This window comes from Juglans regia, chromosome 5 (genome assembly GCF_001411555.2).
Source record: "Juglans regia cultivar Chandler chromosome 5, Walnut 2.0, whole genome shotgun sequence".
NCBI lineage: Eukaryota > Viridiplantae > Streptophyta > Magnoliopsida > Fagales > Juglandaceae > Juglans > Juglans regia.
Genome location: NC_049905.1, coordinates 5,853,583 through 5,997,761, shown reverse-complemented (window position 1 = coordinate 5,997,761; position 144,179 = coordinate 5,853,583). Strand labels below are relative to the sequence as shown.

The 144,179-nt window shown below is 35.2% G+C and overlaps 13 protein-coding genes and 1 pseudogene across 15 annotated transcripts; 4 read left to right on the top strand and 10 right to left on the bottom strand.

Moving 5' to 3' along the window:
- Positions 1–5,869: 5,869 nt before the first annotated feature.
- Positions 5,870–12,208, bottom strand: LOC108983919 (putative tRNA pseudouridine synthase). 2 transcript variants are annotated; one of them, XM_035690430.1, is made up of 9 exons: positions 11,887–12,208; positions 11,758–11,793; positions 11,365–11,477; positions 11,092–11,240; positions 10,362–10,482; positions 9,405–9,860; positions 7,837–8,269; positions 7,454–7,457; positions 5,870–6,506 (listed from the first exon to the last, which is right to left on the bottom strand). In XM_035690430.1, exons 1-7 carry the CDS (start codon positions 12,113–12,115, stop codon positions 7,841–7,843), a joined length of 1,533 nt encoding a protein of 510 aa, XP_035546323.1. In that variant the 5' UTR covers positions 12,116–12,208; the 3' UTR covers positions 5,870–6,506; positions 7,454–7,457; positions 7,837–7,840. The 2 variants fall into 2 exon arrangements, with proteins under 2 accessions (XP_035546323.1, XP_035546322.1); XM_035690429.1 differs by lacking the exon at positions 7,454–7,457 and having other exon boundaries at positions 5,870–6,504; positions 7,834–8,269.
- Positions 12,209–15,458: 3,250 nt separating this feature from the next.
- Positions 15,459–16,106, bottom strand: LOC109020172. Its single transcript, XM_019002594.1, has one exon. It carries the CDS (start codon positions 16,104–16,106, stop codon positions 15,459–15,461), a length of 648 nt encoding a protein of 215 aa, XP_018858139.1.
- Positions 16,107–25,460: 9,354 nt separating this feature from the next.
- Positions 25,461–28,283, top strand: LOC108981686 (cationic peroxidase 1-like). Its single transcript, XM_035690445.1, has 4 exons — positions 25,461–25,714; positions 26,757–26,948; positions 27,291–27,456; positions 27,602–28,283. Exons 1-4 carry the CDS (start codon positions 25,493–25,495, stop codon positions 27,985–27,987), a joined length of 966 nt encoding a protein of 321 aa, XP_035546338.1. The 5' UTR covers positions 25,461–25,492; the 3' UTR covers positions 27,988–28,283.
- A 10,131-nt stretch (positions 28,284–38,414) lies between these two features.
- Positions 38,415–41,341, top strand: LOC108980296 (peroxidase P7-like). Its single transcript, XM_018951160.2, has 4 exons — positions 38,415–38,732; positions 39,440–39,628; positions 39,971–40,139; positions 40,671–41,341. The coding sequence occupies exons 1-4, from the start codon at positions 38,490–38,492 to the stop codon at positions 41,057–41,059; spliced, it is 990 nt and encodes a 329-aa protein (XP_018806705.2). The 5' UTR covers positions 38,415–38,489; the 3' UTR covers positions 41,060–41,341.
- Positions 41,342–51,546: 10,205 nt separating this feature from the next.
- LOC109002402 lies at positions 51,547–52,883 on the bottom strand (annotated as a pseudogene).
- Positions 52,884–75,801: 22,918 nt separating this feature from the next.
- LOC109002431 lies at positions 75,802–87,507 on the bottom strand. Its single transcript, XM_018980183.2, has 4 exons — positions 87,285–87,507; positions 87,019–87,157; positions 76,691–76,824; positions 75,802–76,585 (listed from the first exon to the last, which is right to left on the bottom strand). Exons 1-4 carry the CDS (start codon positions 87,449–87,451, stop codon positions 75,931–75,933), a joined length of 1,095 nt encoding a protein of 364 aa, XP_018835728.1. The 5' UTR covers positions 87,452–87,507; the 3' UTR covers positions 75,802–75,930.
- Positions 87,508–89,495: 1,988 nt separating this feature from the next.
- LOC109002401 lies at positions 89,496–90,157 on the bottom strand. The gene is made up of 2 exons (XM_018980125.2): positions 89,864–90,157; positions 89,496–89,746 (listed from the first exon to the last, which is right to left on the bottom strand). The coding sequence occupies exons 1-2, from the start codon at positions 90,026–90,028 to the stop codon at positions 89,654–89,656; spliced, it is 258 nt and encodes an 85-aa protein (XP_018835670.2). The 5' UTR covers positions 90,029–90,157; the 3' UTR covers positions 89,496–89,653.
- A 4,572-nt stretch (positions 90,158–94,729) lies between these two features.
- Positions 94,730–96,441, bottom strand: LOC109002427 (CBL-interacting serine/threonine-protein kinase 11-like). The gene has a single exon (XM_018980179.2). The coding sequence runs from the start codon at positions 96,234–96,236 to the stop codon at positions 94,989–94,991; it is 1,248 nt and encodes a 415-aa protein (XP_018835724.2). The 5' UTR covers positions 96,237–96,441; the 3' UTR covers positions 94,730–94,988.
- A 3,784-nt stretch (positions 96,442–100,225) lies between these two features.
- LOC109002428 (EPIDERMAL PATTERNING FACTOR-like protein 6) lies at positions 100,226–102,612 on the bottom strand. 2 transcript variants are annotated; one of them, XM_018980180.2, is made up of 3 exons: positions 101,694–102,612; positions 101,508–101,554; positions 100,226–100,667 (listed from the first exon to the last, which is right to left on the bottom strand). In XM_018980180.2, the coding sequence occupies exons 1-3, from the start codon at positions 101,818–101,820 to the stop codon at positions 100,422–100,424; spliced, it is 420 nt and encodes a 139-aa protein (XP_018835725.1). In that variant the 5' UTR covers positions 101,821–102,612; the 3' UTR covers positions 100,226–100,421. The 2 variants fall into 2 exon arrangements, with proteins under 2 accessions (XP_018835725.1, XP_018835726.1); XM_018980181.1 differs by lacking the exons at positions 101,508–101,554; positions 101,694–102,612 and adding an exon at positions 101,145–101,500.
- Positions 102,613–109,490: 6,878 nt separating this feature from the next.
- On the bottom strand, positions 109,491–111,235 carry LOC118348412. The gene is made up of 2 exons (XM_035690022.1): positions 110,937–111,235; positions 109,491–110,547 (listed from the first exon to the last, which is right to left on the bottom strand). Exons 1-2 carry the CDS (start codon positions 111,233–111,235, stop codon positions 109,491–109,493), a joined length of 1,356 nt encoding a protein of 451 aa, XP_035545915.1.
- Positions 111,236–118,388: 7,153 nt separating this feature from the next.
- Positions 118,389–119,735, top strand: LOC109002426 (protein GRAVITROPIC IN THE LIGHT 1-like). Its single transcript, XM_035690021.1, has one exon. It carries the CDS (start codon positions 118,389–118,391, stop codon positions 119,733–119,735), a length of 1,347 nt encoding a protein of 448 aa, XP_035545914.1.
- A 537-nt stretch (positions 119,736–120,272) lies between these two features.
- LOC109002400 (transcription repressor OFP17-like) lies at positions 120,273–121,124 on the bottom strand. Its single transcript, XM_018980124.2, has one exon. The coding sequence runs from the start codon at positions 120,890–120,892 to the stop codon at positions 120,347–120,349; it is 546 nt and encodes a 181-aa protein (XP_018835669.2). The 5' UTR covers positions 120,893–121,124; the 3' UTR covers positions 120,273–120,346.
- A 1,891-nt stretch (positions 121,125–123,015) lies between these two features.
- On the top strand, positions 123,016–124,449 carry LOC109002399 (transcription repressor OFP4-like). The gene has a single exon (XM_018980123.2). The coding sequence runs from the start codon at positions 123,087–123,089 to the stop codon at positions 124,191–124,193; it is 1,107 nt and encodes a 368-aa protein (XP_018835668.1). The 5' UTR covers positions 123,016–123,086; the 3' UTR covers positions 124,194–124,449.
- An 8,920-nt stretch (positions 124,450–133,369) lies between these two features.
- On the bottom strand, positions 133,370–139,782 carry LOC109002425 (probable serine/threonine-protein kinase WNK4). Its single transcript, XM_018980176.2, has 7 exons — positions 138,809–139,782; positions 136,799–137,064; positions 136,047–136,270; positions 135,804–135,961; positions 135,417–135,726; positions 134,870–135,208; positions 133,370–134,202 (listed from the first exon to the last, which is right to left on the bottom strand). Exons 1-7 carry the CDS (start codon positions 138,932–138,934, stop codon positions 133,724–133,726), a joined length of 1,902 nt encoding a protein of 633 aa, XP_018835721.1. The 5' UTR covers positions 138,935–139,782; the 3' UTR covers positions 133,370–133,723.
- Positions 139,783–144,179: the final 4,397 nt, after the last annotated feature.

Below are 144,179 nucleotides of genomic sequence, written 5' to 3'. Positions count from 1 at the left end.
TTGCTTTAAATGGGCTACCCTTACTACCTATATTGCCATTGCCCTATTGCTTGGGAAAGTTAAGCTTCGAAGAAATATGATGAAGGCATGCATGCATTCACCCATTCCCATATTTCTCATAATAAAAGTATATCTTCCACAATCTTAGAGATCTTTATTTATTCATTTTTGGGCTAAATAGTTTCTTTAAAAAAAAAAAATAAAACATATTTCAATACGTATTCATATATGAGTAATGCTAGATACAGTTGTGGAGTTATGTGCAAGTGCCGCGTAATCTTTTTGAAAAAGAATAGTCTAATATTATTAAAAAATTAATTTTTTTTTTATGTGGATCTAGTTCGTATTTACTCACTTTTTACAAAATAATTATACGATATTTACACACTCCACAACTATAAACATCTTCTTATATAATATCATAGAAGATAGTCATTACAAGAAAACTGCTTATTTGCGACTAGTTAATCTCAATAAAATAACTATTTACAACTAAAATTAACTGTGAATAATCTTTTAATCTCAATAAATTTATCACAAAATTCATTTTTTTTTTTTATAGTGGATGTACTTAGATAAAAGATGGAGAAAATATATACTTTTTTAAATTGTGTCCTTTAGGTTAAAGAAATTGACAACTCACCGCAATAACTATAAGTCCACATATCTTCCCAAATCACAACAAAACAACCAAGAAAATTTTATAACGTGGGACCCTCCTATACACTCGAATCACGAAATATGCAAAATGTTACAAAAACCATTGATAACCATTCATCTCTACGTACGAACCTCCAAATTAATGATGAAAGCATGATGGTTTGGTTGGATCATGAGTTCATTCTCATAAAAATTTTTATTTCATCTTATTTAATTATTATAATTTTATTAAATTTTTATATAAAATAAAATAAATAATTTAATTTTTTTTAAATTTTAAAATAAAAATAATATTAAAAAAATATATTCTAATAATATGATTTAATTTGATTTGATTGAATCAATTTTTATCTCAATTCATCTTATTTTATTTACGAAAACAAACTAAGTCTTGATGATGCAAGCATGATGGTTTGGTTGGATCATGTGTACCATCACAGTGCTAAAACCTCCTGTCCAGTCGATTTGATGAGCGCTAACCTACAAGTGTTTGGCTAACAAATCTCACCATGCCCACCATTACTTGTGTTGGATCTGCACGTAACCTCGGTTATCACGACTTTGAAAATTCAGGCTTAACACCCAAATTGTTAGGAAAAAATTGTAATTCATCCAGTAAAATCAGAAAATTAAGTACTTGGTTTTACATTCAGCATGATTTACATGTTTTTTTCCGTATTCTTTTATGTGCAAGTTTGGATCTAAGGAGTATTGAAAGAATTAATTATTCTTCTATGATCTAGATTAATCTATCTCATATCAATTAGGTAGTGGTTAGCATAAAGAGGACATGATCAATCATGATCAATATTATCCCAAGTTCCCAACCAACAAAGAGAAACATCATGATTGCCATTTGATTGCGAGTATATCTATGCTAATATATACAGGTAATACGTTTTACTGGAGTAGTTAAATATGTATATGAAACTTTGGCATATAGTTCAAAGATATTGACGAAATAACATAATAAAAGACTATTTTGATGGTTAGTTAAATAACAAAAGGTAGGGATTGAGATTGAGAAAATTCGCAAACAGAGAAAAACACTGAGATAAACTTTGAAATTAAAGTTTTACGATCAAAATAAATCATTCCTCCCCTGCTTTTGAAACCTACAAGTCGAGCTTAAATAGCTAACGAAAAATGGCAAATCTGTAATTAAGGTCAAACAATAGAATACAAAATAAGATAAGTATGATTAAAAATAAACATTACCATAAAAGAGAATTAACCAAAAATGAAAGAGTTGACTAAAATTGATGTTTTGGAGATAAAATGGCTAATTTTGGGGTCAAAAAGGGGCCCACCAGGAGAAGCAGGGCCACCAAGACGTGCGCGCCAAAGAGAGCTTTCCAGATTGGGGTCATATGCGCGATTCTGACACCTGTAGCCAAAGTTATTGTTAAAATATGGATATCACCACTTCTCGTCCAAACAACTAAGAGATAAGTCTCATCGCTCAACCGAGAAATAAGTCTCCTCGCCCAATCAAGAGATAAGTCTCATCGGCCAAGCCTTTATCTCTTCCTGCCTATTTAAGCCTCCTCTCCCAAATCTTCCGCTTCTCGCCCAATTCTTCTGCTTCTCGCCCAAATCTATTGCCTATCGCCCAAATCTTAGGAATACTCATCATTGGGCCTAGATCGTCCTGCATCAGTCTCTCCGGGTTGGAAAGAACTTGCCCTCTAGTTCACATAAGCATCTACGAAGCATGCGTGGACTGAGGTGGTCATCTGGAAGGCGCAACCAACGTAGACTCTATACCTGGATTTTTTCTTGTTTTCATATAAATTTAGACTCACATACTTACATCATTCTCACCAGTTTGAAGAAAATTCATCCTCCAATTCTAAACCTTCCTGCCTTGATTTTTTGGATGTCCAGTTAAATCCATCTTTCTTCTGTTTTGGATTCCTATCCCAATGATCACGACAAAGCTTACATAACTTTGATCAGCATGAAATCAAATAGTATCATAGTCTAAAATCAAATCTCCATCCCCTGTTCTAAATCCAAAAACAATATTCTTCCTCGGAGAAGAGAACTTAAAGAAAACTCCTCAATTCCCAGAAAATCAACATAAGTAACTAGCTCAAAAGTTTTTTCGTCTTCAATACTCAAATTTTCACCGCCATCTTCCTCTTCAGAATTTTCTATATTTTCAGAAAAAACAGTTATCTCTTTCACGACTTCATCTTCGTCGGAATAGGTATCGTAAATCGGTGTATGATTCCATTCTATGGAAGAATGTTCCTCTTCGAAGTTATCTTCTTCAAAGTAGTAATCTCACTCGACCTCAAACAACACATCAACGAAACCTTCAGTCTGCAGAGTACTATGAGATTTTGGTATGTCAACTTTGAAGCCCAGGTCTTTGTATCGTTCCTCCTCGGTGTAACAATCAATGGATTTTATTCCTTGCCTCAACGTGTGAAGTCGTTGAAACAAGATCTGAGTATATCCGAATGGCAAAAAGTGACCCTTTATCTTTTTCTTCATCTTCTCACAGTCACAAATCTTGGCTTTAACTTGTCGCTTTTGAGACCGCTTTAACTGCTCCCACCAGGCAGACGCTCGGCCCTTTAGTTTGATGGCGACTAGTTTCACCTTCATACGATATGAGACATCCTTGTATTCAAAGATATGTTCCACTTTGTGCAACCAATCGATGAAGCACTCCACTTGCATAGTACCAAAAAATTCCGGTAGATCCACTCTGAAGCCTAGGTCTCCACCTCGCTCCTCTCGACTATGGTGCTCCCAGATTAGAGCACAGTTGTGATACATGTTTTTGAAACTGGATTCCGACTCTTGATCATAAGTTTGACCCTCCAGGTTTTGCTCCTCTAGACGTTGGGATTATTCTGCTATTTGCCTCTGCAAATCTACAATCATCGCGTCCTGTACATTCAATCACGGGGAGTGACTTCCTGATTTGGAACTTGTCCACGTCGACCATGACCTTTACCACTAACCATGCAAATTGATGATAATTCACCCCATGAAAAAGCTACAGCTCTAATGCCAATTGACACCGGAAGATAATAGAAGATTATTTTGATGGCTAGTTAAACAACAGAAGCTAAGGATTGAGATTAAAAAAATTCGCAAATAGAGAGAAACTCTGAGATTAAGGTTTTACTATGAAAATAAATCAATCCTCTTCATTTTTCTTAAACCCACAAACCTGACTTAAATAGCTAACGAAAAATGGAAAATATGTAATTAAGACAAAACAATAGAATACAAAATAAGATAATTATGACGAAGATCTAGTCTGAGAATCCAGAATAAAATCATTATTAAAGATAAACGTTACCAAAAAAGAGAATTAACCAAAAATGAAATAATTGACTAAAATTGACGTTTCAAAGGTAAAAATGCTGATTTTGGGGTCTAAAAGGGGCCACCAGGCGAAGCATGGTGACCTTGATGTGCACGGCAAAGAGAACTTTCCAAATTGGGATCATATGTGCAATTTTGACATCTGTAGCCGAAGTTATCGCTAAAATACGGATGTCGCCACTTCTCACCCAACCAACTAAGAGATAAATCTTCTCGCCCAACCAAGAGATAAGTCTCATCGCCCAACCAAGAGATAAGTCTTCTCGTCCAAGTCTTTATCTCTTCCCGCTTACTTAAGTCTCCTTGCCCAAATCTGCCGCTTCTCACACAAATCTTCCGCTTCTCGCACAAATCCTAGGAATACTCATCATTGGGCCTAGATCTTACTGCATCAGTCCCTCCGGGTTGGAAAGAACTCGCTCTCAAATTCATGTAAGCATCTATGAAGCATGTGTGGACTGGGGTGGTCATCTGGAAGACGCAATCAACGTAGACTCTGTACCCGAATTTTTTTTTTTTTTTTCATATAAATTTGGACTCGCATACTTACATCATTCTCACCAATTTGAATAGAATTCGTCCTCGAATTCGAAATCTTCTTGCCTCGATTTTTTGGATGTCCAGTTAAACCCATCTTTCTCCTGTTTTGGATTCATGTCCCAATCATCATGGCAAAACTGAGATAACTCTGATCAGCTTGAAATAAAATAGTATCAGTCTAAAATCAAATCTCCATCCAAATCCAAAAACAATATTCTTTCTCGGAGAACTTAAGAAAAACCCCTCAACTCTCAGAAAATCAACATAAGTAACTGGCTCAAAAGTTTTTTCATCTTCAATATTCAAACTTTCATTGCCATGTTACTTTTCAAAATTTTCTATATTTTCAAGAAAAAAAAAAAAGAAAAAAAAAGGTTATCTCTTCCACAGTTTCATCTTCGTCAAAATAGGTATCGTAAATCGGTGTAGGATTCCATCCTATGGAAGAATGCTCCTCTTCAAAGTCATCTTCTTCAAAGTAGTAATCCCACTCGACCTCAGGCAACACATCAATGAAACCTTCAGTCTGCAGAGTACTATGAGATTCTGGTATGTCAACTCTAAAACCTAGGTCTTTATGTCATTCCTCCTTAGTGTAACCATCAACGGATTTCATTCCTTGCCTCAACGTGTGAAAGTGTTGAAACAGGTTTGAGTATATCTGAGAGGCAAAAAGTGACCCTTCATCTTTTTCTTCATCTTCTCCCAGTCGCAAATCTTAGCTTTACCCTGTCGCTTCTGAGACCACTTCAACTGCTCCCACTAGGCAGGAGCTCGGCCCTTTAGTTAGATGGTGACTAGTTTCACCTTCATATGACCTGAGATATTCTTGTATTCAAAGATACATTCCACTTCTTGCAACCAATCGATGAAGCCCTCCACTTGCAAAGTACTAGGAAATTCTAATAGATCCACACTGAAGCCTAGGTCTCCACCTCACTAATCCTGACCACAATGCTCCCAAAATAGAGCACGGTTGTGATACGGGTTTTCGAAACTAAATTCAGACTCTTGATCATAAGTTTAACCCTCGAGGTTTTGTGAGTCTAAACACTGGGATATTTCTGCTATTTGCAGCTGCAAATCTTCAATCATCGCATCCTGTACGTTACAATCACGAGGAGTGACTTCCTAATTCGGAACCTGTCCATGTCGACCACGACCTCTACCATCAGCCATGTAAACTGATGATAATTCACCTCAAGAAAACACTACAGCCCTAATGCCAACTGACGCAGGAACATAATAGAAGATTATTTTGACGGCTAGTTAAACAACGAAAGTTAAGGATTGAGATTGAGAAAATTTGCAAACAGAGAGAAACTCTGAAATTAAGGTTTTACTATGAAAATAAATCAATCCTCCCCTTTCTCTAAAGCCTACAAGCTGGACTTAAATAGCTAATGAAAAATGGCAAATATGTAATTAAGACCAACAATAGAATACGGAATAAAATAATTATGACTAAGATCTAGCCTAAAAATTCAGAATAAAATCATTACTAAAGATAAACATTACCATAAAAGAGAATTAACCAAAAATGAAAAAGTTGACTAAAATTGTCGGTTCGGAGGTAAAAATGCTGATTATGGGGCCGAAAAGGGGCCCACTAGGCGAAGCATGGTGACCTTGACGTGCGCTCCGAATAGAACTTTTCGAATTGGGATCATATGCGTGATTCTGACATCTGTAGCCAAAATTATCGTTAAAATACAGACGTCGCCACTTCTCCTTGCCCAACCAACTAAAAGATAAGTCTCCTCACCCAAACAAGAGATAAGTCTCATCAACCAAGTCTTTATCTCTTCCCGCCTACTTAAGTCTCCTCGCCCAAATTTGCCGCTTCTCGCCCAAATCTTCCGCTTCTCATCTAAATCTATCGCCTCTCGCCCAACTCCTAGGTATACTCATCATTGGGCTTGGATCCTCCTGCGTTAGATATCCGGGTCCATATTCCTGCAGGTTATTGATTAGATGTATACAAACATGGTTTAGACTTCTATATTTTCCATGCAAGTAATGCTACAATTCAAGATGGTTTAGATGAAGTTTGAATAGTGAGTTGAGATAAGATGAAAGTTAAAAGTTAAAAAAAGTATTATTATAATATTATTTTTTAATATTATTATTATTTTGAAATTTGAAAAAGTTGAATTATTTATTATATTTTGTATAAAAATTTAGGAAAGTTGTAATTATTAGATGAGATAAGTTGGGATCAACTCTTAATACAAACATGGCCTAAGACTACTATACTTTGGCATATACTGATTGATGTGACACGTTTGAAATGGATTTATAGGCCAACAATTTAAAATAAAATATATCAACTAATTTAACTGCAAGATGAAGAACAGCATTACACTCCTCATCGCTCATTGTAGGGCCATTTTCAGACGTCTAACGCTAAGCAAGTGCTTGTATTTATTGTTGTTTTTATTATTTTGAGGTACAGTTATCGTGAACCATTCAATTTGGTAACTTGACTAATGAGACCCCAATTGGATGCTAACCACGAGTTTTAGTTTAAATAGATACATATAGGTATCAGTGTGCATTCATGAGGGCCACAAGCAGAGACCTGATTAAATATGCATCCTTTTAACTGAGAATGCCATGGCAGTCAATGTTGAATTTGTCGCCCTAATTAAAGGTTTAATCAGTCGCTATTAATCTTTGATTTCAGTTCTCTAGGGGTATTTAATTATTTGGACACTAGTGGGGTTACATCTTCATACCCTACTTTGGTGGCAAATAATGAAAAACCATCTTAATGCATTTAATTTCAGCAGCCATGAGATATTATATATGCAAATTGACAATAGGACAAAAGCCGAGGGATCATGATGATGGTTTGTTTGGATTTTGTTAAAGTTTTAATACGCGGTAAGGGTGAATAGAGAAGTACAAAAGATCATGTTAAAAAACCAACTTATATCAGTAAATGAACCCAAATCCTTCCCCCAAAATATACCCAAATTCATCAAAAAATAACCCCCGAAGAACATGACCTTGTAAAGGCTCTTTCCTGTCATTTTCTCAAACAATTTCAGAATATTAGAATTCTGCTGATCATTCAGTTTTTGGCAAAACAACAGAAGCACCCATCAAGTTGTAAGGTGGCAAGTACCGATCAAAAAATAGTTGTGATGTGGTAAGTATTGGGGGGAGGTGAGGAAAAAATGAGGCTTTGACTGGTGACTAGTTTAGCCCAATTATTTATAATCGAGTAAGATAATAGATCAAGGAAAACTAACGACACATTAATGATGAGCAGTAATTTACCTTAGTCTCATTGATTTATGGCGGATGTGACAGTGGCACTACTTTGAAACTTTCCCTTCCACAATTTCCAAGCTTTCCTGACTTCATCCAATTGTACATCAGGGATGCTTGTATGCTCGTCCAATTTTTCAACCCATTCTTTCCAAGGAGAACCAAAAGGATCCAATAACTTTGAGACTTCAGGCAACATTACAGAGGTGTAGAAATCGTCAACTGCCATCAAAATTTCTTCTGACTCAACTATAGTCAGCATTTCAGGCCTCGTTACATCTCCAGGTCTTTTTCTCAAAGAGAAACTGTTTCCCCTCAAAATCAGAACTTCGGATGGGGCAAGGGGTAGAACGATCCGTGAGAACTTGGAAAGTGACAACATTAGAATATCTCTGGGGAGTAAGTTGCGCTTTACTGCCACGGCAGTCCCAACCATTTTGCGGATCTATGGAAAAGACTGATGTTAAAAGATTGTGGAATGAATTAGTATGACAAACGGACCACATTAGCTAATCTGATTGGAAATTTCTTCACCAAGTCCAAGGCAACCAAAGGATAGCTATAACTCAACTGATTAATATTAACACCAGGAAAAAAGATCTGAATTATATGGCATGTAAAGTGGAGAGGGAAAGGTGTCCATGCAGGGCCACAACCATTATCAGATGCTGGCAGAACACTTGGGCCAGAAAGATCATGGATTATGTTCTATCAATAACGTAATTCTAGAACATAATGGTTCAACAAGTACTCATTAAATAGATTTCCAGAAGCACCTTTGTTGACACCAGGAGGAAGTTTCTATGAAGGCTTATTTTATATATTTTCCTGAAGAAGAATAGCAGTTGGAAAGATAATTGATAACTTGCACTTTCACCATATCAGTACCTACTTATATATCCTCAACAAGGAAAGATTTGAGTAGACGAGCAATTAGTTATCTACATATGTGAGTTATTTTGAAATCGAAGTACTGCATGGAAAAAATAATTACTGAAACCTTTTGAGTTTAAGGTATTGCATGTAAGACTAAGTGTAAATACTTAATTCAGCCTCCGCAAAATTTAAGAAGTTGCAGTAAGTCCTTAAATAATATACAATTTATAATTGATTCCTTTCTTTAGACTGGCTAATACAAATTGATAGAAATTGATGGTGTCATATCAATTTCTAATAAGACAGTTGATGCAACAAACGGAAGCCGGCTTAAACACTGACGCACTTACCAACCTAAGGAAAGAGATGATGAGTCTGTTAGCAATGATATTTTTGTTTTTAAAGTTTTGTTTTATTTAACTAAAAAAACTAAACGAAATTGGAACTCCTTGTATACTGATAGTTGCTTGCCTAAAATTAAGTACCTAGCATTTATCATGAGAGATAAGCATATACTCCCTATAGAAGTCACCATCACCTTAAGTTGCACCCTCATGTACTTAAAGCAAGTGTTATGTCTACAGTTCCATGTGTGTTCTTATGCATTTAAATTCTTTTAGGATCTGAAATAATGACCAAATGGCATGTAAAAATGTATCAAAAACAAATAAACTATTGCCCTTGATTATATTGCAAAGACTTACTTGATGTAGCATGAAAGATTCTCCCCATATAGAAAGCTCAACATAAGGAAATCCAAGTGATTTCTCCAGTTTTCCGCAAGAACAGCGAATAATCTTTCTGAAATGGGAAGCACCTATCCTGTCAATCTTATCAGGTTCATGCAGCCATCTTGCACGAACAACGAAATTGGAAGTGTGAGTCTTCAGACCATTTTCATGCTTATCACCAGTGTCAGATAAACATTCATGAGAACTGCTGGATTCTGAAGAATTTTTGCTCATCCTCTCAACATGTAACGTAGTCGCTCCATCAATCCCAAAATCTTCTTCTGCATCACTTTCCTCGCACTCAGAGATTGATGCCTCACTGGATGAGTTTGCTCTTGAAGGTACATTGCCAGTTCCAAGTGATCGTTTGGTATGAAACTGTTCCCTGTACTTGGACCGTACTGTATAATTGTGGAAAGGATGTTCTCCCTACAAATGGCATTCCTAAAATATAAAAATTGGTGTACAAGTAACCCCTAGCACATGGAAAAATAGACGGTATCTATAGACCATAATCACCATAGAAAATTCTTCATAAAGGCCTGATCGAGAGGGTCATAATAAATCATACAGAATCAGCTTTCTGAGCTGGTCCTAAAAGAAGGCTTAGAGAATTCTTATATGAAGAAATATTCAATATTACTGAATAGAAGACCATTGACATTTTCTTCCTCTCATTCATCATAGCTTGTTTTCACCATCCAAAAGTATTAACGCCAGGTCATTCATATGAGGGATCTGAAACTAAGTTAAAAGCACATTAGCTTGCCTATGAGCAGGATGTAGAGTGTAGCAAATAAAATGGGAGCCCGAGACCGGATTGAGTCAATAAAAGGTCATGCAAAGATAACATACACTCCACAACCAGTGGAGAAATGACAAATTTACACTACTAGAGGAGAAAAGAAAGAAATGACAAATGTACCACACCTCAAAAGCATTTAATATATGATTGAAGTCTAACAGATGATGATCAACTTCAGCTGTGCTTTCAGCGGGAATGAGATAAGAATACTTCCGGAGATTACACTCCCTTCTAGGATCAAAGCTCCTATAATACAGACACAAGTGAACCAAACCAGATTAGAATGCAAAATGGAAGAGTAGAACAGAGGTGTGAAACCAAACTTCATGTCACGAGTAACTCAACAAATCACAAACTTCAGGTTAATCAAACTGTTTCTATTCTTTCCACAAACAATGAGAAATGCAACTCTAACTATACAGACAACATTCCCAAGGCCTGAACAATAACAAGTCAACAATTTGGCCTTCATCTAATAATGAACTATAATGATGTTTGCAAAACTCTTTTTTTTTGTCTTCACTAAACGAACTCTCTTTCTCCCATTTTAAATAAGGTATGATGAGAATTGCAATTTCTTTTAATAATTGCAAAAATGTAATCGACTCAGTTTGGTTAGTTTGCGATTAATTAGTAGCCTAAAGCAAGTCTAATGAGGATATCATTAATTCATTTATTATATATGCTTACCCAATTCATATCTGCAATAAGTGAACAAAGTGATTTTTTCAAGTAAAGGCAGCACATGCTCATTTTCTTCTCCATCATCAAGATACCATAAATCCTCCATTCTTAGTATTACCATCCATTGGATTTCCTATTAGGAGGAAAAACAACAAAAATTCAGGGTCTCACCTCTGTGAGGGTAAAATGCTAAAGACTTTAATAGTTTTAGGAAGATAATAGTTGATGTGATTTCCAAGAGCCATGCCATAAGGGTCTTCTTTCCATGCATTTTCAGGAATTTCCATTTTCAAAGATATGGTTGTTGCCAACGAGTGAACCTAAAACATACGAATCACCACAAATATCCAAAAAATTATAAATCAGAACCTCGTGTCGCACACAGGAAAATTATAAATACAATACAAAACAAACTAGCAGCAGAAACTAGTTAATATAAGTTACTCCTTTATCGGTACGGCTACTTCTCGCCCATGAGATTTTCTGGAGATTCCCATAATTACTATCACGGATCCCACCGGCCTTAAAAATGGCCATCTCCAATTCTTCTTCGATAGCTACATGTCAAAGATTGTAACACCTATTTAGAAAGAACCCCTCCCCGCTAGTTGGAGCCAATTGAAGTAGCATATGTATTGCATAGAAAATGTCATTAATATAGCTTAAAGAACAAACAAAACATGATTGCACAAGATTATTGCCCAAAATTCATGCATCAAGAAAACAAAATCCCAACAGGGATGTTTCATATTATTATTGCCAATGTATACATATATTGCTCAGTAGAATATTAAGCAATTACAAACTAGAAAACTGAAAAGAAATGAAGTATCTTACTGGATAATGAGTGTTCATCTCGTTGCATTTGTAGACCTGAAAGATATATAGCAGAAACGTCCAATGTATAAATCAAATTAACATGTTTGGAGGAAAAGTTTCAAAGAAAGACAATATAAAGGAAGTGACCTCGGTAAGCGGTTCCCACATATCCGACCCGCAAGACCACCTTCTTTTTCCGGAAAGGTTCCCATTTGTGAGTGAAGGATGCAGATGAAGAAGAGGAAGAGGAAGAGGAGCCAGAGCAGTAGGGTAAAAGGGGGAATGTTGGAAATCTGAAAAGCCAGGAATTTTTTGTTGGGTTGGGGTTTTTTAGGAGAAATGGAGAGAGCGGGAAACGAAGAAAGGAGACGGCCATGTGAGCGTCTGCAGAGCTGATGTTGATAAGCGTCTTCTGAAGGGGTGGCCGTACGTGGAACCCGGTGGGTAATAAAGCCGAGCGGATCTTTGGCTTGCGTCGACTCGACTAAGGCTTCGTTTGGTTCTTTAACTCCTCTCAATTCATTTCAACTCATCATTATAATTTTTTCAAATCTCAATACAAAATATAATAAAAAATTTAATTTTTTCAAATCTTAAAATAATAATAATATTAAAAAATAATATTCTAACAATATTTTATCATCTTAACTCAACTCAACTCAATTCACTTCAACATCCAAACACAACCTTAATATAAGTTTAAAATTTTTATTTATTCTTTTTTTTTTTTTTTTATGAAAAAAGACTTTTCATTCAAATGAATGGGATAGATACATAGGGGGACACCCCTCAAAAGTAATTCTCTCCTGAGAGAGTTTTAAACCATCCTTTGTAAGATTATGAGCAACACATTTGCTATTCCTAGAAACATAATGGATAGACCACGACTGCATTTTCTTCAACAGCTCCTTGGCATCTTTTATGATCATCCCAGCTGAGTTCCAACTATCAGTGCTGCCATTGATTTCCTGAACCACCTGTTTAGCGTCTCCTTCAAGCATAATGTGATTTAAGCCCAGTTGTTGACAAAACATGACCGCTTTTAAAGCTGCAATGGATTCAGCCAAATGTGCATCAGGAAATGAATCCCTTTGTGAACTTAAAGTAGCTAAAACCTTCCCTCTCCAATCTCGGATCACTACCCCGATGCCAATTCTACACAGAACACTATCAACAGCTGCATCCCAATTAACTTTTAAAACATCTGGTGGTGGAGCCTCCCATAGAGATTCAATCTGGTTTGGAAAAATCTGGTTTGCTTCTTCCTTCTTCTGGTTTGCTTCTTTGTAATCTATTACTGCATTCATTGCCAGCTTAACCACCTTCCTTGGATCCCAGAATTTCTCCTAAAAAATCAACGAATTCCTCCTCCTCCAAACTTGGTAAACAGCAGCTGCGAATTCCACCATTTCATCATCATTTAGTATAGAGACTAATTTTGACATAATTTCCTGAAAATGGGCCTCCAAGACATGAACCTTTTGTAGCCTTCTTGAGCATGAACTCCAGACATCCTGTGCTGATCTGCAAGACCACAAAGCATGAGTGACAGATTCATTTTCAGTTATGCACACTGGGCAGAGAGGGGACTCTACTATTTTCCTCTTGAACAGGTTTAGCTTTGTGGGAAGAGACTCATGACATGCCCTCCATAATAACATCTTGGTAGCATTTGTGACTTGCAATTTCCAAAGCTTGACCCATAATTGTTGCCTACTGGAAGCACTTGATGTTTGTCCATTGTTTCTGCATTCCATCTCAGATAAAAGTCCATTGTTTCTACATTCCATCTCAGATAAAAGAGCATAGGCACTTTTGACTGAGAATTTTCCATTTTTAGAGTTTCTCCATATAAGCTTGTCAGGAGCATGATTAATGCTAACTGGAATTCTACATATCAGGTCTGCCTCATCTTGATCAAAAAGCTCCTGCACCCAAGGGACCTTCCATGAACACCTCCCCTTGTCTATTAAGCAACTTACTAAAGCACCTTCCTCCATTTCATTTCTTGTAGACTGAATACTGAAAGTTGTAGGCCTTGGGATCCACTTATCTTGCCAGATTTTGATTGACTCTCCATTGCCTATATTCCAAAAAGGACCTTCTGCTAACACTGGTCTTGCTGCAATAAAACTTCTCCACAAATATGAAGGGTTGCTACCCAACTTTCCATGCATAAAATTAGATCTGTGGAAGTACTTAGCTTTTAAAACTTGAGCTGCTTAAGATTGAGGCTATTGCACTAATCTCCAACCTTGCTTGGCTAAGAGGGCAATATTGAAATGCTCAAAATCTCTATAACCAAGACCCCCCTCCATTTTTAGTTTACCAAGCTGTTTCTAGTTTAGCCAATGAGTTTTGGACTTATCCCCTTTAGCCCCCCACCAAAACTTCTGCATAAGGCCATTTATTGCATTCAAAATCGCTTTGGACAATTTAAAAATGCTCATACAATAAGTAGGGATGGCCTGCACAACTGACTTTAGTAGTACCTCTTTACCAGCTTGTGAGAGGAATTTAACAGTCCAATTATTCATCCTATTTCTAATGTTATCCAAAATTGGTCTGAAAGCAACCGTCTTGTTTTTACCAACATAGGAAGGCAGCCCCAGGTACCCCTCATAACTTCTAGCTTCTCTCAAATCAGCTGATAAAAGGATAGCCTCTTTAACATCTAAAGCTGTATTGCTACTAAAAACCATGGAGGTCTTGTCCAGATTTAATCTTTGTCCAGAAGCAGCTTCAAACAATTTGAGATATCTGAATATCCTGCTGCATTCTAGTACATTGGCCTTACAAAGGAGTAAACTGTCATCTGCAAAAAAGAGATGGTTAATAGATAAGGTACCTCTTGCAAAAGGAAAACCCGAAATATGACCCTTCACTTCAGCTATATCCAAAATATTACCAAGCACCTCTGAACACAATAGGAAAAGATAAGGGGATAAGGGATCCCCTTGTCTTAAGCCTCTTGAAGGTTGAAAACTTGGTTGTGGACTACCATTCAACAAGATGGAGTACTCAACAGTTTTAACACACATCATGATAAGCTCAATCCACTCCTTCTTAAAACCCATTCTGATCATGACTGATTCAAGGAAGCACCATTCTATCCTATCATATGCCTTACTCATATCGAGCTTAAGAGCCATATAGCCTACTTTTTTGCCCCTCATTCTATGCTTCATTGAGTGCATTGCTTGATATGCCACAATATTGTTGTCAGAGATAAGCCTACCCAGCACAAATGCACTTTGTGAAGATGAAATTATAGAAGGCAGGATCTGTTCTAGTCTATTAGCAAGGACTTTGGCTATTATCTTGTAAGTAACATTGCATAGGCTTATTGGTTTGAATTCAGTAACAAGACTAGGATTTTTCTTTTCTGGAATTAAAACAATGAATGTGTCATTTATTTCTTTAATACCTGTTCTGGAGACCAATACCTCCTTCACTGCCAGGACTAAATCAGCACCCACAACCTCTCAATTGTCTTGATAAAAGCTTGCAGAAAAACCATCTAGACCCGGTGAACTTAGAGGGTTCATACCAAAAACTGCTATTTTGATTTCCTCAGAGCTGGAGTCCTTCATAAGCAGCCTGTTCATGTCATCTGACACTCTTGGCTCAACATTCTCGAGTGCTTCCTCTATTTCCATTGGATTAGAAGACTTAAACAAATCTTTGAAGAAGACTTGAAAAAGCTTACTAATGTCCTCCTATTTCCGAGCCCAAATTCCTATTTCATCAAATAACTTTTTAATAGCATTGGATTGTTTCCTTTGGGTTGCACATTTGTGGAAAAAGCTGGAATTCCTATTCCCGTCTTTAAGCCATTTCTGCTTTGCCCTTTGCTTCCATTTTAGGTCCTCAAGTTCTAATATTCTCTCCACTTCTTGTTGCAACACTTTGATATCCTCGTTAAGAGCCCCAGTATTAAATTCCTCTTGAATCAAATTCCTCTTGAGATCCAATTGTTTTTTAAAGGACCCCCTTAAGTTCTTTGTCCATTCTCTTAATTGATGCTTACAATGAGACAAACTTTCCCTGATCTTTCCCATCTTACCATTTTCAACCAAAGCCCCTCTCCAAGCCATTGTAACAATATTTCTACATTCTTGCTGTTTAGACCAATAATTCTCATACCTAAAAACTTTCTTCTTTAAAAAATCCTGCCCCTCCTTCATTCCAAAGGAAATAAACAAAGGAGCATGATCAGAGCTTATCACTGGAAGAACTTTAATGAAGTAGTCCTCAAACAGTAATGACCATGAATCATTCCCCAAGAATCTGTCCAATCTTTCCTTAGTGAATTCTCTACCTTCTCGTTTGTTACTCCAAGTAAATATTGAACCATTGAAACCCATGTCACGTAACTCACAATCATCTAAGGCCTCTCTAAACCTTTCCATTTGAGAGAAAGGTCTATTGGCTGCCCCTTCCTTTTCCTCATTAGATAAAATTTCATTAAAATCTCTCATGCACAACCATGGGGATTGGTTTGCAGGCTTGAGCAGTCTTGGCAAATTCCAGCTTTCTTTCCTTTTTTCAGTTATTGGATTCCCATAGAAACTAGTTAAAAACCATTAGGTACCTCCCTCTTCAGTCAACATTGACAAAGTTATATGACTTCTCGAAAAGGAGTGCAATTCAGCAATTACATCCTTTTTCCACATCATTGCCAAACCTCCACTCTTACCAATGCAATCCACCACAAAACTAGAGTCGAAACCAACTCTATTCCTAATTCCCTCCACTTTTTCTCTTTTACATTTAGTCTCAGATATAAAAACCACCTTTGGGATCTTTTCCTTCACCAACAAGTGAAGCTCTCGAACTGTCCAATGGTTCCCAAGCCCTCAGCAGTTCAATGCTAAAAGATTCATGAGAATTGGCAGGGCTGCTGAGCAGCCTCTGCCAATAGTTGGTGCTTTTCCTGATCTTGCTCTTCCATCACTTTGTGCTTCTTTTTGCTAAGCTTCTCATCCTCATGTTGTATCTTCCTTTTTCCTGTAATAGGATACATTACCATTTCCAGATCAGCTCCTTTTGAAGTAGCCCCTCTCACATGTGACCCTGCACGTGCCTTCCTCTTCCACACTGAAAAGTTATTCCCTTTTTGACTTACCCCTTCACAGTTATTGCCACTTTTATTGGGAAAACTAACTGGATCTCTCTTTTTTGGATTCCTCACTTTTTTTTTTTTATATCTGACACCATATCCAGAACCTTTGGATCCCCAATAATTGTGTCTTGGTGTGCAGCATTAATTTCCATACAAGATTCACTTGCCTCCACCACCACTTTTTCCACCCCTGCTTCCTTTGGTATTTTTTCTCCTGCATTAAAAGGATTTCCCTGAGATCCCTCCTCCTCATCCATATTTTGTGCTTCCCTTCGTTGCTTAGGAAATTCCTTGGAGTGCTCTGGTGTGGTCTTACTACTATGGCTTTCTGATGGGGTTGCTCCTGTCTCCCCCTGCCTTGGCAGATAACCGTTGGAAGAATGCGTCTTTTGAGTTAGCCCGAAGTTATGCACCATATTGGGGAGCAACACTTTCCTTAGAAGTTAATTCTATCTCCATTTTTGCACATCTTCCTACCGAGTGATTAATCAATCCACAATGGTAACAAAAATTAGGTAGCTTCTCATATTTGAAAGAACTCCAGTACTTCTTATACCCAACTCTCACAAACTTTCCTCTAGCCAAAGGTTTAGACAAGTCAACCATAACTTTAGTACGTAAATAACTTCCCCAACCAGTTCCACCACCGTTTACATCCACTCTAAGTACCTCTCCCACAGTCTTTCCTAACTTCTCCCATGTACTATAGTTCATGCCAGCAAACGGTAGGTCATGGCATTGTATCCAAAAGGGTTCAGATGTGAACTGAACCTCCCTAGGTGCAGTTACACCTTCACAGACCTTTAAACAAATTAGAAACTTGTCAAAAGACCACGGACGACCATGCATAACCCTTCTCTTATCATCAATTTGTGCAAATTCTATTAAAAATTTGTTCCTTCCTATCTCAGTAAATACTACTCTGCCTTTTGTTAGCCAAACTTTAGCTAAAGTGTTTTTAAAAGCACCCCTATTTATTTCTTTATCGGCCATGACACATGCCATTATACATTTCTTACTCTTCTCCACAGTCAGATGTATATCTTCCTCATTGATGATCTCCACCTCCTGTTGTTCATCTTCGATTAGGTTGAGATTCTCACACATACTTGATATTTCTCCCTCCATACCCCCAAAACCTCCACAGTCTTAAAACCGAGAGAAAGAAACCCCAAGTTTACCAAGGTAACCTAGAGCAAAGAACCTCGAAGTTAACCCTAGAGCAAAGAACCAAGGTAACCCTCAGTGAAGAAAGGATCTAAGATCAACAGGGTCTAAGACCGTTGAGACCAGGGCTAGCGGCGGCAAAACCCTAGCTTCCTCTAAGTCGTCGCTAGAGGACTTCTTAACTACCTTTGTTTAAATTCCACTCGTTAAACTAAATTCTCAATTCCAACTTGATGTTCAGCTCGTTCTATAAACGAGCTCGACTGGACTCGACCTCGATTTAAATTTTATATCTTTTTTAATAAAATTTAAGAAGTAATAAATTAAATAAATAAGAAATTTAATGTTGAATTTATATAACTAATAAGTAGAACTTTTATTCAATTATAAGATTTTAAAACTTTATATATTATCAATATCTAACTAGTTAATATTTATCCATAATAACAATATATCATGTCTACATATATTATTAATACATACACATAATATAATAGCATATATCTATTACATCGACTAATTATATCTAACTACTTGGTTTCTACATACTAGTATATGAAATTATTAAATTTTATCGATTAATTATTGTACAAATTATAAAATATAAATATAAAATATATTCAATATATAGACACAATTAATTAGGTTACATATTATATATTTAATTATAAGAGTGTTATGCTTATTATTAGCTAATACATATATATGTATATATACATAGGTGTATGTATATATTTATCAATATATGAATGAAGTTTAATCGAATTGAGTTAACGAGTCAACTCGGACATAAACGAGCGGGTTTTAACAAGCTTTAGTCAAGTCGAGTTTTGTCGAGTTTGGGTCATTTACTAATCGAGCAGGCATTTACTTTCATCGGTGAATTTTTTTTTAGAACTCGAGTTCAATTTGGATTTAAACGAGTAAGTATCGAGCATACTATTAAATAAATTTGTTCATTTATAACCCTAAAAGCGACGAAATTATTAGTTGTGCTTTGAAAAATTGGAAACGACCACCGTTTAGAATGTTAAAGATCTCTATACTTCCTTACCTCAATTTTTTTTTTTTATGGACATATAATTCATATTCCTTTCTTAAATTTTCAATAAATATCAATTAGTGGAATATAAAAATAAATCCAAAAAAGTAAAATTATGAATTTAACATTTGTAGAGTGCAAATGAGTTAAATTTGGGCGAGTAATGTGCGATAACTTTTCAATAAATATTTTTATTTGAACACAAATCGAGTTTGAATTTATTTATTTTTTATCACAAGTTGTTCATTTATTTTTCAAACAAATTTGAATTTTTCACTAGTTACTTAATTTTGAGAAAATAAATTATTTATATCATATCTTATAACTTTACAGCATTTTATCATTAGTGACAAAAAAGAAATTCATATTTTACTTTAAAGGCAATGATAAATGCTATTAGCCCCTTTTTAACTATCATCTTTTTTTTTTCAGTAGTTTAACAATCATCTTTTGTGTGGTTTCAAATGATTTGAAAATATTTATTGTTTTCATTTATTTTTCAATCATTTAAATCATATCATGAGAAGATGAAAAATACTAATTAATAAAAAATAGAAACTTATAACGTATCTATCCATAATATACCAATTTTCTAATGTACCACTTGGCCATTTTGATATGAATAGTATTTTTCAAATATGACAGATGTAATTGAGAATAATAAAATTTAAAATGAAAAAATAATGTAAGTTAATGAACTATATATTGATGAATAGATATGCTATACATTAGCCTACACTCTTCACACACCATGGTTTCAATTTTTTTTTTTTTAACTCAATACACTAAGTGTGTTGAGGCTGATGTAAATAGTAGGCTGGTGTAAATAATTTTTCATTAATGAATTTTGGATCACTTAAATTTCCACCTAAGTTTAAATTTAAAATAAAAAAAAGTATAAAAAATTTATAATATTTGCTAATCAGTATTTTCTAAAAGGATTAGTTGCAAATGCAAATAATGCGTAAGTTTTTGCCATTTTGCAAAGAGCTACATGAATTTTCACTAGGGGTGTACACAAATCGAAGAAATCAATTGTAACTGCCTTAGATAGGCTGCTAGAGCACTAAACTGGCCGAAACCGCCGTAAAATCGATCAACCGACAGCAGAATTATGTCAAAACCATTCTCAACCGGTTCGGTCCCGATTTGAAATTGGACCAGACCGCTGAACCTACAAATTATATAAATGATATATTTTTTAAAATTATATATATATACACACACGATTTTGTTTCACTTAAGTGAGTGAAATGAAGTCGTTTTGGAAAGTCAGTTTGAAAAAATATATATAAATGAAACGGCGTCGTTTCAACCTAGGGTTTAAACACCCCCTCCCATCCCTCTTCTTCTCGACTTCGACTTCCCTCTTCTTCTTAGACTCCATCATTGCTACGGCTATCCCTCTCCACTCCAGTCTCCCCTTCCAGTAAAGGTGCAATGCATGTCAGCTGTGACTCTGTCGAGTCCGTCCCCCTAAGCCCGTCGTCATCCCCCTACCTCCGTCCCTCAACCGTCGAGTCTGTGTGTTAACACCCCCCGTCCACCCACGGTCACAGCCGCACATCGGTGATTTTCTTGAGGTGAGATTTTGTTCTCACTTGAGTCATTGACTCACTTTGCAATTTGCACGCTGGTCTTGAGGCATAGTTATTTTTTTTTTAATTTTTAATGTATTCGGTTTCGTCATTTTGATGTGTTTAGTTTATCATCATATCAATTATCAATTTATATTACATATTATTTGTTGTTTAAATTGTTTTTTGTGTATATACAGGGATAGAAAAAATTTTGGATAAAAAAATTAGACTATAAATTTGAAGTGTAAACAGTAATCCGAGACCCACTGTGAGTGTTCTTGTTAGATCAAATCTTTAAATTATTAACTTGTGTGCTGATTTAATATTGTTTTGACAATTATTAACTTGTGATGTTTGCCATTTTGCAAACTAACTGTTATGTAATTGACAAATTGTGTTCATGTTTGTTCTTTGTTTGTTTTAGGCTGCATTTGAATATTGAACTGAGTTGAGTTGAGTTGATATTGTTAGAATATTGTTTTCTAATATTATTATTATTTTGGTATTTGAAAAAGTTAAATTATTTATTATATTTTGTATTAAAATTTGAAAAAGTTGTAATGATGAGTTGAGATGTGTTTACGCAACAAACGAAATTAATTTCTTGTGCTTCACTGCTTTTAATTAATTATGTATTTAATTTTTCACATGTTAGATGAATTCTTCGTCAAGTCTAATTGATCATCTTGATTCGAGTGAACAAACAATTAATTTGCGAGGATTACACGAGACTTGTAAGCTATGTATGTTTCCACGGTTGCATCAGAGTCAATATTTAGTATGGAAGGTCATGTACTTGATCATTTTCGGAGTTCGTTGGCTCCAACAACTGTTAAGATACTTATTTGTACTTAAAATTGGGGTCGACATCCATGAACGCCAATTGATAATCTAAATTTCATGGATAATGTGGAGAGTTTTGTGGTAGAATCTAGTAATATTTTTCTCATTCCATATTCATTTACTTTTATAAATTAATTTAATTTCTTTTCCATTATCCAAATTTATTAATATTTGATGTTTTAATCTTATTAATGTTTCTAAAAAGAGTTAGGAGCACAATTAGGTGTCACAATTATTGAAGACTGAAGATTGCTTGAGAGTCTATTTGGAATCTTGGATGTTAAAGATTTAGCACAATTTGATTCAAGAACTATTGTTGCTTACTTGCTTAAGACATTTTTTTTTTTTATCTATAATTTGTATTAAACATCCAGTAGAGTTTTTTTTTTATTTATTTTTAGTTATCTAGTAATTAGTATATAAGTAGGATATATTTAGTAGTTACTAGTTAGTAATAGTATAAATGACATTAAAATTAAAATGAAATTGAATATTTAAAATGAATTTTAAAAATTCAGCAAAGAAAAGCCCAAAATAGTAATGATTTTGAATAATGAATTGAACCGAAAAAAGGACTGGCCCAAACTAGCCAGCATCGAGAAACCGACTGTTATATAGTAGTTGTATAAATTGATTATGTAATTTTTATCCAAAGGATCACAATTGACCATATATACAATGAAATTATTTAATATTTATTAACCATATATGAAATGTTAAAGAGATCATTTAATTTTGATTTTATTAATTTAATTAATTTTTTGCATTAATTTTTATGTCAAAAAAAAAAAGAAAAAAGAGGAAAAAATGTTTATGGACCGAATCGGACCAAATTGACCAACAACTAATAGTCCAGTCTAGCAAAAATAATGGATCAAAATTCTCAATCTGTGACCCTTGAACTAGACCGATTACACCTCTAAGAAAGGAAAAAGAGAGCTTCGTATAATGAGTGTGGTAGTTAAGAATATGCATTGCTAATTAGTTCTGTTTGTTGACCACATTGCAGGGGGCCAACAAATTTCTGCGTGATTGCGTCTTTTAATTTGAGGAAGGGAGAGATCATCATCAGAATCAACATATATTAATATGGTTATGCAGAAAAGTTTTCGGCGTGATATTAGCCATTAGGTGAGAATCAGGATAGCTAATTTTCATTAATGTGACATTAAATGTGATTCTGGATATATAACCTTTAAACATTCAATAGAGTATTTGTGACGATTTTAAGCGCTGGAAAAACTATTTTTTTTTCTTGTAGTGAGGTCATGTCTATTTGTTATTGGGTGGTGTAAAGCTAGACTTTCCACTACATTTGACCAAAAATGCATTCATCCTGTTTGACAAATTTTAATGGAGTGTGCTATTTGATTTTCTTCTACGGTGGTTGGGAGTGCGATCATGTGTTAGTTTGATAGTTTTTAAGTATAACGAGTAAAAATACATGATAACTTAGAAATGACAAGCGTATGCTATTTGATTTTCTTCTACGGTGGTTGGGAGTGCGATCATGTGTTAGTTTGATAGTTTTTAAGTATAACGAGTAAAAATACATGATAACTTAGAAATGACAAGCGTATGCGTTGTTTCATTTTGAATGTAAATGGTGGAAGGGTGACCATGAGTTGGTACTTCCTACTAGATATTGTTACTATAGTTACACCTTAGTAGTTAATCACATGTCATGATCATGAGGGGATCATTCGATAGAGGAAAAAAACAGGTCAGACACTCGAGGGAAGATGTAAAACACCGCTTCATCACCACTCCCAATGGCCAAAATAAAGGTGGATTAGATCAGATGAAAGGAGAACTTCTTCCAGATAGTGAAGCAATTGGGACGAGAACACAAAGGTCGCCTTCAACTTAAGAACAAGAGCTCCAGAATATGAACTTCTCCAAAAAAGAGGTCTTCTACCTCCATTGTATAGAGATAAATAAAAGACAATTAGAGACTATAAAATACTCATATTATAGTGAATTTGTCCTCCAAACAACGCATGAACGTAGGATCTGTGCCGAACCTTATAAATCTATATATCTTCATCTCTATTTGTATTCATTATATTTATTTTTTATTCACTATTATGAATATAAGTACAGGAACCGTACCACTGCTGATCTGGACCTCCATCGTGGGCTTTGAACTGTCGCATCTAGTCTTGGAACACTTCTCTTAGTTCGGCCTGTTGTGTGATTTTTAGCCATTAACAAAATAATTGGCCCACAAGTGAAACATAACCAATAATTTCTAATCATTAAATGCTACATCATGAGATGATCGAAAACTGAGACTAAAAGAGATGGTCATGAGTAGCATTACTCAAAACATAATAATAATAATTAGAACCCGATGAATATGAATCTCCTTTCTATAATACCATCGCCTACCGAGACTGGATCCATCAAATCTCCCATTCAATAAAGCTCATAGGATTGAACTTAGTCATTGGATGAAACATTTTAAAGTTAACGTCAACCAATCTGATCAGAACAAGAAACCTAACGAGTAAATTAGTCCAAGTGTCTAAGAACTGAGATTTTAGGTCCCATAGTTCAAACGCGACGACCCCAAGCTTATGATAACTCATGATTATGCTAACATGCCTATCTTTCTTGGTTTTACTTCAGATTAGATGCCCAAATTGTCAAATATGCGGTCTTCAAGGAAGAAAACTTTGAACAGATATTCCATCAGACATGATGATCACCACCATTAAATCCATAATTATAGCAATTAGCCTAAAATGAACCTTTTAGACACTGTTGAGGTTTACTTGTTAGAGATTATTATTTGTTTATAATAAGCTGTTGAATAATTTCGTTGTAAGGAGTAGTGGGAAGGTTCTAAAGTTTGGGGAATTTGCAAAATATGGCTTCCAAATCAAGATAGTTGCAAAAGGTCAATAAATAAAATAAATGATGGTGTTAGCCTTTTGCTTGCCCTATTGCATGTCTAGTGGTCTAATTAGATTCCTATGACTTATTTACGTTCACACACGATTTGCAAGAGGTAATTGTAATTTACCTACCACTAAACTTGTCAAAAGCAGCTATAATCGCCACGCCCTTGGTTTTTTACCCTTGATTTATTATGCAAACTATATTTATATATATGAAGTGTAATTTCCTACATTATATAAAATATTTGTATATAAAAAATATTATACGCTACACTGTCATCTTATTTTTATTTTACAATTTGACATTGCCCATAACCTTTTAGATCAACTCTTTTTTAAAAAAAAAATGAAAAAAGATTAATTAGTTCTAGAGATAGCAAATGTTATGATCAACATATATAATAAGATGAAAGTGAGACATAAATATAGTGTATATATATACACTAATATTGCTACAAACTAGACTCTCCTCCCATTATGTAAAATATGATATTTTTATCAGTTTTAGATAATCCTTTAAATTTATTTTTTTAAAAAATAAAAGATCATCTAAGGGTGATAAAAGTGTCACATTTTATATATGAAAAAATCTATTCAGCATCCTAAATTTTATCATCTTCTCGTCATCCCATGATGTGACATTAGATGATAGGTTTATAAGTGAATTATAATAAATAATCTCTAATCATCTAATGATACATTATAGAATGATGAGAGGATAATAGAAATTGAGATGTTGAGTAGCATTACTCTTTATACATATAATAGGATGAAAGTGAGATATTGCTGAGTGTGGTTTATAAATTTTCTATATGTATGCACGCGCGCACACGAAGTAGGTTATTTTTTCATAGGTATGTGGTGGGTTTGGATAACATAAACAATTTTAGTGGATGCGTGGGACAACTTCCTTCCCTATTTGTACGTTTCCAAGTTTTTGAAGGATCTTTGACTTGAGACCATATGAAAGTAATTTAAGAGTCCAAAGTAGCTAGCTAGTGTTCCGCTATAAATACAGCTTCATGCATGCAATCGGAACACGAATCACAAGCTCTCTACTTCTCTATGGTCTGATCACTTCTTTGAAATCAATATGGCAGTTCACAGCTTACATCACTCTAACATGATATTCTGCTTCTCTGCGTTTTTGCTTTTGTTTCGTGGAGCCTCTGCCCAGTTATCCTCGAATTACTATGCAACAAAATGCCCGAGAGCTCTATCTACAATTAGAACTGCAGTTAACAATGCAGTGGTCAAGGAGCATCGCATGGGGGCTTCTTTACTTCGCCTTCATTTCCATGACTGTTTTGTCAATGCATGTTCTCTCTCTCTCTTTCTTTCTTTCTTTTGCGTACATACAACCACTACGTGAAAACTGCTAATTATTTGTAGTCAGTTAATTTCAGCGAAATGACTATTTACAGTTAAAATGAGTCTATTTTGATCATAAATAATCTTTTTGTCGCAAACAAATGGCTACAAATTCCCGTTTTTCTTGTAGTGAACACAGACCCGCACATGAGCTTTCACTCTGCACTCACACACGCACGCTGCATTCGTTTGTATGTGATTGCATATATATATATATAAATATGTACGAAGTAATGATAGATATAGATTTAGAGAGTGCAAACTCATTCATAAAAAGGTGTGACCTATCAAAGTAGAATTTTGATTCACTTTCTTACAATAGATCTCACTTCCATAAAGGGCTTGCAAGCTTTAGGTCTAAATAAATCATTTTCAGTATGGACGTACCTACCATGTTCAATAATAATGTTAATATTTCAAACTTTAGTAGCGTATTGATTATATTCTTTAATTATTGAAACAATAATGCTTGGTGCACGAACTCCCGTGCATAGATTGATGTGGTACTGCCCCATTAGCATGCGTCCATCAGCCTGTGCACAATCTATCATGTATGGGAATATATGTATATATATGAGAAATGTTATAAGAAAGTCTTATAACATGTAATTTCATCTAAACAACGTATGATTTATTATTTCGTGATTATATTTAAATACACATATTTAAGTATTAAAATAGAAGAATAAAAATGACAAATGAGGTATGTGGTGTAAGAGTTTCTTATAAAAAATTTCCCATTACATAGCGCTAGTTTTATATACATGCAACCTGATTAGTTAAGTATTTGAACAATCCAGCTTCCAGACACATTATATTTCATGAAGTTACGAAACCAAATTACATGAAAATGTGGTGAAATCGTAAGGGTAAACGTATAGACCATAATTCGTTGAAGTTGGGATTTAAATTAATATTACTGGTCATATATATAGCAGATTTCGTATTGGAATTACCATTGATAGATCTTCTTGTGGCGTAAACAGGGATGTGATGCATCTGTTCTATTAGATGACACTTCAAGTTTCACTGGGGAGAAGACAGCCGGCCCAAATGCAGATTCTTTAAGGGGTTTTGAAGTAATAGATACCATCAAGTCTCAAATGGAGAGTATTTGCCCTGGAGTTGTTTCCTGTGCAGATATCCTAGCTGTTGCAGCCCGTGATTCTGTTGTTGCAGTAAGTAAAATTAACAGGATCAATGGTATCCTAGCATGGTAACATAATATTGATATTATTTCACTGGTTGACAGTGTTGAAAAATAATTTCACATTACTTGTAGACAAGGTCTTGAATATATTTATCATTTTTTGTAAAACCGGTTTTATGATATAAGTTACGCCCATTAATTTTTTCAGACAGAAGTACAAAACATGGATCCTGAATTCGAAACCGAACTCTATAGAGTTAGAGTTCAGTTGTTAACCGCAGCAGTATGAAATTTATATACATGTATAATCTTGAAAAGGATGTATCTTATTGCTAGTAAACAAATCTCGTACTGTCTCATTTTTCTCCAGTTAGGCGGGCCTTCATGGACAGTTCAGTTAGGCAGAAGGGACTCGACGACAGCAAGTTTTACAGCAGCGAACAGTGAAATCCCCTCTCCGGGAATGGACCTCAGCGATCTTTTAGTTGGCTTCTCAAATAAAGGATTTAGTGCAGAAGAAATGGTAGCTCTCTCAGGTAAAAAAAATAACTCAACACACAATTCAAAGTGTTCTATGTTTTCTTATACACATAACAGAGTTGCTCTGAGTTTCATTGAAGTTGAATCAGTTAATTCTTAGATTCGTTTTAATCATTTTCTTTTCTGCATTTTCCTAAATAGGAGCTCATACAACAGGCCAAGCCAGGTGCGTGATCTTCAGGGAACGTATCAATAAGGAAGCCAACATCAACTCAACATTTGCAGCATCATTAAAATCCAACTGTCCAAGCACTGGCGGGGATGACAACCTTGCGCCCTTAGATGCCACAACCCCTGTCATCTTTGACAATGCTTATTTTAAGAACTTGGTGAATAAAAAAGGCCTACTGCATTCGGACCAACAACTCTTCAATGGCGGCTCCACGGACTCTCAGGTCACCACTTATAGCAACAACCCCGCAACTTTCAGAGCTGATTTTGCCAACGCCATGGTGAAGATTGGAAACCTTAGCCCTCTCACGGGAAGCAGTGGCCAAATCCGTGCTGATTGCCGGAAAATTAACTGAAATTTCCTTTACATTCAACATGGTCCTGCATGTTTACAGGAAAAGAAATGCTTTGGCCGATAGTTTAGCTACATATGGTGCTCTAGACAATGCTTTTGTTGTCACTCTCCCTCTCAGCTATCTAAGCACAGTTTGCACAATTTTTATATTGGATCGAGCTGGAATCCATTGCTTTCTATAGTTGACCCTGATTTTTCCTGTTGATACCTAGCCTTATAAGTAGTTTGGTTTGCTTTATTCCCTTTGTATCTTAGGATAGTTTTAAAACTTGGCTTGATCCTGCAATGGTTATAGTTTTAAAACAAACTCGGGTTGATCTTTGATATCCAGAGTTGCTTGATCCTGCAATGGCTTTTAATATCAAAGCTTGTTTCTTATCCATACAGAAGCTTGTTTCTTATCCTGCAATCCCTTTTGCTTTACCTTACCCACCGACGCACCAAACCGAAGAAAACGATGGTGAGTGTGATAAAAGGAAAGGGTTAATTTTGCTGAGAAAGTTGAGATTCTGGGCCTCTGGCCCATGGGATCATCCAAGTTAAGCTCAACATGGAAGAGACAAGATGGGCTTGTAATCATAATTTGTGGGAGCCCATTTCATGAAGCCCACAAGAAATTGGTGCTACAAAGCCCTAAGAAATTAATAAATGCTCAAACCATAAAAGCCCGTGGAAGAATAAAGGTCGTGTAAATAAAGGAGTTTTTGTGTTGGGTAGTGATACGGTTAGTATTCTTTTACTATCTATTTATTATTTATAATATATTTTTTTATTATTATTTTCTTTTAAGTAATTTTTTAACATCTTTAATCATTAAAAAAAAATTAAAAAAATATATAATTTTATTAATAATCACTTTCTTAACCACTAAGAAATCAAATACAAAACAATAATAAATAAGTAATAGAAGGATAGTAATCCTATCATTTTCCTTTTATGTATGACATGTCTAAATAATAATGATAGCTACAAGTTGTAAATAGATAAGTTTTGTATAGTTTATTTGAAAAAAAATAGATCTTATTATAAAAAAAATGTAAAAATCGTATTCTCTTTTAGTGAGATCAACTTTTTACGCAAGATATACACAAGATTTGCATAATTTAAATTTATAGGTGGCATTACTCATGTCTATTAGATTTATTTTGCTAATGAAAAATGCTTGTCCCACCGGAAATGGATATCGAGAAAAACTACCGACTGTGTTTTTTCCATATAGAAAGTGTGTTTCTTAAAAAAAAAATGTTTAAATAGTTTAAAAAATGTTTTTTTTTAAAATATATTAGTGGCTTTTTGCGGGGACCTGGTCCTTCGCTAGTTGCGTAGTTTCTAGGATATTTGGAGAAGTCCAATCAAAGTAGACTACTTTATTTATTGCACATGACTGCGAGCATGAAGGAAAAGTTTTTCGAGGAATATTTTATTAAAAAATGAAAAACGACATAGATGAGTTGGAATGGATTCCAACAAATACCTCGTTATAATAACTATAATATAAAAATAAAATAAAAAATCGGATTTTGAGTCAAGAACTCTATCCATACCCTTATCTTATAAAGAGTGAGTTGTCGAGTGCGTTTAAATGTTAAAATAAATTGAGTTGAATTGAATTGAGTTGAGATAATAAAATATTATTAAAATATTATTTATTATTATTATTATTATTTTTAAATTTAAAAAAATTAAATTATTTATTATATTTTGTATTAGAATTTAAAAAAATCATAATGATGAGTTGAGATAAGTTGAGAGGAATTTTACTTCCAAACAAAGCCTTAAATGACCTTTTTTACAATTCACACAATTGTACAAATTATGATACCACTATAGAAGGCAGTGGATGTTAAAGGTGCATTGTAATTTATTGTTCTGAGATATTTTTTTTAAGAAATTCGTATTCTTTTTATTTTAAATATTGATTAGGGAAAACGAAAACATAATAAAAAAATTAGCATTGAATGAGATGGACTGCAACGGAATGAGTTTTTTCACGCTCACTTGTGGTGGCACGTGTAGACCACACGCAAGTGATTGTGAGATGAGGTGGGTCAGATCTGGAAGATCTAGAGGTGGTGAATCTATTAGTACAGCGTATGTAGCCATCAAACGCATTTTGGCATGTCAATGCGTGACGACCACGTGCAGAACAAGCTATGCGTGAGTACCATGCGTTGAGATTTTCACCACCGTTTCGGTATATCTACGATAGATCAGCAGGGCGTTGCGGGGTTGGGCCAGTGCAGGCAGTTGGTCGCTGGAGTGCAGTATATCTGACTAAAACCGAGTTGGTGGAGAGGAGGGAATAAAAACACTAGCAAAAACAACTTATACACAAATTGATGCTGGAAAAGGAACGTAACGGATGATGGGAAACTTATATACAAGGCTCCATCCTCCTCTCCATGGTGGAAATACTTATCTAAAAAGATTGATAAACTTTTTAGAGAGAAGCGAAAGTTTCTCTTTCTAAAAGGGTATTTTTTTTTTTTCACTGAAGAGGGAAATCAATTCACCTATTAGAGTACTCTCATTGGATTGGTCAAAGTTAAAGAACATTTTTTATGAATATAAGAGAAATTTGACTTTTGACTATTCCATTCACATAAATCTCCAAATTGAAATAACTATTTTTTCATTATATAACAATAAAATAATATAAAATGAATTTAGTTTTGGTTATTCACATCAAATCTCCACATTGGATTATACATTTATTCATTATATAATAATGAATAATTAATAATTTCAAAAATATTTAATTTTTTTAATTATTAATTTATTTTATTTTATCATATTTTACTATTATACGTATTATATATTAATTAATAATCATATTCTTATTAAATTAATATATCACTAACTTAAATTAATATACCAATTATGATAAAATATGTGATAGAAAGAAAGAGAGAGATAAATAATTAATAAAATATGTATTTGATATATGTACAGTAACCTTCAAATTCAAAATTTTTTTTAAGTCACTGTAGCTAAATTCTAAATATATTATCCATTGTGAGCATATTTTGTTTTCTAATAGTTAAATACTCAATAGATTTAGTTTTTAACTAATCCAATGAGAGTACTCTAAAGATCGCATGGTTAAGTTGAAATTCTACATTTATAGCCTTATGTTTTGCAAATGGATAGATTAAAAAAATTGGCTAAAGCAACCATCCTGATTTTATCCATTGAAGGAAATATAAATATTTCAAAGAGGGGAAAAGGTGGATAGTACCCAAAAACAAACAAAAACAAAAACAAAATCCTTCAAAAATGACTTTTTCCTCGCCCCAAAAATGCTAATTGCTTGTGATTTCAATGGCAAAATTGTTACTTAAACAGTAAATAAGAAAAATTTTAAATTAAAAAATAACCAACAATTTTGATTACCATATTCCTCACCTCACAGTCACCGTCGCACCGACAAGATGATCAATTATTGAGTCCAAGGACAAAAAGGTCGTGCCAAGGTTTTTTTTTAAATAAACGTTGTTCCAATATTGTTTATATATGTTCGATAGATAATGACAGAGTTTTCCTCTAATATGAAGTTTTCTCAAACCCATTTAAAAAATTGGCATATATATATATATAAATATATATATATATATATATATATATATATATCCCTTGAGCATATGATAAAATTTTAATTAAGTTAGACTTTTAGTCTTAATAAATACTTATCATATGTATATAAGATACATATATAGATTGGAAGAAGTTTCATCTTCCAACTGATCATCAATTATCACTCTCCAGTACTCCTATATATATTATTCTATATAGCTTTAAATTTCAACCTCTTCTATATATATATATATATATATATATATATATATATATATATATATCCATTTCAGTCTGCTCTAACTGCATGATATTAGTATGGAATATATGTGATCAGTCTCCCAATGATCTTTAATTTGTAGTTTTGAATCTGAATCGCATGATTTCTAAAATTTTCTGAATTTCTGTTATTTTAATTTTTCATTTTCTCTTTTAATTTGTACTCGCTTTCTAATTAACTCTTTTATCTTTCTTTTTAATTTTCTTTCTATGTGTTTTTCAACTTATTTTGATAGCAATGTCTATCTAATTCATAGGTCGGGTTTCATGCATGCATGAACATCATGTATTAATTAATTCATCAAATTGCTCATCCCCCCCACCCCACCAAGTACTGCATCTACATATATATATATATATATATATATATATGTATATAAATATATTAGGGGAAAGAAATATTTATTTTTTTGGTATTACACAAAAGGAAGAAAAGGTGTTAGTGGTTAATTGGAGAAAAAATCTGTAATGACGTACCCATACACATCAAAAGAAAATCACTAGTGCACACCCATCTGAATGTTGTAGCCCTTCTGCAATTATAAGGCCAGAGACTCACCTCTTGGATGGGGGACCCTGTAAGGCAACGGCCACCTCTGTGTGTGCCCCCAAACCACGTCGTTTTCAACCAAATTAAGGACTCTTGTCTTGTTGATACATGATTGATTAAAGGGTCTATGTCCTATTCCGTCGGCCGATATTGATGAATATTGGCACGAAGAGAGAAAAAGTTAGGGACATTTTTCCTTCTCTGCATGTGATCAGTTTTGGCTCAGGTACGTACGTATATTATTAAATAACTTTGGCAACTTACGATCAAGTTAATGAGCCATTTTATATGGTACTACTGCGGTAAAGGGATTGATCTTATAAAAATAAATTTATACATTAACTTAAGTTGATGTAATATAATATTAAATTATAAAATTATTTTTATTGTAAAGTAGTTAGAGAAACTTCTATTTTATCATTTGTTCTAATGATTTCTCTCTCAAATTTTTTAATCCTCTCTAGTTTCGGTATTTAAGTTACGGAATACTTAAGTATTACTCTGATCTTATCACGTAACATAATTCAAGGATGATTCTTGATGAACAATAATATTGAAAAATTTGTGAAATAACTACATTAGATTTAAGATTTTTTCTCTAGATAAATGCTTTTCATTATACATTTTGATATAAAATTTTTAATATAATATATCATATAAAATTATATTAATTTATAAATTTATTTTTATAAAATTATAATAATTAATTAAAAGAAAAAAGACATCAGAAAATCTATCCCTATATGTGATTTATTTTGGTGGGGATAGGCTTGTACTTTTCAACTGGATCGTGCATGGTATAAATGCCTAGGCATAACTACTTTGCTTTCTGGAACTGAGATCGGAGTTCTAAACTGTGGGACTGTCCTCTTTCAAATAATAATGTTCTCGTTTTCTGCGACTAAAAATATAATGCATTGGCAAGTAGCTAGCTAGCTAGCAGCAGCTAGCCTCGATTAATGCATGGCTGGCCTCCTTTTTGTATAGAAAGCTGATCGATACTTTCTGTCGAACACTACTGACTTTAAGGGCCGAATGAATCTTATCAACTTTTGACCATTCTTGATGGGTACAATTCACTATTTTCTTCAATCATTATACCGACTGAAAATGTCTTCTTAAAATGATAAGTTAGAAAGAAATATATAGTACTTGTGGTGGATAAAGCTAATCCTTTAGCAGCATATTCTCTTTAATTACGTAGAGCGGTAGAGGAAGCAAATTAAGGAGGAAGCAATGAACCATTCCTGGCTGATTGCAATATTATCGATCTTAGCTGTCGTGACGTGCAATGCACATTTTTTTAGTGTCTAATATCTACAAAATATAAAAATAATATATTTTTTTAAATAAAATTAATTAATCAATAATTTAATATATAAAAATAAAAAAATAAATTTTAACAAGCATCATAATAATAACAAAATATTACAATAATATGAGTAATATAAAAATTAAAAAATTTTAGATATTCTACCAATAGTTTTCTTAACAAAATATATGAATTGTAAAATTTAACTACACTACTCAATGATTCAGGGAGCACTAAAAAAATCATTTTGTTTAAATGATTTTAGTTAATTAAGAATATTTTGAGATTTAAATTATATTAAAAATTTTAATTATTTATATGATTTTATTCTCTTAAAAATATTTAACAAAACTCTATTTTTTATTTAATGATAAAAGATCAATATTTTATAAATTAATGTTGAATTTATATTTTAATTATCTATTTTACGTTTGTTTATTTTTAATATTTTAACCTCTACTGTTGGATCAATTCTGGAGATTTAAGATGAAAGATTGAGATTTAAAGTTCCAAATCTTAATTTTTCAATCACTTGTTCATTACTGTTGGCTTTTAACGTAAACAGTAATAATTGTTCATTATAGTTGGCTTTTAACGTGAACAGTAATCACTATTCATTACACTTTAACGTGGACAGTAATAACTGTTCATATTATACATACTTTTAAGATATAAGAAGATATATACAAATTTATGAGTCTAACTCATCTCATACAATCTATTTTACAAAAAAAGATTGTTCATTCCTTATAAAAATGTTTAAAACTTTGTTCACAGAAAATGTGAAATTATTCCTTAACACACTCTCTCTCACTAATTGCAAGCTAATATTTTTTATGATCCTTGTTACGAGATAAGTAGTGTGGACTCATTCATCTTGTAATAAATTTTAATATCGTAAAGAAATTTATGAGTCTAACTCACCTCATAAAATTAGTTATATATATATATATATATATATATATATATACGCGCGCAGCCCATCCTAGCTGGCTAGAGAAAACTGTACGAGGAAATTAAAGGCAAATTAAACTGATGGGAACCACAAATAGCGATTCTACGTATAACTTACTCACCTAATGGATAAACATCATGTACACCTTGGCCTCGAAACTAAAAGTTAAAAGAAAATCATGATGATTAATGTGGACAATAATTTAGTTTTTCTTTGTCACCGCCCTCATTGTAAACTTTGGTTAGCTAGCTCATCAATGAGTAAATGACCCAATAAAACAAAATAAGAGAAATGTCGTGCATACATCATCTTTTAATATGTGTATCAAATTATTTATCATTCATTAATAATCATTAGATGCCACATAAAAGAAAGGTGAGAGATTAACGAAGATTAAGAGTTGTTTAGATAGTAAAATGAGATGAGATGAGATAATATTAAATTAAAATTAAAAATTAAATAAAATATTATCAAAATATTATTTTTTAATATTATTATTATTTTAATATTTTAAAAAATTAAATTATTTATTATATTTTATATAAAAATATTTAAAAATTTTAATAATTATATGAGATGAAATCATTTTTATACTATTCCTAATAGAATTGTAGATAGAAATTTTCGTAAAATAATCGAGTCATCTTATTGCGGTATATAGCAGCTTACCTATATATGTTAGTGATTTATTTATTTTGAAGAGTACATGGTCTTTTGGCGTCAAAAAGAAGCAACTCCAATCATTTATTCACACCTTTTGAAAAGCTCTTTGACAAGTACATCAATTTTATAATTAATTAGTCTCAAACACTTGGTAAGATTTCTTCAACATGTTATGATTATTCAAAGTAAGCTAATTATTTTTTTTGAAAGCGAGGTTTCATCCCAATCTATAAGCAGGTAAGGGGGACTATTAATGCGAGAAGATTATTAATAGATGGATAGATTTTTCTCGTTGTGTCTTAATTGTGGCCGGCTGAAGGGCCAAGTCTAAAGGATAAGCTGCAACTATTAGCCCTAACGTGCGTATGCCAAGAAATGGTCCGACAAGGATATAAGTATACAAGTATAAGTCTTGTTTGTCATGTCAAATATCAATTCATAAATGATTAATTAGATGCCATTAATTCCTCTAACTAATTTTCTTTACACAACGTCCGAGTACGTCGTCACTCATTCAACTGTTATCATGGCCTCTGTTTGAATATATATAGGTAGATGTAATGAAATGATTGGGATTTATAAATATTAATGAAATAATTTGAATTATGATGTTTAATAGAATTAATTTAAAAAATGAAAGATAAAAAAAAAATTGAATAAAAAAATTATAAAGTTAAAATATTATTAAAATATAATTTTTATTTTAGAATTTAAAAAATTTAAATTATTTTTTCTATTTTATTTGAAAGTTTGAAAAAATTATAATGATTAGGTAATAATTTGATAAAAATGTTGAAAATTTAAATTTAAAAAGTGTTTGTATTTATAGTTTTTGAATATTAAAATAATTAAATGAGATAAAATGAGAGAAGATGAGATGAAATGAAATGAAAGGTATCCTCTTACTATCCAGACCGTACCAGGCCTAAATCATATGCTGTTTCAAAAACTTTAAAAAAAATTCACCTTTCTTTAACAAAAAAAAGTTTCTGAGAGAGGCAATTGATCTGATAATTTCATTAATTACTCTTATAATTTTTACTCGAAAGAAAATGAAATATTCATGATCAATAGCCAATAATTGCAACAAAAAATACAATAATTTGCTTCATCCACCTGTAAATTATTGCATCAATATATATATATATATATATATATATGGCCCTAGCTTCATAAATCTGGAACTGTCGTAATTACGTACTCGTTCGTTGAATTATTAAAGGGATATTATATTATTTTAAGCTTTCAGTCAGCTCCCAAATAATAAGATATACGGGGACTGCGTAGAGTAGTACGTAAGTACTCTTTCACCTTCTTCAGTACTAGTCTATGGAAAACATTGACCACAAATCAAGCAGCTGCGACATGCAGCAAGACCCATTTGTCTTTGTAAGTAACTTAGTAGATCAGTAATACGTGCATGGGAAAGTATAATTCGTCGTAGGTTTAAGTAACTTTTTCGTGTTAGATTACGATTTTTGGCGATGATCGATCAGTACAACATATAATTTGTAGTACTTGTCAAAACAAAAAACAAACTGCATGTTTTTCTACTTCTTTTTGCCTTGTTCTGACCGCATGCATGCGGTGTGGGGAACACTTGTTACATGCATTTCTGATCGAGGAGGCACTGAATTAAGTATCTACGACTAGTTCGTCTAATCTGATTAATTCCCAGATCTCTCGAAAATTCGTTCATACGTTCTATCAAGAGAAAAAGACCAAAAATTTATAAAGAGCTGAAAGAGTCTAATTTGACGTTTCAAGATTTTTCGCTTTCTTCTGAGACATTAAAGAGAGATGGGATTGGTCTGACGGCGAAGGGAAGGTGACCAAGTAAACAAATTATACACTTTTCTGTTGTCTGTTTTATGTGTTGGCGATTCTCTCACGCCATCTTTTTCTGGCATGAGTGTAATTTCTGAGCACTGTAATTAACTTCATTCTCAGAGACCCTTTTGCTTGCGCTATAGAGCTGTTCTGCAGTAGTACTGTGAATTGTGAGAAGGCCGGGTCTGAGAAATTAAGCTCCAATATCTTGGAAGAGAAATTTTATTTGTAATTTTTACTTAAAAGACTGTATGTACATGCCTTTTAAATTTTATTAAATAAAAAAAAAAAACATCATTTTAGGAGTGGTAATTTTGTAATTTTAAAAAATTTTAAAGATAAAATTACCTAAACTTACATTACAGTCTCTAAATAAAGACTGTATCTAATATTGCTCATCTTGAAATATACGTTTTAAAAGTGTATGAGTACCGCGTGTATACTTATTTCATTCATGCACACTAATCACGCCATTGAAAGTCTGTCATAATTCAGAATCGGAAAATATTTCATCTCATTTTATAATTTTATCATTATAATTTTTTTAAATTCTCGCATAAAATATAATAATACTTCAACCTTTTCAAATTTAAATTCAACTTCAAATTTCAAAATAATAATAATATTAAAAAATAATATTCTAATAATATTTTTTTTAACTTTTATTTTTTTTATCTAAAACCATTTAATCTCTTTTCTCTAATTCAAACTAACCCTTTAAGGACTAATACTTTGGGACCGGTAATTAAGATTATTATGTCCCATTCCATATATATATATATATATATATATATGAAGAATCAAATCATTAGTTGTTACAACTGCCTATGTTCAATCGTCAACTTTGTAGCTTAGTTTTTAATTGTCTGAGAACAACGTACCTCGATCGAGGTGCCTATTTGTCTATATATCGAGCTAATCCTTTTTAATATGGCGTACTCATCAACAAACCCAAAACTTTAATTGATGGATAATTTCGGATGCCCCACAATTCAGACAAATTTGACGCATGCATCTATGGTCTATACCCACCAGTTCAATTCATGTAAACGTGTTTCTATTCTGGACTTGGATTACTTTTTATCATTATCAGACATTTATAATTTATAAAACTTCAAACCTGGCCTGTTGGCTAGCTGTTGCTTTTACAATATATCTTTTCTTTTAAATAATTAATTTATAGAGGTATAGACCAATTCCATGCAATACTGTTGAGTTTCCCAATTATTTCTCTCGTATGATCTGTCTATATAATGGTAATTCCCCCCACATGTGGTTTCGACACAGCCCATCCAGTACTACCTTTAAGTCCCAATCTTATCTAGCTGATCAACAGGGAAAATGGTCTCTTACATTTCTTCTTCTTCCTTAATCACCGTCAATCATGTTATCGTCGCATTAGCCCTGCTTCTTGTGGTTTTCACGCGGGGGAGCTCCTCTGCTCAACTCTCTACAGGTTTTTACTCTAAAAGTTGTCCCAAGGTCTTCAGCAAGGTGCGGCCTGTTCTCATAAATGCCCTTTCAAAGGAACCCCGCCTGGGTGCTTCTCTCCTTCGCCTCCACTTCCATGACTGTTTTGTCAATGTAAATTTCTTCTTCTGTCTATATATATATCTACCCGGTTCTAGTTTGCAGTGAATTAGAGTAAAACATAATTTAGCTAGATCCAAGTTTCTAATTAGATACGCTTGCTAGCATATATATCAGTTGATTGGGGTTGTGCTCTTCTTAATTAATCAGGCTTAGCTAGCGTGACTGATTAAGTTGGCATGTAGAAGACTAAACCTAATGGTACAGCATTTATAATTAAGTAAAATGAAGGTACAAATGTAGTCTGTGATCTATGTGTTCTGTATTCAGCCGGGAAAGAAGAAGAAGAAGAAGAAGATAAAGTGTGCGATGCACAATTGAATGTCACTTTCGTGTATGTGACTGATCATACATAAACAGAGCTTTAGCACATGCATATGGCATGCAAAATTTAAGCGAGGTGATGGGGGAGAGACTAGAGAGTCTTTTATGACACCCACATTGGCAACATTGTCAGCTTTATTTGGTGGGTTTGGGTCCATCCATTCCAGTTTGTTAAATGAAATTCAGTCATGTTACCAAAATTCATGAAACGACATAAACATTACACGACCGTAGTTTTCGTTTTAGAGCAAAGAAAATCTAGGAAGCTTGCTAAAAAAGAAGTTAGGTGCAGAGAGAACAATCTAGGAAGTTTCATGGTATTTCACCGGGTTGTCTATCTCATGCATATATGCTAATTATTCGTGACACACTTGCAGGGTTGTGACGGCTCGGTACTCCTGGATGACACGGCTACCTTAGGCGAGAAGACAGCAGGTCCCAACAACAGATCCATCAGGGGTTTCAAGATTGTCGATGACATAAAAACCGCTGTAGAGAAAGTATGCCCAGGAGTGGTGTCTTGTGCTGATATCTTAGCCATTGCTGCTCGTGACTCTGTTGTAATTGTGAGTTAATTCTCCTTCTTTATCTTTCACTCGTACGTTGGAACTGCAGATTCAAAAAAAATTATTTCTTATTTGCTTTGATTGGCACGTTTGTGTGGGACATGAGATAATAGTTTTAAATAGTAGCTAGACAAAAAGATGTTAAATAATTGAAATAAGAGATACAATAATAGAGACATGCATGATTACAAAACCACATATAATTCTGATAACATGTTAAATTCTGACCGGTTGTATAATAGCCTAGGAAACAATTTTTTTTTTTTTTAAATCCTTTACACGAGATAAAAATGTCTACAGATAAAAATCATTGGTAACGTACGTAGTGAAATTTTTCTGCAGCTTGGCGGGCCGAATTGGGCTGTTAAAGTGGGAAGAAGAGACTCGAAGACAGCCAGCTTTTCTGACGCCAACAGTGGCAACCTCCCTGCTCCCACATTTAACGTCTCCAACCTCACCAGCAGTTTCCGAGCCAAAGGTCTCTCTGTCCGGGATATGGTTGCCTTGTCTGGTATGCCTCCCTCTCTCTCTCTCTCTCTCTCTCTCTCTCTCTCTCAGATCTGGCATCATTTATTTTTTTAATTCATTTTATCTCATTTTATTTAATTATTATAAATTTTTTAAATTTTTATATAAAATAAAATAAAAAATTTAATTTTTTTAAATTTTAAAATAAAAATAATATTAAAAAAATATTTTAATAATATTTTATTCAACTTTTAACTTTTAACTCCTTTTATCTCTTAACTATCTGCGACTACTAGACTTATTGTATTCAACAAATATATATGGAAAAATCCTTTCATGCCTCAACCAAGAACTTGGGCCTCTCTCATCTCTTTCTAAGCTTCTGTTTGGATTGGTGAGTTGAGATAAATTAAGATAATTTATAAACAGTAATAAAATTTATATGTTAAAATTTATAAATAATAATAAAATAAATTGAGATTATTTACGAATCGAACGAGAGAAATCATGTTTTTGGACAGTTTAAATGCCAAATAAATATTGCAGTATAACTTTGTTGTCAACCTGATCCCAGGAGCTCACACGATCGGGAAAGCAAGATGTCTAACTTTCAGAGACCGCATATATAACGAGACAAACATTGATAGTTCATTTGCCAAGCTCAGACGGAGCACATGCCCAAGGAAAACCGGCGGCCGCAAGAACCTTGCCCCTATGGACATCCAAACGCCTAATCATTTTGATAACAAGTACTTCAAAAACCTCCTCAGCCAAAAGGGTCTTCTGCACTCTGATCAAGTACTGTACAATGGCGGGTCGACAGATTCACTGGTTAAAACCTACAGCAACAATCGTAAGACCTTCAACAATGACTTTGTCACTGCAATGATTAAGATGGGAGACATTGAACCGCTCACTGGATCCAGCGGTGAGATTAGAAAGAACTGCAGAAGGGCGAACTAAGGTAGATCATCGTGTGCATGAAGTCAAGGAAGATTTATTATAAATGAAATAGAGAAAATATATATGTTCTACATATATAAATATATTTATCCTTCCGTTCAAAAATAAGGAAAGTTCATTTTCCTTCGTTTTTTAGAAGCTACTTGGGTTACAGATCATGATCATCATCAAATTGTAAGCAGTAATTATATATGTAATAATTTGTTTGTACAATTAATGTAATTTTTGGATTATTAAAGGCGATAATCCAATTATATTTAAAATGCAATTTTATTTTTTTTATATTTGAAAATTTTTGAAGTTTTGAATACAAACTTCGCAAATTAAGATCTTACAGGAAACGTGAATTTACGGTTGTTTTTTACTAATTTGCAGCTTCTTGAGCTAAAACAAGGGAACGTATGGTACTCGTACTGTTTGGCGAAACTATCGTCAATATTATACGAGAAACCCATGCATCGGTTCTTGTATTGAACAAGAACCTTTAGTCTCCATTTGGATAGTAAGATAAAAATAAGATAGTTTTAGATAAAATTTAAAAGTTTAATAAAATATTATTATAATATAATTATTATTTTAAAATTTAAAAAAATTAAATTTTTTATTATATACATTTTATATGAGAGTTTAGAAAAATCGTAATGATAAAATAAAATAAAATGAAACTGTTTCTATATCTAAAAACTTTACTTTCTAGGTGGAGTACTTTAAAACCTTGATATCATCATAATATTGACGATGAAAAAGACACAAGAATTAATTATTGCACAAAAAAGGAAAAAGAGGCATTATTGGAATATTAATCTATTCTAAGATTCTTCAAACAGAAGGGATAAATTCCATCGATCGTCCTCTTATTTGGCATCCAATTATTCAATGATAAATAATGAAAGATGATAAATAGTTTTATAATCAGTTAATGTCACGTTAAAGGATGATGACAAAAAGAATAGTGTACAACTTTTCTCCTAGATTTACTAAACTAGCTATGTTAATAGAAGATCAGTACATTACGTAAAAAATATATATATATTTATTTTTTATCGGTTATTTTTTCAAAATAAATCTATTTTTATTACAAAGAACTCATGATACATATTCATTTGTCTTGCAGTGGCCGGTATGCCCTACTGATCTAATATTCCGATTCGAAGGATTTTTCTCTTCATTTTGTGGTCATGTTATTGGGCTACGGGGTACTGAATGCATGGTGCACCGATGAAATGAACCAATTAAGCTGTTTTTTTTTTTTTTTTTTCTTTTTCCTAATTTCGTCTGTACATCATTCCTGTGGAGTAAAGGAAGAAAATGAGCTAGCGAGGCATGAGTAGGTCGATAAAGCCAGATTACTAGCTAGTCATGACAAGGACAATGCTTCACCGAAACGAAAATGACAAAAAATAATTAAGAATATATATTTGTACGTGAGGTTATTATAATTCTATTATACATTGAGGTGTGACGAAACAAAGATTAGGTGATATTGCACTATCATTCGCTGTATATGAATAATGAATTTCTCATCACAATTAAGACATGAGTACTACTACTCATCTGGCTGAAGACATAATATATATATATATATATATATATATATATATATTAGCTAGCTAATTGCGAAATTCCATGAAAAATAGTACTAGTTGTTGCTACTTTCGGGTCGGGTCGGAGAACAGCCCTCCGATCTAAATTAACCTTAATGGGCTTATGGGCTTGGATTGCTAGAGTGCTCAGAAAGCGATCAAGATCATGATGGACATTAATTGTTTACATTCCAAGAAGCAGATGGTATCATGAATTCTAAAGAAGAATTAGCTTGTTTGGATTCGCAAGTCATCTCAGCTCATCTCAATTCATCTCACTACTATTCATTACTATTCAGCAACTTTAACTCACAAATCTCACTACTATTTACAATTCATCTCATTACTATTCACAATCCATCTCAATTCATCTCAACTCATCTCAAGTCATCTTCGAATCCAAACATCTCCTTAAGCTATATATTGTAACTAAAGACCAAAAATAAAAATAAAAATCTCAGACGACGTATGTTCTTTGTGAAAAAAAAAAGAAAAAAGAGAATACTTTGTTTTGGCTGGAAGTACTGGACATGCTAATTCTGGGACGGACACACACAGAGGAAGCACCATGCAATTAACAGAGTTATCGAAGCATGCATGCATTATATATATATATACAGAGGGGAGCTGCTACAGTCGCCGAAGCTGGGCACAGATATTTTTTACCGACTGACATGTCCCTCTTGAGTGGCATGCCACGTGTATTAAAAAAAAAACAAAAAACAAAGATGAAACCATCATCCCTCTCCTCTCATTGCTAATATTGCTACAGGTGCCTCTCCTGCCTTCCTCCTCCAGTCCTCATCGGTAGGGCATGCATTCCTCTATTTTCGGCACCGTCCTCTGGTTTTAAACCACATTCCGCCGGTCTCGCTTTCTCTTTCTTCTGAGAAGTGGTTTTTCTTCTATCTTTTTCTCTATTTTTACTCAAATAATATGGTTTTTATCTACAAATATTAGGAAAAATCAAGTGCTCAAAAACATAAAATCTGTTTAGAAATACAAACTCACCAAGAATTCAATAAGAAAAAGGGACAATTTTTTCATTGTTGACAATGGCCGCCTATTCAGCTTCTTTACTTTGTTTCACAACAGGTAGTTCACATTGTCACTTACTTTGAGAAGGAAAAGTTGTCCTTCCTATAATACTTTTGGTCCAACTTTTTGATGATTTCCCCACTTTTTGTGCATACGGAGTGGACTTCTCGATTCTACCACTATTCAAATGTGGTGCAATGGTCACAGTTGTAATTTGTCAAACAAAATACCACTTTACCACATTTTCAAAGATTGCATATACAATTGAAATTACACTCAGACAATTTCTAATGAGTTCATTGCCTCAATCAAAGCCATGGCTCTTAGATTTTTTTTTCCCATTTTTTCTTTTGGGTAAGATAGTGATATCTATTTGTTTTCTACTGCAATTGACCCATTGCAATTGGCCTATCTTATCACTCCGATTGCATCGGACCATAGCTTATTTTTGTCAAGAGTTACATGAAAACAATTTATATATATATATATATATATATTTTGTCTAGTAATTTATGCTACTTATCATAAATCTCCAATAAAAAATCTCTAAGCATTTGAGCCTTATGTATGGATATGTTTGCACACTATGACCTAAGCATTCATCTCAATTATCAATGGATTCAAAAATTTCTATGAGAAACTGCTCAAAGGCTATGGATTTCCAGCCACAACACTACTTGTTTTAGATAGTTTGTATGATTTTTTTCCTTTTTCATGGCTTCGGTACCTTTCTTAAAGTACTCTAATTGATTGTAAAAATGCCCCCTTGAGTGTATTGTTTTCAATATAAAATCCATTGTCAATAATTACAACAAAAACAAATCTCTTTCAAATCCCTTTGATTGTATATAATTTCTTTGATTGTATATGATTTCTTTCAATATTCAAATTAATATCTTGATTTGAATCTGGTTGAATATTTTTAGATAAGTCAAACACTAGAGTTGCAATGGATTGCAATATGAAACATGGAGATAATGAGTATTATGAGGTAGAAGTTTATAATGAGCAAGAATGTGTTGAAATAGTCGATAAACCTAATGTCGGAATGACATTTTCATCTACAGAAGAAGTTTTGACTTACTAAATGAAGTATGGTAAGCAGGAGAGATTTGAGGTGTGTAAACAGAATTTTAAACATGGAGATGATGGTAATGTCAAATGGTTTACCTTAGTATGTGTGAGGGAAGACACGTCAAAGAGTAAGGTTGCCAATGTTCTCAAGCCAAGACAAACGGAGAAGATAGAGTGTATGGCTAGGATTAATGCGACGATAAATGATGAAGGTGGATATACCTTGATTAAAGTAAACTTGGAGCGCACACACATTTGTAGTACGAGAAAGTCAAGACATTTCAAATGCTTTAAGAAGGTTGATGCTCGTGTAGTTAAAAGACTTTAAATAAATGACGAAGCAGGAATATAAATATCAAAGAATTTCAAGTCTCTTTAAGAGTGCATTACAGAAATACGTGTATGACTCTTCAAGTGAGCATGAATTTGAAAAATGTTGGTCTGATTTGCTCGATACGTATGATTTGCATAAGAATGTATGGTTGGGGTCACTATATAGCAACCAACATTTTTGGGTGCCGGCCTATGTTAGAGACACATTTTGGGCTGGAATGTCAACTATACAAGGGAGTGAAGGTATGAATACATTTTTCGATAATTACGTTAACTCAAAGACCACATTGAAGCAATTTGTTGATCAGTATGATTCAGTTTTTAGAATGAAGGTGGAGAATGAATCCACTGCTGGCTTCAATTCGTTTAATACTGTGATTCCTTGCATCAGTCACTATCCTCTTGAGGAGTAGTTTCAAAAACCAAGTTCAAGAAGTACAAGATGAATTTCGAGGATTTATATATTTAACTACCTCGTATTTGGGATGCGTGGGAGGAAGATGCACATGCATAGTTGCCGATGAGGTTCGAGTGAGTGATAACTTGATAAAACGTGCAAACTACAATGTTTTGGTCGATCAAGATCCCCTGGATGTTAAATGTAGTTGCAAGTTGTTTGAGTTTAGGCACATATTATGCAGACACGCTCTTCATATCTTAGCTCAGTTAGGCAAGAGTACAATACCATCAAAATATATCATGGATCGGTGGAGGAAGGATATAAAGCGAAAATATACTTTTGTAAAAATAGTTATGAGTCGAGTAGCAACCACGATGGACAAAGGTACGATAGGATCCAAAATTGCTTCTATAAACTGTGTTCGAATACTTGAAAGGCCGAGAGCAGTTGTGTGAAATTGATCGGCCAACTAGAGCAGTTGAAGCTAGAGTACCCTGGCATCAATTCGCAATGTGCTAGCAAACTAGTTGATCCACCTACTTCCATTGAGGGTAGGAAAAGTACAGTTTTTAGTCCGTTGGTAGTCCGGAGTAAGGGAAGACCATCATCAAGGAGAAAAGCGAACCCTGTTGAGAATGATCTTAAGCAAGCTAGTACAATAAGCAGATTGCGATGTGACCCTGTTGAGGTTCTTCTTTAATATATTTTTTTAATTTTTTATTGTCGAAAAAAAATTAGTTCTCTTGATTATTTAACAAGACAATCTTATATGTCTTTTCCTGGAGAGCAGAGTAGTTAAATAGCAGATCAATGCAATGTGAGTGGCACACAATATATATCTCCTTAAACCCAAGTACTTCATTTGGTGATTTTTTGTTGTTAGAGCAATTTGTATATTTTGTCCATATTTTGATCATGTTGTGCACGTGAATAATGTTATTGTATATTTCTACAGGATATAACAAATCAAGTTTGGACACATGCATCGAAATTTTGTTTCTACTCCTTCAACTGCTCCTCTTTCACAAGTAAACCTTCGCATGATATAAAAAATAAAGTTTGTACCACTATTACATTTTGTTGGTTTTAACGCTATTTTTCTATGCTTATAGTATACACATGGACAAGTATACATAACATATTATTTAAGAATTAGAGCGACTGCTACTCATTCACAAGTAAACCTTCACAAAAATATAAAAAATAAAGTTTGTACTACTCCTTGGACACATTATGATATTACATTTTGTTGGTTTTGACACAACATTTTTTTTATGCCTATAGTATACACATGGGCAAGTATATAAAACATATTATTTGGGTATTGGAGCGTCTGCTCCTCCATTGCAGGTAATGTCAACATGAGACATTAATGTTGTTTTTTAATTTTTTATTCTTGTTCTTACTAAGTTTTGTTTCTTTAGGTTCAACCATCTCAATTGCATCTCTCAGATTAGGATGATTATCAGGACAAGTATAAATGGTAGTGATTAGCAAGAATGTTTTTGTGGAAATGACTGTGTACTAACACAATTATTGGAGTATGTTTTGGTGGAAATTATTGGAGTGCGATTTTGGTGAAAATTATTGGAGTATGTGGTGGTGTTTTGGTCCATTAAGTTATTGTAATGTAATATTCAAATGTGTAAAGTTACTTCTTGTAACAGGCTTAGTGCAATTTCTTGCAATGCATTTTTGTACTAATGGAATTAGTGTAATATCCTGTAATGTCATGTGAAGATATACAAAAATCTGAAATTGTCCATTCATTCTTAAAAGCAAAATATATACAAATTCACAACCATAATAAATTTACAAGGTATCTGTAAAAGCTGAAGCTGAAATTGCCACATAGAGATGTACACAAATCCGAAATTGTCTATTCATTCTAAAAAGTAAAATATTTACAAATTTGCAACAAGAAGTACCCAAAACATAAAAATATCCATCCATTATCTTGTAATGCACAATTTTGGGTAGAACCCAGCAACTACAACTCCTCCCCCAACACCAAATTCGTGGGACGCATGATGTTAACACAAGGTGCGTTGGCCGTGCCAATCCATTTATTGCTTCATTTATTTTACTGAAGACTACTTTTAAAGGAATGCACGCTATAATAGGACCTTTGAGCTTTTCTATCACTACCTCGCCCCGCTTCCGCTCTGCCCCTATATGGCGGGGCAACCCCGCTACGCCCATGCGGAGGCGCCCGCTTACATTTATATATATATATATATATATATATTATATATATATAAACATAAATATATATTTACATTTTACAAATTGTGTATATATAAATATATATTACAATTTGTTAGACTTGTTCACAAAATATGCATTGGTAAATTTTAAAACTACATAGTTTAAAAATTAATACACTACAATTTACACAAAATATGTACTAGTAAATTTTAAAATTACATAGTTTTTAAATTATAGTCATATTTACAAAATTTAAATTTATAATTTAGGTCTAAAAATTTATTTTTAATTACTTTTACACTTAAAAATAATTTTTAAATCAAATAAAATGTAGTATTTTTTTTTTTAAGTAGCAAGAGGCAGGGCGGAATGGAAATCCGCCCCTACCCAGTCCACCTGGCGGGGTACCCCACCCCCGCATCCCGGGGGCGGGGGACGGGGGTGAAAACCCCACCCCCGCCCCATGCGGGTCGGGGTACAGGGAAGGAGTGCCCTCGCTCCGTAGGGGGCGGGTAGCACCCCTAGAGATGGAGGGTTCAGGGGGTTTAAGATTAGAGGGGGGGAGAGGGATTGAGGTAAGCGTGGGTTCAGGGTGGGGGTTCGTCCAGGGTGACGGGCTTTGGAAGCGTAGGTGGCTCAGGTTTTGTGGTTGCCGAGAGGGAGATGAGATGGCTTGGGGATATGGAGGCCACGGGCGAGGATTCGTGGTTCAGGGAGATGGGTTCGTGTGCATCTGTGGGAGATAAGGGAGATGGGGCTCGTAGGTGGAGATGAGGGAGATGGGGAATGGGAAGATGAGGGAGAATTTTTATTTTCTTATTTTTTTTAAATCCACCTGGCAGGAGCGAAGTCTGTTGATGGAGGGTTTCAGTAAAAAATCTATGTGGGCATAGCATTTTCCATATCCAAAGTTACGTACACATGAGCTTTTTCCAAACGTTTCTAGCTTTAATGGAGGAATTCAGTATTGACAAACTAATTAGATGCGCTTTGTCAAGCAATTGTGATGGGAATTAAAACTAGCAAATTCTTCCATAATGTTATACTATATTATATATTATAGGCACTCGATTCGATCTGGTGATTATTGTATATGTACATACACGCATATCATGATAATTTGTTTTTGAAGATTATATATACAAAAACTAGGTACATATATATATATATATATATAATATATAAATATATATAGTTGGTTTACCTAGCTCTATGACCCCTTGGGTTATGTTAATGTAAAACGTTGTAACACCTAGCTCTTGGCCACTTAGCTTGACCACTTAGCTCTATAAGCCAAGTAAACTCGTTGTAGGTGCTTGCTAGCTAGCTAGCTAGGCTAGCTTTATTTATTTGGGACTAACACTAATATTGACCAGGCTTAATATGTCTGGTCAATGATGATAAATATCAAATTAGAGTAATCAATAGAGTTGAAAACGATCGAGAAGAGAAGTCAAGGGAGCTTTTTTTGGGGGGCGGGGGGGATTAGAGCAAGTACTTACCTATATTTCAACTTAGAGTTTTTATATTAAAAAATCTGAGGAACATCCACTATTCCACAGAACATCCACTATTCCACAACATTCGGTGCACACCTTAGTAAAATGACTAATTTATCCTTATAACAAAAAGCACATCCCTCTCTCAAATCTCACTCCTTTGAAAACGTGGAAGCAAAGCTCCCAAAGCATTTCATTTACAGCCCACCCTCACCCGGCTTCACCATCCTCTCCCCCACCCCCAACCCGCATCACCATCCTCTACCACACCCATACCCCCCTCGCACGTCGCGCATTTGGGCCAAATGAGAGGCATGGCTGAGCATGGAGGGCTGAGGAAGGTTAGGTGGAGCTAGTGGTGGCTGAGGGAGGCTCAAGGTGATGGCTGGAAGCTGTGAGTGGAGGCGTACGACAAGCTAAGGTACAGAACCTGTGTATGGGTGAAACCCATTTCGAGAAAGAGAGGGAGAGGGATGTCGTGCTATGGAAGCTTGATGGTGGCTAGGGGGAGGTCAAGGGCTCGGTGGTGCTTGACGGTGGGGTTGGAGGCTGACGATTGTGGTGGTAGCAAAGGCAAACCATGTAGGAGAACCCATTTCGAGTTGAGAGAGGGGGCTGCGCGTGGAGGCTTCGATGGAGGTTTGAAAGTGGTTGGAGGTGGCCGGCGTGAGGGAGAGCCGATGGTGGTGGTCGGTGGCACTGCAAGTGGCGCACGAAGGCTATAGCAGCGACGAGAGGGAGAAACCGTGCAGCAGAAACCCATTTCGGGTTGAGAGAGGGAGCTGTGCGTGGGGGTTGCCGTGGAGGCTTGAAGCTGGCTGGAGGTGGCCGAAGTGAAGGGGCCCTGATGGTGGTGGCAGGTGGCGCATAGCGGGGCTGGGTGAGTTGAGAGAGGGAATTGGGTAGGGGAATGGGTGCTACCGCATGAATATGAGGAGGTTTTGTTTTAAAAAAATAAGATGATGACACGTAAGGTGTCCTACAGATCAACTGTGAATAGTGACTGATCTATAGTAAAACTCTTTTTATATTATAGAGTTGTTCCAAGTGGAGAGAATTATCACAATTAATGAGTACTACTACCTACATCATCATGAGTTTTGTATCCGCCAAAAATTAATTTGAGGTCCTTCAACCCATAAATATCGGCAAAGAGGACTTAAAAGCACAAGTAAACCGTTAAAGATGAGTTGAGATAATTTATAAATAGTTAAATAAAATATTATTATAATATTATTTTTTAATATTATTATTATTTTGATATTTGAAAAAATTGAATTGTTTATTATATTTTATGTAGAATTTTAAAAAAAATTATAATTATAAGATGAAATAAGTTGAGATGAGTTGAGGTGAATTTCCAATCCAAACTGGACCAGATATTCCACCACACCCGTAATGATTTAAGATTTAACTACCATATTATACAGGGGTGTGATGGCCGCAGGTCACTTATATATGTGAGGTGTGATATATATATATACAGACTATACTTTTCAGAATGTTAAACTCTTTTTTAGGTTTCTAATTTTATTCCGTGTAGATCATGATTAACGGATGCAGGGCAACAACTATGCATGCAGTGAAACTACCAATATTTGTTTCAAAATTTTAAGTTGATAAGGATGGATAGCTTTAATATGTTATATTTGTCTTAACATTTCCTTTCATATTTTTTTTAATAAGTAGACTAACACGTAAAATATTTAATTATATAGATAAAATGTAGAGTTGGAATTCGAATTCAGAGTTTTAGACCTAATATTATCATTTAAAATTATTATTTATTTTAAAAATTTAAATTAATTGAAATTAATAAATTTAATATTGTATATTTGTCTTATCAAGCTAGCCACAGCCGCTAGCACTGCTAAAACCTATTAATGTATTAATGGCACACTTTTGTGGTCCGACCTTTATATATAAGGTGTATCTCTTTTAATCAGTCGGTGCCTAAAACGAATAAACAATGGAAAAGATTATTATTCAAGCAATCAAGCATGAAAATGGAATAAGATAATAAAACTCATGAATTAGCCCATAGGCCATTGAAAAGATTAATGTGAAACCCAAAAAACAGGACGGGGGTGCTGGAAAAGGAATCTCATATATTTACATATAATATAATAGCTAGGTGCATGGGGATTTAAGTGAATTATATATTGTAAGACTCCAAATTCTCTTTATTTTTTCCAATATTATATATATACGTATAGTAATTTCTCATCAACCATAAGAAATTGAGAAATTGTATGACAAATCGATTAATTCTAATTCGTCCAATGGTCATCCTACTCTATTGAGCATGACTGATATTCTATAAAAAAAAAAAAAAAGGAAGAGAAAGGACTAAATTCTATGAACTCAGTCAAAATATGGGACATTACCACTTAAAATAATTGAGCTGTAACCTGTAGTGCTTGCAGGCCGCGGTGTATACAGAGAAGAAGAAGAAGATGAAGAAGACAAAGAAGGGACAGCAAAAGGTAGAGGTGACAATACTGGTTGAGGAGGAAGAGTCTGTGGTGGTGGTGCAGAAGCAATCGAAACAGCCGGCACCCGAGAAGAAACTAAATCAGCAGCAGTAGTAGTACTAGATGAAATGTTGTTACCAATAACTTCCCTGAATTTGTGTCTCATCATCAGAGTCCTTACTTCATTAAGTTCTCCTTGCAAAGATTGAATTTGTTGTTGCAAAGCAGAAATTGCACCCATGCACCCATGTATCGGGTCTCTCAGCCTCAAGTTTGCTTCATAAACCAGACTGTTCGCCACATCAGCTCTTTGGCTCTCTGACACTTCCTACATAATTAACCAAAAACAGGAAAGAAAAACATATGTAAGTTCATCTACAGCAATAAGTAGACCGTTTGGAGAAGTAATTTTAAGGGGATCGAAGTGCGCATGCATATATACACACACACACACACACACATACCATTAGCATCTTGGAGACGTTGCTTGCACCAAAAACTTTGTGAACAGCTGCAAATTTTTGGGGCTCATGCGGAGAGAAATATGGCGAGAAAGGGCATTCTTCAGTACACCTTCGTCTCAGGAGCTTACATGCAGCACATGGTGTAAGAGTGTTTATGGTCAACCCAGCAGGACCAAATAAATGTCTCCCTCCCATTTGAGAAGATGCATCCGTCTCTCTTTTGATCATTTCTATATACCAATATCTCATCCAATCTCTCCCTTGTAAAAAAACAAGATGATCAAGTTAAAAAGATGATCAAGGAGATCAGTAAGAAAGAAGATCAAGACCAATAAGAAGAAAATTGTAGTATATATGAGATTTATTTTCTGGGTATATATATATTTTTCTGAGTATAGAATATTTACCGCTCTCTGGACATTCAAGCACGCCAGAATTGGTTGCATAGATCGATCGACAGTGGTTTCAGAGAGGAGCTAGAAAGCTTGTTTAAATGAGTTAGGAAGGCTATCCGACCAAAACGAGAGAAGCAAAGAGGTATAAATCAAAGGAAGGAGTCCTTAAAAGGCAAGGTTATTGATGGGAGGAAGTAGGTCAATGCACTAATTTACAGAACAAATATCAGAACTCAGTAGATCGAGTAATGAAAAGGTTGAAGAGAGAGAGAGAGACTTGGCCGACTTTCTGCAATCGAGTGGCCGCTAATATCGGCCTAAAGATCTATTGTTAAAGGATTCGGTCGAGTGAGATACAGATAATTAGTTTGCGTTTGTCAGTTAGCAAGATCATAGTTAGATAGAGATCAGATCAAGAGAGCCAGTTCTATCAATATATATCATGTAAACGTGTGAATCCTTGGTGAATTAGACTTTTGAAAGCAAGTATATATCTGATCACCTAAATGGCTGAGTTTTCTTATAAAGATATTAATTGGGTGATTGCTTTGGGATAGCTGCGCGCAGGTGATCATTTCCTTCTCGCGATGCAAATTTACTTAATTTTGATACGTTTAAAATTTTAAAATTTAAAATTTTATAAAATGAGTCTTGTAAGTTTTTTTTAAAGTAAAACTGTAAGTATATATATAATATTATTTTTTTTATTATGAAAAAATTTAATTATAAATAATTTTGTGTACTAATACGTACACATATTCAATATGATTAATTAGAAAATAAATTTTATTTAAAGCAGTGTTAATTTGAATTTAGAATATAAAGACAACAATATTAATATGTAAATTGGTACGTAAACTTACTTATACATAACAAAACTCATTTATTATATCTCTGGAAATTGTATTCTTTATTGACATGACTACTTTATGGAGATGAACCACAGTTAACGGATGCACAGAAGAATGATCCGTTTGCATTTCTGAAGTTAACGAAGACGATGAAAGGAAATTAGAGTATTGTTTGGCATATCATTCTAAGAACTTAAAACGTTTTTTATCAATAGATATAACATGGAGACAGCCTCTGAAATTATAATGGTCAAAGTGAAGAAACCGTTTGTCAACGAATGCAGCTGGACACGACAAAGAATAATATGTTACAATTCACATCCAATTAATGTTAATGTCTTGATCAATGGTTACTCTCGCGAGCGCGCACATGGACACACATATATAGAATGTGATCCCAATGAAATATATATATATATATATATATATATATATATGTTGCAAACAGAGTCAAACTTTGAGGTGATCTAAAGGGTGCCAATTCTAAACGATGCTACTCAACGATCGAGATGATCACTTCAAATTAACAAATTTTACATGCATAACTACCGTCCTGATCTATTTTAAAATTTAAGTAAAAAGAAATTAATAATTTTACTAGAGTGAAACTAACATATATATATGTATTAGTCTATTTGATAATGAGTTGTAAAATAAATGTATGAAGATCATTATTCTTCAATATATATCCACATGGAATATTTTGTTCTATATTATTCAGCATACATATATACATATATATATATATATATATGCAATGTATACATACATACACACGCATTCTGATGTAGGGGATCCAGATCTGATGATGTTGAGCTGGCAGATTCTATATTGATAGCGCTGGACTACCTTAAGAAGGCATATCAATATAAATATGGCGGAAAAATGTGAAAATTTCTCGAATTTGGGCAATATTACGCACACATCAATATTTTGTCAATAACTTTGGTTAAAAATCGCACATATGACCTCAATTCAGAAAGTTCTTTTCGATACACATGTCATGATCACCATGCTATGCCTGCAGTCTCTATTGCGACCTTGAGATCAAGTATTTTCTCCTTTAAATCACCGATGTAAATTATCTTTTTTTTTTTCTTTTATGTTAACATTTCTATGTAACTTTTAGGGATAATTTTTTATTTCGATTTGAGCTAGACTTCTGGCAATATAATTACTTTATTCTGTATTTTTTATTTTTACGCAATAATTGGAATTTTTCCTTTTTGAACAAAATTCTAAAAATCTCGAATTCTCTAAACTATTTAAGCCCGACTTGTGAGATTTAGAATCAATTTTTCGATTTTATGAATAAACCCTAATCTCAATATTTTCTTTATATGTTGCGTCTTTTTTTTCAATCTCAAGCCCTAATTTATGTTGATTAAATAACCATAGAATAATTATTATTCTGTCCGGTATCACATTCCTAGCTAATTCAATTATATACTAACAAGAAATTATATTTCTCAAACAATTTTGTTGTGAAGGAGAGAGTCATGATCATAAAAAATGACTATACTAGTCCACCACTTCAAGCATCAATATTGCAATTCACGCCCACTTTCTAAAGTTACTTGTGGCCCTTTCATTGTTAGACAGTGATCCACTTTTCTTTCAAAACTGGCCAAGGAACAGCTATAAAATGTGCTAACCGGTGCAGATCACCAGACTAGTACTAGTTTAATTATTAGTTTGAGCTTCACATTAAGGACGGTTTTAGCATTTCTTGCGAGTTTTAGCATTTTGGTTGGTGAAGAAAAGGAGAAACCTAAAAAGCGTATATTTGGAGGGTTCTTGATCTTCATACTACCAGTATATATACACACTTGCTTAGAATGCAAGTAAATAGACCTGTTACGTCAGTTAAAAAACCATAAAATGATATATTACATGTTTTATCTTTCAATTTTTTTACGATTTTTATTGAATACAATAACAAATTAAGAAGTTAATATATATTTAATTTTATCATATTTTTGTACAAGAAATTAAAAAAATCAATTATTAGATAATTTAAATATGAATACAGTTCAAATTGGTCATAAATTCTGTACGAATTAACCTAAATTGATCTATCAAAGCGATTCAATTAACTATTAAAAAAAATTAATTACAATCGATTCGAAACTTGGGAAGAAGGAAGAAAGTTAAAGCAACATCAATAAGGAGAGGCCGGGTTAATAATAAAGAATTTACGGACATCAATCATATGAGAAGTGAACCATCATTAATGGCGTGCACATGTTATCATGAGAATTTGAGAGCTAAGTTAATTAACACTTACAGGGACGTAATAAATATTTGTGAAATCATTCCATGTTTCAATAGTGACAATATTGGCATTCTCCCAAAAAATTATTAGACAAGAATAAATATAATTTTAAATCGGTTAAATTCTAGATCTAAAATCAATCTGAATTAATCTAAATCGATCTAGATTCAAATAAATGTTAAAAAACTAATTACAATCGATTTGAAACTTACGAAGAAGGAAGAAAGTAGGGTTGATAAATTGTGTTGTGTTATGTGATTATAAACATTCGATTATATATGTCAACTTAAAACCAATTTGTTAAATTAAACGTATCAAATTTCAAAATCCTGACCTAATTCATTTAGATGTCGGGTCGGGCAACCCTTTTTGTTTCATTTAATAATTGATTAGAAATATGTTAACACGACACGATTTATTTAAATCCGTTTGTTTCATATAAATGAATTGAACTAAAATGCATAATTCATTTGATTTAATTAACATAATTTTACATAAAAGTTAAAATCTATATTTATTAATAACTACAATATCTTAAAAAATATATATCAGTATTTTTAAAATTTTGACATATAATAAAATCTATAATACAAATCATACAATAACAAATATGAGCATAGATCTAAAATTTCAAATCCAACATATTATAAAAATATAAACATGCTGAGAAATGTAGATATTATAACTTGATAATAATAAAATTTTAATTTTAAAATAAATTTTAAACTGATTAAAATGGATTGATTTCATGTTAAATAGGTTAACTCATTATTGACTCGTTTATAAATCATATTTTAATAGATCAATTTATTTTAACTCAAATTCATTAATATTAAATTTAAATTCATTAATTTTATAACAATTTAAATACCATAAATAAGGAGGCCGAATAAATTCAAATTCAAACGAGAATTTGCTAAAATTCAAATTCACTCATTTTGTTGTGGGGGTGAAACTTGGTGAAACTTGCCAGGAAGAAAGTTAAGTTGTGTTTAAATGTTGAAATGAATTAAATTGAGTTGAATTGAGTTAAAATGATAAAATATTATTTTTTAATATTATTATTATTTTAAAATTTAAAAAAAATAAAATATTTATGATATTTTATATTAAAATTTAAAAAAATTATAATAATAAATTGAGATGAATTTAAAATTACATAAGGCCCGAATAAAGAATTTACGCACATCAATCAAACGAGAAGTCAACCATCATTAATGGCGTGCACATGTTATCATGAGACTTTGAGAGCCAAGTTCACACTTACGGGATAATAAATATTTGTGAAATCATTTCATGTTTCAATAGTACTTACGTTATTAGCATTCTCCCAAAAAATATTCTCAAAACGAACTCTTTGAGCATGCATGATCGAGTAAATTATTCACTAATCTACGAATATATATATATATATATATATATATATATATATATATTACTAGAGGTCAACTCATCACATTATATATTATATAATTAAACTCTACTTCAAACCACCATTTGCTAATCATATGACATATATTATGTAGTAGATTGAGAATATTATATTAATTTGAATTATTATATTTTTATTATATTTTTAGGTTAATGTGTAGAACATACCATACACATCACTTAAATGAAAAGATTTAATTTTGATGTATTATGAAATTATCAACTTGGAGCACATATATAATAACTTTCTAATTAATTCCATCACATTATATTGTTATAAAAAAGATCATGCATGCCACCTGATCTCTCTTTTTTTCTTTTCATTTTTTTTTTTAACTTATCTTAATAGGTAGATCTTAAATATTGGATAAATTAAAAAACAAGTGATAACTTGTCATAATTTGGAAATCATGTTACAAAATTAATGATTGGAACTTTGAGGGGTGTAGTGTATTGTTTTCCTAAAATGAATAGATGATCAATTCCCCGGAGAAGAAATTAATATGAACCTATTTGTTCGTACCACTAATATATATTTAATTATATACTTATAGATCTAATTTATGGATTCAAGCCCTCAATTTCTTTCATACTGATTAGGAGTGTAACCGGTCCGGTCTGGTCCGATTTTGGACAAAATCTAGGACTGAACTGGTATGTACCAGTTTTACATTTTCAAAACCGATTACATCTCGATTATCCTCCTAAACTGGTACATCCGGTTTTATCGGTTTCCGATCCGGTCCAGTCCGATTTTTTCATTTTTCTTAAATGTAAAAAAACATATAATAAAATGTTATTTAAGAGGGTGGATACAGTAGAATGGTTGTTTTGTATATTGTCTTTTCTGTTTTCATAATATATTTTGAGAATATTCTCATAAATATAATCTCTTTTTTTTAATCAATTTATATTTTGGTTTAGCTTATAAATTTAGATTAATTTAAAATAAAACATAATTATATGACATTATATATGGAGAGATATTACAAATATCAAAATATATGAGAATATCATTTATAGTTAGAGAAAATATTGAAATGAATACAAATTATAATATTTAAATGATATAAAGAAAAAATAGATAAGTTGATGTATGGCATATTGTAAAAGTCAGTATGTAAAATAGAAAAAGTAGGTTTTGATTATGTATTTTAAAGGATAGGATGAAGAAGCTATTAGTTTCATTTTCCAGATCTCAAAAAGACCTAAGGTCTTGAGCTCCTAATCTGTTGGATTTGTTGTCACTTTATGGAAATCAATTCATGGGTTCTCAAATTTATTGGAAGTGTCAACCGATTTTCATTTTTCGAATCGAAACTCTTGTTGTAGAGCTCAAAATCTAGGTGTAGTTATTGCGACCATGGGAGCTTCAATATAGTTTCTACTTAATGTTTCGTTAATTTTGGCTTTTGAAAGGGGAAAAAAAATTTGGCTGAGTTTTCAAGGGATTATGAAGAAGCATATATAAGAGTTATGTAGTTATGTCGCCGCTAATAGTTTTGTCGCAAAAATACTTGCATGACACAATTCAACCGCTGTCATTATAAAAAGTCGCTGCTACAAATTATTAATTGAGGCGAATTTATCTCGCTGCAATTGATCTCGCCTCAGAACATAAATTTCTATCCTATCTTGGTTATTACTGAGATATCTAAATCACCGTAATAAGTCCTGCACAGTGACTGAGACCTAAATTAACCCCCCACGCCTAATTTCCCAATTATTCCTCCCCCCCCCCCTCGGCGAGTTTTTGTCTCTGTCTCTCTCTCTCTTTGCCTTTGGCTCGAGGCTTCGGACGATTGTTTCCCATTGCCGCCTCGCCGACACAGGTGAGTTTCTCTTTCACTATTTTAAACTCCACCGATCTCTTTTTCTCTCTCTCTAACTGCTACTCGATTTCCTGTGTATAATATTGTTTTTATAAAACTGAATGACTGCATTTTATCTTGAAGTACTTACCCTTTAATCCATAGAACTGAATGACTGCATTTCATATGGAGTCCATGTATATGAAGTTATGATATCTGTACTTGAGCCCCAAAAGAGAGAAAGAAAAGAAAAGTCATTAAAATCTCTATCATCATGTGGCTTTTACTTTCAGCACATGAGCCTTTGTTTGACATTGAAACTACTGTGATATTTGTCATCTGCATGCTCAACCACTACCAAACTTAGATCAGAGAGTTCATCACAACTTCTCCAAAAAGTCCAGACTAGTTTTGGTGTTCACATTGACAAAAGTGTACTGTAATTTTATTAATATTGCAGTTGAAGATTATCTTCCACCTAACGCTTTCTCAACCAAATTGTATTATTTCTGTAATGGTAGAAGTTGGCCCAAATTATCAAACACACATTTGATCTATGTATCCAACCCATTTATATATATAAATACATACATACATATATACATACATACGTGTATATATATAGAAAATTTTTAAATATAAGTCCACATTCTGCTTACCATTTAAAAACATATGATTTTATTTTTTCACCTTCATATTTTTTATTGAATTGAAGTTTAAAATATAAGGATAAAAAAATAAAATTATATATTTTTAAGTTGTGTGTATGAATGTTGAACTTCTGTGTAGCATAACTTTTATATATATATATAGTGTGGGGTTGGTTGAGTTGGGACCGGATTAATGTCATAAAAGTACTGCAATTTTGCCGGGGTCAATCCCATCTAGGCATGCATAGCTAGCTATCTAGCTAACCCAACTCTCCATCTGTGAGGTCTTGTTATTGCATAAATAAAAGTAGCTTGCAGTACTCTGAGTCTCTCCCAATTAATTAGGTCGGTTTTATGTTCAAGAAAAAGTCTAAAGTTTAAAAGTATTGCTACTTAAAAGTCAATACAACACGTCACTACTTGTTATGAGAATTATTTCAATTATAAAACAAGAAAATAATAATACCATCCACCCAACTATATACAATGATGAAGTCTGTACTTTGAACTTCTCTTGTATATATATCTCTTATAGTTTATCTTATTAATGAAATTTGCTACTCAGCATGCATACATCCAGGTAGACACTTGATGTCTACATAATGCTTCTTTTTACACTATTCCGAGAATCCCTTTTTTAAGGAGATCATGCAACTAAAGTAGACACGAAGCGGGCAAGGACTCACTGGAAAACGGGGAAACTTGCCCTTCAATTTACTTCATACGGATGATGAACAACATCGACTTCTAAGCAATTTTCAGATGGGGGGTTGAGATGATTTTCAGAACGAACGGCGATGAAATGTTTTACGATGGCTTTTATCACTCGTTATTCCACTATTATTTTACCTTGCGATTACAATTTTACCCTTTTCCTCTCTACGATCGTTTTCGGCTAGGTTTTCTTGCGCACACCCCATGGCTGCCGCCGGGGGTCACCCTGGGCCTTCAGCACTGTTTGGCAGCTGAGGACCTTCGTCGACACGGTAGCACAACCTCTACAACCCTTATCGGAGGTGGAGATCCCGTTACGTCAAGTTAAAGTGATAGATGACGAGTTTTGTGTATTTTTTTCTAAAGAGGAAATTGAGAAATCGACTGCTCCTTTCAGATTCTCCATGGTTCTTAAATTTCTCAAGCAGCGTCCTTCTCTTGATGTGATTTGGGCGTTCATACGAAGTAGATGGGGGTTGGTTTCTCAACCCATTGTCTCGGCGATGCGCATGGCTCGGAATGTGTTTGTGCGATTTTCGAAGGAAGTGGATTTCGTGAAGGCGCTTTCAAGGGAAGCAACGGACATAAATGGCATGTCATACCGTGGGTTTCATTGGAACCTAGATTTTGATGAATAAGAAGAGCCATCGACGGTGCCGGTATGGGTTTTTCTCCCTACCCTGCCTCTAAACTTCTACCACGTGTCTTACATGAAGAATATAACTACTCCGATTGGTAGATTTTTACGTTGTGATAATGCTACAAAGTGTGTTACCAAAACTGATGGGGCTAGAGTTTGTTTGGAAATTGATGCTGCGAAAGCCCCTGTCCGTGGAATCTAGATTGGCACTACTCATCATGAACTGAGTTAGTGTATTGAAGTTATATATGAAACACTGCCTGCCTTTTGCACTAGTTGTAAATTGCAGGGCCAAAACTTGAAGTCATGCAAATGGAAGGAGGGTATAAAGAAAGTGATGGACCGGATGTTGAAAGTAGGGGATAAGCAACTGCAAGTTTGGAAGCCGATATCTCAAGAACATAAAGAAGATCAACCTACGGAGGAATGAATGACTGGGTCCTTGGTGAGATTGGAGCCTGACAGTGAGGCTGGACCCAGTGGTTTGAAAGAGGTAAATGAATTTAGAAATGTGGAAGGATTTGGACAGGAAAATGTGCAAGCTCTTACACTGAATACTGTTATGGGGGTGCACGAGTTTCAGGAAAAAGAGGCTTTATCAACGAAAAATGGTAAACTGAATTGTGATAGTCTGATTTTGACTTGTGCTAATGGGGATACTGCCGGTATGTTGAATCAGAATTTGAGAGTGGATCAGAATTAGAATTTGATTAGGAATGATGTTGATGTTGTTGTTTTGAATAATGTTGATATTGCAAGCTCTGCTGTTGCCGAAGCTCCGTTTGTTTTGGAGCCATCTATCTCAGAAAGCCTTGGTAATGTAGTGATTGAGGAGTTGATTGATGTTGTGGTGGTGGAAGATTGTGGGTCAGACCCAGAAAACGAGTGTGGGGAACATTTGTGCAAAGCTAAAGAATATCTTTTGGACAGCGATACACAAAACGGAAAAAATCTTGCCAAAGGGGGAAGATTGCTCAGAAGTTTGTCTCGGGTTCCTACCAAACCCATTCGTATGAATTTATGATTTGCATTTCTATGTTTTGGAATATCCTGGGCCTCAGATCGTCTCGGAGAAGGTTGTGTAAGTTGGTTAGAAAATTACATTTGAATTTCATTATTTTGGCTGAACCATTTGCAGATGATCATCGAATGGTTAGATTGAAGCAATTGTTGGATTTTGAGCATGGTTTTTCTAATCTTTGTGTTGGAGGCAAACTTTGGTTGTTATGGAAAGAAGGATTGCAAATATCGGTCATGAACTACAGTGCCCAACATGTGAATGTTTCTCTGTGTATGGATTCTCGGCAAGTGTTTATTTTTGTGGTGTATGCTAAATGTAATCTCTTAGGAAGAAGAGAACTTTGGAGATTGTTACAGCTAGATGCAGTCCAAGATGCCCCTTGGTTATGCATGGGTGATTTTAATGTTATCCGTGGGGAGGATGAACATTGTGGTGGTAGACCGAGATTGAGAATTGCCATAGATGAGTTTAATGAGTTTATTGAAAATTATGGACTCATTGACATGAAATCTGTTGGGGGTAAATTCTCATGGTGTAATGGTCAGAGGGGTCTAGCTAGAAGATGGTCAAAATTAGCAGATGCTTGATGAATGTCATGGCTGCAGGTTTATTGCTAGATGCTTTTTGCAGGTATATGGCAAGATCAACTTCGGATCATGCACCTTTGTCTTTTGTTTTAAAGGCCTTAACCACTCGTTATGGTCCTTCTTCCTTTAAATTTCAGCAAATGTGGATGTCCCATCCTAAATTTATGGACGTGGTTAAGGATACTTGGAATGAACAGACTGGTACTGTGGGGTTTTTTGGCCTTGCTACTAAGTTGAAAAAAATTGAAAGTGGTATTCAAAGATTGGAATCGTCGAGTTTTTGGGTGCATTGAAAAGAATATCCAATCTTTAAAAAATAAAATTGAACAATTAGAAAGCCAACCAAGATGAGTTCTCAGAAGATACGGAGATGGCGTTATTGGTGGCCCAGGAAGAACTTGCTATTTGGATGCAAAGAGAAGAAACTAGGCTTTCACAACATGTGAAGCTTAGTTGGATGCCAAAAGGAGAGGTCTCGGCTTAGTTCTTTAAAACTTTCGCTTCTTTAGCAAAGCCTATGGTACATTAAATGAGGCTTCAAGATGGATCGTGTTTGGCCACCCTGGAAGCTATTCATTCAGGTGCTCTGGATTATTTTAGCTCTTTTCTTCGGGCGAGGGCTCGGAGAGATCTTCTAGATTTGTCGAGGTTGGTGCAAAATTCTGTTCTTGAGAAGGAAAATGCTAACCTCCTCCAGCTCCCTTCAATCCAAGAGGTTAAAGAGGCTATGTTCTCCATTCCTGTTGATAGTAGCCCGGGCACAGATGGTTTTGGGTCTGGTTTCTACAAATTATGCTGGGATATAGTTGAAGATGATGTGGTGGTAGCTGTTCGAGAGTTTTTCATTGGAACCATGATGCCCATATTTTACTCAGCTTCTTATATTGTTCTCATTCCGAAAATGCAGAATCCTACTGGTTTTGATAAGTTTCACCCTATAAGTTTATGCTCAGTGGTGTACAAGGTTTTTTCTAAAATCTTGATTCGAAGATTGGCACCCATCTTAAACATAATTATTTCCCAGGAACAAGGTGTTTTTCTTCCTGGGAGAAGTACCTCTCCAATCCAAGAAGGAGGTTTGGGTCTTCGAAAACTAGAGGAAGTCAAGATTCTTTATTATGAAGCTCGCTTGGAACTTACTGACATGTGATTCTTTATGGGCTAATTTCTTCAAGACTAAGTATGTGAAAGATAAGCATGTGACTTTGGTGGATCATCGGAAAGGAATTTTATTTTGGAGACATATTGTGGGTATGGTTCCGAAGATTTTAGGCAATTCCTGATGACAAATTCAGGATGGAAATGTCTCATTTTGGCCGAGATCCTTGGCTGAAATCGGGTGTCTTGTTAAATTCTTGTCAGATATCTGATCGTCCCCTCCTTAAACTAAAGGAATGCAGGCCTCACAATGGTTGGGATGTGGATCTGTTGCAGAGATTGGTGAGGGAATCCAAAATGGAAGAAATTCTGAATTGCCTAGGGGAACAAAAAGATGGTGAAGACCTGTTGATTTGGAAGCCAAATCTAAATGGGGAATTTTCATCGAAGTTAGCTTGGGATTGTGTTCGTGTTCGTGCACCCAAGTGTGAATGAGCTTCTTGGATTTGGTACTCTAGCTTCCTAAGAAGTATTCGGTTATGATTTGGAAGGCCTTTAACTTTAGCCTTCGGTTGATAGTCAAATTAGTTCTCTGGGCATTCCTTTAGCTACAAGGTGTGAATGTTGTAATTAGGGGTGTCTGGAAGACCAAGATCATGTCCTAGCAAATGGAATGGTTGCAATAGATATTTGGAGACATGTTTCTCTACAACTGGGGATGTCGTATGACCCTAGTATAACAGGGAAAGTGAGTATGGGACCGGCGAGCTGCTCACTCGACTCAAAAGGTACGTTGCTTGCTCTTGTCCCTATTATTGTGACTTGGTCTCTTTGGGTTTGGAGATGTAAAGCACGTATGGAAGGTAAAAGGATTTCTGTAGGCTCTCTATGGGGTTCGCTCAAGGCTGCTATTGCCTGTGTGGAACTAAGATTGCATGCTACTAACAAGATGAATGATGGAGACGAACAAGCGCTGATTTTTTTTTCTATCCCTATTAAACATGTTAAGAGATAGAGATCTAGTCTTGTGAAATGGATGAAACCTACATCGGGCTGGTTTAAATTAAATGTGGATGGGAAATCCAGGTCGTATGGGTGCAGGTGGTTTAATTAGAGATGAAAATGGGAATTTTATTTGGGCTTTTGCTAAAGAACTGGGGCATGGCTCCAATAATGAAGCTCAGCTCATTGCACTTTTCTATGGTCTTCAATATTGTAAGGATTTGGTAATTCGAAGAGTCGAGATTGAATTAGATTCTTTGTTAGTGGTTCATTGGATAGAAAAAGGGAAATGTGGTATACGGTATCTTGAAGATTATTGGGAAAAGATACAAACGAGTCTTGCGACCTTAGAATTTAAGGTAAGATATATTTATAGAGAAGGAAATGCATGAGCAGATTTCTTGGCACGTTGGGCTTCTGATCAGAAAACTAGTACATGGAATACTTATAATGAAGTGCTGCATTTGCTCGAAGGGATCCTCAAAGTTGATAAAATTGGTCTTCATGCTATTCGTCAATACTTATAAGGTTTTCAGGTATTGGTTTGGTTTTGTTTTAGGCTTGTTAGGGGCTGGTTTTGTTATTATTATTTTTTTTTTATTGGTTTGCTTAACACTTAGTTTTTGGTTAGTTTATAGAGTTATATCTTGTAAACTCCCAAGTGTAATGACGTTACCACGGTTTTCCTCTTCCACAAGTGAGGGTTAATTAATAAATTTGGGACGGGACAGCTATGTGTGTGGCTACCGGCTCTTCTTTAAAAAAAAAAAAGGAAGAAGAAGAAGAAGAAGAATGAAGTGTTTGTGGGGGAGTTAGAACTTAGAACAAGGGGCTGCCGTTTGTAATTTTTTAGGGCAAAATTGGCAATTGACAATTGCTTACATGGAGGGTGTGCCGTGTAAGAAAACTGGACGGCTGCGTATAGATTCTCTCTCTCTCTCTCTCTCTCTCTATATATATATATATATATATATATATATAGAAAAATTTTAGACATAAGTTTCACATTCTGTACACTTATTTAAAAATATATTATTTTACTTTTTTACCCACGTAATGAAAATGTTTCCAGACATGTTTGTAAGTAAAATAGAATAAAAATATAAAATAACATATTTTTAAATGGGTGTGTAAGGTGTGAGGTTTATGGATAGCACTACTCATATATATATATGCATCATTATAGAAGTCAATCTAAATTTGCCCCGGTTTTAAAAATACATAATTTACCAGTTAAATTTTCTTATCATTTAGGTAGGACCTCATAAGTAGAATATGTTGTAGAATTGCTGAAAAATGAAAGGTTTGAATGATGAATGTGACACATTAATATATTATATATATAGTATCGTTGTAGCAGCACATTGCACAATAATTCGATGATCCGGTTCAGATGCCATGTGGTCACGTGCAGGTGATTTTTCTAAACCAACGATCATATATACTTCAATTCAAATAAATGCCTAACAAAGCAATTGTAGACAAAGTAGAGAGAGATCGAGAGGTTGCCGGCCACCATGTAATCAAGGCACTACGAATTATAATATCATCGATCATGTTTTAATTTGAAAGCGCAGAATGCAATATCAACATGTACTAATTTGAATGCCTGTGCAAATATTTCTTCTTTCACTCAAAGGATCAGGATCGAAAAAGAGCTAGCTTTTACTTCTTTAAATAACTAAATTTTAAATTCGAGACAAGTTTGGGAAAAATTATGGGGCTCTAAAGAAGCTTAGCAGAAAAACATGAAAAATAAGTAGAAATCAAAACAAAGAAGAATAATAGACAAGATTCAGTTAATTTCTGGTATATATCATTTTTAAGATTATATTTTATCATATTTAAAGGGTCATTGACTGAAACCCAAATTGATATGGGGTGGAAGGGATATTTGAGCTCCCACAATTTTAGCTAAGAGATAAAGTCAAGAAGTGACTCAAACTTCTAAAAGGGAGATGACTCAAACTTCTAAAAAGAAAAGAGTTCACAAGGCAAATTTGACTCTATCATTCCAAGAAAATAACCTCTATAAATAGCCTACATGAGGTAACAAATACTCAACTTGATTCACTTTTTCTTTACATACATTTATCCTCATACTGTGTTACTGACTTAAGCATTGGAGACTCCACGGGGCAACCAACGCCGCCCCTTTGTTCATAGCAGGTCATCTTTGTAGTTGGTGGTATGAAACACGTCACTTATAATGGAGTCGTCTGTGGTCGGAAAGACCACACGACCCTCTCCAAAGTTAGCCACCAAAAGTCAAGTTACACACTCGTAGTGCAATCGAACGGGCGTGGAGGTCAGAAGACTACACGACCCTGTCCAAAAGTTTGCCACCGAAAGCTAAGTTAAATACTCATGATGCAATTAAACGGGCGTGAAGGTTAGAAAGACCACACGACCCTCTCCAAAAATTGCCAACAAACGGGCATGGATGTCAAAAGGTCACACGACCCTCTCCAAACAAAAGGTCGTGGAGGTCAGAAGATCGCACGACCCTCTCCAAAGTTAGCTACCAAAAGTCGAGTTACACACTCGCGGTATAAGTCAACAGGCGGGAAAGGTCAGGGATCGCCTGACCTTTCAAGCGCCTAGCAGGCGAGCAACTCTCTATGTAACACCCCGTATTTTAGTGTATTTTTATTGAATGGTTATTTTTATTAATTCAAAAATTTATTCTCTTGTCTTAAAGTTGTTGGATTTTTAATTGAGTTATTTCTATGATTTTTAATTTGTGAAAATTATTTTGATATGCTTTCTTAATATTTATTATTGTTATGCATTTAAATTGCTCTTTATTTTAAATTAGTTTATTGTTGGGTTTAATTATTTTATTTTCGTTTAATCACTACGTTTAAATTATTTTATTTAACTTGTTGTTTTGAAATTATTTTCATTGGATCATTTTTTTTGTAACCCTACATATGAGGATTGGACCTCATTTCTTTCATTCACTTTTCTTTTTCCCCTTTTTCTTTCTTCTTCTTTTCTTTCTCCACATTTCTTTTCCCCTGCTCTTCCCGCACGCAACGTCCCTCTCTCCCTCTTCCCCGTGCATTTTCTTCTTCTCCATCCAGCCACCGTCGTGCGCCGTTGTGACCGACACCGCCCCTTCCATTCCCTTCCCCACCGGCCAGCAACCACCACCCTTCAATCCTAGCCTCTCTCACGCCGCCGTTTGGCCGCACGCACGATGCAAAGCCGCGGCACCTCTTGTGTTCGCGCGCCGCCGTCGTGCCACCTCCGGTCACCATTTTTTCACTACTTCATCCTCGACCTCATAGCAACCTAATACACCCATTCTTAACTCCGATCTGTCACCGGTGAAGTCCATCCAACTCCATTTTCGTTTTGAGCATTTTGGCCTTAAACCGCCCTCTACGCCGCCACCCATGGCCAACCACCACCACCACTAGCTTCACCGACATCCCTAAGCCATTCCCTAGCAATCTCGGGTCTTGGTTTGTCCCTGTTCAAAAGTGAGTTTTTGAGACCCACGCCCACAGTGCATTTGGCACTGTTCTGTTGCTGTGTTGCCACTTCTTGCAACTCCGTGATCCTTCGAAAATTATTATATAGCGTTGTAAGTATTTTCTCAAAGAACTTTTGTGATTTAAATGTATTTTTGCACTAACTTATTTTACTGTGATCTGGTTGGTTATGCTGGACTGAATCCGAGGAATAAGGGGGTTGGATGGATTGGAGAATGGAGTTAGTTGTGTGATTGGATTGTGTTGGCAATTGTTGGTTGTTGGTTACTGGTGTCGTTTCATGTACATGGCATATTTGCACGCATGATCGTGTTTGTAAATAAAATTGGGTTTTCGTGTAATTGCATTCATGTTCATGGTTTTATTGAAAATTAGATTTTTATGTGTTAAAGGATTTTTGGGTGCATGTATGTCACGACCCCAAGTCGAGATGGGGCATTATCTCGGTGAAGCTCCTCTGGTCACTCAGGAGCGGAATATACTGAGTGACGTCCCCTGGGTTGTCGCTTGGCGACAACGGGATCGGACGTGATGGTCCGTGGCCCCTCTACTGGAGGGGGCTAGAGAATGCTTGGCCACGAACGCGCTGGGCACTGAACTGGGCATCACTCGTTGCGTAGAGAATGCTTGGCCATGAACACGCTAGGCGAGGAATTGGGCATCGCTACGAAGCCAGGACGTGCGGATAGTCCCTAGGAGAGATCATTGTGCATATGATAAAATGGATTATTAGACTATTTTCTAGAAAAATAGCGTGTGTTAGATATGGATTTTGTGTGAATCATTTTCTGGAAAAATATTTTACGGATATGTTTGGACCAAAATAGGATTTTGGCGTGTGTTGAAGAATGTTCATTTTCGAGAAAAATGATGTTTTGAGAATAATGCATATTTCATCATATGCATGCATTATTAATGCATTTTTATTCTTGAGGGTTGTTTGGTTTATACTTACCTGCGGTACCGTTTTATGGTAATACAGATTTTGATACAAATGAGGCCGAGGGTGAGCCTAAGGATTCGGCTCCGCCCGAGGAGTGATTTGGGATCACTCGTATCTGTATTTGAGACTTGTATTATATTTATTTTGGATGACTATATAACTTTTTAGACCACTTTTACTGATTTTTAAATTGTGTTTAAATTCTGGTACTTAGTTGACTTAATTATCTGTTCCGTTGTTATTGTACACTGTTGTATGTACACACACTTGACACTATCGTTGGGATGCGTGACCTTGTTGTCATCATCCGAGTGTCTCGATTCCCGTGTTCTCGTACATGGGGGTCGGGGGCGCCACACTCTAGACAACCCAACCTCTATCTTGGATAGGAGTACAAGCACAACATATTCTCTAGCAAATGCCGAGTGTTTATACTCGCGCCACAACCGCCTCGAGTGGGTTACCTACGGGTACGAGCCACCAGGCTCGACAACTGCCTCAAGCGGGTTACTTTAGGGAATGAGCGAACAGATTCTACAACCGCCTCGAGCGGGTTACCTTCGGGAACAAGCCACTAGGTTCTACAACTGCCTCGAGCGAGTTACCTTCGAGAACGGGCCGACGGGCCTAGCAACCACCTAAGACGGACCCACGGGGTTGACGGACACCCTGACCACTTAAGCACATGTTACTATAAGCAAACAACAAAACGAGAACACCAACAGAAATTTCACCAAGGGGCAGAAAATCCACCACTACCAACAAACAACAAAACTAGATAATACCAACAACAATTTACACCAAGGAGGTAGAAAATCTATTACTACCAACCAAAGCAAAAACAATCACAAAAATACACACAAAAAACCAATCATGAAAATATGCACTATTCGCTGACAATAAACAATCTCTCAGGCAAACACTCACACAAGTAAACAAACTCAAAATCGAACTCTGCACTCACACCTAATGTGGTCGAGTACATCTCCCGCCTATCTCTCCAAGCTGAGCCCTTAGCACAAAATAAATAGAAAACTAAGGACCAAACAACAAACCAGGGACCGAACGGGAAACCAATGATCAATTTTCTAAATTTATTTTACAGATTATTGAATTGAAGATTCTCAAGGCCTTTTAAGGCTTCAAAAGGGTGTGGAGACAACCCATACACTAACTAGTATGGACCCTAAGCAAGGTAGGCGAAAACAAAAGGAAGCATACGCCCACAAGCCAGCGGGGTAAAAGGCAGGTACAAAGAATACAAAATATTAAATTTTCCATGTGCCAATACAAAGAAAATTAGCAGAGCAACTGGAATGGATATTTGAGCCGCCACAATCTTAGCTAAGAGATAAAATTAAGAAGGGACTCAGACTCCTAATGATGACTTAGATTGCTAATAGGAGATAGACTCAGACTCATAATAAGTGATAGACTCAGACTCCTAAAAGGAAAATAGTTCACAAGGCAAATTAGACTCTATCACTCCAAGGAAATAACCTCTATAAATAGCCTACATGAGGTAACAAATACTCAACTTGATTCACTTATTCTTTACATACATTTATTCTCATACTGTGTTACTAACTTAAGCATCGTAGACTCCATTGGGCAACCAGTGCCGCCCCTTTATTCGTTGCAGGTCATCTGTATGGTTGATGGTTTGAAACATGTACTTTCCATGGGGTATCCAGTTTAAATTCTACGTTGATGCAGGGCCAAATTCTAGAATTCTTCTAATGCGGGCTAGTTAATATACTGAAACAAAGAATTGAGTTTGAGAAAAGATGCTTAACAGAGAAATTATTTAATGAATCATAAAAGTCGGGCTTAAATAGCTTCAATATTCGAAATTATAAAAAAAAGTTTCAAAAAGAAAAAATCTAAATTATTACCTAAAAATTAAATACGTAATTAATTAATAGTTCTGCCAAGAATTTGGCCAAAATAAAAATGAGAATCACTTTCAAAACTTGAAACAATATATTTCTTGAAGATGATGAAAATAAATGTAAATAAATTATTTGGGGGGAAACGATAGATATTGCCTGATCAATCCAATGAAGATTCGGTGTTTTTATAACTTACCAAAATTATATTTGCAAGTTCTTTATTAAGACACGAAATTAATTATACACTATGATGCGAAACCCAATCACATTAATTAACCAGTACAAAATATTTGTATTTGACTTTTCTTTATAACTTAATGGGTGTGATGATGATCATAAGTTTTGCATTTACACATGCACCGACTTTTCTTTATAAATAGCTTTAACCCTTCATCAAACTATTCTAAAAGAGTTACATTAATACTACCGTCAAGATGGACTAATTGAGTGATTTCTTTTGGATTTCGCTTCAAATCTACTAAATTAAGAGATCATCAGAATGCAGTTAATCAACTATATATATAGGAAAATTCGCAGATCTAGCGTCCTATTCTAATTGCATGCACAAGAAGAAGGGAAGAAGCAAAACTAATTAGTATATGATCTTAATAGCTCAATAATGGGCATTTATATATATAATTGATCCACCCAAGAATCAGTGTTGACATTGGACAAGCTACTCGATTGTACAATATATTCTCAGTACGTACTGCATGTCATAAGTAGGAAACAATCAAACTGGAGCTTCCAGCACAGAGTGGGGGAACTCCATTTTTGTTTATTTTATTTACCATCTCTAAGCAATACCTTGATAACGGATGCATAGCAGCCTCTGGACCTGTCATTCCCTCCAAGACTAAAGCGAAAGGCCGGAACTGAAGGCAATTCATCTTCTTGCTCTTCGTCGTCCAACCTCGGATCAAAAGACAGCCTTGGGTTTGGCATTTGATCCCGTTTATGACGAGGATTCGACGCTTTTGTTACTGGAGAAGATGACACTGAATAGGACCGTGATATTGGTGAAGACGCAAACAACGATGAAGAAGAAGAAGAAGATGATGATGAAGAAGCCGGTGACAATGAAGGGAGACGTGGTTTGCTTGCGTTATTTCGCTTAGGGAAGATGGCGTGCAAAAGAGTGCTGGGCCTGGAGTTCTTTCTGGTGGTTGGTCGTTTTGTGGGAGAAATGGAATAGTAGGAAGGTGGAGGAGTGAGAGGAGGGAGAGTAGGAGTAACTTCTTCGTTCAAGTACTTGACCTTTGGAGTTCCTGGTCGAGACTCCCACGCAAATGGAACTGAAGCAGATGCAGATTCTCCTCCGTGATAATCCTCCAAAGACTTGGGCTTGGAGAACTTGGTGGTTGTTGGGTGCAGCTTGGAGAAGAACCTACCTTCTTTTTGCTTGGGTTGGAGGGATTTCGGGGGAAAATCCGGGCAAGTTTCATTAGGCATTTCTGCAGATATTGCTGAGAGATCAGACCCAAGATATGATGAAGAATTTGCCGAGTCTTTAGAGCAGTAGTTTAAATAGGTTTTCCATATCATTCTATTGCCTATGACTCCGCTAATTATCGGTTTTAATTAATTAATGTATTATTTTATTGGAGAAGAAAGATCATAATTCATAGCCATAGAGTGGATTTTATTTTAACATAAATTAGAAGTTCTCATGTGCGGGTGAGTGGGCTGCATACAATTCCAGGTCCTGCAAGAATTACAGCATGGTCTCTGTTGATGAATGCAGCTGGATTCATGTTTTTTATTTAGAACATGATCATGTGGAAAAGCCGGCAAATGTTGATAGGACAAGGTGATTGATTATATTCATGTTAGATTAATACTCTGAAAATCCAATTCAACTGATGTATTATAATTTTAATTATAAAGTTGTTTTATTATTATTTGAGATTATATATACTTTTGAACATAACTTTATTCATTGATTTGATGAATATATACAGTCCATATGAGAAGCTACTTAATTACAACTTGAATTTATTGTTCAATGGCCTGAAAAAATTAGACACTTTATGTGATAATATTTAAAATCTTCTATGAATATATATATATATATATATATATATATATATATATATGCAAGTTAAAGCTAGGTTTAAGTGAAGTGGGAATAATGAATCGCAATTAAACCAGGTTAGAATTCAAATCAAGCAAAGGAGTGTGTAATTTTTGTTGGAGTCAAATTCAAATCCCATAGCAAAGGGGTGGTTGCAACAAGATAAAATCACCATAGACGTACGAACTATATATGGATTGAGTATCATGTAGACAGAGCGGTAGCTGCCGGGTTACAGAGGGTGGCGTACGTAGTGTGTACTGCAACATGATCACCAAGGAGCTGAACTAGATCAGGTGTTGGGGTTGCTCTCTATAGCAATCAACAACTCTGGTTGTAGGATTTTGGCAGTGAGAAGGAAGGGAAGAAAGCGATCCAAAAAAATGGTCTACACCTCTTAGTACTTTAATTTAGAGGTGTATAGCATAATTAATTAGACTAACCTAACATATATTTTTTACTTCAGTTTAATTTTTCCCCTGTCAAGCACATGATCATGATTAACACCCATTTTCTTCATGAAGTTGCTGAACATAAAATTATGTTTCTTGCTTATAGAACACATGAATGACATGGTCACATTTTTACGAACTACAAGAAAATTGTTTATTTACGACCAGTTAAGTCTAACGAAATGACTATTTATAATTAAAATTAATTGCGAATAGTCTTTTGATTACGATAAATTGATCACAAAAGACCGTTTTAATTCCTAAACATATGAATGATCTTGTTATTTTGGATCGTGCATGTATTCACAACCTTAGGCATTAATTATTTTTGTCTTTTATAGATTTTTATTTGTGAATATTTATTATTTTAAATCATTTTCACATAGTTTTAAAGAGCTTAATTAGTTTTGATCAGATAATGAATGTAACCTTCAAACTTCATTTTGTATAAGGTATTCACCCATCTTAAGTGAGGCTCTTGTATAAGATATTCATCGATCATAAATATGGATTACAATAAAATAATAATACCGTCTTTTTCTAAAAATAAAAAATAAAAATAAAAATAAAACACACATCGTCGCATTTAATAATTTGTACAAAGTACAAGGAAAACATTGACTTGCTGATCCATTGAAAGATGCATTGGAGCTGGACAGAAACCCAACACATGGCTCTTCCCTCAAAGCTCGATCGTATCATCTAATTTTGATCGGTCATTGACATAATATTTTTGGTCAGTCTCTTTCACTTGCGCCGATGGTGTTGCGAAAAAGGTCTCTTTCACTCCCAAAACAACCAACATTTCAGTTAACCCATCCTCATCACAATATATATTTATTTATATGCATAACAATCTCGTTATTGTAATCCACTAAGTCATAAATATTCCTTTACTTGTTATTTTAATGAAATTCATTAATTGACTTAAAATTAGATAATATCAAAGTCATCGAAGCATTTTGATCTCAACCGACATATATAGAGTACTTAATTTATATAGCATCAAAGTGAACCATTATTAAGATATTACTAAGTCATACCTCTCTTGAAAAATTAATTAAGAATTATGCTATATACTTTTTTTTTCCCTCCAAATAAAATTTATAGATAAACTATCGGATACAAAATACAAGTTTGGGATAGGAGTCCCTTACAGTCTTTCAAAAACCAACATATTACAACACAGAAAAAAAAAATAGAAGGCGAGTTTCAGAGCCAAATAAATGGCTCACACCCAATTTCTACAAGGGGAAACCGCTTGGTGACGGTTTTAAAAATAGTCTGCTGAATAAACTATAAAGCTACAGCTAGAAGCTGCAGTAAAAGGTTGTGTGCTGCAACATGTTGGTCTAGACTGGCTGGAAGGAACTTCATCCACTTTCATTGAATCTTTGGTTAGGGAAAGCGGAAACATAAGAAAGCAACTAGAAAGTAAGACGAATAATCAGTGAGGGGCCACCACTGTCTGTGGCGGCGCGGGCAGTACACGCACCACACCTAGAGAGGAGTAGGAGGTCGGGTTCCGAAGAATCGACACCGCTGATCCCATCGATGCATTTCTATCAACTATTAGATCAGCTTTTATTTTATAAAATAAAATAATTAAAAGAGTTGACTAATATTACATCAACATATTAAAATAAAAGTGAAATAAAGACATGGTATTATACTATACATATATAGGTCTCCCAATCGGCCGCCTCAATAAAGTATTGTCTTGACTTTGGTCCTCCAAATGGCCTCCCCAATGATCCTAAACTCCAAATTCCCAACATATCAAAGAGTAAAGAGGGGGTACAACTTATGAAGATGAGTATCCACTGTTACATGCTTTCATAATCACACAAAGTCATCACATTTTAAATGCACTTATTAAGATGAGTATCCACTGTTATATATGAATGTGAATTAGTTGGTTTAGAGTTTTCTTAATCACATTGTCTTGTTTATTTTAAAATTACGAACTAGTCAAAATTAATATAAAGTCATTCTCTAGCTAAATATGCTGAATAATTCTTGTATCTCCTATTTTCATGTTTTTCTATCAGATTTAATTGTTTTTATAAACTTTGAAGGTCCAAGAGGGCTAATTTATTAGGGTCCCAAACGGTTCATGAACGAATTATTTATGTAGCCATGTCTAAGGAGCCATATAAAGTGATCATCCTAATGGAAAGGTCCTAAATAATATTGGAACTCGGATTCTAATATCAATTCTCAATCAAATGTCTACCAATCATTGACGTAAAGATAACAAATATTTTTTTATAAAAATAGGCTCATGGATCTTATAATGTGCCTGCCTACATTGGAACATGATCAGTCGAATATGGTAAAACTCAAATTTTCCTTGAATATTAATTATTACAATGGATTATTTTATTCAAACTTAGAATTGAACAAACTGAACATGACCTATTCATATTTGCTTTGGAGATATATATATATGTCCAACATTTTTATAGTTGGACAAAAGCTGGAGATTTGGTAAGGTCGATAATCTGAGGACAAATAGTAGAAATTCTTCTCTTTTTGCCGCATAAACTAGTTCTGCAGTCAGGCGATGGGGTTGAGATATCTATGATCTCAACATATTGAGGCGCAGCATAGCTGCTGCTTGGTGGTTGAGCGGTGTAACCAGCCGTTACTACCGGTAGTTGCAACTCAACACTAGCAGCTATATCCATCTCTCTTTCTTCAGCAACTTCTTCTAAACTAAATGAGCTAGTGGCGATTGACGATGATGTTGTCATCGCTGATTTGATGAAACTAGATGGCTGTGCACAATCTTCTTCAAGTTCATTTCCCCTTCCATAAAGGAACTCAGCCGTCTTGTCGATGATGTTAATTTCATTATCTGACGAATTTCGAACCATGGAATTCGGTATTGTTTCTTGTACAAATCCGCTGGCAGTACTACTAGTACCTCCCTCACACTCTTCTTTATCATTCCATTCGTCTTCGTTTTCACTTAAACTCACATCTATTAATTCTGAATAGCAAGGAAGCTCATCCATTGGGCGAACTTGGACCTTCATATGCTCAGGCAAGCTTGGGCAACCAGCATAATGATTTGTGTACTTCGTTGAAAAATAATTTACAGTGATGTTCAAGCTGATCATGCATGAATTAAAGGGAAAATATCAGTTTTAACCAGCAAAACTTAGTAGCAGTATAATAATCCATGTGTATAAACTTGAATGAAACGTAAGATGATACCTTTGCCAGGCTGGGAGGGTGAGCATTGTGTATGCCAGTTTGATCTTATTAGCTATTCCAGATAAGGATTTAAAGCTCGCAGCTGCCTTCCTCACAGCCAGTGATTCATTTGGGTGTTGCCAGGCCCATTCAAACTAAAAGAACAACGTGTTAATACTGGAATTCCTTGTTTTATATATGGCTTTGTGGATAGAACTCAAAAACAATGAGGGAAAATCTCAAAATTACAAACAGATGAGAGATTTTTTTATCATCACAAAGGAAAAAAGAGAAAAAAACAGAGAATAAGGCACTAAAAAAAGTTCCATCCACTAATGAAGATGATCAAGAAGAAATTGACTAACAAAAAATAGTGATACTGAGAAAGCATACAAATCCCAAACCCCAATACTATTCCAACAAAGACCATAAGCACCTTTTCTCTCCTATTCTCTTCGTGTGGCATGGTGGTACAAATTGGACTCTTTTAACTCTTATGTTTGGCTCCTCAAACTTTTGCTTGTAAAGTTTGGAAGGTCTTTTTTGGGAAAACTGAGAGTATATAATATTCAGTATAACCTCAGAAACAACTATTTACATGAAGTCTATATGAACAGATATAAAAGTCAAAAGCATAAGAAACTATAGATGTATGAGAAAGGAAAAAAACATAGAGATAAAAACAAGGCAGGCCAGAATAAACAAGTTTTACCACCATGCTCTTTCAATTGAGAAGAAATGGGAAAAACCCAGCTCGCTATATTAAAAGGAAACATTGATTCTATTAAGGCAATCAAAGATAACTAGTAAACTTTCACCAAATGTTTCAAACGAATAGGAGAGGTTTGGATTCAGAGATGAGTTGAGATGGGTAGAGATGGTTTGTGAATAGTAAAATAAAAGTTGAATTATTTATTATATTTTATGCACCTATTCTTAAGTCCCAAAGTTTAGATGAGTTGATGTAGGTTTTGAATGCAAACGAGGCCCAAGTGTACTTTTTAATTCAGGAAAGTATTTGAGTTTTGGATTTGGGAATTACTTCCGTGAACCCCCAGGTCACTCTTTTTCCTTTCTTCTTTATGGAATCTTCAATCATGTCCGAATCATTTGACCCCCTCTTTATCTGTTTCCTCCATAAATGGTTCAAGAGAGCAATCAAGGTGTAACTTGTTAGATAGAATAGCAAAGAAGTTACCTAGAGGGACTTCATCTCAGCTTTGGGACTTAAGAATAGGTGCATAAATTTGTGAATAATATAGTGAAAGGGTTTGAATTAAGATATTTATAGGGTTTTGGAAAATGAAAGAGAAAAAATTGAATAAAATATTATAAAGTTAAAATATTATTATAATATTATTCTTGTTTTGGAATTTGAAAAAGTTGAATTATTTTTTATATTTTGTTTGGTAGTTCGTGAAAGTTGTAATGATTAGATGAAAAAATTAAAATTTTGAAATTGAAAAAGTATGTGTTTATGGTGTTTGAATACTGAGATGAGATGAGAACCGTATGTTTTTTTTTTGATAAGTTAGAATTATATTAGGCACAATGTAATAGGCGAAGCCCGAGTACACAGGAAGTATACAAAAGAAACACCTAATTACATGCTAAATCTTTAAAATAACGAAGACAGGAACACGTTTACAGCCCCACCCTTGAGTACAATAGCAGAGAACCAGCTAAGTAAAGTACTCATAAAAAACTTCCAAAATGCATCCCTATTGCGTTCCCGGTCATTAAAACACCTCTCATTTCTCTCTAACCAAATGCACCACATAATACACAAAGGCATCAATTTCCATGCAGCTGCCACTTGAGAGCAAGTATGAAGTTGAAAGTTGGTCCAGCTTGCTAGACAATCAGCCACTGCTTCTGGCATAACCCAACACAGCCCAACCCTTCCAAACACACCATCCCACAGCACTTTAGCCATTTCACAATGGAGTAATAAATGGTTCACTGATTCCGCTTCTTTCTTGCACATAAAGCACCAATCCAAAACAATCATTCCGCGCTTCCTCAGATTATCTATAGTCTGAATATTCCCTATTGCTGATGTCCATACAAAAAAAACCACCTTTGATGGAACATGGACCTTCCAAATCCTCCTCCAAGGAAAACCAGTATGGTGCTGATTTAGTATCACCTTATAAAATGACCGCACTGTAAATTTTTTAGAGGCTGTTTGTCTCCAACATAGTTGGTCCCTACCCTGTCTTCTTATCTCCATTGAGTACAACTGTCTAAAGAAGTCAGTAACCTCCTCTACTTCCCAATCCTGGGCAGATCTGGATAAGCCTACATCCCAAAGCACCTCTCCATTGGAAAAACCCATCACCTCGGAAACTGCAGCTTGCTTATTAGTCGCCAATCTGAATACAACCGGAAATGCTCGAGACAATTCAATGTCCCCACACCAAACATCAGACCAGAACCTGATTTTTGAACCATCACCAACCGAGAAGTTAACTTGTTTCCAGAAACGACCCCAACCTTTCCTAATAAACTTCCATAGGCTCACTCCATATGACGCCCTGCTCTCCTTGGAACACCATCCTCCCCAATCACTACCATACTTGCAATCGATCACCCCTTTCCACAAAGCTTCCTCTTCCCCATGGTATCTCCATAACCACTTCCCCAACAACGCCTTATTAAAGCTACATAACCTATGAATACCCAGCCCTCCGTTAGCAAGTGGGCGGCAAATTTTTTTCCAACTCACTAAAGGAATTTTAGTCTCCTCTCCCAGGCCTCCCCATAAAAAATCTCTATACAATTTTTCGATACGGTTGGCGACACCAACAGGTAAGGGGAATAGAGAAAGAAAGTAGGTAGGGATATTAGAGAGAGTACTCTTTATAAGAGTAATCCTACCCCCTTTTGATAAGTAAGTCCTTTTCCAAGCTGCCAACTTCCTTGCTATCTTCTCGATCACCCCATCCCACACGTGTTTGGCCTTAAAAGAAGCACCTAGAGGTAGTCCCAAATATTTTATGGGTAGAAATGCAACTTTACACCCCAGGAATTCAGCCAAGTGATGAATATTATGGACATCTCCCACCGGTACCAACTCCGATTTACTTAAGTTCACTTTTAATCCCGAGATGGCTTGAAAACATAGCAGGACAGCCCTCAAAATTTGAATCTGTTCCCCAATGGCCTCACAAAAGATGAGGGTATCATCCGCAAAGAGCAAGTGTGATATTGTAGAGATGCCACTAGAGTTAGTTCCCACTGAAAAACCCGAGATAAAACCTGCACCCACCACTGCTTCCACCATGCGACTTAAGGCTTCCATAACAATATCAAATAGGAAGGGGGATAAGGGATCCCCTTGCCTCAAGCCTCTAGAGCTTGGAAAATACCCACAAGGCTGCCCATTAACCAATACAGAAAAGCGTATAGTTGAAATGCAATGACTTATCCAGCCACACCACTTTTCTCCAAAACCGCATCTTCTAAGCATATACAACAGAAAATTCCAGTTTACATGATCGTATGCTTTTTCCATATCCAACTTACAAAGAACTCCCGGAGCCCCTTCCCGCATGCGACTATCAACACATTCATTTGCAATCAGCACCGAATCTATGATTTGTCTTCCTTTAACAAATGCATTTTGGGATTTAGAAATTATCTTCCCCATCACTTTGCTCATTCTATTTGCTAACACCTTTGAGATAATCTTATAGACACAACTTACCAAGCTAATTGGGCGGAACTCCTTCAACTCCAAAGCACCCGCTCTCTTAGGAATCAAGGCTATAAAAGTGGCATTCAAGCTCTTCTCAAACTTTTGGAGCTCATAAAATTCATGAAAAACCTTCATCACATCCCCCCGCACTATCTCCCAACAATCCTGAAAAAAAGCCATAGAGAAGCCATCCGGCCCGGGAGCTTTGTCTCTCCTCATTCCACACACCACCCGATGCACCTCAAGCTCTTCAAACGGCCTTTCCAGCCAACTTGATGAAGAATCATCCACTGTTGCAAAGCTCAATCCATCTATCTTAGGTCTCCAATCTTCCGTCTCACTGAGGAGGGAACTAAAATACTGCACAGCATGCTCTTGGATCTCAGCGGGAACGGAAAGTAGATTATTTTCAGTTCTTAACATCTCAATGGCATTGTTACGTCTATGGGAATTAGCCATTTTGTGGAAGAAGCTAGTACACTTATCCCCCTCTTTAAGCCAAAGAACTCTCGACTTTTGCCTCCATGATATTTCTTCCCTTAAAAGAACCCTCTCAAGTTCTATTTTGACTTCGTTCATCCTAGATGAGCTCTCCTCGCTATCCCCATCAGCTTCCAAGGATTGAAGCTCTTCCCAAAGGGCTTTTTTCTGCTGCTCAACATTCCCAAAAACCTCCTTATTCCAAACCTTCAAATTAGTTTTTAAGGCTTTGAGTTTACTAGCCAAAACAAAACTAGGAGTCCCCACAAACTGATATGACAGCCACCAACTTTTTACCTTATCAATGAAGCCCTCTACTTCTAGCCACATATTCTCGAACTTAAAGTACCGTTTGCCCTCGTGTATGCCCCCACACTCAAGAATAATGGGGAAGTGGTCCGAACCTATCCTTGGAAAACGTTTTTGGCATAACTTCGGATAATGAGCTTCCCACGACGATGATACAAGAAATCTGTCCAATCTAGAACTGCCTCTAGAATTGGACCACGTATACTCACCCCCCACCAACGGCAAATCCAGCAATTCCAAGTCAAAAATCAGCTGTGAGAAAACCTCCATAGCTGTAGTTATTGAAGAGAGACCCATCCGCTCACTTGGGAATCGGATTATATTGAAATCCCCACATAGACACCAAGGAAGGTCCCACATGTAGTACAACCCAGAAACTTCATCCCATAGCAAATTCCTATCCCGATTCCTATTGGGACCGTAGACACTTGCTAATGCCCACAACCACCCATCTTCCACGTTCCTTAATACACATGCCACCAAGTAATTTCCAATGCACTCTTCTACCATCTCGACAACTCTACTATCCCACATGACAAGTACACCACCAGAGGCTCCCGAAGAGGCTAAATAAGTCCAGCCTACAAACGAGCCTCTCCACAAGCTACTAATAACATTCCTATCAACACTTTCCAATTTTGTTTCTTGGAGGCATACAATATCAATCTTCCAACTATGAATAATGGACCTAATGCGAAGGCGTTTATTGACATTATTGATCCCCCTTACATTCCAAGACATAATTTTAGGCTTCATTAACAAAAATAACTTCCCTCCCCTTAGATCTGCTCCTCCCAGAAGTACCCTCCTTATTGTCATAATTAATAGAACAATGCAATCTTCTCAACTCCCGCTTCTTTTTCACAGATGACTGCTCAACCGTGGATCGACCAGCTTCAATAGCAACTAGAAGGGCCCTCAATTGTTCTTCATAGCCATCATAAAAGAGACCCACACAGCTTTGGATTTTCTCCACTTGTTTAAAAACCCAATCTGAGGATTCCTCAGACACCATCTGAAGAGGAGTCATCTGTAACGGAGACGAACTATCCATCTCCTCCTCATAAACAGCTACTACGAGCTCTGGTTCCGAAACCAAACAATTTCCCCCCTCCACCATAGATGTCAGAACCTCGTTATGTCCCTCATCAGCCTCAATAATTTCCCCTGCCTCCCTATCCATAACATGGTTGATCAACATCAGCTCACCCGAAGCTTCCAACTCTATCTGTGCCAGTGGTGGAATCAGCTGCGGCTCCACAACACTATCTTGGGTCTGAGCCGAAATCATCTTTCCTATGCAATCACTATAACTCCCCAACATAAGCCCATCTGAGGCTTCCAGTGAGCCTATCGACTCTTTCTGTGACATTGCTGGAAGAGTCTGAACTAATATCGGCTCCGTAACAGTGTCTCGGGACTGAACCGAAACTGTTTTGCCTTTGTTCCTATCAGAATCACCTCTACTCCTCGTGATTGACGTCGGAATCTCCGTGTCTACTGCCGTCGACCAAGTCTGTACAGAATCCAAGGCATTTGTTTCTGATCTTGCCACAGAACTACCTGGGTTCACCTCTCCATGCTTCACGGACCCTGCTACCTGCGGCTGTTCTTCCGTCAAAGCTTCGATGACCTTCTTCGATGACCTTCGACGTCGCCGTCTGAGGCTTCGCCGGCCACGGTGGCACTGGCCCACCCGTCTCTGAGTCCACCCCGACCTGCGACTTCTTCCTCCACGTCAAACCTTTCGGTTGGTTGGATTCGGGTCGGATACCCTGTGTGGACTGGCCCTTCCCTTTCGGCCTCCTTTCCTGTCCTACACCCAAGGCCTCAGTCCCTTGTTTCACGAGATCAGACTCCGGCCCACTCCCCAGACCCGAGTTCGACCCCATAATTTCTTTACCCAAAACGCACCGTATCAAACCTTTGACTTTAACGGCCATCTCTTCCAAGGCAATCTGCATATCCCGCAAATCACTCAACATACTCAAGTCATTCTGCCCAGACACACCTCTGCCATCACCCTCTCGTCTCTGTGCCTCTACCAAACCAGTCACTTCACCTACTCTATTCAGCTCTACCGAAACAAGATTGCTCACTACTCGAGGTGTCTGCACAACCTCCTTGTATGACCGAGCCTCTGTCAACGAAGATGGTGGACCTCTCCCCTGAGCACCTTTGCTGCCCACCTCCCTCACGACCACTGCAAGCTTCCTCCACCCCATTCCGTCCCTTTCCCCAGGGATAAAGATGAAGCTCCGGCGCCCACCACCACTGTACTCCACTAGGGCCAGAAAACTACCACGGGGGTTGGATCCCTTTTGCACAATATATCCCCTGTTACTGTCCCTATAAGCAGAGTAGTATACCTTACTTCTAAGTTTAGAACATTCCTCCAATGACCTTGAGACCCAGCTTGCTGTGTCCCAACCCAACCTCAAGGTTTGTGATCCTTTCCAACCCCTCTCCGTGATAAGCACTTCATGCCCCTCCGCCCATATCTCAAACACCTTCGATTCTATTGCTAAACTTCGCATGGAGGACATTAGTAAAATACAGACAAAGCTTCTGTATTAACCTTAGTTCTTGAACCTCCACCCCACAGTAGCATCATGCAAGATTATAGTGGTTTCAAGCTCTATATGGTTTGGTTGAGGAATGTCTGGAGTTTTAGAGACTTTGGGGCAACATCAGAGTAATTTTTCGTATAGAGAGGGAGAGGGATCAACCCTAGGCTTAGGGACGCGAGGTTTTATTTCTAGATGAGTAAAGTTTTTTGCAATAAAAAACCCCATGACCTTGAAGTTTACAACATGAGCGAGCAGTAGTAACATGGGAAAAATTAATATATAATCTTCTGTAGAAACCCACTTCACTATTGATGCCAGTCCAAATTGAGTCTTCTATTGAAACATATCTATTTCAATACAAACTACAACAAAATGGGTCTAGTATGAGGGAGAGTAGGAAGGGTCTGCAGTTGAAAACCTACCCATAGGATGGACAAATAGGATTGATCACAGTAGTTTATGGGGAGAATAGGTAGAAAAATCCATACTGGTGTGATTGGGGATTCCTCTTAGGGTTGTTAAATGGTATGGCTATGAGGATGAAATCTAAGTATGACAAATATTGGGGGATGTTGAGAAAATTATTGTTTGTGGTTGCGCTTCTTGATCTCCAATATAAGTTGGTTATTGTAGACTTTTAGATTAGGGATGTCCTCGATAATGAAAAGGCTGATCAGTTCACTAGAATATTGACGAATAATATTGAAGCCTGGCAAGTTCGACACTTCAAATCCTCTCGCATTTGAAGACAACAGTGGAGTCTTCAAATGCGAGAGGAAGTTCCTCAAGACTAGCAAGTTCGACATTTTCCTTAGATGACACACATGCTCCAAGTTCAATAGTTTTGATGCAAAGGTATCATCAAATCCAGGCATCATAATGTAAATCTGAGATTGAACGATACTTTATGAAGGATGTCGAGGCACCTAGTGTAATATCATTCCACCACCAAGCTCCAGTCCTTTCCTGAGTAGCCTAGGAAATGTTGGGCATTCTTATCACTACAGTTGCCTCTGGGTCGTCATTTAACACCGGAGGTCATGTGTTGGATGCTTATTGAACTAGATAGTGTTGATGATGCCGAGGGACTAGCCTTAATTTTTAAATGACTAATTAGATATTTTTATTATTTTAACTTTTAGTCCAGTGACATTATGGGAGGGAGTCAAGTAGATGAATCATGAATTGTATTATCATGTTAAGTGCAATGTCTAAATATTTGTTTAATTTTCAAAAAACAATGCAGGATACTTGGAGTTGGGGTTGGTTACTTTTGGATGTAACTATAGCTGGGATTGTTAATTTTCATTATTTAATTTAATTATGATACTTGGTTGTGGGATGAGTGAGTTTCAGAGGAAGTTGTAATTTGTAACTTTATAATATCCATCTACAGCTACAAATACTCATTAGTGAGTGTGTTCTTGTGTGATGTTTGCACTTTGCAGGGGGTGTTGTGTTTTAATGTTTGCGATTCTATTAATCTATATTTGATTATTTGCTTTTTAGCTTTTTTCAGTATAGATGGATTATAATATAATATATAATTTATAATTTTATTGATGATGATGATGTCTTTTAATTTACATTATTGTTATGTTGTTTCCTTGTTTGTTTGTTGGTACTAATGATAATCATCTATTATTCATTTTTTATTATTGTTTGTTGGTTCTATAAATCATCTCAAATAATTTGTGGAGCTTAAAGAGGTAAAGGGATGGGATTATTTGTTTGAATTGACATTATATAGTAAGAGAAAGTAATAGTCATTTATTAAGTTTTTTTCTTTTTTAGGTTTTTTTGGCCCAGCCTGAAACAGTGGACCATTGGACCAGACCAGCTCAACTTGGCTCCGACCTTCGATTCAAGTTGGGCTTCGAACTCAGACTCCAACCCGGAGTTGACCACTCCAAGTGCTCCCAAGTTATCAAGTACTTTGCTTCATCCTACTACTTGCTACTCTCCATGGTGTTCACTCAAGTCCTTGGCAAGGTAGGGAGCATTTAACTTGCTCGCCCGCCTGCGGTTCGTCACGTTTCACATTTCATGTTTGGAGCATAAATCTCACACGGTCCTCAAAAGCGGGTTGTGGTGTCCACCGTGCATGTTACTCGTGGCCCCTATGTTGGTAGGCAAAGCTTGCCATTTTAGACTCTTAAGGCATTTAGACACTTTGTAGCACTCAGAATTCTGTGAATAGTATAGTTTGAGTTAAAATTATTATTCAATTTTGGAAAATGAGAGAGAAAATGGTTTAATTATTTGTGTTTTAAGTTCAAAAAAATTGTATTGATTTTTGTGTTTTGTTTAAAAGTTTGTAAAAGTGATTAGGTAATAATGATTAGATGAAAAAAATTAAAAATTAAAAAGTGTTTTGTGTTTGAGTGATGTTTGGGAATGAAATTGTGAGTAGTTTTGAGAATTTCTCATATCATCTCATTTACCAAACATACCCTAAATCATAAAGTAAACATGATGTATTTCAACAAAGTGATGAGGGACTTATCTTTGTAGATATTTTGGCGTGATTTTGCTAATCAGCTGCGGTCTTGATCTAGAACTCTATTATTTTCATGCTCCATTGAGTGCAATGCTTCATCAGTATAAAATAGCTGTCGCTTTTCATATGGTTTTTATGGGCAAGTCCTATCCTTTCTCTACAATGACTTTTATCTCCAAACATTTCTTATTTTCAAATAATTTTATATTTCTATTCTTATTTTTTTTATGATTTTTACAATAAGGGTGTTGAATGTCACGTGTCTGGTGGGTTTAATTGCAATAAATTTACCCGGGGAGTAAATAGAAAAATATTTGAAACCAAGGGAGTAATTTACAACACTAATTTTATAATTAATCTACTGAAAAACATAGGGATTTTTGTAAACAAGTAAAACTCTAAGGTAGTGTTTTTGTAATCAAACGTACAAGAGTGCCTACCTATTCGAGTGAAATAAAGTAGTACTGTGTAAGGGTATAACTAATGTCAGATTCAAGTGATAAACAATGTGAAGGGAAACTGCAGCACCAACGTTGGATGCTTGATAGCAGCATAAAAATTGCATACTGTAAACAGCACAGTACTACAATCCGTACAGAAACTCAATGCCAAAAGAAAAAAGAACAAAAGCAACAATATTTGGGGTTGCAGTTGAATCAAAAAGTGCATATCCCCAAAGCAAATGAAATGGAATTCAGTCTTGTAATGATCGGTCCCAACATAGTTTGTAAATATATTCAATAGAATTAAGAAGCAAGAAAGAAAATGAAACAAAAATGTAAATTGGAACCTGGAGAGCGGAGACGTTTGATGGGAAACCATAGATGCACAAAACCATTTCCCAGGGTCTCTTTTTCTTGGTCCTCCACGCACCACTCACAATTTCGCCATTGTGCTGCCTTATACGACGCCGCGGATTCACCGTAAATCTGTAAAATTCCCAAGAAAAGAAAATAGATACTTAACGAATAGAAACAAATTTGACCCATTTGACTCTTGAGGGCTGGGAATCGAAACGAGAAAGAACAAAAGGAACCCAAAGGATCGGAAACGAACCCGATGTAGGTGTGGCCTTTGTGACGTGGGCTGAGGGAGACCAATAGGTAGCACGCGAAAAACCGTTTCCCTTCTTTGCCCACGTTTCCATCTCCAACTTTTTCTTCCACTTCCGACCGAGAGATTGGGGTTTCCGAGCTCTCCGATCTTCCCCTTTTCTTCCTCATCTCTCTTCCTCCCTCTCTCTATCAGTAACAGAGGATAGATGCCATTCTGACCGTTGGACATGTATGTATAAGTGTTATTTTATTCTTATACAAAAAATATATAAATACTAAATACAACCGTTGGACAAAATTCAAAAAAGATATAAAATTGGACCGTTGCGTATATGGCCGTTTTGATCAACGAAAAAACAACTTTATCTTGTACCGCTCTACTTTACCGCTGGAGAAAAAAAAATATTATTTTTATTTAATGATTAAGAAAATAATTTTAAGTATATTATTATATTTTTTTATTTTTTTAAAATATTAAAATATATTAAAAAAATAAAAAATAAAAAACTTAAAAATAATTTGCAGTCAAATAGAACGGATTATTCTGAGCTGCAGAGTAACCCGACTCTTTGATCAATGATGAGTATGCTCGTATAAAATCTATATTAACAAAAAATTTATACATTATCTCTAGAAGAATTCAATTACTTTAACAGGAATAAGAAAAAATAAAACAGATGATGTGTGGCCTAGGCAATTGAATTGCAAAGCTTTAATATTAATAAATAGATTAAAATAACTTCAACTCAACTTTTTTAATATTTATTTAGACTAATAAAACATACAACACGACAATACACGCAACTTTTACAGCTCATTTTTTATGAAGTGATATTATCCTATTCAACTATATAAAATGAGTTATTAAATAGTTTTATAAATATTATTTATTTATTTATTTATTTAACAAGAATTAATGTTCAAGACATTTGGGCACTATTGATGAGAAACATTTTAAATAATTGTTCAAATAAATGGTAGACATTTTGAGCCACTTAAAATGTGTTATGCTAATAAGTAGTGTCAAGTGTAGCAAGTATGTATAAAAGTGACAAGATCTACATGAATGAAGACAAACACTATTTTATATATATATATAGTTAGCATTAGCAATATGAGCAAAAGTGGGCTCATAGTCACGTATGGCTATTCTCCATATTATTTTGAGGGCAAATACATCGCTTTTCTTCGCAACTCAAGTGAATTTAAAAAATAATATTTTAAACTTTTATTTAAAATCAAAAATTTTCATCTCACTATTCAAATCTAGGACATAAAAAATTATAGAAAACCCAACATATAGAAAAATTACAGAAAAAAAAAAAATTAACAACATAAATTGGAAGCACACGCAACATATAAACATTCTGAAATCTCCATCCTTAATAACCTATCGGTGTTGAAACCATAGTTGTGAATTTCGTACCGTACCGACTGGTAGGGTCAAATATTTTCGTATCGACCGTCCGGCCGGTACAGGTACTATATCTATTTCGTATCGGCCAAAATATTGATCGGTACCGGACGTACCGATCTCAATTTCGGTCTGAATCTGCCGATATTTCGGCCAGTGTTTTTTTTTGTTTTCAAACTACAAGCTTATTTTTTAACCCTCAATTCAGACTAGACTATTTATAATTTATATATATATGTATTTATATATATATATATGTATTTATATATAATTTATTTATATATAGACTATTATTTTAGAATATAATTTTTATATATAATTTATTTATATATTGACAATTCCGAAATGTTATCCCGAAACACTATTTTGAAACAGTACTGGTATCGAAATATTTCGTTCCAGTGCTTTAACCGGTACAGCGTCCGGTACAATATTCAAAACATTGATTGAAACTCCCTGCTATTTCAATCTGTTTCTCCCTTGTTCCATAATAAAAGCAAGATTGAAAACCGATGTCAATACAACAAGAAGCTGAAAAAACACAGGACTACCCTCTCAAGATCCTGCTACACATTGAATGGCAATTACTCTATCTGATAAGGTAATCAAGAAAATGTTGTGTCCTATGCTTTCACTATGCAATAACAGTAAATATGTAATTGCAGGCTTGCTTTCTGAGGACATAGCCACGGTCCAACTTTCTTTATGTCATGAATCGCACGTAATTTAAGAGAACGATTAGCAAATTCTTAATAGAAAGAAACCAAATTACAATCACTAGAGGGGCATAGAACCCAGTAACTCAGGAATTCGTAAACTTGGATTACAACTTCCCATATACAAACAAGGATACATTGTTTTCAAAATAATACAAACATGAACAGCACAGAGGCAAATTATGGTTTCGCCTCGTACCTACAGAGAATACAAACTGGCAGTGCGCTCATTGACGCGGATTAATGGGAGCGCTTAAAAGACGGAGAAACCAAATGCCTCCAGAGGTAGCGACCACTGGCCATGTCCACAAAGGTCCAGAATGCCGAACAGGCCTGCAAAACCCCAAATTCAAAAGTATAAAACAAAAGACGAATAAAAAGGCAAAAGAAATGGAAGTAAAAGTCTTTGAAGGGAAGGAAAAGGAAAGAAATCGAGAGAATGGCGGAGACCTTGAATGAGTGATGGTTTTTGTGGACGGGATCCTTTACAACGTCGTCGTTTTCGGCGACGGCCACCTGATCTTGTGGAGTGTGGTCGAATTTGAGGTTTCTGAGGACAAAGAAGCCGGCAATAGTGGCGGAGAGGAAGATCAAAATCAGCCTCAGCGGACACATTTTCTAGATCCGATAACAAAGAAAGAGAGGATTGGGAAAATGTGTTTCGGACACACGCAAAGAAATTGGATAACTTTTTTTTTTTTTTGTAGAGAAATTGGATAACTTGAATGCTTGAATTGTCAACTTTTGTTTTTGTCAAATTCGGTTAGCGACGGCAATTTTGTGGAAGTTTTGGAGGACAACTTTGTTTTGGTCAAATCTATTTTTTTTATATAATTTTTTTGGGTCAATTCTAATTAATGATTAAAGAGACCTTTAATTAAGGAAATATTTTCTAATTAAATTAATTTATTTTAAGTGATCTTTAATTTAATTAATTGATATAAGAATATGTAAAATATTCACAAGTGCGAAGAAAGAATAGCAAGCCAATATAATTAATTGTTAATACATCTAATAATTTTATAATTAAGCATTATCATTTTAAATAGAAAAATTCTTTTTATCAACTACTATTTACCATCCTACACTCCACACCTCATACATTATGAAAAACACTCTCATATCTTATAAAAAACGAGAAATGTTATGCATCAGCCATTATTCACTCCCACACTCCACACCTATAATTTTTTCATAGGATGTTGAGTTATTTTTCATAAGATGTGAGATGGTAAATAGTAGATGATGCATAAAATTTTTCATGAAAAATACCCTCATACCTAAAAAAATTATAGGTGTGTGATGTGAAAATGAATAATAGTTAATGTATAGTAAATCACTTTTAAATAATTTGAGATTTTCATTTATGAAAAATCTTCATAAATGAGTTTTCTGGGGTGTTGTGAAAGTAATGGGACCAGTTGATTTTTAAATTAATATGTTTTTATTGTAGTTAGATACATTAAAAAAAAATTTGAGGATTTTTTAATGTTTTTGTAGGATTATTCAAGGACATTAAACAAATTAATAGATGAAATTCTTTTGCAAAAAGATAATGTTTAAAAAAGTAAAAGCATCTAAAAATTGTCAAGCAACGAGCACACGCGTTTTTGGAGAAGAAAAGTCCACCTTTGGTTTGGTGGACGTGAGTTGGATCCCATTCCTAATCCGCATTCAATTATTATTTATGAGCATTTTCGGTGGTCACAAATAAACATAAATGCATATATATAATTGGTCAGATTGAAGGACATGCAGTGTGGAATTTTAAAACCATATTTATTATGAAAAAAATGATATTTATAATTATAGAATTTATAATTTTTGTGTATTTTATTTAAAAAAAAATTAGATAAATTTGTGATTCATATGAAAAAATTATTTTTTTAATAATACATTATTATTTTTAAAATAATTATACGAAAATTTAATATTCTAAAACTATATATAGCATATTATAATAACAAAACTCACGCCCTTTTGACTTCAATACAAATACTATACCTTATAAGAGTAAATTTAATTAATTTATCATATTTAAATTTAAATTTAAATTTGTGGAAATTGATTAGTTTATTTATCGTGTCTAAACTGATACAACTAATTTTTAAACATCTTTCACTATTAAAAAAAAAAATCACTTTTTTAATCATTAAAAAAAATAAAAATAAAATATATTAATGGGCATCTTTGGAAATCATAGTAGCATTTCCCTTGACATATGGGTGTTTGGATCCGGGTCGGCCTTTAGAAGTTGCAGTAATGTGCGTTCGTGGGCCTAAGTTAATACTATAGATTGGGCCTTCTCCTTCAACATTATTTTAGAGCTTCTTTGTACTCTTATGGGTATGCATTATGCCCCAATCTTTCTTACTTTCCTTTTTTTTTTTGTGAGAGACATTAGGCCCCAATCTATACCACTCGCATTTAACTTCAATATACAGTAAGAAACGAAAGAATTATGTTATTATTATTATTATTATTATTATTATTTTAATATGACATCTAATAGTTGAAAACTTTTGATTATTTTTTAGCTATATGTCCATAATTTGAAACTATATCATGAGATGACGGAAAAATAATGATTAAATTGATATTGAATGTTAATAAAAGAATCTTATACACAGTTTTAGAGTATATAAACTCTACACAATCTCTTCAGAAAAAATGGAGAGCTAGTCCACCATTTAAAAATATATTTTCTTAAGTGGTTTATAAATTTACCTATATTTTTTAAAAAGAGTGCGCATGGTTCGTATATCTTAAAACTGTATAAATTATTTCACAATAGAAAAATGTTGTACAAGAAGCCTTATTATTGGACCAATATAGTTATAATTATAAGCTTATTTATAGCATTTTCTGATGTCATATTTCACGATATTTTTTATTTACTCTATTAGAAAAAAAAGGATGTTTTTTAAATTTATATTATGTATGTTATTATATATAATTATTATATATTACGCAGTGTCGCAGTGTCTTACTCAGACCTGACCTAAGATTATTGATCATAATTTATAAATGAATGAAAAATTTGCTTCACAATGTGGGTCTCACAGGAGTCACATTGGACACTTTTATATATAATGCTTGCCATAATTGAGATCATGAGAAATGTAATAATATTAATTGAAGCAAATGCTTGCCATCATGATTGATCTTTTGATTCTCAAATCCAAACAAACCCACTAAATCGAAAACTAATCAAGACGGGAAAAAAATTACTGGGAATGAAATAGGTTTTCATAACTTATAGTTTTAAAGTATGCAAGTCTGCGTTACTTTTGAATAAATTGAATAAATCTAGAATCTATATACATTGAACAAATTATTTTTTAAAGGTGGACCTTACTTTTTTTTCAAAGAGAGTAGTGTGCAGACTCTACACATGTACTTAATTATTTTTTAAAACTATATCTAGTATTATTCATATAGAAAAAAAATATTAATTAAAAGAGATTTTTTTTTTTTTTTGTAAGTCTTAGGGCCGGGATGGTCATGCATGCCTAGATCTGGTAATAAACACCCTGAAGATTCTGAACAGAAGAATTTAATTAGGAGTTTATAAGTATTCGAAATGAGAAAATATCATGACATGATATCTCGGTTTGCAAATCCTATATATATATGACCTTGGAATATTACTAATTAAAATACGATTTATTATATTAATAATTGTGAATGCACTGTACGTACGTATCACTGATTATAGCAGCACCATGCATGATTTTTATAGAAAGATATATAGCAATATTATTTAATAAAAATAGACATGACTTAGATGCATGTTTGCTTAGAAAATTACTACATTTAGGAAAATAGACAACTGGCCTTCTCATTCTTGCTCAGAAAATTTATCCTTTCCATCGTGCATGCCCAACCTGCATGCATTTGACAACCCAAACTTATTTTGTTTATTCGATCGTAATTAAGTTTATTTTTGTCTATGTAAAACACGATAGATATAGACAGCTAATATTCTTATTTTGACAAATAATTTTTTTCTAGCAATACGTTTTTTGTTTTACAAATTTCTTTATTTTATTATCATGTATTCCTAAAAATTAATATGAATGGCATAGTAATACGTAAAACTTTCATTCTATCACTAAATGTACACTATATTTTAATAACGTTACATCTTATGACAAGACAATAATAACACTTACATATATGTCATTCATTGATCTTGAGTTTCATAGAAGTATATTTATAATTTATCGTGATTTGATATGGTAAGTTGGATTAATTGTAAGATTATTTTTATTGTAATATAGATGATTTAACATATAATATGAAAGAATTTATATAAATTTATGAGTTTACTTTAGTAGGATCTGTTTGTGATTGTAAATATTTCTCAAACTATTAATCAAAGATAATATTCTACTTGCAAAATCACATTCTACTCTTCAATCTATATTGGAAATAATGCAAAATATATATTTGGAAAAGAATATACTATAAATTCTAGGGCTAGGCGATGGAGTCATGGAATGCCCAACTTTGACCAAAGTCGGAGGCCTAGTTGAGCTCCGACTCCAATTGGAGTTACCGGAGTCCACCAGGAAATATTAGAAGCAAAAATCAAAAGATAAATATTTTTTCCAGTCCGAGAAATAATGAATTCCAAAGAATCACGAGATGGGTTTTATTGTTTTAATAATAAACAAAAAGGTTGCTAATTTGGTACCCAACGGAAGTTGATGCGGCTTGAATGCCTCTCTTCGTCAAGCTCGAGCCTTGAAACCTAAAAGAAAAACTCCGCGGAGGAATATGGGGCAAATGGGTCTAGCAAGAATGGTAACATGAGAACCAGCTCCTAACAGGTTGGCCTCCATTTAAATGCAGGAAGGTAGAGCTTAGAGGGAAAAGCCAACAAAACAGAGAAGAGAGAAAGCAATCGACTGAGAGAAATCAGAAAACGAAAGGAAGAGAAGAATATATAAGAAGTTAAATGGCCGCGTGATTTACAGTGTTTCTTAAAAGAAATGTTGCAGAACAGTCTTTGCAAAACCAAGCATGCACCGTTAAGCCACTCAGTTCCCTAGTAGTTACGTTACAATATTAAATATATTAAGTATAATCTCAGAGTTGGAGTTCGGATGTCGGACGTATATTGACTCCGATGCCGACCAAAACTCTCGGAACAACTTCGATTCCGAATTCCGATTTTTAGAGCTATCAGAAGTTTTGCACACAGCCTTGATGATAAGAGATCATTGATTTGAAATCTCTCAAGTCTCACCTCTGCCTGCCAACATCATTTTTTATAATTTAATTAACAAGATTAAATCAGAATGATAAAGATTGACAGAGAACTAGTATATTTCATTTGTTTCCCTCCTTATGTACACACATGAAAAAAATACAGAAACACCAGAGTTCTAAAAATATATTTATCTACATAAACACTCCCATAGAAGTCCATAATGATTCTCTTCTTACGTTGGAATTATGGGATTTTTAACTAAGTTTAACACCACCACCTTAATTGATTTCGACGATTTTCTTTTCGTTTTTGTTTCTGTTTACATGATAAATATATAATAAGAAAAAAAAAAAAAACTCAATTTTGAGTTCCCGGTTGAACCGTTAGGCCACTGATTAGCTGAGGCCTAAGCTTGTTTTTCCATGTGTCTTTGAAGGACCCACCGTCCCTACCTCTACTCTTAGCCTCCACCATTACCAGCCCGTCCGTTAACCGGTAAACCTTCACCGCGATGGCGAAATTACCGTTCCGTCCTTCCAGCTCCACAGCCCAGTCCTTCTTCCTCTTCACCCATAGGTTGTTCTCGCCCACTTTAGCTAATTCCTCGACTTTCGCCAAGACCTTCTCCGGCGACTCGGCCGATAAGAATCTCTCTCCATCTTCCACTGGGTTGCTCGAGCTGATCTCGAACAAACCCGACAGGTCCAAACCGTGAGAGAAGGATATGATCAGGTCGAAGGCGTTCAAATCTTTAACCTTGGGCTCCTCTTCTTTCTCGTCCGTATAAGCTTCTTTTTGGTAAAAATTCAACTCCTTGTAGCACTCCTTCTTGAACCAGGGGTCTTTCAGGATCTCGTCGACGGTGATCCTCGTCTCTGGGTTCGTCTCCAGAAGCCGAGACAAGAATCGTTTTAGATCGGGAGAAAACCACTTGGGGCACCGATACTCGCCATTGTAAATCTTCTTGTACATGGCCATGAGGTTCGAGTCGTTGAAAGGTAAGTAACCGGCGTTTAACACGTACAACACGACGCCGCATGACCAAACGTCCACCCTCGCGCCGTCGTAGCCTTTCTTCTCTAGGATCTCAGGCGCCACGTAAGCCGGCGTACCGCAAAGAGTGTGCAACAACCCGTCGTGTCGGATGTGGTCGTTCATGGCGCTGAGTCCAAAGTCCGAGACTTTCAGATTGCCGTTCTCGTCGACGAGGAGGTTTTCGGGCTTCAGGTCACGGTGGAAGACACCGCGATCCTCGGTGAAGCGGCCGTTAGCGACCTTGGCGAAGAGCTCGCCACCCTTGACGAACTCCATGACGAAGTAGATCTTGGTCTTGGTGGCAAGGACCTCGATGAGCTTGACGATATGGGGGTGATCGAGCCTGCGCATGATGGAGATCTCACGCTTGATGTTGGACATCAAGTAGCCGGTACCGGGGGCGGATATCTTCTTCTTACTGATGACCTTAACAGCGACGCTCTGTCCGGTTTGGACATCGCGCGCATGGTAGACCTTGGCGAATGCCCCGCATCCCAGGAGCTTACCCACCTCGTATTTTCCAAACAAGGCGTTTTTGCCGTTCTCGGGAACATTTTCGGTCTCTGGCATGATAGCCAGGCCAGAGATCGAACCTAGAGTTCAAAAGGTTCGATCAGAATAACATGGAAAACCAAAACGAAACGTTCTTGGTCATGAGCGAGTGATTATAAAAAACAAGAAGACAAAACGCCTAAGGATAACTGTGGGATTAGGATATTCAGAGAGAGAGAGAGAGAGAGAGAGAAAAGGGGGGGAGGGAGGGAGGTAGGTTGAGATGCGAGTTTGGCGGTGGAAGAATAAATAGAAAGAACCTGAGAAGAAAACGGCCGGGGCGAAACACACGTTCTCTCTCTTTACCAAGAGTCGAAACGGGGGAAAAATAATAAGAGAAATGATACTTGCAGTCGTGAGCGTGCAGTCGTCGTGCAGTCGTTTTGAAAAAAGTGAATAAATAAGGGACCCACCTAAAAAGAAATTAATTTTTTAATAATGGACCCCACTCTTTCTCAAAAAGACTACACGACGTTTGCGCATTCCACGACTGTAGTGAAAAACATATTAATTGAACGGTGGTGATGCTATCAGCGTGCCTTCGAGTAGTGGAAAATGAGGTTGACAAGAGGCTGTCAATTTACGTGTCAGTTTGACTGCTAGAGTAGTGCAAGAAACGGTGTCGTACGCGGTTCTACGTAGGCTAACCATGCACGATGGGTGAAGAAATGGCATGCAATTTCTTGGTTGGTAATCTGATTAATGAAGCTGGTGCCTGTAGAAGAAAACAGATCTTGTTCAACGTACATTGCATGAGGCATGAGTCATGAGGCTAATCACGTCGTGGAAATTAATATCAGAACTGTACTTACTACAATCAAAATGATCTTAACGTTAAGATTCCAAAGGGTTTTAACGTACTTTTGGTAAATAAAATATGATGAGAAATTCTTAAAATTTTTATTAATTTTTTTTTCAAATATCACTCAAACATAAAATATGTTATGTCTCAATTTTAAATATTCAACTTTTTATCTAATTATTACATATTTTACAAATTTCAAAATAAAATACATGAAAATCAATATAACTTTTTCAAACTTAAAAAAAACTATATTTCAAATAATTTTTTAATTTTATAAATTTTTTTTCAACTTTTTTCTTTATCATTTTTAAAATTTAATAAAACACATTAACTCAAATCATTTCACTACTATTAACATGACATACTCCATATCCAAATGACCCGTTAAGTTAGGTATATATTGTACATACTTTTAATTGCTGGAGTTGGCAAGAACTAAAATGATATATAATTTATAACTTTTTTATAATTATTTTTTAGTCCTATATTAAATAGAAGATATATATTTTAGTAAAATTAAAACTTATTTTTAATATAAAATAATTAAAAAATAAATTGTAGGTGCACCCATATGAATGATTGCAATTAAGCCATGGATGCGATGCACGCATTATCATATATATATATATATATATATATATATATATATATATATATAAGAAGTAAAATATTCGTACGGTAAAGAGACGCTTGATCCACATAAATTTGTAAGTGACTCCGGCCACGAGTGTCACGAGGAATGTGGTCCTAGAAACTAGAAAAAACAAAGGTTATGATCAAGAGTGGCCTACGGGCCACGGCTCACTTCACCTTTTTCGGCTACCATTCAAATTAAAGATATGCTGCTAATTAATCTTTATTTTCGTGGACGAAATTCACTGGAAGTCCATATCAAAAACCTCCAATATACAAGAAAGAAAAATAAAATAAAATCAATGAGTTGCATGGTCCCCATGCACGAGTTTAAGTACGTGTAGTTTGAGGTGTAACAAGTCCGCCACTTCAGTCCGGTTTTATACATTTTTTTTTTTAAACCAAATCGATATATATATATATTGATTTTAAAAATTTAAGAATAAATATCAAATCGATTCACTACCGAAACCAAAATTTTTAATTTTTCTAGTTTCGGTCCAATTTTTCTGATTTTATAAATTATTCATGTTAGTAATAATATAATATTTACATAAACTATTAGTATATTTATATTATAATATAAATATATTATTTTATAATAATTAATTAACACATACCAGTAAAGCATTAAATTGAATTATAATCTTTTGTATGATTATATATGATCAAATGTGTACAAATATATTTACAAAAAGAATATATATATTATAACTTATTATGCTAATATATATATAAAATAAGTTTATATTAATAACTTAATATTAATGTTTATGTTTAAGATTAAAATTTATACGTGGCTGCACGAGTCTGTATCTGTTTCTGTCTCTTTCGTCCTCACGTGTGCCATTGAACAGGCAAATGCATGCGGTACGTACACGGGACTTGCTCCCCACCAAGAAATAATTATATGGTCCATGCACCTGATCCAAAATCAAAGGCATGAATTAATTCACCAAATTAACAATCACTATATATGTGGATATATAGATCGTGTTCATCACGCTCATGCATGATATGACGTGTCCTACGACCCACTAAATTATCAAATTATGGATAGAATAGCATCGAAAATGCTTCCACCTATTATCTTTTGATTTTTATTATATATAAACGATGAAGTCATGTAATTGTGGATAATTTGTTATATATTATAGATCAGGTGGAGAAAAAACTATGATTTCATATTTTACCGATCTCTTATATAAATTTTATTAATCTATTATAAAATCAGTACGTAGAACATATCATCCACATAATTTAAATAATAAGATTTAAATTTTAAAATTTATCTTCTAAATTAAATTATCATATCGTGTAAGCAATTTACTAGATGTCTTATGCTCTACACATCGATTTGAAAATAATTTTTTTTATAAATAATAAAATAATACTAGAAACAGTCATAGGGTGTACAAATTGCACACTCCATTTAAAAAAAATAGAATTCACGTTTAAAAAAATAATTTTTTTATGTAGATCTAAAATTTAAACACTCGAATAAAAAAATATTCAATATTTACGCATCCAAATATCATTTCATATTATAATAATAAATTGAATGCTAGCTTGACATGGCCTGCTTTTTCTTCAACTTGTTTGTCTGTTTCTTGAGAAAGCCATTTCACAATTATTGTGGTTCAAAAGCAAAACGCATGCCAAAGTTGCTTTTGTCTGGTTCCAATCAACTTACTTTCCAAAAGGAATTAAGGAGTTTCAATTATATCTGATCAAGCATCCCCATCAAATCAAACAATAATATTATATATAATTAATATGATTTTCTTTTTTAATTTTTTTTTGACAATGATAGAGCAAAGGTTTTGTCCCACAAATTTTAAATTCACGATAAAGTAGTTAAATTGGGACCTCATGATTTTAATAGCAGTGTTTCATCAAAGTTCAATCCCAAGTTTTAGTACGAGAAAATACGCATGTGGTCACTTATTTTTTTCATTTATTTATTTATTAATAATTGAAATATCTCTCTGGGCTCAAACAACTGGTAAATCTGGCCTAATATTTGTATACAAAAAAACCAGGTTGGGCCTTTTCTTTTCAAGCGAGGCCCAATAACATTAGACCAACTTGTTATTGATGTTGAGATTGTAGTTGGGTAGTTTAGCTTGTTTTGAGATGTTTATAGTCTAGCTCTTAAAAAGTGTGACCATCTTTTTTTCCTTTTGTACAAAGAAAAACAAAATCACATTAGAAATATTAAAACTCAACCAACAACATTAGAAATATACTCGCAACTAAGATGATCGAGACGACAAACCGTACACATACCACATATTGTACGATCTTTATAATTATAAAGAATATTTTCAAAAATAGTACATTTTCATCATAGCAAGACCTACTTCAGTAATGTGTTAGGTGTGTTAAAAAATAAATAGTAAATTTCGATTCCTTACACGCCACTGTCCCATTTCGGGTTTCCGTCATAGAGGGTGTCGAGGAGGTGCTAGTAGGCCAAGGGAGTAATGAGGAGGCAAATTGGACTTGGCGTTGAGGAACTTATGATTTATGGGCACAAATGTGACCAACACAAATTAACAATCCATGATACACACATTAAATCTCGTACTTGTGATCTTGATATAATATTGTTTACACAACTTTAGAAGTTATATATATATATATATATATATATATCCCTATTCTCAACAACATATATTCTCAAAATAGCTCATTACCAACACTGATTCCCATTGTAAGCATGCAATTAAGCAAGCAAACAAAAGAAAGCACACCATATCAATTCATGGCATGTACAACCTATTGCCACATTTGCACCTCCAAGCTTCGGGATAATACTCGGCAGTCACCGGTGTTCCGGGTGGCACCGGCACATGGACTGGTTTGCATGGCGTGCACTTGCCGCACTTCAACGTGCATCGCGGCGGTGATGATCCAGGCCCGCCCAAAAACCTCCTTGCCAAGCTCGTTGATGTCCTCCAGGCTAGTAACACCATGCTCTCTTCCTCTGTTCTCTCCCTATCGGATTCCTGTTAAATACATAATTAGAGTTAAAGTAATTATAATTAATGCCTATCCTGTTGGTGTGCACACACAAGAACACATTCACGAGAATACCTGTCTCATTAATTTTAGAAAGGAAAAAGACACGGATTCCGTTTAAAGTGCATGAGAACAGAGCAGCAGACGCAAGTTTACCAAAAGAGGACAGAGTGTCGTCTTGATAAATGCTAACTTGCGCAGTTGGTAATAATGTACACTCCACCAATTCCATTTTATTTTATTTTACCCTATTCTTCCTTAAAAAATATATATATATTTTTAATAATGTACTGAACATAGAATTTGAACATCCTAACCATTTCAATGAGACTTTTTACAAAAAGCTTTCCTTAAATGGACGTCCGATTTGTACGACACGTTTGTGACCTTTAGATTAACCGAGCCTAATGGGACAATGACTTCTCTCTGGACTGGGTCGCGGTGAATTAAAGGACCACTCCTACCTCTGAGAGCAACTGAACCATGGTGGACGATTCCAAGGAGAAGCCGGCCCAGACTGCAGCGGTTTTAGCCTCTCGCAGGCCTTAGATCTGCTCCTATTTTGGCGCATGCTAGACATGTCAAACTTGTTTGAATAGGGTTGTGAGAGTGAGTGAGTAAAGAGAATAAGAATCGTACTACTGACTCTGTTTTTTCTTTTCCTTTGTTGGAATAAACAAACAAAAGATGCGTACATTGTCAATTCCAGCTTTATACAAGACCATGCTACTTTGACAGGACATACAAACATTAATGGTAATTCATGAACCATGTTCTTCAATCTAAGAAGCAGAGGTGTTAGTACAAGATCATGTAATGAACCGCACCTGAAGAAGTATTTGATCAGCCTTAGCAGACATGGGACACGTGCTAGCTGTGTGTGAAAATGAGAATATAAGTTCAATATATAATCAAATCAGATTCATCAGAATAATTTAAGAGGTGGGGGTTCATGAAAAGCAGAGAATTAAAGAAGATGAAACCAAAAGAGAAAATGATGGATTTCTGCATACCTTCACATGTAGGTTTGGAGCCGATACTGCTGAACAGTGCGCAAAATGAGAAGAAGAAGATGGAGATACAGTAGAAAATAGGGGGTTTGTTTCTGGGCCTCGGTCGACTACTTCTCTTCCACTCCATAACAAGAAGACAGAACTGATCAGGAAACCCTATAAGAAGAAGAAGAAGAAGAAGAAGAAGAAGAAGTTGATCAGGTTTATGATATGCGCGTCTGCCTGGTTTTGATTCTCTTTGATCGATGTTGGACTTTAGAATACAAGCTACAGACTAAAAATCATCTTGGACTTTGGATTTCCCACGTTCCATGCAACTCGTCATCCCGAGCCGACAACTAAAATCACAGTCCTTAATATGTCTTAAATCCCAGCACCCAACCAATATTTCCAACTCCTCTATCTCTCTCTCTAGATCTCTGTGTACTTTTTGGGATAAGCGAATGGGGAGTGGTTGTGGTGGAGGTGGAAAAAGTGGTGATGGCACGGCTAGTTCAGATAAGTTTGGCAGGGAAAGTGTTTATTGAGAGAGAGAGAGAGAGAGAAGCAAGGAAAAAAAAATAGTGAATCTATGAGGATCCTCGTTACTTCAGCTTTACCATATTTAGGTACTGGATTCTGTTGCAGGCTTTCTTCTCTGCTTTTCAGCTATTCCCAAACCCAGAAATACAACGCCCAAGTCCTGCTCTACCTCTGCCAGCCACACCTTGCACCTCACCCACTTGAGTCAGTACTTCCCTCTCCGGCCTCGTCTTTTTTTATTAACTATTTCTTCCTTTGTTCTTCACTTTCTCTGCTTCAATTTTCACGTCTTCTAACAGATTATATGTGTTTTATTTTCATTAGTGTTATATTTAGCAACCCAATTTTGACAGTTAAGATAAACTCAACATGAATGTAATGATCAGAGGCTAAGGCAGCAGAAATTATATAATCTTGGAAGGCCATTTTTTTTTTTTTTTTGGAGGAAAATGGGTGAAAAAAACTCAATAATCATTTGTTTTTTTATCTTCCTAGATCAGAGTTTTCCCCTATTGCTCCGCACCTAGATGTATTGGTATTCTAGTTGATATATTAATGGAGTAGAAAGTGAAAGGATCACTTTTTTTTTTTTTTTTTTTTTTAAAGGGACGTAGAACGGTAGAAGTGCACAAATTATTAAACCCTCTGTTAAAATTATTTAATCACAAAAATTAATACAATTTTTACAAACATTAAAACAAAACACAAAAATCAATACAATTTCTACCAACTTCAAAACAAAAATAATATTAAAAAAATAAAATTTTATTCAATTTTTTCTCTCTCATTTTCTAAAATTTAATAAAATATCTCTATTCAAACTATTTCACTAATATTTACAAAATTATGAGTATGCAAACATATTGTAAATCACAGATGATCTAAATTTTGACTCACTCTAAGATCTAAATTTTGGTCATAAACTCTAGGTTACGTTTGAATAGTGAGATGATTTATAAATAATAGTAAAAAATAATAAAAAAGTATTGATAAAATGTGAATACTAATCAAAAGTAATGAAAAATAATAATAAAATATTAAATAGTAGTAGAGTAATTTCATATCACTTTACTACCCAAACAGAAACTCTTCAAATTAATACCATGATTATAATTATATATGTAAATCTCTATGTTAAGAATTTAAATGAATGTCATGATAACTCTTGATTGTCTCCATTGGATTTTTGGGAAAGAAAAAAAGTATGCATACGGCCAGAATCTGCACCATCGTACATTGCATGTGTTGTGGTCATCGTGATCATTAGGAGAGATAGAAGAAACGCATAAAGTTCAAATCGAAGTACTGTAAAGTGAGAAGCATCCCAATTACCTCCGCCCACTGTGGGCTAGCTGTGACACAAAAACGACGGAACATTTCAGTGATTCCTCCGCCATTGGCGGCATCATATCCTCCTTGGATTCCAGAGGCCAAAGGGTGTGGACAAATATTCCAAACACAAACCGTGGAAGAAAATAGTACTCAATGTTCTGATCATCAGGGTTTGACATGTTTTACTGTTACTGCACAAACACATGACTGACTGAAGATTACACCCTGTTTTTCCACACTAGCTAGTTTTCCATTTGTTCCTACAGACAGTAGAAATCCCCCTCCCACCATTTTATTCTCTAACTAATTAGCATGTCTTTGTCCTCATTGTTGGAGACTCTGGGGTACGTGCCCTTCATAACAATTGGATTTTGTTGTTGAAGACAACGATCGTGCCTTTCACTTGCTTGCTTGATGATCCTCTTCAATATCACAATCTTGTAGCAAAACTCAAGCCAGATCATATTGGAATCGTTGATCATTTAATCATGTTCTAGTTAAATTACCATCTCAAAAGTAAGTGGGTACTGAATTATGTAATTGAAATTTGCATAAAATATGAGTTAGGGATTCAAATTCAAGATAACTATTGTGATATCATATTGTAAGTATATATGAGTTATTCTAATTGCATGCAAATAGAAAAATATGATATCATATCATATTGTAAGAAAATTTTAAAATTATTTTTTTATAAATCAAATCATATCATGTCAGCAGCGTAGATATATATCATCCTCCCTAATAGACCCCAGCATTATCTGTTGGTGCAATGAATGAGTCTGTGGGAGCTGGCTAAGCAGCGTGCATATATATATATATATATATATCCTCCTCCCCTAACTTTCAAAAATAATTTTTGGAAAAAAAAAAGTAAATTTATCAACAAGGAGGCAAATACAACAATCTAAACCAGTGTAAGTGGGACAAGGATCCTACTTCTTGTATGTGACCAAAGAAAACCCCATTTATGTGTGACATTGAAATCTGAACAATAATAATAATCTTGGATTGGGACATGTTTGGAAGATGGGATTCTTGTGCTAAGATCTTAGAAAACAGGACAATTAAAAAAGCCATCACAGTGCACGTTTAACTTTCTTGCGCTTTGTGCTCAACACAAATGGATGAATGAATTGTTGCAAGCGTGCAGCATTTGCCGATATTCGGAGAAAATGAAGTCTCATGTACAACTTGTTCTCATCTTGGAGGCCTCTAATGCCTTTTTCTTTCCATTTCTATCAACAGCAAGGGGGGTGCCCTTGTCTCCCATATATGGTTAAGTTCCCTAAAACCTTGTGTGTTTGGGACATCAAAATTGACCGTTGCCCCCACCAAAAGCTTTGGGGTGGACAGAGGTTATGGGAAATGTGAGGCTGACATCTGTGAGTTACTGTCCTCCCTGACGGGCCTCTTCTCTCAATTATTCAACTTTGCATAAAGCTGTCAGTCTTGTATGTTTTTCTGGTTTTGAGAGATGGGACATGTGTTGAATTTTATCTAAAATAGTTCAGTAACAAAGTTGGAAATTTGGAAAATTTTTGCAGGCCATGGTAATGGGATATCTTTGAGGAAAGAAGAATCTAAATCACAAGGGTGCAAAATGCTTGCACTATTAGAGCAGATGAACTTAATTCTAACATAATCCAAGACCAGCAAGTAACAAACAAGGCAGATGATGATCTGTGGGCACAGGGCTTATGGTGTATTGTCATGTTTCTTGGTGGCAGCATGGTTTGCAAAAGATGTCTATATGCTATAGCTATGTGGAATTGAATCATACTAGTAGATAGTGGGGAAACTTCTCTGTGTAGCTGTGTAGAACTTCTCTGTGTTAATGCCTAGTGAATAGGGGTTCCCCTCTCTCCACTCTCTCTCTCTTTTTATTTGATTTTGATAACTCTATTCATCTTATATCTTGTTATGTTCAGATAAACAATGATTTGTATAAATCTTAAATATATAAGCTATCGCAATCTTTTTGTAAAAAAATAGATTCTACCATGAAAAAGTATAAAAGAACCTTTTCATTTTTTTAGTGAAATTCATTTTTTACAAAAGATTTGTGTGAGACTTATCTATTTAAAACTTGTACTTAAAATTACCATTTTCAAATATATCTATTAACATAACACATCTGCAATCTCTTTACAAAAAAGTAGATTATACCATGAAAAAGTGTAAAAAAAATATTTTCTTTTTCAGTGAAATTCATTTTTTTACATAAGATTTATACTAGACTTATCTATTTAGAACTTGTATTTAAAATTACTATTTTAAGATAGGTCTATTAACCTAACACATTTTGAGTGACTATCTATTTAAGCGGTAGATACATAATTATTTTTTAAAATATGTCAGATCAACAATCAGGACGGAAAATAATAACTAGGAAAAAATAAGATTGTTCTATTATTTTGGCAGTTGGCTATTTTATTCATGCCCATCCGTCAAAATTCAATGTCTAGCCACTTCAGTTTCAAGTCACGTGTTGGTCGCTTCTCCTTGGATGCTCTTCACCCAATAGTGGTTTTGGTCTCATTTGGAGGAATTGCAGTCGTAATCCCAAGAGCATCAATGACTTGAAATTAACATTTTTTTCCCCTCTTTTCTTTAGGTCACGTGCTTCCTCGATCTTTTAGTACGTGGATCTGATCAAACTCATGAAAGGTTAGGGTCCACGAGTGAAAGCCCAGACGTTGTTGCACAATCCTCTTTTCTTTGTGGATCATTTTAGCAAGTATACTTGACTTTTTCTAATCCAAAAAAAAAAATCAGATGTCTATCAAGTTTTTTGTTCTTTTCAAAAACTTGTTGAACGGACATTCAATTGCAAAATAAAATTCGTTGAAATAGATTAGGGCGGTGAATATCGCTCTCTTCACAATTTTTTTTAAAAATATTGGTATTCAACATTGTGTAACTTGCCCTCACACCTTGGAGCAAAATAGCTTCGTTGAAAGAAAACATTGTCAGTTTATCAAAACAGGTTTTTCTCTTCTCTCCCATAGCTCAGTCTCACATGATTTTTGGAATGATGATTTTTTGATTTCTACTTATCTCATTAATTGGCTACCAACTACACCCTTTGGTATGTCATCTTTTGAAAAACTTTACAGTAAACCACCGAATTTATCTCATTTAAGGGCCTTTGGGTGTGCATGCTTCCCTTATCTACATCCTTTTAATTCTCATAAACTAGACTTCTGATCCAAACTTTGCATTTTTCTGGGCTACAGTAATATGCATAGAGGCTTTAAGTGCTTGGACCCTTCAACAGAAAAAATTTTCTTATCTTGGCATGTCATCTTCGATGAAGCATTTTTTCCCTTTAAAGCCCACCTTCTCTATAAACCTCCTAACAGCCCAAACCCACCATATTTCACCCACTTACCTTTTCCTCTTCCTTTAAACGATGTCATCCCTGCTCTCTCTACCATACATAACACGCCAACTTCTCTCCTCACTCAAACACGTGCACTATCTTCTTCTTCAACACCTCTCACATTACTTAAGTATGACTATTGTATTATCTTGACCTCTTATATAAAGGTTGGCATGGGTGGCCAAGACAATCTAAAATATAATTCTAATGAGTTTAAATTATTTTTATATTTATAAATTTAAATTTATAATTTAAATATATTTTTTTGGACCAAAAAATATTTTTTTAAACCCAATGTGTTGATTTAGGCGGGGGGTGGGGCGGATGAGATTTTTTCCTCGCCCTCGGCACCAGGGTAGAGGGCGGGGGAAAAAACCCCTCCTCCATATGGTTCGGGGCTGGGTGTGAGGAAGGGTCCCCCCTGCCCCGCACCATGTGGGTAGCAGCCCTATCCCAAATAAAAAGATTATTGACGAATATAAGGGATACCCCATTTTTCCATGCGGACAAGCCCACAAAATCTCTCTGGACCAAAAATATCTCCTAAAAAATCCATAACCCAACCATTAACCCCTTCTCTAGCCAGAAAATCAGCAACCATATTAGTCTTTCTAAAAATATGACACACTCGAGCGTTGAGAGAAGTAATGAGGCCATAGCTTCTTCCCAAAAATCCCACAAATACTAGTAATTACAAGTCTCTGACATAAACCACCCCACCATTATATTCAAATCATATTTCACTAAAACATTCCTCAAGCCAAGTTGATGACACAACATCCCTCTAGAAAAGCATGACACTCTATCCATAAGAATGTGCAAAACCCGCCACAACATTTCTATTTTCATCCCAAATGAAAGCTCCTCCACTTGACACACCCGGATTCCCACAGGAACCACCATCAATGTTCAATTTACACAGACCAGCAGCAGGTCGTGACCACGCAACAACCTCAGTAGCTTAGAAACGACCGGCACAATGGAAAAATTTAATTCTCTTAGAATCCCTCTTTCTCTTGAACCCAACTTCTTAAATGACCTCATTGTATTAAAAATTTGTACAATAAAATTTTTAACCAAGTGAACTATGCCCCTCCAATCATACCACACATCTTCCATCCGAGTTGCACATCGCGCTCACCAAAGTGCCAAGGAAATAATAATGGGAAGCACACCACGAAGCCAGCCAACTTGAGAAGAGGAAAATGCACACAACCACCAATAATTCATAATCTCTTTCCAACATCGAACTTGGGATAACTGCACCCCCAACATTCCTTCAAAATAATCCCATACTTTCCTCACCCCTACCCCATCACACAAAACATGATCTAAGGTCTCTATTTGAGAAACATCACAACAATTACACTTTGAGGCCATTTGAACACCAACCTGTCGAACCCCCTCATCAATAGGAATTACAAGACGATGAGCTCACCAACACAAGAAAGACATTTTCTTTGGTACCTATTTTTGCCAAAGCCACTTCCTCCTCTTTCTGTCCATGCTAGAACCCCAAAGAAAACTCGAAAAAATCAAGTTGATACCTTTGATGATCCCTTTCGACAAATTCATCACTGAAAACAAATGAATTGGCATGCTATTTAAAACATATTTTATAAGAACTATTTTTCCCCCAAAAGATAATAGCCTACTCTTCCAACCTATAAGTTTGTTTTTGTATTTTGGCCAGCAATGGATCAAACATGTGTAATGTAACTCTTCCCACTAGTAAAGGCACCCCCAAATACGTACAAGGCCACGTTCACTCTTCAAAACCCATTAGCCTCTTCACCTCAAGCTTCCTAGCATACAGAAAATTAGTAGAGAAAAAAATAGAAGATTTATGCGCACTCACAAGCTATCCTGACATTCCTTCATAAGACCAAATTATACTCATGAGATTTCAAATGGACTCCTTCCAACTATTAGAAAAAAATCAGAAGATTATCTACATATAAAAGGTGGCTAATCAAAGTACCTCCTCTTGGATTGAAAGCTTTAATACTGCCTTATTGAAATTTTTTTAAGCATCCGAGATAAAACCTCCTCCGTTAGAATAAATAGATATGACGACAAAAGATCTCCCTGACGAAGACCACATGAAGGATGGAAAAAACCTTTCAAACTCCCATTTAACATAACCGAATAAACCAGAGAAGAAATCGAATTATAAATAATATTTCTCCATTCATTCGAAAATCTCAATCTCCTCAAAACCTCCATAAAAAATCTCCAATTTACCTGATCATAAGTTTTAGCCATATCAATTTTGATCATGACATCCCCTCTCTCGACTTCCGATTTAGCCCATGTACCAACTCTTGAGCAAGCGCAATATTATAAAAAATGCTACGACCACAGATAAAAGCCGCTTGCTCCAAAGATATAAATTTTTCCAAGATTAGTGCCAAACGGAAAACTATTACCTTTGCCATAATTTTATAAACCACCGAATACAAACTAAGAGGCTGAAACTGTGCAAAACCATCTGGCACATCTACCCTTGGAATCATGACAATATTCGTTGCACCAAAAAACGTCGACAGTGGTTTACCTTAAAAAAACTCTCTCGCCATGGCCAACAAATCATGATTCACAATCTCCCAAGCATTCATGAAAAAACTGGCCATATAACCATTTGGGTCCGGACTACTATCATGTGGTATGGACCACAACGCCGCCCGTACTTCCTCCAGCGATGGTGGCGCACAAAGGAGGCTATTTTCTTGCTTTGAAATCAACGGCTTGAGCAAATCTAAAGCATCCTCATCAAAATCCACACTAGATGTGGTCAACAGCTCCCTGAAGAAATTAACAGCTCTAGCATATACATCATCCACTGATTCCAAAGCTTGCCCATTAGGAATATTGATCCGATCAACGACCTTATTCTTCTTCTTAACTCGCAAAGTGGCCATGTTAGAGTCACCTTTTGAAAGCCACTTGATACGCGACTTTTGACACCCTAGAATTTCCTCTCTTTGAAGCCACTGCAAATGGTCTTGCTTGCATAACAAAAGAGCAGCCTCCCTTTCCTCTAAGTAATCTACATTCACCTCTTGTTCAAGCTCCAATAAACACTTCTCAATCTCCTTAATCCTCACTTCAACTCTACCAAAAACCTCCACATTCCATTTCTGTAAAGCTTTTTTTAGTAACTTAACCTTTTTACTCACTTGCACCATAGGACAACCCTTGACCGATTGGCTCCAACATTCCTTCACCACTAGTAGAAAATACTCGTGTGAACCCCACATCCTTTGAAAACAGAAAGGCCTAGCACCACATATCCTCTCACGCAACAACGATACAAGCATCGGGCAAAGATCCGATGTAGTCCTCGAAAGGTATTCAACACGGCCACCCTCAAATAAATTCATGAGCTCCACATTCACCAAAACCCTGTCCAGCCTCGCCCAAACCCGACGACTTCCTAGTCTGCCATTACACCATGACAAACGCTGTCCAGCCCATGGCAAATCAATCAGACCATATTCTTGAATAGCCGAATTAAACTCTACTTTAGCAAGAGATGCCCTGAAAATGCCACTCACTTTCTCATCATCACTCCGAATAATGTTAAAATCGCCCCAACAAACCAAGGTCAACTTCCTGCATCTATATTGCTCAAATAAGACCAAAGTTCAATCTGTTTTCTTTGGAAACAGCTAGCATACACAAATGATGCTAAAACCCGTGCGTCGTCCCGGTAAAGCCAACCAGTTAATGCTTGATCTGAGGTCGACACCAAATCAAAAACCAAACATTCCTCCCAAAACAACCAAATCTTACCTCCAACCTCCGCATTATTATAGAAATTTGGCAAGTTCATCCACCTTACCCACCGCTTACATTTATTTGCAATAAGAAAATGTTCAAGAACAGCTACAACCGAAAGAAGATCTTTATTCAAAATGCCCCGAAGTCTACTTTTTGACGAAAGAATCCCCCTAATATTCCATGTAAGTATGTTTAACATAATTTTAATTTTTTTTTGGGACCGAGTCATCCTCTTCAGGATCACTACAGATTTTTTCTCATTCATACCGCAAAGACAATTCAACTGGATATTTAATTCCAAATCAGACTCAAAACATTTTGCTGCAAATTCGTCTACATCCTCTTCCGGCTTTCCATCTGACATCGACCTGCAAGAGGAAAACTCTGCTGCATCTATACCAACACCTTTACTCAGCCATCTATCAGCCATGTGAAAAAGCTCAAATTTTAAAGTCTCATAAATAGCCTTTAGGGAACTTTTGGGTGAAATACCTTCTTCCGAAAATTCATCCATAGCCATGCCCCGTTGATCAAGAAATTCACCACCAGCCACAAACTCTGTTTGATCAAACCAACTGCCCAACCCATGAGATGAGTCACCCAGCTCTGCTAAAAACTCCTATCCCTTCCCACTACTGCTTTCCACTCTATTCGCCAAAACCACCTGCTGAACATAGGAGTTTGCACAACCCTTCTCCTGCACTATATCAAACTAACTATGATTCATAACATCCCCATTTTCAGCCACAAACAACACTTCCTTATTAATAGTCTCTAATTTATGCTCCCGATTTTGGATCTCAGCCAAAATTATATCCCTTTGCAAAGACTTATCCACCTCTTGATTCTTCATCAATTCATGAGATTTCTCAGCCGTATCTTTCACATCATCCACCTTCCACACCTGCTTTGGAACCTCTTTCTTCCCCTCATCAATCTTCTCCACCCTTGAACCTGCATTCACATTATGATTCCTTTTACCACACTGCTGCTCCATATGACCCTGTTTACGACAAAACATATAGAAAGGAGGAATTGTCTCATAGATAATCTTCTGAAAATGTCTCAACTCCAATCCCGGGGTGCCAAGCCAAAACGAATGTCTCAATGGTTTTGAGATGTCCATCTCCACACATATACGCGTTGCCTCCGGTCTTGTTACACACATCGTTGCATTATCACGCTTAAGAAACTGCCCAAAACCCCCACCTATACTCTTCAATATAGAGGCATGAAAATAATTCAGAGGTGACACAGGTAAAGAAATCCAAACATGCACCATAAGTGACTCTTCTTCTTCATTGAATTTAGGGGTCCAATGAAATACTCTATACGACACACGTTCCCTCTAGCCATAACACTGATCAACACGACCCTTGGGCTATTAAGTTGACCCACAATCGACATGGTACGCAACCTCCAATGATTCTTAATAAAACCTCGCACATGATCCAAGGAGGGTCTGCGCATTGAAAATTTCAAAACAACTGAGAACTGAAAAGGTTCAGGCGCCTGCTCGATCTCTGCCTTTGAGAATAGCAAAAAAAATTTCTCCATTACTAAATCTCGGTCCTCGCAATGGAAGATCTACCTCAGGTAAATGTTGCAGCATATTCACTACAATATCTGAAAAAATACGTCCATTCGAAGCACCAGATGACTGTCCCATGTGAGTTAGTGGCTTTTGCTAATCCAAACTCTAATCCGTAGAGGCCAATCCTGTCGTCTGACCTAGCGAGGTGATATTGAGAGCCATGGAAAAAAACCTAGCGTCGCCCTAATCCCGAGAGAGAATTTGAAAAATAATAACGATTCCAATGCATAAAAATATAACTAAAAAATAATAATAATATGAAAATAATCCGAATTAATATTCCATGACTAAAGCCAATAAAATAACGGTGATGTAAGACTTTGAGGAAAGGGAATCCCTCCCACATGTGACATGTGATCATACGAAAACTACTACATGACATCAATTGATATGTGTTAAACAATGGATGAAAAGATTTAAATAAGGGAAATGCTAGTCACCCCGCTCTTAAGTCCCATTCTTGTATCCCGCTTGACGTGGCCTACACGTTTGCAAACAAAACAATTATTTTAAAACACAAGGAAAGCAACAGAACAATATCCTCCCTCGCGATCTCTGCTTCTCCCTCGCCCATCTACCCCGTTCAGCGCAGCCATCTCACCCATTGACATCGTTCCCTCCCTCCATCTTCGACCTCCAGACCACAATTTTTTCCTTTTGTTTTTTTTTCCTCCCCCAGACCCATTTCGCCGTCCCCAGCCCCACCAGTTTGTGGTCCCCTCACGGCCATCTTTCCGACGGATCCAAGGTCTGTTTTTTTTCTTTCTCAGTTAGTTTCCCCTGCAATTGATGTCTGAACGTTTTTTTTTTTTTTTTTGTGGTTTGTCTGGATTTTTTTTCTTTTGAGCTATGTTGGAGTAGTGTTGTTATGATCTTTATTTATTGTACTAAGGAAGGGAAATAAAATGGAAAGATGGAGAAATTTGTGAAACAAGAGATTACAGTTGACATGTTTGTGAAAATGCTTGTGAAAACCAAAAATGGAAATGGAATGGAAAATGGGCGAGGGAGAAGCAGAGATCGCACGAGAGGATATTGTTCGGTTGCTTTCCGTGTGTTTTAAAATAATTGTTTTGTTTGCAAACGTGTAGGCCACGTCAAGCGTAGGGGTGATACCCGCCCCTAACGGGGCAAGGCCACCCCTCCCCCGCCCCCCGCCCCCGCATAGGAATTTTTCCCCTTACCCCACCCCCGCATCCCCCTATTGGTCCTTCGGCCCAGTACAGTTTTCTGGGCCCTAAATGGCCTAGAATCGGTTTTTGGGCCACTTTGGTCCCATAATCCGTTTTTGGGTCCCTTTGAGCCCATAATTTAACTTAAAAAATATATAGATTTAAAAACTGAATATATATATATATATATATATATATAATGATAGATTGAACTATTAAGTAGATATTAAGTTTCAACTATTAACTAATTAAATAATAATCATCACTAAGGCACTAAGCTAAAATAAGTAGTTTACAATTATACAAACTAAGAGAACTAATAAACTATTACACTATTACAAACTCCTCTAAAAAAAGATAAATATTACAGATTGTACAATTAACTATTGTAGCAATATTACAATTAATTGTAAATTAACAAAATCATAATTTTTCAATTTGATTTTGGGGTGGAGCCGTAGCGGTGAGTTCACTGAGTGGTGAGTTGAGTTGATTGCTGTGAAAGTGAAAATCAAGATCATAAAAGTTAATAAGTTATAAAACCTAAAATATTAATAAGTTAAAAATAAAACAAATTAAAATTAAAAAGTTATAAAGATAAAATAAAATTTTAAATGCAAAAAATAATTAAGGGAGAAATTGTGCAAACCATGGCAATGGTGGGTCCAATACAAAGTCATAATGCATCAGAGGTAGCCGTAAACGCCGTCTCATGTATCACTATAAGTATTAAATTTGAAATTAAATTAATGAATATCAATTAAATGAAAATAAATAAATTAAAATAAAAAATTAAAATAAATACCAGATCCAGGCTGATTATCACACTCCTCCTCGACGTCGGCCTCCTCATACTCAAGAACATTTAGAACATGAATTGGAGTTCTCTTGATCCAATTCTGCGTGCAAATCAAAGTCTCCACACTGACAGGAGCTAATGAACTCCGAAATAAATCTAATACACACCTTCCGGTGCTAAAGGCCGACTCTGAGGTTACGATGCTAACAGAGATGGCCAAAGGTGTGCGGGCTGTCTCTCCAAGGATGGGATAGTTTACGGCATTCACCTTCCACCAACTTAATATATCGAAATCTCGTGAAAATGGTAGAATCTCTGCTGCTAAGTATCTGTCTATCTCTGACTAAGCCTCTACAAAACTCCGGAGGAAGGGGGTCTGCTCATACCTCTCACCCCACTCGAATCTACATCTTTTCCCAACCTCGACTTCAGGAAACTGTGAGCTCAAGCAAACAAGAAATCTGAAATTATAGAAAACATAGCAACATGCCAAACAATTAACATCCTGATGATCTTTAATTTCGGACACGATAAAAAAAATAAAAAATATCATGATTGAATGGATCAGAACTACTATGAAATCACGATAAAAAAAATAAAAAATATTGAGTACTTTGGTTATATGTGTAGTAAAGTATATTAACAATATAGTTTCTTAGACTTGTAAGACTATAAGCATAGCAACTATATAATGAACATAAAAAAAAATAGAATAAAAAAATATATCACTTGACATTCATATGTATATATATATATATTTCATCTTAATTAATTATATTGTATTTCGAAATACCCTAGTGCATTCTATTTTTTTTAGACACAAATAATATCATGATTCAGTAATTCACACACATTACATAATGCAAACAAAAAACAAAAACAAAAACAAACGGAAGGGACTCACGGGAGTCATTCAAAGTTCAAACCACATGCACAATCTAAGCCCCTAAATTAATTTTTTAAACTCCTAGTGCATAGAAATTTTTTTCTTTCAAAACCCTAAATTAATTTAGGGTTTTTAGCCTTTGAAACCCCTAAATTAATTTAGGGTATTTTGAACCCCTAAATTAATTTAAGATTTTTAATTTTTGAAACCCCTAAATTAATTTAAGGTTTCGGATTGGAGCCCTAAATTAATTTAGGGTTCCAATCTGAATTAATTAGACACAAATAATATCATGATTCAGCGATTCACACACATTACATAATGCAAACAAAAACAAAAACAAACGGACGAGACTCACGAGAGTCATTCAAAGTTCAAACCACATGCACAATCTAAGCCCATAAATTAATTTTTTAAACCCCTAGTGCATAACAATTTTTTTCTTTCAAACTCCTAAATTAATTTAGGGTTTTTAATCTTTGAAACCCCTAAATTAATTGAAACCCTAAATTGATTTAGATTATTTCGAAACCCTAAATTAAATTAAAATTTTTAATCTTTGAAACCCCTAAATTAATTTAGGGTATTTTGAAACCCTAAATTAATTTAGGATTTTTAATCTTTGAAACCCCTAAATTAATTTATCCAATCAAAATTAATTAGACACAAATAATATCATGATTCAGTGATTCACACACATTACATAATGCAAAAAAAACAAAACAAAAACAAACGGAAGGGACTCACGGGAGTCATTCAAAGTTCAAACCACATGCACAATCTAAGCCCCTAAATTAATTTTTTAAACCCCTAGTGCATAGCAATTCTTTTCTTTCAAACCCCTAAATTAATTTAGGGTTTTTAATCTTTGAAACTCCTAAATTAATTTAGGGTATTTTAGTGTTCCAATCCGAATTAATTAGATACAAATAATATCATGATTCAGCGATTCACACACATTACATAATGCAAACAAAAACAAAAACAAAAGGACGAGACTCACGAGAGTCATTCAAAGTTCAAACCACATGCACAATCTAGGCCCCTAAATTAATTTTTTAAACCCCTAGTGCATAGCAATTTTTTTCTTGCAAACCCCTAAATTAATTTAGGGTTTTTAATCTTTGAAACTCCTAAATTAATTAATTGAAACCCTAAATTAATTTAGGGTTTCGGATTGGAGTCCTAAATTAATTTAGGGTTCAAATCCGAATTACTTAGACACAAATAATATCATGATTCAGTGATTCACACACATTACATAATGCAAACAAAAGCAAATGGACGGGATTCACGGGAATCATTCAAAGTTCAAACTACATGTACAATCTAAAGTCCACAGCACACAATTCACAAAATCTCATCCTCCATCTTGGATAAACCCCATCCTTCATCCAATCTCCATTAAATATATAAATAAAAAAAATTAAATTTTGAATTTAGGGTTTCTTACCTTCGGACCTTCGGTGACGGAGATGAAAATAGAGGGACCGGGTGCGAGTCGTGCGACGACGACGATGACGGGAACGACGATGCAGAGAAAGGGATCGGGTGCGGGAACTCAGAGAGAGGGAGAGACTGAGAGCGAGGGAGAAGTGAGCGTCGGGCGAGGGTCCAGGGAGATGAAGGTTCGGGAATCGGGAGAGGGGGCCGAGGGGTGAGTTTTGATATAAACCCATCGTTTCATGCCTGGTTTTTTTTTTTATATATATAAATATATATATATATATATATATAAATCCATGTGGAGTATATATGGGGCGAGGGTCACCCCCATCTCGCCCCGCCGCACGGAGGCTGGGCAAAAGCGGGGTGGGGCCCTGCTGCCCACTCCTAGTTGAGCGGGATATAAGAACGGGACTTAAGAGCAGGGTGACTAGCATTTTTCTTTAAATAAATATGACTTTTCAAGAAATGGCTAAAATTATTTTGATAAATTCAGAGATTTTTTCAACAATTTATAATTTTGGTAATTTACGTGAGCATTTGTTATTTATAACACCTAGAAATAATTCGGAAATCAGTTTTCGAACTTCGGGTTCAGATTCAGAGCTCCCATCTCTCTCTATCTCTCTCTCTCTCTCTCTCAAAAAAGAAAGTTGATCAGAGGAGATTCAGAATGGTGGAAAAATAGTATATTTTCAGCCTCACGTTTTCACACACCAAGTCCCGAAGTCCCAAGTCCCCCCACCTAGAAAACACAAGAAGTACTGTCTCCACTCTGTCGCTCTCTTCGCTCAGAGGGGGAGAGAGAGCAAGTGTTTCAAACACAAAATGCCAACTTGGGTTTAGCACTTAAAAAACGACTACACTTTGAGCCAAGTCCCAAATCCCAATCCCAAACTTTCAATACTTTGGCGTTGAAGGATGCACGTTACAACCTGCTGAAGCTGAAACGTCGTCGCTATCGTTAGTCTAAATGCTCTCTGTTCTGCTCTACAGCTGCATAACGTATGTGGTTTAGCTGGCAGTGTGGTGGATCCGAAACTCCGAGGTTCACTCGCAGTCGCTGTCTCTCTCTCTGGGGTTTGTGAAACTCATGTCTTTTCTCTCCATTTCTTGTGTTTGCGCTCAACCCCGACATTGTCTTTCGGGTAAGAAGCTCATGCTCACTGTTTCATGGTAGACACTTAAGGTGCCTTCTTGTTCCTGTACTAAACCTTGATGTTAAAGCCAGTTGCTGCTAAATGTCTTTGATCGTTCGTCAATGCCGTCCACTTTTGTTACATTGTGTTTGTACAAAGGCGTGAGCTTCTTTAATTAGTTCGATTGTACACCCGCCCCCCACCAAAAAAAAAAAGGCTCTGGGTTTTAGGTGCTTCTGTTTTTGAATCTTGATGCTAAAGCCTCTTGACTGCTGAAGGTTGATCATGGACAGCCTGTTATTTGGTAATCATCTAGGAGAGTTTACGCCTGAAGGCAAGCCCTTCAATTACTAGTTTTCCAGTCTCTATTCTCTGTAGTAGTTTAGTCTTAATTAATGGGAGCTAACTGAAACCCAATTGTAATTATTTATTTTTGTTTTATATGGTCTGTTCCCTGCCACTACTACAGGGTTTAAGGCACATTACCGGGAATCCCGCTTCTTCTTGGGGCAATTGGTGTTGCTATTAACATTTTGTACCCCGCTTTCATAGTATATTAGTTTTAAATTTGCTCCTGGAAGTTGAAAGCCCATCCAATTAGGTCTTTATCAACTTAAGGGTATTTGATCTTTAAGTAATGGAACATGCCGCCACAAGACCCTCTAAACCATCCTCAAACATATCCGAAATTGTGTCCAAATTTGCAAAAGTTTGTAAATTGAGATCCATTGGTGTCATCTCCTCTGAAAATGCCAACCAGAAAAACCACAACCATCACAATTACCACAACCCAAATAACAATACTTCCTCATTGGGTGAGGATAGCAGCGATGCAACTGAGGAGACAGAATGTTATGGAGAGAAGGTTCATCCTCAGCCAGTTGAAGTTTTGGGAAGAAGTAATGTCTGTGCTGACGGGGAGATTATGAAGTTATTTGATAGAGTTTCAGCGCTGAAATTGGCTTATGTTCAGCTTCAGGAGGCCCATATTCCCTATAAACCAGAAAAAATTATGGCTGCTGATGAACTTGTTGTGGCTCAGCTTGAAGTGCTTTGCAAGATTAAGCATGCATACAAGGAGAAGAAAGTCACAAACAAAGCTAAGCTTGATTCCTCTGCAAGCAGTCACTTGCTAGTGGAAATTGAATCTAGTGAGAGGCTGTTGGAAGACTTGAAGTCCCAAGTCAATGCTAAAGACTCTGAGATTCTTCGCCTGAAACAAGAGCTTCAGGAGTTGGAGTTGGCAAATGTGGGACTGGTTGAGAAGATGAGGCAAATAAGTAAGGAGAAGAAGAATGCAAGGGTTTTGAGCATGACAACTCTGGAAGATGCTTTCAAAGCCTCTTCTAAGTCCATCCATGATTTTGCAAAGCCTTTAATTAGCTTGATGAAAGCTTCAGGTTGGGATCTAGATCTGGCAGCGAAATCAATTGAAGATGCAGTTGTTTATTCCAAAAGGTCCCACAAGAAGTATGCATTTGAAGCCTACATAGCGAGGATAATGTTTTTTGGGATTGCATTTAAATCCTATAATATAGATGCTGTTATGAGGTTTGACGATCCAATTGACACTCTTACAGAATATCCAAATTCAGATTTTGCTGAATTCTGCAGAAAAAAGTATCCATTGGTTGTTCATCCAATGCTGGAAGCGTCATTCTTTGGAAATCTTGATCACAGGGCATTTGTGTTGAGTGGCAAGCATCCCAGGACACCGTTCTACCATATATTTGCAAAGATGGCAAAGTGGGTCTGGGTTTTACAAGGCATTGCAGCCTCAATAGATCCTCAGGCAAAAATATTTACTGTTGACAGAGGAAGCAAATTCTCAGATGTTCATATGGAATCTGTTGAGGATTTGGAAGGTGCTACTGTGGCTGATCAAGAACAAGCTATTCCCAGAGTTGAGCTTATGGTCATGCCTGGTTTTAAAATTGGAGAGTCATTCATGAGGTCTCGGGTGTATCTTTCAGATCTGAGATAATCACATGGTAAATGCTGGATGGAGGTGCTTGGACTAATTTTTAACATTCCAGAACCTAGTGACCTCTTATTTCAAAATGCTGGTATTTCGCTCTTAAGGTAGTCGAAAGCTGTCATTGGAGTTTTTGAAACTGTATCTTGTAGCATATGGTGCAATTTTACGTACAATCTCAGAGTTTGTACTTCAAAGTTTATTTATTCATAATCAACAACTTAGGCTGCAAGGATCTTCTTAGTTACTTTCTGAACTGTAAATAGATATCATCTTAATGATGCCATTATCTGCTAGTTGAAGCCATCAAATGTGATTAATTTGTCGGAACCTACTGAACAACTCAATTCAACTTGGAAGTATGGCTTCTTTCATTGATGTAGTCTGTTTATCTGTCGGTATGGCTCTGCGAACTATCTAATTCAGCATGGAACAATGGCTTGTTGTGTCTTACTGATTACCATCTTGTGAATAGGTCGTCAAAGGCTAGGGTTAAATAATATTATTTTTTAATTATTTTTAATTATATTCACTGATTTACAAAAATACAACTTATCAGAGGAGAGGAGAGGAAATATGCAGGCTTGGGGGGGAGAGTCAAACTGCGGAATCACTATGGACTATGCTTCATAATCCTTAGAGGAAAACAAGTCCTTGCATAGTTCTCCATGGAATCTACAAACCAAATCAATGAAAACTGGGCTCTTTAGATTCTTCCAGCAATTGAGAAGCTCCTCCACATCCATCGAGTCCCTCACTTTTCCTTCTTCAACAATCATCTCTACCAAGTAGTTCTCAAAACTTCTGCATGCATCTTCCACGTCTTCATCACCCGAAGCTTCCTTTTTGCCAGCCCCAGTAGCCCTCGTGTAAGCTGGCATAATGGGTGAAGGAAAGAGCTTTCCATCATGCCCTCCTCCTCTAGATATGCTTGAAAGCTCCCTTACTCTGTCCATCTGTTTCGACTTCCAAATTGAGCGGTAGCATGCTAGTACTGCAGTTATTCGGTTTTTTAGAGGACTTCTTTCAGCCTTGATACGACGAGCATGAACTCGAAGAGCTCTTACAAAGACTGGTTTTCTGAGTCTAATTTTGAAGATTTGAAGGAATTTTTTGCATGGGTTTAGAAGCTTGGATCTGAAGGCAGCTAATGCTTTCACTTTCATCTCTAATGACTTGAAGGTGGAGTAGAGTCGAAGGAATGGATCAGGGTGGTGGTTTTTGTTGCCTTCGATATCTTTGTGAGGTGAGGTGGGATGCCTCAAAGCAAGCTTTGTTGGGATGACGGAGAGTTGGCAAAGGGAATTGTTGTCAGAGGGAGAGATTGCTGTTAAGAGGATGTTGGTTAAGGTTGTTTGTAATAAGTATAACTAAAGTAGAGGTAGAGACCAAACTGGTGCTGGTGGGTTTCACGTCTAGGTTGAGTGGGATGCCTCATTGCAAGTCAATTCCTGTCTTTGAGAGATTCCAGCTAAGTTGTTGCGTGTACTTCTGTTGAGAACCTGCTACCTTGACAGTGGATCGGTAGGATTTGGAGGCACGTCCTGGACATATGCTAATTACTTGTATACATGGTAGTGCTGAGTTATTCTATTCTCAAATCAACATCATTCACATCACTTAAATGATAATATTTTATTTGAAAGATTTAAATTTAAATTTTTTTTTTTCTAAATTAAATTATACCATATAAACATTTTATAAATGAAGTTTCACATAGGGTGCACTGTTTTAAAATCATGAAAACTCTTTATTACATAAGAGCAATGTTACTTTCCATTCTTGATTTCATCATCTTTTAATTTCATCGATTGACTTGACACATTTCAAGTAATTTTGTAAGTCAATTTTTTAAGAAAACCATTTAACATATGACATATCATCTATTGTTATTGAGACGATACAATTTAAGTCTCGTTTAGATTTAGAGTTTATCTCAACTCATCTTATTTAATTATTATAAATTTTTAAAATTTTTATATAAAATATAATAAATAATTTAATATTTTATTCAACTTTTATCTCAACTTACTATTCAGACCTCACCTTAGAATAAAGAATTAGCATTTCTCACCTTAAAACGCTACATATTTTTCTTCTGTGGGTTGGATATTTTAAGTTCTGCCCGTGACTTTAAATGGATTTATTTAAAGCCACATGGAGAATATATAGTTGTGACTTTAAATAGATCCAGCCTCCATAATCAAACTAAGGGCTTTTTTAATGGGCTTTAATTTCAGGCCCATCAACATGGCCCAGCCATTCTTTGAAGTTTCTCCTTGAAGATTTTAGGGAAAACTCTTCAGAGTCAGTAATTATAAATTGCAAAAAAATTTACTGTAAGATTCATCCCTTTTAGATTTGAAGTTTCCTGAGTTTGCAGAGAACTTGCTAGCAAATCATCCCTAGTTCTAATGCAGGGAAGTCTTTGAGTTCTTCTAGTTTAAGCCTTTTGTAGGCACTGATGCCATGATTGGTAACCTCGGGTCTACTTATTGGAGTGTGGCTAGGACCAATTACTGAATGTCCAGCACCAGGCAGGTCCAGTGTGGACCTCCTTGACATTAAGCAGTTGGAAAAAGGCATAGAATATTACTGGCAATGCAGCATTAGTGTATGGGAACATAGAGCACTTGATAGACATTTGGGTCTTGCATGTTACTAGAATCATCATTGCCATTTCTTTTAGACATTTAGAATCATCATCACACTTATTTTCACTTTAGATAAAACAAATAAAGAAAGTAAGTCTAAATTTATAATCCATCAAGACTAGAAATTATTGACGTGGCTTGATGTAATGCATTAGATTGTACAACTTGTTTTATTTATTTTTTTATTGTAAAGTAAATATGATGTATTTACATCAAATTACGTCAATTTGTAAGATAATTTTTTGTAATTCTCCTTATTTACTTAGCGCACAATAATGCTTAAAAAAAAGTACCAACAGTGCAAGCTGCTATTGGAGTAGGGATTCAATTAAAAAGAAGTTTGGTTTGTTTGTTTGTTCGTTCGTTGCTAGGTTCTACATCTTGGTGTCAAATTCATAAGATCACCATGCAGAAACCAAAACAGAATATGTGATAAAGAACAAAAGATGTGTTGTGGAATTGTGCTTGTGGTGATGGTAGTGAAGGAAACTCATCTTAATTGGCATTCCTGCTCCCTCCCTTTCATGCTGAACTTTTCTAGTGGACCCCAAGTTTCTTTTTCCTCAACTTTTATAAACCGAACTTTGTAACTCTTTATTCTTGTTGTCTTCACTCTTACTCCTACCAAACTCAAAGGAAAACCGAGTCTCGCATACAGGAAAACACAAACCAGCCTCGCTCTGAGAGATTGAGTTTCCCATCTTTAATGGGTAATCACAGGTTCTCATTGTCAGATATGATGCCAAACGCCTGGTTTTATAAGCTCAGAGACATGAGCAGAAGAGGCAGGAAGCATAGATCCTCTCATCCAGTTAGAAGCAAACAACCCTTAATGACTACCACAGAATCACACAAACAACCCCACCTTTCTCACCCAAAATCCTCTGAAACCCATTTCCTTGATCCACCAAGAAGATCATCCAAGGGAAGAAACAGTAGAAAATTAGTTTACAAATCTTCTCCTGGAGCTGTCATGGCCCCAGTGTCTGCTGGTTGTAGCTGTAACGCCAAGCTTGATTCAGTTTGGACTAAGCAGAGTCCAATTCAATCTCCGACTTACTTTGTCTCCCCTACTGATAGTTCCAGTGTCTCTAACATCCATGAATCTCGTCTTCTATCCGACACAGATTCTGATAACTTGGCTGCTCCCGATTCATCTGAGCTACCCTCGTGTTCAAGCTCTTGTAATTGTAGAGTTCGTTCTTCAGCTTCTGACATTATCCTCGACATGAACAACGAATCTTTTATTGGGGAGGTGAAGAAGATAGAAGAGTTTCATACGATTTCAGAGTTGGGCCTTTCTCCAATTTTGACCAAACCAGTCAAATTTGATGATAAGACCTCTGAAGTCACTAGGTTTAGAAGTTCATCATCTAAAGTACTGGAGGAGATGCAAAAACGGCGTCCTCTATCTGTCAAAACAGTCAAGAAGGAAGGTATAAGAACCCAAAAGGAGCACAAAGCCAGTCCTCGTGTTCGAAGGTCTTCTGCTATTTCTCCAGGTATTAGACTTAGAACCAATTCTCCAAGACTTGCTGCAAGCAGGAAGATTCAGGCTCATGCCAGAAAGAGCTTGTCGTCAAGGAATAGGACCATCTCAGAGAGCTTTGCAGTTGAGAAATCGTCAATGGATCCAGAGGCAGATTTCAGGGATTCAATGGTGGAGATGATTGTCGAAAACAACATCCGGGCATCAAAGGATTTGGAAGACCTACTTGCTTGTTACCTTTCACTGAATTCGGATGAATACCACGATCTCATAGTAAAGGCGTTTGAACAGATTTGGTTTGATATGGCTAGCCTACGTTTGTAAAGATCTGAAGATCATGAAATGCATACGATCCTTGTAGCTGCTTAATTACACACTTTATTGTTCTCCCTTCTCTGAATTTCCATCCTCCCAAGATCATAGATAAATCAGAAATTTTCAGTCTTTGCCATAGGTTAGTGATTATAGTTTGCTTGACTGGGAAAACCACTCATTTCAAATCTTTTTGGGTTCTCTGAATCTCGAATTAGTAGCATAATTCTTGAATGGTCTTGCAACTTTGTTCATGATAGAGTGTTACATTTTTTGTCGTCGTGGGGACTTCTATGCATTGGATTCGACCACAACTGAATATCTCTACGCATGTTACTTGTAGAGCACGGCACATTTGTTTTCTGTTTTGTTTTTTGAGACAACATATTCCAAAGTCATGAGATAAACAATCCGTTTCTATAATTTCTCTTCATGTTTGCAGACTGCGATATCGAATATCATAAAAGATTGAATGGTTGGAACAATAGCATGAACGCATGCACCCCAACACGAGCAATGAACATTTTCTAATTTCTAAAATCTATCTGGATGAGCTATACATCCATGAAATGGAGTTGTTTTAAACACAACCTGGCCTTGCCCTGTCACTGTTTGAATCTTGGAGCCTGGTCTGTTAAGTTGGCAGTTCTACTCATGGATTCAAAGAAAAACAAAAATGATGCAGAAAGAACAGGGAAAATGGTTCCCAAATTGATAGTTATAATTTGAGTAGTGTTATAATTACTTACAATTTTACTTAAAAATACATGCAAGACTTATTTTCTTTTTATCGGCTTTATTTTAAAATTTAAATTTTGAATTTCAAATTTTATAATTTTTAACATATTAATAACTAACACGTGAAAAAATATTTTTTTTTTTTCTAGATTTTTCTAAGTACAATTAGCATAGCCTGACTGATAAGAGTAAAGGGCGGCCGGAGCTTTTAAATTTTCAATTTCCAATTTAAATCCACAATTAAAAAATATGCCACATCCCCATGCAGATCATCAAGACATACGTCCTAAATAGAAGCAACAATATAAGTAACTTAGTGTGCGTTTGGATGTTAAACTGAATTGAGTTGAGATGATAAAATATTATTAGAATATTATTTTTTAATATTATTATTATTTTAAGATTTGAAAAAACTGAATTGTTTATTATATTTTGTGTTGTAATTTAAAAAAATTGTAATGATAAGTTGAGATAAGTTTACCAAACGAAGCCTATTCAGATCTAAATACAACATCTTCCTATACCAAATTTATAACATATATAATTTTCGGAACAAAATTACCTTTTTCTTGTTGTTCACGTTATTCAGTTAAAATAATTTAAAATGCCATATAAATAAATACTAGTAAATTTGAAATTTTAAAAGTTCAAAATATTTCATCTTCTTTTCTCTATAACATTTAAATTCATTGTGATCTTCTTCCTCTATGTATATAGAAATATTCATTACAATTACTAATCAAATAATGCCACATTTAAAACACTTGACAATTAGATTCTAATTAAACAGAATTAAAAAGTAATAATTTCCTAATTAAACAGAATTAAAAAGTAATAATTTCCCAGCTTGGCTCTTCTAACTGCTGGCTAAACAATAGGGGAATCTAGCTTTTAAACATCTACTTTGGCAGCCATATATTTAATAATTATTCACCATTAAATGTGAAAATATTAATAGAGCCATCCTATATACACAAGTAATTAATTTGTGCTGGAAATTAATTAATAATCTCCATACATGCATGCAATATATATATATATATATATATATATATATATATATATATATATAGAATCAGATAATCACAATGGTTTTCAATATAGTACGTTCGTAAGACTAGTATAAAATTATTTTTATTATAAAATAGATCTAACGTATCACATAAAATTACATCAATTTATAAATTTATTTTTATAAAATATTTATTTTTTATAGATGTTGTAAGCTGTACACTTCGCTTCAATCTAAGATTATATTATAATTTAAATTAAACATATATATATAGGCTATATTATATACAACGTTGTAAATTTTAATCGTGGAGGACCAGTAGTACTACTGACGCTAGCTTTAAAATTTAAAAATTATTATATATTAATTGTTCTCATTCGATCCAACACTACGTAACAGCTACTAGAGGACCACCAATGAAAAGTTTCTTTAGGTGAGAATTATTGTTAAACATTAACAAGCTGCAGTTAGTGTTCTTATAATTACCACTATTTATAAAAGAAAATATTATTTTATCCTCTCATTTATACCATTCTATTTGACCGTTTGGTAAATTTTTTTTTATTTAATAATTAAGAAAATAATTTTAAGTATATTAATTTTTTTTATATTTTTTTATATTTAAATATATTAAAAAAATAAAAAAAATTCAAAATTCAAAAGCGATAAATATGAGTAGACTAGAGTAATCCGACTCTTTTATAAATGAGTGGGGTCCCACTCTTATCGCTAGATGTATTGTTTAGTATTTTTTTTTTCATATTTTTTTAATATATTTAAATATTTTAAAATATATATATATACTAATATATTTAAAATTATTTCTTTAATTACTAAGTAAAAGAAAAAAAAAATTTGCCAAATGGAACAATACAAATGAGAAGATAAAGTAATATTTTTCTTTATAAATATGTTAATGTTGTAGACAGACGTTTGATGGTATGTAGCATTTGTGCAGACAAGGTACGTACGGTTGCATGAGCTAGCAGTCAATTAATTTGTGTGTTCATTGTCCTTGCAATAATTAAGACATAGATCTAAATAATATTGATGTGTACGTGGAACAAAATCATGAAACCTAGGTATATATGCACAAATGCTACAAGGCGCGGATCCCCATTTGCCTCCTTTTAGTAATGGAAAATGATTTATCTACAACATATTTTACAACACATTATACAACAATGTGTTAAATGAGGGGCATTATTGTAAAATCATCTTATAAAAATAAGATGATTTTACAATAATGCCCCTCATTTAACACATTGTTGTACAATGTGTTGTAAAATGTGTTGTAGGTGTATCACTACTCTTTAGTAATTGCATGCAATTAATGTTTTGAAGGACATAGAAAGACAAAAGCAAGCTTGCGAACATGTATTTGCAACAAAGTTGCGGATCGATGGATGCATGCATGCAGCTGCTTCCCCATGATATATAATTCCTTCCTTTCTTTGATCTGTTTTCTTTTGTATCTTTTTCATTTGACAGTTCTGTAAGGCTTATGTTATGCTAAATGGCATCTTTCGTGATCGAGTACTGAACCATATTGTGTATTATTTCTTCTTCTGAAGCTTCTATATATGTATTTCTTCCATTAAAGTAGGTTCTAGAAAAGATGGAATAAAGCTGCAAAGGAATTGAAAAATAAAAAGAGTTCGAGGATCCTTTGCGTCTAATCAGTTTACTGTTAACAACGTCGACAGCGGAACTGGTAGTAATTTAGTTGAGTGATCTGTAGTATTTTCTCGGCAAAGATATGTGCAAATGAAGCAGTGAAGAATTGATAAAACCAGCTTAAACAAATCGCCATTGACCCTTGCAAACAAGCTTCTGCTCAAAAATAGTGCCGAGAGAGATATCAGCAATAACACCACAGATGAAGACTCCAGCACAGCGTCCACAAGAAATAAACCAAATATCTCACAAGCTATGAAATAGTCTAGAATAAATTTATCCTTGTATACATGTCCCATTTTGTTAAAAAGAATATTCTCATCCTTTGTGTATAAATAGGCACTGTGTAATGCATATATATATCAAGGAAATACAAACAAAATTCTTTCACTTTTATTCCTTCGCTGTCTTTCCATTATGGCATCAAGAGCCGCGTAAGGACTCACGTCCAAGCTCATCCATGGCTGCAAAAACAAAACCCCTCCAAATTCTCCCTACCTTCTCCCTCCCATTTCATCACTGTCAAGTTAACCCATGACAATTATCTTTTGTGAAAGGCGCAACTTATGCCTTACCTCAATAGTCAAAACGTCTATGGGTTCATCGATGGCACCATTACTGCCCCAACTCTGCTTGATCCCGCAAAGCCAAGTTCTAAATATTTGGCCTAGAAACAACAAGATCAAGGCATCGGGACCATCCTTATTTCCTCTCTCTCCGAAAATTTAATAGCCCATGTCATTGATGCCTCCACCTCACGAGAAATTTGGACCATTCTTGAGGACTTCTTTGCGTCCAAATCTCAAGCACATACCATGCAACTCCAGTATCAACTCACCACACTCAAGAAAGGTTCAGACTTTGTTGCCGATTACTATTAGAAAGCAAAACTGATTAGAGATACACTTGTTGCTGCTGGTAAAACCTTAACTTCCTTTGATTTCATTACTTATGTGTTGGCTGGCCTGGGCACCGATTTTGACTTAGTTGTTGCTTCAATCACTACCCGAGTGGATCCTCTCACCCTATCTTAAGTCTATAGTCACCTTCTCACCCATGAAACTAGACTTTCCCACCAATAAACCATACTTACTTCTTCCCCTAAGTTCTCGGCTAATTCCACCACCACAAATACCACAAACTTCAGTAACAGAGGCAGGGGTTCATCTCGAGGTAGAGAAGGTCACAGAGGTCGTGGTCTGTTTAACCCCTCCCATATCTCCCCAAATCGTCCCTCGTGTCAAGTGTGTGGCCAGCAAGGTCACACTGCTCTTCAATGCTATTATAGATGTGATCATAGCTACCAATCCCCACCTCCTCCCTCTCTATCAGCTCATTTTACCTCTGCCCCATCTTTTATTAGTGACACTGCATCGTCTGTTAATAATAATTGGTATCCCGATTCTATTGTGACTCATCACTTTACTCAATTTTTCTAATTTGTCCTTGAATCCATTTGAGTACAAGGGAGATGAGCAAGTACGTGTAGGCGATGGAAACTCTCTACCCATTCATCATGTTGGCAGCTCCACAGTTCCTTCATCATCTGGCAATCTTCTTCTCTCTCAACTATATCATGTTCCATCAATTTCAAAAAATTTAATCTCTGTTAAAAAATTTTGTGAAGATAATTTTGTTTTCTTTGAATTTCATTCATCCTGTTTCTATGTGAAGGATTCATGATTTCCTGCACCAAGAAAATACTCCTCCAAGGACCTACTAGCAATGGCATGTATGTCTTACCCTCTGCGCCAACTTCTCATCAAGCTCTCACTACTTCCCGAGTCTCCCCTTTTCAGTGACACGTATGTTTAGGACATCTATCTATGCAACTTGTCCAACGAATAATCTCACAACTTTCTCTACCTGTGAAGTCTTCTCCAAAAACTAAGTTATGCTCCTCTTGTTGTCAAGCAAAACTCCATCAACTTCCCTATGCCTCCTCTGAGTCTCGGACCACAGCTCCTTTACAACTTCTGTTTGCTGATGTCTGTGGTCCTGCTCCCATTTTGTCCAGGGGCAATTTTCGTTATTACTTTTCCTTTGTTGATGACTACAGTAGATTTACATGGATGTTTCCCTTAAAATGTAAATCTGATTTAGTTCAAGTCTTTTTATCTTTCAAACGACATGTTGAAACACTTCTTAATGCAAAAATTTGTGCCTTACAATTTGATTAGGGATGAGAATTTCGATCTCTCAATATTGTTTTGCATTCCTTTGGCATTTCACATCGCTTATCTTGCCCATATACTAATTCTCAAAATGGATCCGTTGAAAGAAAACACCAGCATATTGTAGAGACAGGAATAGCACTCTTGCTCATTCATCTTCACCTCAAAAATATTGGTCCAACGCCTTTACCATTGCTATTTATTTGATTAACCGACTTCCCACATATGTGCTACATAATAAATCACCTTTTGAAATGTTGTGGAATAAATGTCCGAATTACAATTTTTTGAAAACTTTCGGATGTCTCTGTTGGCCCAATCTCAGACCATACAATACACATAAAATAAATTATCGATCCATTCCCTGTGTCTTCCTTGGCTATAATCCTGATCACCATGGTTATTTTTGTTTTCACATTCCCATTTCCAGAATGTATGTATCTCGAGATGTCTTGTTTGATGAGTGTGTTTTTCCTTTTCAACAACCCATTTCCGATCCGTCATCTTCCACTCAATCAAGTATGCCCATTCCTCATCTACAGTCCATTGAGCTTCCTCCATGTAATCCATCTTTAACTCACTCACGACCCAGCACTTCAACACCTTCCACCCCCTCTACTTCTAATATTCAAAGCCCACGGCCCACTTCTCCCAATCCATCTCTAACTCACTCACGGCCTAACACTTCAACACCTTCCATCTCTTCTATTTCTAATACTCAAAACCCACGGCCCATTTCTCCCAATATTTTTTCAAAGTCTTCTAACTCTCTCAGCCTGTCCAATATTCCATCTATGGCACACTCGACATCTCCAGACATACCTTCTTCTCCATCACGATCCTCCTATATTCATCACATTCAAACTCTCTCAAAATCTCATCTTCACTTCCCTAAGATTCGAATTGACGGCACCATAGCTTGGCCAAAGCCTCACGCTCATGTCATCTCGATAGCTACCCCCGATGAACCCTCCTCTGTCACTGAGGCGTCCAAGTTTCCCGAATGGAGGAAAGCAATGCAAGTTAAGTTTGATGCCCTTCTCTCCAATAACACTTGGAGTTTAGTCCTTCCCACTTCCTCTCAGAACCTTGTCGGATGCAGATGGGTTTTCAAAACAAAATATCTCTCTGATGGCTCGATCGAGCGGCGCAAAGCATGACTAGTAGCCAATCAACTCGAGGAACTGGATTATTCAGAAACTTTTAGTCCAGTAGTGAAGCCTACGACTATATATCAGGTTGGTGCTTTCTATTGCAATTTCTGCTCAATGCCTGATTCACCAATTAGATGTGCAAAATGCTTTTTTGCATGGTTCTCTCGATGAAATTGTGTTTATGTCTCAGCCTACGGGGTTTGTTCATCCTTAGTTTCCTCATTATGTGTGTAAGCTCAACCGAGCATTATACGACCTCAAACAGGCCCCTCGTGCGTGGTATGCACGACTGAGTAGGAAGTTGCTTGAGCTGGGTTTTGTTGGTTCAAAATCCGACACTTTATTGTTCATTTATCGCCATCAATTAGTGGTTATTTATTTCCTGATTTATGTAGATGATGTGGTTTTAACTGGATCTGATTCAAATGCCCTTACACAACTTATTCATAAGCTCGGTATTGACTTTCCCTTGAAATACCTAGGTCCACTCAATTAATTCTTGGGTATTGAGTGGCACCGAACCTCCACTGGGCTTGTTCTTTCTCAAAGAAAATACATCATTGATTTACTCATGAAAACAAATATGGCTAATTGTAAACAAATATGGCTACTTTCTACCTCGATGGGACCCATCGATTTACAGGAGTGTGGTAGGTAGCTTGCAATACTTGCTATTTACAAGACCAGACTTAGCCTTCTCAGTAAATAAAGTCTGTCAATTCATGTATGCACCCTTTGTTTCTCACTAGCAATCAGTAAAGCATATATTACGCTATTTGAAGCAAACTGTGGGTCATGGTTTAATCATCACACCATCCCCTTCTCCTACTATGTCTGCTTTTTCGAATGCTGACTGGACATGATGCCCGGATGATAGAAAATCCACGGGAGGCTATTGTGTGTTTTATGGTAAAAATTTGATTTGTTGGAGCTCAAAAAAGCAGTCAACTATTGCTAGATCCAGCACTAAGGCTGAATACAAGGCCTTAGCTAATGCAATCTGTGAACTCATTTAGGTATAGTCTCTACTTTTAGAATTGGGCATTTTTCTGTCCAAGCCTCATATTCTCTGTTATGATAACTTGGGAGCTACCTACTTCTCAGTTAATCCAGTGATGCATTCCCGAATAAAACATGTTGATATTGATTACCACTTTGTACATGATTGCATTTATAACAAGACTCTACAAGTCTCCTTTCTCTCGAGTAAAGATCAAATAACGGATGTTTTTACCAAACCACTGTCCACTTCCGGATTTTGTTTACTTCGATCAAGCCTCACAGTACTTCTAGGACTGCTTGGCTCGCAGGGGCATATCAGCAATAACACCACAGATGAAGAGGCCAACACAGCGTCCACAGCAAATAAGCCAAATATCTCACAAGCTATGGAATAGTCTAGAATAAATTTACCCTTGTATACGTGTCCCATTTTGTTAGAAAGAATATTCTCATCCTGTGTATAAAGAGGCACTGTGTAATGCATAACTATATCAAGGAAATATAAACAGAATTCTTTCACTTTTATTCCTTCTCTGTCTTTCCATTAGAGAGAGAGAGATGGCTAGGCATGACATGGGTTGGAAACTCTGTAAAGGATGATGACAGTAGACAAGTATTCACATAGAAGGAAATCCATTAAGGTTCTTGCAATAAGGACCACCACGCAATCGCATACATACCAGGCCTAAGAAAACGATCAAAGCATCAGGACCACATTAAAAATGAAAGAAACCAAGTTAGCCAACTAGCTAGCCATATCTATATATATATATATATATATATATATATATATATATAATACTCGATAATACTCGATAAGTCTCTTTCCATACAGAAAGCCCTCTCGAGACTTGTTACTTTCAGATATCTGCTGGAGACTTACATTTCCCAGAGCTAAGCTAGCCTAGCTCATCTATCCCATATCAGTATGGCCACCACGGAAAACTTTGGTGTCAGCTCAACTTGTTACAAAGTTAATTTGAACCCTCAATCATGAACTCTTCTTTCATGTAATGGATCTGTCACAAAGTGAACCGTATAATGGCGCACAAATCTTTCCAGTTAGTCCCTCAGCTGTGGCTATATATCATGCAACCATCACAGCTTTCTGCATGGCAATATTGATGATCAATCTTAGGGCTAGCTATTACCGACCATCATAGCATGCTGCATGGCATTTTCTAACAATAAATTTGCGAGTACCACTACTTCATGAGTTTGCATTGCTTTCATTGTAAGGATTAAGCACCATATATCAGAAACTCATGTTGAGATCTTCTTCTATCGTTTGGCAGAATTGGATTAGCAAAACAGATTTGGGTAAAAACAAAGAAAAAAGGGAAAGAAAATTCCTCCTCATTTTTTATTTTTTTTATTTTTATCTTTCATCGTTTATGTATAATAATACACGCGAGGGACAATTCCAAAACGGAGTGACAAGGCATTCTCACCTTTTGTTTTATTCCAAAGAAAAACGTACACATTGGTCCTGATTAATTATTCAGGAAAACAAAGGAAACACTTTTCCTTTCTTTTTCTTCCCCCCTCGACTTTCTTTTTTGTTACACTGTAGGGACCAGAAAAGAGAAGCAATTCATGCCCCAGTTTCAAACAGGGATTTATTCTCAAACAGCACACTCTTATGTAGACATATTTACAGAATTATTTTACAAAACACACACATATATATATAGCCTTGAAGTACCCCATTTTTGGACCATCGTAAACCACAATTAATGGGGTCCAATATACTGATCATCATGTTCAAATTTATCGTTCTTCTCATCAGATTAGCATTTTCAAATTCTTCTGCTTTGATGGCCGTGACAGCTCCTTTTTAGAAACTTCACATGGTGCTTGAAACCCGATATTTTCCACTGCTCCGACTGTCTTAAACAACCGCCGCTTGTTCACCTCCTCCACCAATGATCTGTGCAGCAATTGGCTACGTATATCTACCAGTGACCTGTTTCTCGTTAATCTTCGGTTGTCCACCATCACTTTTCCTTTAGAAGTAGAAGCTCCATGTGATCCTGGTAAAACCCTGCATTGCATGCAGAAATTACTAGCCATGGACGGTGGTGATTTATGGACTTCCCCAGGACAGAATCTGGTACTTTTGATATTCTTTATGATGGTATGTTGATGATCTCCTCTTGCCGGACTTGTGCTCTGCTCATGCTCACTGCCAGAGAAGTAATCTATGTTCGAATATGCTACTGAGTGTGAAGAGCTCTGAGAGCTGGAATCATCAAGCAAATTATCTGCAGCAGCAATTGCTTCTATTTGAAATCAAGATCTTAAATTGTTAAAACTAAATACTTTCCTAGTGATGTTTTTATCATCTCCAACCACACCAATTGACGTGTCACACAAGCTGATATGTCAAATTTCAAATAGTTTTTTATTTGTTTGAGTGATTGACCTATGAAGCAGCTTAAAATATGTCCAGTGATTGAAAATTATAAAACCAAGAATGATGAGAAACAACTATACTTATGTCTGTGACATTTTATAAGGTAGCCTGAGCTACACCATCGCAACTCAATGCTCTTAAGGGCCCAAGGTTTAGGCTTGGAAAGGGTTTGGGTCTAACAACCTGAGAAAGGCTTGGTGGTATCATGTATCTAGATCTATAAATATAATCCCTGCAGCACATTGCATCACGTGCTTACTTTTGTCATTTTGAAAAATAAAGAAAGCCCATGCAATTGAGCTGATTGATGAAGACTTCCTGTTTCTATTCCCACAATAAAGTCCATAACAACAAGGAATCACCTCACTACTCTCCCTTAAACCCTGGCTAAGTGATAGCCAAGGAGCCTTCCGATTAGAGCAGTGCTATATACTTCATAGTTCTAGAATTCTTTAGGTGATAAAGACATGCAAAATGACACATTAGCTTCAAAATAACTAAATATATAAACATACCTTGAAGCCAACCACACTGTTCTGCCACTTCATCAATCCTATTCAAGCCTGATGGCAATGCTTCGGATGATGAACAAGAAGAGAAAGAGTAAAAAGGGTGGCAAGGTCCCCCATCATCACCATCATCATCCTGGTAGTTAAATATATGGTAGTTTTCAGGATGAGACAGGTCCCATTTTTTCCAATGTGGTATTAAAGCAGAAATCTCTCCTTCTATCATATCCGCAATTTCAAATGGGTCCCAATCGGCAATCTCCAATTCCTTCACCATCTCCTTACCAACATCAACAGGAGTATCAGTTACAATGTTGAAAGGAAAGTATATGTTCCTCGTACAGCCTGCAATAAAATATAGTTAAAAAGCTCACTAACTGCTTGGGCAAAGTCTAGAAACGTTGGGCCAACTCTTAGATCCTTTGGTTTTATAACATATTGATTATGGATTCAGCTTAATCAAGAATGTGGTTGGATGTGTTCCAAAACAAACTTTCTATAGAAACGATTAGGTTAGAACATTGCATTTTAAGAGAAGCTATAGTACAAGTACCATCCTTATCAGCAATCTGCACTTTGAGAAAGATGGTATCATCATCCGGATTGAGCTTCCCTGTGATTGTCATGTTGGTCCTGTGTGGAACATTGCTTGATTGTAGTTTCTCTATTTTTCCTTTATTTAAAAATGGCTTCTGACTTCCAAGATTTGTCATAGGCAGTTGTTCACCTTCATCAGGTTTGAGAAAAGGGTCGAGCAATAATTCTTTTGCTGATAATCTCTCTGAAGCAGTTACTAAGCATTTTCCGATGAATATCTGTGCTTCCAAGTTATCAATCCGGTAGAATGCTCCAGGCAGCTTCCCCTAAACAAGGAAGATGCATGTAGCTAAGATTCTAGTTTCACAGACATCTATGAACTTGGCATCAAAATTGACCTTACCGATGTCACTTTCTTGTAGATTTGTGCAGGGTTGGAACATTCGCTATATGGGTATTCGGATGTGAGCATCTCCAACACACACAAACCAAATGAGTATACGTCAACGAGCTCATTGTAATCTTCCTCATATAATTCTGGTGCCATGAACTCTGGGGTGCCTAAAAATGGGAGAAAAGCTTAATTAGAAAAAATTAGAGATGAGTACCTGCAAGTTTCAAGTGCTACTGGTTGAGAAATAAGTACCTATAACACTGTGGGCAGATCGGGAACCATGAAGAATTGTTGCAAGTCCTAGATCACCAATTTTGACTTGTCCAAGATGGCCATTGACAAAGATGTTATCACACTTAAGATCTCTATGAATTACTGGAGGATCGTGGTCATGAAGATAAACAAGGCCCTGTAAGATTTGGCGGGCCCAGCTCTTAATGGCTTGAATGTTTACTTTCTTATATTTCTTCGTGTATCTGCATCACACGAGGATGCTGGATGTCATTCCTTTATTCATATATATAAGTCAACTTAGAAAATTATATTTCATATTCAAGGACAGTTGCAAAGTAAATATGGTTCCCAGATTAATACATCCGCAGAAAATGGCTGACTGAATTCTTCTATCACATACTTTATGGGTAATAGTTACATTATGGTGGAGAGCTTCAAATCCAATCATTTTTATCAAACATAAAATTCACTCTGTCACTGTGACTCTGTCTATGAAGCTGATTATGAAGATGTAGAAGCCACAGACAGTATCATTTGACAGTTTTTCTTCTTGCCTACTTTTACTGCAACATTAAATTGGGCAACACAGTCCAAATCCCATGTCCCTCATGTTAATTCTATGAACTACTGTATAATTAAAAAATTATGATTGGATCCTGAGAAACAGGAGTGTTATTTATACATCCACGACAGCAGGTTTGCCTGTTCTGAGTGTCTATATCAAGAAATGAAAGCAGTAACAAAATTAGAGTCGGATAAGAAATTATTACTCTCTGAGTGACCCTGAGGTAAACATTTCGGTAATGAAGTTGAATGTCTTGCGATCAACATCAATCCAGGATGTGTGGAATCGAATGATGGAGTCATGATTAAGGGTGCTGAGGAGGTGAACCTCTGAATACAGCCGCTGCAAATCCTCTGGTGAGCGAAGCACGTCGTTCAATTTTACTTGGTTCCATGCCACCTCAATCCCAAGGTCCTCATCAATTGCCTTGTACACTTTCTTCATCGCTCCTTTTCCAAGAACTTCATCAAACTATTCATTACAAAGAAAACACTATTATCATGTCAAAATCAACAATACAATTATTTGCTGCAGTAATAACATTGGTCAAGTAACCAACCAAAATGTCTCTTTTTTTTTTTTTTTAAACCATTCAGGATAAAAAAAAAAAAAAAAAGATTAACAAAGGTAGCAATAGATTCGGACACTTTTTCTTGGCTCTGCTAAGCAAAATGAATTAGGCCGGGTTTACAAAATCAGCAACTGTGTGCATAAGCAAGCAAGAGAAGGGGGTATATAATTATCTGTCAAAAGTCTAATCTCATTTGAAACTTACCCTTAACTCTTTTTTTTTTTTCTTGGCGGAAGAGGATGGAACTTTACCATTAACTCATGTCTAATCACAAACCAGTAATTAGTGTACCTACAATTAAATCATTCATGACTACCTGGTTCTGTTTTATGTTTGTCATTCAAAGGTTCTGCAGGTACATGTACAATACTCCACCATAGTATCCCATTATGTTCATTTCGAGTCATGTAATCAAGTATCTTGATTACCATATATGCAAAGTGGCCAGTGCTCGAGAGCAGGCGTGGAACCACCCCTTGTGTTGGGAGCACCAACCCCCCAAAAAAAAAAAAAAAAAAATCTAAAAATCACAAAGAAAAAGAAAAAGGTTAATGGCTTTTATAAGTGACAATTTATAAAAACTAAATTTGCCCACCCTACTCCCCAAAAACAATTATTTTCATAGTTCTGCCCCCAACTTGAATTTCCTAGGTCCACCCCTGGACGAGTGGATGCCTTTCAATTATCTTGGTGTTACACGGTGTCATCTCAGAGTGCTTTGAAATACCACGATTTTCTGAAGTTCCACCCAAGAAACGTTACATTTTTCCACAACAAAATTCTAACAGGAACCAACAAAGTCCATTTATTCACCACTAAACTAATCAGGCATGATTTAGAGCACCAAAAATTTCATGAAGTCAAAATCAATGAGCAAAACTTCAGTATATATATATGGAAAGATTTTTTTTTATCAAAACTTGCATTTATATGAAAAATATTTTTTTGACACCAATGGGTCCTTCCATTAAGGATCTCGCACAACACATTAGTATATACTTTAAATAAAGTGAACTTAATTACTGTTGCTCAGAACAGTCATCTACCCCTTAATTTTCACCCGAAGCAACTAGACCCACAAAAAATATTAGTTACCGCATATGGACAAACATGACACAAGCATAGGAACCCTTCAAATAATAACATTAGCGTCCGCATATTGAAGACAGTCAACGATAATATATGATATTGGTAAACCAATAGGCCATGTACGTAATAAAAGGGAAGAAGAACAGAGAGGGGTGGGTGAGGGGGAGGAACAATTTTTGGCAGTAATTTATTACAACTGGGGCTTCAGAAAATGTCTCTGTAGTTGTTCCGGAAAGCTAAACAACAAAACTTCCTAGGATTCGACAAAGTAAACAAAGCCCATTTGATAAGAAGAGAGTATTAAAAAATGGTTTTACCTTCTACAAAAAATGTAAACTTTATAGCTTATTTTGATATATATTACTCAGATTATTGTAATGTTCCCTCAATTCAACAGATGCAGAAATCAACAATTTGGCAAAAAGCTGTTTCATTTATTCATCCAAAAGAAAGGAAGAAAGATTTCATCAATTTGAATGAACCATAAATATTAAACACACACATATAATATATGCAGTCCAAAGATGTATATAAAGAGGTTGAAGCTTGGCTTACTCTGCTGTAACGACCAGTGGGATCGGTTTCAACGTATCCATTTTCCGATTTGGCATCGTGGGTGCGTTCTCCAAAATGCTTCCGATACATGTTTGGGCCGCCAACCTCGTTGTACAAGCACTGCATGTGCCTGGCTTGCCAGCTAAACTATGGCGGGAATTAAAATTCCCAGGCTTCAAGGAATTAAGACTAATTAAGATAAATTAGGAGTATTGGACTTTGATGAAAGTAAACGTGCTCTAAATCCGCGGCTTTCCCTCGTGGTTTTCGTAGGAGAAGACACCAAAGAGGAGCCAGAAAAGCCTCGAGTAGTCAATCCTCAGCATAATCCATGCCATCTCCACAACCGCACGTGAGAAGTCGTAGTTGTTAGGAACCATTTAGAATGGTATATACGATTTTCTTTTTCTTTTTGGAAAAGAAGATAGAAGGAGAAAATAGAGAGACCACGAAGATGAGGGGCGAACGAGTTGACGGAAGGAAAGTGGAATGTTTGTTGTTCCTAGAAAAGGTTGAAGTGGGAAAAAATGGGATAAGAGCAAAGGATATTTGAACTTTTGGGGAAGTGGGATTTTTAGATTTTGTCCTATGAATGTTAGATGAGTGCAAGAAACAATAACTGTGGGGTTCTAAGGCAGGACAGTTTAGGCTATCAAAGAGCGGAAAGAGTGCTAAGATTGAAGGACGGTAAGGACACCACGGAACTTGAAGAATCCGTATCCATGCTTTGTTGGTATCATTTTGTGGGTGAAAGTTCAAGGAAAGCCCCCAAAAGAGAACAAAAGATTAGAAGGGTAGAGAGCAAATGGGGATTTGGGAGAGAAGGGAATTTAGAAGCTGAGACACAAAGCAAATGGATCGCAAAAAGGTTGGGACTTGGGAATGTTGAAGTGGTGGAGGGGATTTGAGGGGGCTTTGTGCATATAAATACAAGGAGAGATGGAACTGTATATATGCTGTGGTGGTGGTGGTGGCGGCTGCGTCTTCAGATACAATGTTTGCGTCATATGATGTTTACTGTTGTTGGAGGATGCTTACATATATGTATATCGCACAGTGGTTGTAGACATAAATAACAAGGTTTTCTGTTCCATCTTTGATTGTTTGTCTAGCTTGACTTTGATACCGAGTGCATGACCAACATGGCTGGCTCGACCCAGCCTTGCCACGCTGAGAGTTTTTTTTATTTAGGAAAGATAATTGCTTTCCCGATACTATAAAACTAAATTTATAAATTCACGTAATTTAATTTATAAAATTATTTTTATTATTAAATAGAACTAGTCAATTACATGAAGTCATATTAATTTATAAATTTAATTTTATAAAATCTTTTTGTGATTGTAACACTTCTCATTATAAAAATTATTTTAAAATTCTTAATAGAAAATTACAAAGGTTCAAGAGAAGATAGATAGACATATAATCAAAATTTTATAATATTATTGCTCATTTATTGTTGTTAGATAGACATACAAATAATAATTAATAAATATTGTAAAACTCGTTTCATATTTCTTTCGTAATTAATACTCTTAAATTCAAATAAAAATTTGAAGAATATTTGTCCTTGTATCTCTACTTTTTATTGCTGCTTGTATTCTTGAAAAGAAAAAGTCTATTTATTATTTTTTTATTATCATTCTTTCAATTCTCTTTATAAGAAAAAATCTATTTATTAATTTTTTATTATTATTCTTTTTCAACTTCTCTTAACGTAACGTTAAATGATAGACTCAACCATAATAGACAATCTCTTGAAAAACATGAATCAATGGACTCTATACGGCATTCAGCTTTGATTTGATCCTCAATTATTTAACTTTAACCCAAAGTGTTATCTACTTTTTTATCTTAACATATTAAATATTAAAGTCTCATTAGTACATATGAAATGAAATAAAATATTTTAAAAAATAATAAAATTTTTTAGTTAAGATGAGATAAAATAATTTATAAAATAAATATTTATTTGAATAGTGAGATGAGATGGTATAATTTTTTACTTTTAGATTTTGAAAAGGTGTGGATCCCACTATTTTATGAAGTACCAGAATTGTGTACTGTTCACGTCAGTTTCACTAATCATATATTGTTCATATACTGTTCATGTATTGTTTAAGTTAGGGGAAATGCTTTGGGTCTCGAATTCGGGACCCAAAGTGTGTCCCGAATGTAAATTTTTTTTTTTTTATTGAATGATTAAAAAAATATTTTTTAATGATATTGTGATTTTTTTTTTTAAAAAAAAATGTTTATGATGATTAAAAAAATACATAAAAAAAAAACAAATAAAAAGCCTATTTGGGACACAAAATGGATCCCGCATAGCAGTTCCCTTAGGTTAGTATTGATACTGTTCATGCACTGTTTATGTCAGTTTGAACAGTTTTATATTGTTTATTTACTATTCATTTAAATGAATATTTTTAAAATTTAAGAGATGAAATATTATGTTTGGATCGTCAAAATCATTGTACAGTATAACTCCAGATGAGATATTTTTATCTGTATTGACTAACCAAAAATCTCTACGATTCATTTTTATGTGTGTGTGTGAGAGAGAGATGCGATGTATCACATATTGTGTATTATTTATCCTATCTGCTGATGTAGTCTTATTACTCTGATCTTCAAACTAGTTTAATTAGTACAAGCTAGCTGGCTATTTTCTTTAATCTCTAATCACCATGATGACATATTATTTTGTTAACAATTACAAAAACGTTACGTGCAAGTTAGCATGCATGCACTATTATTTTCTCACTGCTCTTTTAGCCTTTTAGTTTACAGTTTTGTTATGTATAAACAAGTTTACATATTAATCTGCATATTAATATTATTACCTTCATATTCTAAATTTAAATTAACATTATTTTCAATAAAATCTACCTTCTGACCAATCATATTGAATGTATACGCGTATTAATGCATATAATCGTTTGTAATTATATTTTTCTTTTAGTTTAAGCATTTTCATTGAGTCGATTTTTCAGCATGTTTTGACACATTTTCTCCCTTTCTTAAGAAGCAGTCGTGTTTTCTATTTTGTCGAGTAAGATGAGAAGAAGTGAGAAGTCTTTTTATTTACACAAATGATATTTATAATTTTAAGAAGATTTACACACTTTGCGTATTCCTTAAAATAGATAAATTTAAAATTCAAATTAAAAATTATTTTTTTAATATGACGATATCTAGCATTCCTACTATATTTATCATTCTAAATTATTGCAGTGCAGCATCTAAATGTAGACAAAATCATTAATCAAGACGTCTCTTCTCTTGATTTAACAAAAGATCAAAGAGAAGAGATCGTTTGAAATTGATATATTTTAGTTTATTTTATTTTTATATTAGTCCAACTTCTCCACCTTCTTCTTTTATATTTTTAAAATTTGATTAATGTAATAATTGGCTATATAAACTCGGAATTTCCAAACTCATGAGCTAATTAAGATGCGGCTCAAACTAGGATTAGACAAGCCGCCCACAAGGTTTGGATGATATATAGGAATAGATTCAGCGCAGCGCACATCAAATGGAGCATCCAATTTCATTAATTCACCCATGAAGTAGTGGGTTGACAAAGATGTGATCTCTTCTTTTTCAAATGTCTTCTCTATTATTTTTTATGAATTGAAATTTGTTGAAAGAGTACATTCACTTACTTTGTTCTTATCTTCATTTTGTTTATATATATATATATATATATATATATATATATATATATATATATATATATATATATATATATACACGAGAGCGCAAGAAATGCTACTATACGCTTAATTAATATCACTCATTTTGTTTATTGATATGACACCACATTGTGGTGATGTGTCTTATTAAAAAATAAAAAATTTAAAAACACAAGCATAAAAAGACAGGAATTATTCTAGGATTTTACTTTTTGTAGTGCTATAATTTGTTGCATTGAAAATATTTTCAAAAGAATATATTTAGTATTAATTATTTTTTTCTGAATTTATTTAAAAGCTATGAATAATTTTGAAAATGAAAAATTTATGGAAAGCTTATAAGCAATCAAATAAATAGATTTTTTTTGAACTTCATTGTATCTCGGAAGTAAATTTTCTTATAATCCGTGTTCATATTATTATTGGTAGAAACGAATATTATCTTAAAAAAAAATAACATTATAACATATCTTAAAGCAAATTTTTTTCTCGCTATAACCCGTGTTCATGATGAACGTTAGATGTTATATGTAGAGATCCGATACGATATATTTCTCTTTTCAGAATTAGTGGATTATTTAGTTTAGTAAGATTATTAATTAAAAAGCTGGATCATGTATTCACGATATATCTCATGTCCTTTCTCGATTAAAAATATAAATGAATGAGTGACATTATTGAGTTGACCGTGATTAATTTATATGTGTTACCTGCCACTTGCCATTCGGCCTGGTTAAGTGTACAAATTTGATAGATTAACTAAAAAAATCTATGGTTGCATGAGGCCCATTGTAGTCAGCTGAGGATTGGCCATATACACGTTGACCCCCAAAATATTTTACTTGGAAAATAATTAGTTGGTTTCATCCACGAGAATAATGTAAGCTAGCACGTCTTTAATTATTTAGATATCATATTAAGCCCGTTTGTTTACACACCAATTTGTTAAGTAATTTCCTCTATGAATAATATGAAATTAAGTATTTACGGCATGTAACATCCACATTATATAATTTAATTTATAATATTCAAATTTTAAAATTTATCTTTCAAATTAAATTATGTCACGTGAATGGTGTGTGGTGTAAAGACTTTTAAATAAAATTATTCTTATAATAGAAGGGTTAAACATTGTCCAATACCCAAAGATTTAGGAACACGTTAAAAAGAATATAAACAAGGAGCCATAACATAGTTCTGGTGGAAATCAAATAAAGTTAATTGCATGAATAATTAATTAACGTGGAGGAATAGTAGAATGAAATGGACATGAGGTGAAATGGATTTGGCCATTATTAATTAGTGGTTTAGAAAAAGTCTTGATGGTTTAACACATAAATATAAAGGTGTTGTGACACCATATATACATACATATATATTATATGTGGAAGAAAATAAGGTACAATAATGCATTGACTTAAATTAGTTTTTGTCGGGCTTTCTTTTGTATGCATCAATCATATGAACTTGACTGATATATATATTTTGGAGAATAGTTTGCTTAGTGGGATTAAAGAAGATAATGGTTTTGTTGAAGAAAAAGTACACAAAACAAGTGTACAGATCAAACTATATATGATTAGTAATGAAATCAAATATCTGACAATGATGAATAATGTTGGAAACATACACCACGTGGAACCCACTTTGATGGATGAAAATAAGAAATC

Bases quoted from the DNA above. Each gene is read 5' to 3' on its own strand.
- LOC108983919 (XM_035690429.1), bottom strand. From the start codon at position 12,115: ATGGCCGTCTCCTTTCTTCGTTTCCCGCTCTCTCCATTTCTCCTAAAA. The intron at 11,794-11,886 runs GTCACTTCCTTT...TATATCTTTCAG, and splicing joins TGTGGGAACCGCTTACCGAG to GTCTACAAATGCAACGAGAT. The intron at 11,478-11,757 runs GTAAGATACTTC...TTTGACATGTAG, and splicing joins AGATGAACACTCATTATCCA to CTATCGAAGAAGAATTGGAG.
- LOC109020172 (XM_019002594.1), bottom strand. From the start codon at position 16,106: ATGGGTTTCAATGGTTCAATATTTACTTGGAGTAACAAACGAGAAGGT.
- LOC108981686 (XM_035690445.1), top strand. From the start codon at position 25,493: ATGGCAGTTCACAGCTTACATCACTCTAACATGATATTCTGCTTCTCT. The intron at 25,715-26,756 runs GCATGTTCTCTC...TGGCGTAAACAG, and splicing joins TCCATGACTGTTTTGTCAAT to GGATGTGATGCATCTGTTCT. The intron at 27,457-27,601 runs GTAAAAAAAATA...TTTCCTAAATAG, and splicing joins AGAAATGGTAGCTCTCTCAG to GAGCTCATACAACAGGCCAA.
- LOC108980296 (XM_018951160.2), top strand. From the start codon at position 38,490: ATGGTCTCTTACATTTCTTCTTCTTCCTTAATCACCGTCAATCATGTT. The intron at 39,629-39,970 runs GTGAGTTAATTC...ATTTTTCTGCAG, and splicing joins CTCGTGACTCTGTTGTAATT to CTTGGCGGGCCGAATTGGGC. The intron at 40,140-40,670 runs GTATGCCTCCCT...ACCTGATCCCAG, and splicing joins GGATATGGTTGCCTTGTCTG to GAGCTCACACGATCGGGAAA.
- LOC109002431 (XM_018980183.2), bottom strand. From the start codon at position 87,451: ATGAGGAAGAAAAGGGGAAGATCGGAGAGCTCGGAAACCCCAATCTCT. The intron at 87,158-87,284 runs GTTCGTTTCCGA...GGAATTTTACAG, and splicing joins AAAGGCCACACCTACATCGG to ATTTACGGTGAATCCGCGGC. The intron at 76,825-87,018 runs GTTCCAATTTAC...TTGTTCTTTTAG, and splicing joins CAAACGTCTCCGCTCTCCAG to TTTGAATGGGCCTGGCAACA.
- LOC109002401 (XM_018980125.2), bottom strand. From the start codon at position 90,028: ATGTGTCCGCTGAGGCTGATTTTGATCTTCCTCTCCGCCACTATTGCC. The intron at 89,747-89,863 runs GTCTCCGCCATT...GGGGTTTTGCAG, and splicing joins AAAACCATCACTCATTCAAG to GCCTGTTCGGCATTCTGGAC.
- LOC109002427 (XM_018980179.2), bottom strand. From the start codon at position 96,236: ATGCCAGAGACCGAAAATGTTCCCGAGAACGGCAAAAACGCCTTGTTT.
- LOC109002428 (XM_018980180.2), bottom strand. From the start codon at position 101,820: ATGGAGTGGAAGAGAAGTAGTCGACCGAGGCCCAGAAACAAACCCCCT. The intron at 101,555-101,693 runs GTATGCAGAAAT...TTTCACACACAG, and splicing joins CTCCAAACCTACATGTGAAG to CTAGCACGTGTCCCATGTCT. The intron at 100,668-101,507 runs GTGCGGTTCATT...TGTATTTAACAG, and splicing joins CTGATCAAATACTTCTTCAG to GAATCCGATAGGGAGAGAAC.
- LOC118348412 (XM_035690022.1), bottom strand. From the start codon at position 111,235: ATGGCTATGGATGAATTTTCGGAAGAAGGTATTTCACCCAAAAGTTCC. The intron at 110,548-110,936 runs GTCCCAAAAAAA...ATATAGATGCAG, and splicing joins ATCCTGAAGAGGATGACTCG to GAAGTTGACCTTGGTTTGTT.
- LOC109002426 (XM_035690021.1), top strand. From the start codon at position 118,389: ATGGAACATGCCGCCACAAGACCCTCTAAACCATCCTCAAACATATCC.
- LOC109002400 (XM_018980124.2), bottom strand. From the start codon at position 120,892: ATGAAAGTGAAAGCATTAGCTGCCTTCAGATCCAAGCTTCTAAACCCA.
- LOC109002399 (XM_018980123.2), top strand. From the start codon at position 123,087: ATGGGTAATCACAGGTTCTCATTGTCAGATATGATGCCAAACGCCTGG.
- LOC109002425 (XM_018980176.2), bottom strand. From the start codon at position 138,934: ATGCAGTGCTTGTACAACGAGGTTGGCGGCCCAAACATGTATCGGAAG. The intron at 135,209-135,416 runs GTACTTGTACTA...ATTTTATTGCAG, and splicing joins GCAGATTGCTGATAAGGATG to GCTGTACGAGGAACATATAC. The intron at 134,203-134,869 runs GTATGTTTATAT...TTGCTGCTGCAG, and splicing joins ACAGTGTGGTTGGCTTCAAG to ATAATTTGCTTGATGATTCC.